This window comes from Marmota monax, unplaced genomic scaffold (assembly GCF_021218885.2).
Source record: "Marmota monax isolate L192 unplaced genomic scaffold, Marmota_monax_Labrador192_F-V1.1 WCK01_AAM20220418_F8-fsc00237, whole genome shotgun sequence".
Classification (NCBI taxonomy): Eukaryota; Metazoa; Chordata; class Mammalia; order Rodentia; family Sciuridae; genus Marmota; species Marmota monax.
In genome coordinates this window covers 744,257-866,152 of record NW_026694627.1, presented here as the reverse complement: position 1 = coordinate 866,152, position 121,896 = coordinate 744,257, and the positions used below count along the sequence as shown (strand labels likewise).

The 121,896-nt window shown below is 53.6% G+C and overlaps 9 protein-coding genes, 1 long non-coding RNA gene and 1 other non-coding gene across 17 annotated transcripts; 6 read left to right on the top strand and 5 right to left on the bottom strand.

The window, feature by feature from the left end:
* The first annotated feature begins 13,132 nt into the window (after positions 1–13,132).
* On the top strand, positions 13,133–16,974 carry Vps37d (VPS37D subunit of ESCRT-I). Of its 3 annotated transcripts, none has more exons than XM_046422862.2 (4): positions 13,133–13,318; positions 14,588–14,759; positions 15,241–15,323; positions 15,898–16,974. In XM_046422862.2, exons 1-4 carry the CDS (start codon positions 13,181–13,183, stop codon positions 16,252–16,254), a joined length of 750 nt encoding a protein of 249 aa, XP_046278818.1. In that variant the 5' UTR covers positions 13,133–13,180; the 3' UTR covers positions 16,255–16,974. The 3 variants fall into 3 exon arrangements, with proteins under 3 accessions (XP_046278818.1, XP_046278817.1, XP_046278819.1); XM_046422861.2 differs by having other exon boundaries at positions 15,892–16,974; XM_046422863.1 differs by lacking the exon at positions 13,133–13,318 and adding an exon at positions 13,879–13,981 and having other exon boundaries at positions 15,892–16,974.
* A 6,021-nt stretch (positions 16,975–22,995) lies between these two features.
* Dnajc30 (DnaJ heat shock protein family (Hsp40) member C30) lies at positions 22,996–24,162 on the bottom strand. The gene has a single exon (XM_046422772.2). The coding sequence runs from the start codon at positions 24,119–24,121 to the stop codon at positions 23,444–23,446; it is 678 nt and encodes a 225-aa protein (XP_046278728.1). The 5' UTR covers positions 24,122–24,162; the 3' UTR covers positions 22,996–23,443.
* Positions 24,163–24,227: 65 nt separating this feature from the next.
* Positions 24,228–35,082, top strand: Bud23 (BUD23 rRNA methyltransferase and ribosome maturation factor). 2 transcript variants are annotated; one of them, XM_046422826.2, is made up of 12 exons: positions 24,228–24,343; positions 24,442–24,479; positions 26,604–26,699; positions 26,791–26,873; positions 26,972–27,068; positions 29,176–29,272; positions 30,411–30,461; positions 31,125–31,210; positions 31,343–31,388; positions 31,685–31,743; positions 34,623–34,712; positions 34,826–35,082. In XM_046422826.2, the coding sequence occupies exons 1-12, from the start codon at positions 24,296–24,298 to the stop codon at positions 34,878–34,880; spliced, it is 846 nt and encodes a 281-aa protein (XP_046278782.1). In that variant the 5' UTR covers positions 24,228–24,295; the 3' UTR covers positions 34,881–35,082. The 2 variants fall into 2 exon arrangements, with proteins under 2 accessions (XP_046278782.1, XP_046278783.1); XM_046422827.2 differs by lacking the exon at positions 24,442–24,479 and having other exon boundaries at positions 24,243–24,343.
* On the top strand, positions 34,094–34,221 carry LOC124078162 (small Cajal body-specific RNA 20). The gene has a single exon (XR_006846829.1). It is a non-coding gene; the product is annotated as a small Cajal body-specific RNA 20 (non-coding RNA).
* Positions 35,083–35,890: 808 nt separating the features above from the next.
* Positions 35,891–51,595, bottom strand: Stx1a (syntaxin 1A). Of its 3 annotated transcripts, XM_046422842.1 has the most exons (10): positions 51,494–51,595; positions 44,018–44,095; positions 43,668–43,767; positions 41,334–41,408; positions 40,901–40,974; positions 40,706–40,814; positions 40,516–40,589; positions 39,738–39,875; positions 37,489–37,599; positions 35,891–37,276 (listed from the first exon to the last, which is right to left on the bottom strand). In XM_046422842.1, the coding sequence occupies exons 1-10, from the start codon at positions 51,521–51,523 to the stop codon at positions 37,199–37,201; spliced, it is 867 nt and encodes a 288-aa protein (XP_046278798.1). In that variant the 5' UTR covers positions 51,524–51,595; the 3' UTR covers positions 35,891–37,198. The 3 variants fall into 3 exon arrangements, 2 of the variants coding, with proteins under 2 accessions (XP_046278798.1, XP_046278800.1); XR_009224737.1 differs by lacking the exon at positions 35,891–37,276 and having other exon boundaries at positions 37,489–37,679; positions 39,624–39,875; XM_046422844.1 differs by lacking the exon at positions 35,891–37,276 and having other exon boundaries at positions 37,489–37,679.
* Positions 51,596–58,694: 7,099 nt separating this feature from the next.
* LOC131423336 (uncharacterized) lies at positions 58,695–59,899 on the top strand. The gene is made up of 4 exons (XM_058572243.1): positions 58,695–58,805; positions 59,120–59,214; positions 59,415–59,573; positions 59,655–59,899. The coding sequence occupies exons 1-4, from the start codon at positions 58,729–58,731 to the stop codon at positions 59,897–59,899; spliced, it is 576 nt and encodes a 191-aa protein (XP_058428226.1). The 5' UTR covers positions 58,695–58,728.
* Positions 59,802–62,219, bottom strand: Abhd11 (abhydrolase domain containing 11). 2 transcript variants are annotated; one of them, XM_046422859.1, is made up of 6 exons: positions 62,002–62,219; positions 61,703–61,838; positions 60,914–61,158; positions 60,590–60,760; positions 60,301–60,482; positions 59,802–60,089 (listed from the first exon to the last, which is right to left on the bottom strand). In XM_046422859.1, exons 1-6 carry the CDS (start codon positions 62,203–62,205, stop codon positions 59,957–59,959), a joined length of 1,071 nt encoding a protein of 356 aa, XP_046278815.1. In that variant the 5' UTR covers positions 62,206–62,219; the 3' UTR covers positions 59,802–59,956. The 2 variants fall into 2 exon arrangements, with proteins under 2 accessions (XP_046278815.1, XP_046278816.1); XM_046422860.2 differs by having other exon boundaries at positions 60,914–61,087; positions 62,002–62,175.
* A 16,046-nt stretch (positions 62,220–78,265) lies between these two features.
* On the bottom strand, positions 78,266–79,536 carry Cldn3 (claudin 3). Its single transcript, XM_046422773.2, has one exon. The coding sequence runs from the start codon at positions 79,294–79,296 to the stop codon at positions 78,637–78,639; it is 660 nt and encodes a 219-aa protein (XP_046278729.1). The 5' UTR covers positions 79,297–79,536; the 3' UTR covers positions 78,266–78,636.
* A 29,991-nt stretch (positions 79,537–109,527) lies between these two features.
* On the top strand, positions 109,528–111,307 carry Cldn4 (claudin 4). Its single transcript, XM_046422829.1, has one exon. It carries the CDS (start codon positions 109,743–109,745, stop codon positions 110,370–110,372), a length of 630 nt encoding a protein of 209 aa, XP_046278785.1. The 5' UTR covers positions 109,528–109,742; the 3' UTR covers positions 110,373–111,307.
* Positions 111,308–112,963: 1,656 nt separating this feature from the next.
* Positions 112,964–117,616, bottom strand: Mettl27 (methyltransferase like 27). Its single transcript, XM_046422828.2, is given in 7 exon segments — positions 112,964–113,829; positions 113,831–113,939; positions 115,693–115,785; positions 116,121–116,256; positions 116,465–116,593; positions 117,109–117,235; positions 117,530–117,616. Coding segments are annotated over 6 exon segments (753 nt in total). The 5' UTR covers positions 117,232–117,235; positions 117,530–117,616; the 3' UTR covers positions 112,964–113,666.
* On the top strand, positions 115,913–121,163 carry LOC124078140 (uncharacterized). The gene is made up of 2 exons (XR_006846821.1): positions 115,913–116,075; positions 120,790–121,163. It is a non-coding gene; the product is annotated as an uncharacterized LOC124078140 (long non-coding RNA).
* The last annotated feature ends 733 nt before the right edge of the window (positions 121,164–121,896 follow it).

Genomic DNA, 121,896 nt, shown 5'->3' with positions numbered 1-121,896 from the left:
GCACACCCTTAGCATAGTAGTCAAAGTCGAGGACAGGGACAGGGACAGGGCAGGTCCACAGTGGCCGAGTACTGCATTCAAAGCCCAGCCATGAGGCATCCGAGTCCTCAGAGTCAACTCCGCTTGGGAGGGGATTCAGGGCCTTAGCTCACCTGCCAGCTCTTGGGGGCAGGAGTAGGGCAGGCAGCAGTGGGCAGTCAGGGTGGACAGAGGAGGAGACTGATCCTGTGCAATGATGGGGCAGGTCCTCTCGACCCTGGAGCATCCTTCCTGCTCTCTACTGATGGAGACAGCAGAGGTGGAGAGAGTCCTGCTAAGGACAATGCAGAGTTTCCTGCTGGTGACAGGAGGTGCCGGGCAGGGGGCTGTGGCGGGTAATACTGGAGGATTGGGCTGGGCCTAGAAGAGGCCCTGAGTTGTGCAGGATCCTGCTCACACCCTACATTCATGCTGCCCCCTGCTTCTTCTACCTCTTTTCTGTCATCTGTCCATGACAGCCACCTCACATGATTTACTATGGGTCTCAGTGCTGCTGCCTTGCCCAGACACCTGTCCACATCAGGGCCAGGACCCAGAGAAGGAGACCAGTGATGATGCATGTTTGTGCGTGTAAAGGGGCTTGAGCCAGGGCACAAGCAGCCCTGGGGTACAGCCCTGCCCCTGCCTTTGACTGGCTCTGCAACTGGGTGAGGTCCTAATGGCATCTCCTAGGACCTCAGCCTCCCCATACACATAAGTGGCAGATTTAGCAAACAAAAGCCCAAGATGCCCAGTTAAATTTCAATTTTCAGATAAGTATTTTGTATCAGGATGTCTCCTGAAATATTTGAGGTTTGTTTGTTTATACCGGGGATTGAACTCAGGGGTGCTTAACCACTAAGCCACACCCCCAGCCTGTTTTTGTATTTTATTTAGAGACAGAGTCTTGCTGAGTTGCTCAGGGCCTTGCTAAGTTGCTGAGGCTGGCTTTGAATTCACGATCCTCCTACCTCAGCCTCCCGAGCTGCTGGGATTACAGGTGTGCACCACTGTGCCGAGCTGGGGTATATTTATATTAAAAGATTATTCATAATGCATATCTAACACCCAAACTTAGAACTGGGGATGTAGCTCAGTAGGAAAGTGCTTACCTAGCATGCATGAGGCCCTGGGTTCAATCCCCAGTACTGCAAAAACAAACAAACAAACTCTCAGATGTAACTGGACATCTTGAATTGACAATACCCCAGTGAAATAGAGGAGGCGGGAGGTTTAGACAGGATGTTCTCCCTCAGGACCCCTCTAAGCTCCAGCTACCTCCTGGGACACCCTCAGGTGGACCTGGAAATGGTTCAGAAAGCTGTGCCTTCTTTGCAGAGGAAGGGGCAAGCAAGGTGAAGAGTGGGTAGCTGTCATCATAGGGCCACACACACAGAGAGGAGGCAGAGAAGTGTCTAGAAGCAACCCAATCCTGGCCTGCTTCCGGATGAGGAAGGTTTTCATGGTGACTTGGATGCTGGGGAAGAAGGGAGGGGAGGTTAGATGGCTTCTGGTGATCACTTAATGGAAGCTGGGGAGGTGGAGGGTCTCCTCCTGTTGGGAAGAGTCCTGAAGATCAACAAAAAGGATCAGAAAAGATTCTCCAGAGTCCTGCCAGCCTGTCTCTTCAACTGAACACAAGACTGCACTGCTGAGAGACATTTGCTAAGGACTCACCACCTGCCAGGGCCCTTCCCCATCTTCCAAACCCTTCAGATGAGTTCATTCATCAACTCATTTTGTTCTGGTATCCCAGATGTGGAACCCACAAAAACTTAAAATGAGCAACAAATATACAAATATGTACTTAGGGTAACTTGGAAATAATTGTTATGTTGTTAGGGGTCTGATTTCCCCCTTTGGTACCAGGGATTGAACCCAGGGGTGTTCTACCACTGAGCCATATCCCCAGCCCTTTGTATTTTCTTTTATTTTGAGACAGGCTCTTGCCCAGTTGCTGAGGCTGCCCTCAAACTTAGCAATACTCCTAACGCAGCCTCCCGAATTGCTGGGATTACGGGGGTGGCCTGGTGTAGAAAGGTCTGTTTTGTTTGATTTTGTTTTTGTTTTTGTGGAAAAGCAATACGTAAATGACAGGAGCATTTAAAACCATTTTAAAATTCATTGTAAAGATGGCACAAACTCTACTGCAAAAGTTACTTCCACTACATGTTCAACTGGATAAAATATTAAGCACGTAACCAATATGTAATATAAGAGATACATTCATGAAAGCATTTCCTAGAACTGTTTTCATTTTATTTTGAGGAATTCTCTGTATTTCCAATATCAGATACTATATTGTCCCAGTGTCCTATTTATAGGACAATCTGTATCTTCCTTCTTATTGATAATAAAGGATATCTGAACTCGGTCTGGATTGTGATCTCCAACCTATTTTAAGGCACTTGTGTCAATTTCATTGAAATATTTGCAGAATTGAAAACTTGGGACTTCACCAGTTAATCCCTCCAACAGCTGGAAGAGATGTGTTTTCTCCCCAGTTTACAGATGAGGAAACTGAGGCATAGAGAGGTTAGGCAACTCGCTTAAATTCTTACAGGTCTGGATGTCCTGGCTCCATTCCGGCCATGATCTTGTGCTGTCCCTGCACCAAGGGGACCTCTCATGGCACAGGGGGACAGGTGAGTCTTAAGTGATGCTGGAATAGTTGGGGCGAGGATCAGGGCTCCCGTGGAATGAGCCAGGAAGGGAGGACCATTCTCCCTGGCCGGGAGGGGAGGTGCACACTAGCCTGGCCAGGGTGGATGGGTCCTTGGGAAGCTTTCAGCTTTAGGAGAAGACCTTGAGAAAAAGGGCATTAGGTGGAGGATGTTCTGAGCAAAGATGGAAGAGGGGAGAAAATGCAGCGTAGGACCCGGACAGGTCAGGAGTCTGGCTTGGCTTTCCAAGTTTGAGAAAGGGCTGGGGAGAGAACTACGGAGGGACACAGGACCCTCCTGATTGGCTGGGTCAGTAAAGAGGGATGCACTGCAGGGAAATGCCCAGGGATCCCCAGGGGGGTGGGCGCCTCAGCCCTGGGGTGCCTGGGGCTACCTAAGCTGGGCCAGCAGCATGACAACCACTGGGTGGACCACACGGAGGACCCCTGGAACTTAAGACACGTATTTTGCCATACTTCTAGCATCGGTTTCTACAAAGGTCTAGAATCTCTATTAACTCTGAATCTTGAGCAAAATATCAAGGACAAGTCCACTGAATTGCATGAAGAGGATTTAGGGACCGAAGAGGAACGCAGATCCCTACCTCACACCGTATCCAAAAATCAACTTGAAATGGACACGCGACCAAAGTGTAAGAGCTAAAGATATAAAACTCTTCAAAGCAACCATGAGTCTTTGTGACCCTAGTTAGGAAGCGGTTTCGGGGAAGGCCGGGAGTGTGGAGGCTTCAGGGAAGGCTTTCTTGGTTTGAGCTGGAGCACCTGGAAGGAAGCTGACCTCCTAAACCAAACAAAGGGGGGAGAGGGAGACTCTGGGCATAGGTAAGGTCATCCCGAGCCTCTGACAAGGCAGATGGCGAAACCCCCTGGAAGGTGAGTGTGCTGACTGTGGGCTCATTCTGCCTGTATCATGCCTCCTGAGTGCCTAGCTTCGCGCTGGGAGAATATGATCATCATGTGGTGAAAAAAAATGCTCCTTCAACAAAAGGATGTCCTTCATTTTTTTTTTTATTGTTGGTTGTTCATGTCCTTCATTTTTTTACAGGTATAAAACCAAAACAGATACAAAAACTGGGATCGACCTAGATGGCCAATGATGCACCAATGAATTGATAAAGAAAATGCATATGTACCTAGAGGAATCTTGCTCAGTCATGAAGAAGAATGGAATTTGGTCATTTGTGGCAACACAGTCTAACCTGGAGGATGTGAGGTTAAGTGAAATGCCAGACACAGAAAGACAGATATGGCACGTGCTCCCTATATGTGAAAGCTCAAAGTTGGTCTTAGAGAAACAGAGAGTAGGATGATGGTTATTATCTGGGCATGGTGGCACACACCCGTAATCTAGCAAATTGGGAGGCTGAGACAGGAGGATGGCAGGTTGGAGGCCAGCTTCAGCAACTTTGTGAGACCCTGTCTCAAAATAAAAAATAAAAAGGGCTGGGGATGTGGACAGTGGTAGAGTGAACCCCCAGTGCTAGAATGGAAAAAAAAAGAAGAGGTATAACAACTTCTAGGGTTCTTTTGTAATTAGAATGACTACGGTGGACAACTGTTACTTGTATATTTCAAAATAGCTAAAAGAGAGGATTTTGAATGTTCTAAACACAAAGAAATAGTAAATGTTTGAGGTGATGGATTCACCAATTACCCTGATCTGCTCATTATACATTGTACACAAGTATTGAAAATATCACACTGTACTCCAAAAATATGTACAATTTTGTGTCATTTAAAATTTAAAATGTTTTTAAACAACCACAAATAGGCAGTGTATTGTTAGTGTACGTATAATAAGGAAAAGGACCTATACCTCTGTTAGAATGGCTAAAATTAAAAAAAAAAAGTTGAATAGTTGGGCATGGTGGTACATGCCTGTAATCCCAGCTGCACTGGAGGCTGAGGCAGGAGGATAGCAAGTTCAAGGGCAGCCTCAGCAACTTAGCGAGGCCCTAAGCAACTCAGTGAGACCCTCTCACAAAATAAAAAGTTAGTAGGGATAGGGGTTTAGCTATCCAGTGTTCCTGGTTTCAACCCCCAGTATGAAAACCAAACCAAAACAAAGACTTGTATATAACTGTCCACAGCAGCTTTATTTATTTTCCTAACTGAGAACAATTCAAATATCCATCAACAGGTGAAGGGATCAACAAATTGTGGTATGTCTGCCCAGTGAAATACTACGCTGTAACAAAAAGGAAAAACTGTTGCTAGATGCAATGATTTGGGAAAATGAAACAATAATTCTGTATTGAAAACACTGTATGATTTCATTTACATAACATTCTAGAGACTGCAGAGCAACCCACAGTGACAAAAAGCAGATCAGAGATGCTATCTGAGGAGGGAGTTGGGGGGAGGGAGAAGGGACGGAAAAAGGGATTATAAGGGGACACATAGACACCTTGGGGGATGATGGAGATGCTCCTTGTCTTGATTTTGAAGGTGGTTTTATGGGAGTATAATTTTGCCCAAACTCTTCAGATTGTACACTTTAAATATGCACATTATATTGTGCATTCACTGAACCTCAGTAAAGCTATTCTTAAAAAGCAAGGGAATCATCGTCCCCAAATTCAGGAGTGTGATTATGGTAAGGGCACAGCCTTGGACAGAGGCACCTAGTAGGTGTAAATTATTGTTGAGGTTTCAGTTATGCAGCTGGGTAGTGGTTTCACTGGTATTCATTATAGATTAATAAATGCATAAATAAGTTTTTGTAGTGTGGGGATTGAACTCAGGGGCACTCTACCATCTGAGCCACATCCCCACCCCTTTTTATATTTTATTTAGAAACAGAGTCTCACTAAGTTGCTTAGAGTCTCACTAAGTTCCTTAGAGCCTCTCTAAGCTGCTGAGGTTGGTCTTGAACTTGCAATCCTCCTGCCTCAGCCTCCTGAGTTGCTGGGATTACAAGTGGGTGCCACCATGCCCAGTTGATACATGAATAAATTAAATAAAAGTAGGGACATATGGATCAAAGATGAGAATGTATTAAAATACATGCACACACACATGAATTGGGATTGATCTATTTCTGTGTACCAAGGTTCAGATTTTAAAAAGAGGTGTGTGCTGGGACAACTGGATTTCTACATGCAAAAGTATGGAGTTGGATCCCTACCTCACACCAGATAACTCAGAATGGATTCATGACTGGAGTGTAAGAGCTAAAGATCTAAAACTCTTGGGCTGGGGATGTGGCTCAAGCGGTAGTGCGCTCGCCTGGCATGCGTGCAGCCCAGGTTCAATCCTCAGCACCACATACAAACAGGGATGTTGTGTCCACCGAAAACTAAAAAAATAAATATAAAAAAAAAGAAAAGACTACTTAAAAAAAAATCTAAAACTCTTCAAAGTAAAGGTGAATCTTTGTGACCTTGAATTAGGAAATGGTTTCTTAGGCACGATGCCAAAGCACAGACCACAAAAGAAAAAAAAATAGATAAATTTGGCAATCAAAATAATAGTAAAATAAGGGGCTGGGATTGTGGCTCAGTGGTATAGCGCTCACCTAGCACGGTTAGGACCCAGGTTTGGTTCTCAGCACCACATAAAAATAAAGGCATTTTGTTGTGTCCATCTACACCTAAAAAAAATAAATATTAAAAAATAATAATAGTAAAATAATAAAAAAATTAAAATGTATGTACTTCAAAGGATGGGCACCATTAAGAAAATAAAAAGACAACCTACAGAATGGGAAAAAATTGTAAATCATATATCTGATAAAAGACTAGTGTCCGGAGATATAAACCATTTTTACAACTCAACAGTAAGAACCCCCCCAAATGTCCAATTGAAAAATAAGCAAAGGCTCTGAATAAACACTACTCCAAAGAAGGCGTAAAATTGGCCAGTGTTATAGATTTTTTTTTTTTTTTTGGTGCCAGGGGTTGAACTCAGGGGCACTCCAGCACTGAGCCACATCCCCAGCCCTGTTTTATTTTATTTAGAGACAGGGTCTCACTGTGTTGCTTAGCAGCTCCCTGTTGCTGAGGCTGGCTTTGAACTTGTGATCCTCCTGCCTCAGCCTCCCAAGCCTCTGGAATTACAGGTGTGCACCACTGTGCCAGGCCAGTGTTATAATTTTGATCCAGAAGGTCCTTCAAAGTCCCAAGTATACAGAGGTGGCACTTTCAGGCAATAGCTGGACCATGAGCACTCTGACCATTGACAGCTGATAGGACTCCTGGGGTGGGACCCATTTGGAGGAGGTGGGTCACTGGGGACATGCCCTGGAAAGGTTTATTTTATTTGATTTTTTGGTACTGGGGATTGAACCTAGGGGTACTCAATCACTCGTCACATCACCAGCCCCTTTTTTGTATTTTATTTAGAGACAAGGTATTGCTAATTTGCTTAAGGCCTTGCTTTTTCTGAGGCTGGTTTCGAACTCACGATCCTCCTGCCTCAGTCTCCCTGCCATACCTGGCCCCTTCTCCTCCTCTCTGCCTCCAGGATGCTCTGAGCCAAGCAGGTTCCGCCACATTGCCCTTCTGCCATGTTGTTCTACCTCACCTCAGGCCCAAAGAAATGCAGCCAGCTGACCATGGACTCAAACCTCTGAAACTGTGAGCCAAAGTAAACATTTCGTTATTTTGGTTGCAGTGACAAAAAATTGACTAACCCAGCCAATAAGCCCATGGCTGCTTGATACCATCAGTCATCAGAAAAATGCAAATCAAATCACGAGGTCCCACTTTGCTCCTATTACGGTGGCTCTTTAAGACAAGACAGTATGTTGGCAGAGAAATGGGAACTCTCCGATGTCAACAGGGCATGTATCATATGATGCAGTAGCTTTGAAAAAGACGGGTCTTTCCTCAAAAAAATTAAACATTAAATTATCATATAGTGACTCTTTGTCATATACCCAAGGGAAATAAAAAAAATATGTCACACAAAATCTCATATGAAGATGTTCACAGCAACTTTATTTCTAATAACCAGAAGTGGAAACCACCTCATGTTCATCAACAAGTGAGTGGATGAAAAACTGTGGTATATACATAACATGGAATATTATTAAGCCTTAAGAAGGAGAGACCAGGGCCGTGGTTGTAGCTCAGTGGCAGAGCGCTCGCCTAGCATGTGTGAGGCACTGGGTTTGATCCCTGACACCACGTAGAAATAAACAAATAAAATAAAGGTATTATGTCCATCTACAACTAAAAAAAAAAATTTTTCAGGCAATAGAATAATACTCAGCCTTAAAAAGGAAGAAAATCCTGACCTGCACTGTGCTGTGGGAATCTTAAAGGTATTGCACACCAAGTATGATATGAGTCCATTAACTTGAGTTTCCTTGAGTAGTCAAATTCAGAGACTGGAATTTGGTGGTTGCTTGAGGCTGGGAAGATGGGAAAGTTCTGGAAGCTGATGGTGTTAATGGTTGGGCAACAGCATGAATTCACTTAATGCCACTAAACTGTACATTTAAAAATGGATAAGATAACCAGGCATGGTGGGCACATGCCTATTATCCCAGCAGCTCTGGAGGTTGAGACAGGAGGATCAGAAGTTCAAGGCCAGCCTCAGCAACTTAGTGGGACCCTCTCTTATAATAAAAAATTAAAAGGGCTGGGGATGGGGCTCAGTGGTAAGGTGCCCTTGAGCTCAATCCCTGGTATGAAAAAAAATCAAAATCCAAAAATGGATAAAATAGTAAATTTTGTTACATATTTACCACAATGAGAAAATAAAAATAAATCTTATACCGGAAATGACTGCTGATGGCTACAGGGCTTCTTTTGGGAGTGATGAAAATGTTCTAAAATTAATTGTTCCAATGGTCGCACCATTCTACAAATAAACAAAAAACCATTGATTTGTACAATTTAAGTTGTTGAATTGTATGACATGTGGATTATAGCTCAACAAAGCTTTCCTTCTTCTTCTTCTTCTTCTTTTTTTTTAAGGAAGAAAAGAATAGATCCCCAGAGAACAATGCACTTAAAAACTGAACCAGGCGGCGGAATCCTGTGGACAAGGTCTGCCCTTTGCAACTTTGCATGGTGGACCCCTGACAATCGCAGGCAAATATTAGGTACTTCATAAGAGAAAAGCTGAGGAAAATTCCCAGGACAAACACATTCCTGCTGCTTTTATCTAATTTTTATATATATATATATATATATATATATATATATATATATATATACATACATACATATATGGTAGTTGTAGATGGACACAATATCTTTATTTTATTTATTTACTTATTTTTAATATTTATTTTTTTGTTGTAGTTGGACACAATACCTTTATTTATTTATTTTTTATGTGGTGCTGAGGATTGAACCCAGGGCCTTGCATGTGCTAGGCAAGCGCTCTACCACTCAGCCACAACCCCAGACCATTATATATTTATTTTTATGCAGTGCTTCACCCGTGCCAGGCAAGCACTCTACCACCAAGCCCCAACCCCAGCCCTTCTGCTGCTGTTAATGGAACAGTAAGTACCAGATATCATGCTCATCCTCATCTGATCTCCCACCCACTCATTTTTCAGGAGATATCATTGAGGTTCTGGCAATGACAGATTTTCTCTTGATCATAGTCAGGAAGTGGCAAAGCTCAGAAGGGGACCCAAATCTGCCAGGCTTCAAAGCTGAGATCTAAAAACTGACCCTCAAAAATTCTTCAGTTTGTTAAAAACTTTCAGACTTACCAAAAAGCATAATATAGTATGCACCTGTGTATGTACCTTCACCCAGCTTAAGAGATCAAATGAAGGCCTGGAGTTGTGGTTCAGTGGTACTCACCTAGCACGTGCAAGGTCCTGGGTTTGATCCTCAGCACCACATAAAAATAAATAAATAAAATAAAGTTATTTATTTTATTTAAAAATAAATAAGTTTATTTTATTTTATTCAAAAAAAAAAAAAAAAAAAGAGAGATCAAATCAACCTCAGACTGGGGATGTAGTTCAGAGGTAGAGCATTTGCCTAGTGTGCACAAGACCCTAGGGTCAGTCCTCAGCACTGGGAAAAAAGAAATTAAAAAGTGAGGGAGAGAGAAAGAGAGATCAAACCATCCTTGCCATGAAATCTCCAGTATCTACTGCCCTCCCTACCACCAATTCCATATCCCTTCCACTGGGTAACTGTGCTCTTGAATTTGATGTTTATTGTTGCTACTTTTTTACTCTGTACTTATTTGCAAAAAAATATGTAGTTTTGCCTGTTCCTGAACTTTATATAAAAAGTAGTATCCTATGGAATGAGTATTTGGGCGGGGGGGGGGCACCAGGGATTCCAGGGACACTTAACCACCAAGCCACATCCCCACCCCTTTTTATTTTTTTATTTTGAGACAGGCTCTTGCTAAGTTTCTTAGAGCTGTGCCAAGTTGTTGAGACTGGATTTCAACTTGTGATCCTTCTGCCTCAGCCTCCAGAGCCACTGGGATTACAGGCACTTGCTAAGCAGCTTCCAGTTTTTTTGTAATTACAAATACTGCCACTGGGAACATTCTGTCCAATTGTGTCAGTCCAAGGGAGCAAGAATTCCTAAGAGTTAGTATTTCTTTTCTATTGCTTTTGTTACAAATCACCATCAAACCTGCAGCTTAAAATGACACAAATTGATTATCCTGCACTTCTGGATGTCAGGATTCCAAAATGGGTTTTGGCAGAAACTGAGGCACAGGCAGTCTTCCCCTCCTGGAGTCTCCAGGAGAGCATCTATTTCCTTGCTGTCTCCAACTTTTAGATGACTGTGATCTATGGCTTCCTCTTCAAAGCCAGCAATGTAACATCTTCGGATTTCTCTCTGCTGCCATTGTCATATCTCCTTCTCCCATTCAGACCCTCCTGCCTCCCTCTTGTGACTACATGATCCAGGATCATCTCCCCATCTCCAGAGCCTTAAGTCAGAGGCATCTGCGAAGGCCCTTTTGCCATGTAAGATCCCATATTCACAGGTTCCAGGGGGTTTCTTTGGGCAAGGGCATTATTCTGTCTAATATAGAGAGAAATAGCTGGGGAGGGGGTGGCACAAGCCTCTTTGACTTTCTTGTTTGTCAAACTGCTCTCCAAAGCCAGCAGATGCTCTCTCCCACAAGTCCTGCTTAGGTACGCTGGGTGTTCCTGTCCTCACCATCACTGGATAGTATCTGACTTTTTAATTTTTGCCAGCTTGATAGATATGAAATGCCTGGTTTCTGATAGATGTTTAGCCAAAAAAAAAAAAAAAAAAAAAATGGCGGTCAATAATTTGGCGTGTGAAAAAGAATACTGGCAGGAAGTAAGGAGTGGATGACCTTGACTAGAGAGAAGCCCCTGGCATAGTGGGAGTGAGGTTCAAGGCGAATGAATCACGTAATGGGGTGGTGGGGGTGGGGCAGAAAGTGGAGAGCAGAGCGGGAATTTGAAAAATATCCATGGGGAGGTGAGAGGGAGGTGTAATTCTAAAGGCAGAAATTAAGGGTGGAAGAGAGAACAGAGCGCGCCAGGCACCTTACAGGGCTCAGGGGAAGGTGAGACTCAATGGAGGTGAGACTCCAGCCAGGCATTTGGAAGGAAGAGAGCTGCCTCTCCTGGAGGCGGGAGGGAAGCAGGGCCCTGGGCAGGTGCTACGAATGTCCAAAGAGGTGAAGCAGGACCTGGGACAGGCTTCTCCTTACTGAGCAGTGGAGCTAGCTACTGAGCTGGGGAGGAGAGGACACTGGGGGTCTGAAGAGCGTGGGGAAAGGCTCACAAGCAAGGCTCTGGGGCTCCGGGCCTCACAAGAGGAGGAAGGTCCCATCTTCAGATCTTTTTTTTTTTAATATTTATTTTTTAGGTGCAGATGGACACAACACAATGCCTTTATTTTTATGTGGTGCTGAGGATCAAACCCGGGTCCTGCCCGTGCTAGGCAAGCGCTCAACCGCTCTACCGCTGAGCCACAATCCCAGGCCCACCTTCAGATCTTACCTTGACCTCCTAGGAGGAAGGAGGCTGACAGCCCAGGGTGTGAGAGGCCAAGGGAGGCCAGGGAAGGCACAGTGTCTAGGAGATCCCTGAAAGCTCATTGGAGACAGTGGGCTCCTGTTCCCTGGTTTATGGAATTCTCTGGTTCCCTTATTTTCTCCTTAATCTTCAGAACTCCTATTCATCCTTTGAAACCCAGCTCGGATGTCCACTGCTCTGACGAAACTTTCTGATTATCCTGGTTTCACCTGAATTTTCAGAGCAAGCGGTGAAGTGGAACAAGCTCACTCATTGAGGTTTGATTTAATATAAGTAACTTAATCTCTGACCTTCTATTTCCTGAGATGGGGAATGTCAATGGCCAAGCCCACTTTTTTTTAATGCTATTTTAAAAATATTTTTTAAAGTTGTCGAAGGACCTTTTTTTTAAAAAAATATATGTGTGTGTGTATATCTATATCTATCTATCTATTTAGTTGTGGCTGGCACAACACATTTATTTATTTATTTATTTTAATGTGGTGCTGAGGATCGAACCCAGGACCTCGCCTGTGCGCGAGCGCTCTACCTCTGAGCCACAGCTCCAGCCCCATGGACCTTTATTTTATTTGTTTATATGCAATGCTGAGACTTGAACCCAGTGCCTCACACATGCTAGGCAAGTGCTCTACCACTGAGCTATATCCCAGCCCTGAAAAGCCCACTCGTAAAGATGGGAATTGGAAGCCAATGTGTACTGACACCTGCCACTCTGTCTTTACTAGAGTAAGCTGAGCGGGAATGTGACTGCCTTAATCGGACAGCTCCCTGAGGGCAGGGACAATGTCCTCACAGCGTGTATAATTCAGTGCCCTGCACAGACAGGCATCATGTGCTCTCTGGATCCTGCACAAAAGGGAAGAACTGGGATTGTCTATCATTCGCCTGTAATGGGACTTTAGGGAGCTGACATCATCTCTGAGATGTTTCCTCATCTCCAAGGTAACAGTAACTCATATTGGGTACCAAGTCACCTACTACCGGTAAGGCATTCAACATCTGTGATCTCGAATGCTCCCTGTGTACCACCGTCCCATTTCACAGAAGAGCAAACTGAGGCTCGGGGAAGGCGAGTGACCTGTCCAAGTTGGCAGCAGAGCTGGAGCTCCTGGCCACCTGCCGAACTCAAATTCGTGCAAATCCAAGGGGTAAATGAGAAAGAGCCTTGCAAATTGTAGACAGCACTAGGGGGGACGGTTCACGCCTCCAGGTGAATGGTGGTGGGGCGATGGGGTGCGCTGAGAGGCCCTCCGCACCGCAGCCGACATTCAGCCTCTGGGCCGGTTTGGGGGTGCGCGCCGCCCTCCGCGGCCCTGGCGGCCAGGGGTGCGGCCCGCCCCCTCCCTGCCCCACCCCCAGCCCGGCGGCGCGGCCCCTTTAAGAGCGGGCGGGGCGCCCCCTGGCGGCGGAGCGGCGCGCGCGGCCGGAGCCGGAGCGGATCCCGGAGCCGGAGCGGAGCCGGGGCGGAGCGGGCCGAGCGGGCCGAGCCAGCAGCCGAGCTGGGGGCGCGGGCGGGCGGCATGTACCGGGCCCGGGCGGCGCGGGCGGGGCCGGAGCCCGGCAGCCCGGGGCGCTTTGGGATCCTCAGCACCGGGCAGCTGCGGGACCTGCTCCAGGATGAGCCCAAGCTGGACCGGATCGTGCGGCTCAGCAGGAAGGTAGCGCGGGGGGCGCGGGGGCGGGGGGCCGGGCCGCGGCCTGCCGGACCTGCGACCACCGCGGCCGCGCGGGCCGGGCCGGGCCGCCGGGGCGCGGCGCCGGGCACGTCCGATGGGCCCCGCGGGGCCGCCCGGGGAGGGGGCGCCTGGCCGGGCGGGCGGGCGGGGCGCGGGACCGGGAGGCGCCCTGCGCCCGGGGCGGCCGCGAGGCGGGTCCTCCGGCGGATGCTCGGGAGGTGTGTTCCGGGGGGCAGGGGCGGCCGTGTCGGGGCCCCGCTCGCGCGCCCGCGCTCCGCAGGGCCGGAGAGGGGAGGCGCCTTCCGCGGGGCGAACTCGGGGCCTGTCTGGCACTCGGGGCTCCGCCGGGGGCTGCGCCGTCTGGGCGCGGGAGGGGGCTTTGTGTCTGCCGCGGGGGGGGGGGGGCGGCTGCCGAGCGCGGGCCGCGCGTTCCGGAGGCCACCGGAGGAGAAAGTTGACTGTTTCACGGGCGATAGGCCCGGGCTGGGTGTCCGCGGGGGCAGGAGGCAGACAGGAGGGGCAGGTGCATCCTACAGGGGACAGATGGAGGGGAGTGCGTTCCCCAGGGGCAGGCGGGGAGGCTCGGCCCTCCCAGACTTCTCCAGGGCCGGGGGCCGCCTTCTGTCAGCCCAGAGCAGGAAGCAGGTGCTGGGGATCAGGGAGGAAAAGGGGGTGTGTATGCGCGGGGGCGTGGGATTCCACTGGAGGGCAGGGGAGGGGTGTGAAGGGAAGAGAGGGTGACCTGACTGGGGGTGCTGCCAAGGGACAGGGTGCAGACAGCACTCCGGAGAGTCAGCCCTGGGGTGGGAGTGTTTTCAGCACAAACACCTGAGGAGGAAGCAGACAAAGGCCTGGAATAGGAGCGAAGCTGCCCATGCATGGAAAATGGGACAGAAGAGGGAGGGGAACTCCTCAGGGACCCGAGCAGACATATTAATTGAAAAATTAAAAATTAACTAACATTTGTAGAGGCCTTCATAGTTTTGTTCACTTAAGTCTCACAATGACCCCATAAGACGGGTATTTTGAACTCGCTTTGTAGAAGAGGAAACTGAGGTCCAAAGAGGAGCTCAAGGCAAAACTGAGTCCCTGCCACCGCACTCCCTCCACCTGTTGGGCTTGCAGCCCTGAAGGTTGGGGCCTTGCCGGTGCCTTCAGCTTGGCCCACAGGCACTACTATGGCCCAGGATGGCAGCAAGGTGAGCCTGGGCAGACTCCCGGGGGCCCCTCTTAGCTCTTCTCTGCTGGCAGTTCCAGGGCCTGCAGCTGGAGCGGGAGGCATGCTTGGCCTCCAACTACGCCCTGGCCAAGGAGAACCTGGCCTTGCGGCCCCGCCTGGAGATGGGCCGAGCAGCCCTGGCCATCAAGTACCAGGAGCTTCGAGAGGTGGCTGAGAACTGTGCTGACAAGCTGCAGCGACTTGGTGAGGGGACATCTGGAAGACTGCCTGGGGTGGGGGAGCAGTTGGCCTTCTGGCTAGTTGACCAGAGCATGTAGTAGGCTCTGAAGGGTGGGACTCGGGCAGACCTACTCCTTGGCACATCTGAGGGGTGCTATTCCTAGCCTTCTGGAAAATGGAGTTGGGGAAGGGGCTCTAGGTGGATGGACCTAGCTTGGAGAGGCTGAGTGTGGTCCCAGGAAGTGGGAGAATTGGGTCCAATACCCAAATGCCCCCTGGGTATTCTGGGAGTCAAAGTCACTGCCTTCCCTTCTTCACTGAACTGGGGGCAGAATCTTATTGGGGAGGGACCCACAAGGTAATCACATGGGCACTGTGCAAATGAGGAATCTAAGGCTCCAGAGAGGAGACGGGCAGTGTGGAATCATAGTCAGTGGGAGAGTCGGCCCTTGGGGCTCTGGCTTGTCCATCCTAGCTGGTCACTGTGTCCCTCTGTGGCCCTCAGAGGACAGCATGCATCGCTGGAGCCCTCACTGTGCGCTGGGCTGGCTACAGGCTGAGCTGGAAGAGGCTGAGCAGGAGGCGGAGGTGAGGGGAGGTGGCTGGGTCTGCATGGGGACCAGAGGGAGACCCATCTTATCCACTCTGGTCTCATTACATCGAAGACTTGGGAGCTCCTCCTCTGGGAAGCCTGCCCTGAGTGCCTGGCCATAGCCCATTGTGGCTGTCTGTACTGCTCCAACCCTGGATAGAATGGCTCACTGTCCCCACCTATGACTTTTGCCCTTGATCCCTTGTGAATGTCTCAGAGAAGTGGAGTTGGGAGGGGTCTACGGGAGACCTGAGTGGACTTGGTGCTAGGCTGGGAGTGTGGCACCCCATGAGGTGAAGGACACAGGGGAAGAGGACCCTGCTTGAGTTCTCTTGATGAGACACCTGTATGTGCCCACCTCTGATCCTGCCTCAGCTCTGACCTGGCAGGTCTGGTGATGACATCCTCATTTTGGAAGTAAGGAGGGCATTTATCCCTGGTCACTCAGCAAGTCAGGCTGGTCCAGACTGGAACGCAGGGGCCCTTGTTCCCAGCCGTGGTCGCCATGGGGAGGGACTCTGTCCCTGGCCATGCTTCTCCCAAGCCTTCTCTCCCTCTGCCCAGGAGCAGATGGAGCAGTTGCTGCTGGGGGAGCAGAGCCTGGAGGCCTTCCTGCCGGCCTTCCAGCGCGGCCGGGCCCTGGCGCACCTGAGGCGGACACAGGCTGAGAAGCTGCAGGAGCTGCTGCGGCGACGGGAGCGGTCTGCCCAGCCAGCCCCCACTGCGGCCGCGGACCCCCCCAAGCCCTTCCCTGCTGCAGCTGTCCTGCCCACTGGGGCTGCCCGGGGGCCACCATCAGTGCCCCGGAGCCTGCCCCCCTTGGACTCCCGCCCAGTGCCACCACTCAAGGGCTCCCCTGGGTGCCCTCTTGGCCCAGCCCCTCTGCTGAGCCCTCGGCCCTCTCAGCCAGAGCCCCCCCACCGGTAGGATCCAGGCTGTGGCCCCCCAGTGGGGGGCCTAGACAAACTTGATTCGTGGCTCCTCCTCCTCCCCCACTGCCTGGGTGGGGGGAGGGGCAGGCCCCTCCCCCTGGCCTCAGGCAGGCCCTGGCCCTGGAGGCTGAGCTGGGGAGGAGGGTCACCCCAAGAGGCCCAGAGAGGGCTTGGGTAGGGTGGGCAGGGTGCTGGGCCTCGGGCGATGAGGAAACTCTGCCTTTCTTGTCTCCCTGGCTGGGGCCTCTGGGGTGACAGGCCAGCCCCATGGAAGAACTTCACTTACCTACAGGGCCTGGGGCCTGGGGCCAGGACGGTACCGCTTCCCCTTGGGGCCTGTCTCACTCTGCCACTCCACTGGGTGCGTGCAACGCCAAGGCCAACGGGAGTGTTTCCATCAGGTCTTGAGCCTACTTTTCCCCCAGTTCTGGGGCCCACCACCTAGGAGCCAGGTGGTCAAGGCCCCAGCTGCGGGGCAGGGACACCACGGCCCTGGGGCTGCTACGTGCCCTGCACCTGCTCCAGACCCTGGGGCAAGATAGGCTAGGGCTCTGACCTGCGCCAGTGAGAGCAGGCCACCCCAGGAAAGACCATTCTGTATTTTTCTGTCCCTGTCTCCTTAGAATGGAACCTTTTTGAGGGCAGGTCCTTGTCTTTGTATGTTCTGTCCCCAGCCCCGCTTCCTAGGGGCCGTCAATAAATGTGATGATGCGGATGACGCGCTGCCAGACTCCTCTCTGCTCCCTTGGCCAGCCATTCTGCGGGCGCAGCCTCCACAGTTCAGCCTCTGGGCCGCTTCCTCTCGAGATGCCCTCCCTTCCTCTCCACCCACCCAAAGCCCAGCGTCCTGCAGGTCCAGCACTGCTGCTGCCTCTTCTGCGAAGCCTCCTCTGGTCACCAACCTGTGAAAGCCCTTCCTAAATCTTATCTCCCAGCACTTCTGGCCAGAAGCACATTCTGCTCCACTGCGGCCTCCAGTTGCTCCACCTGTACGCGCTTTCTTTTCCGGGGTCTCTTGTAAGCCCAGTCAGGATGGCACCTGCTCCTTCTGGCCTGCCAGATGACCACCTCTCTGGGCGATGGAGTGTCTGTGGGACAGAAGGGCTTTGTCTTCAGCCAGGTGGAGACTGGAGGTCAACTTGGCTGATGAGTGTGGGCAAGAATATGGGTCAGCAGGAACATGCCCTGGCTCAACCTGGGTCCCGGCTAAGGAAAGGAATGATGTTCAGGGAGGTGTGGAAGTGCTTGCAGGCACAGGGGACTGTCAGAGTGCCATAGAAGCTTGCAAAGTTGGCCTGGTCTGGTTCGTGAGAGTAAGAATTGCACCATCTTGAATGAGGGAGGTCTTGGGTTGCTCTGCATCCCACTGAAGTTTGACACTACAAGATAGAGATCCCAAAAGGGCACCTTTGGAGGAATAAGGACTGGAAGGAGTGGAACTAAGTCCCAGGAGGGATCTGTTGAGAAACGCACGTGTGTGGTGTTTAGCTTTGGCATTTCTAAAGGACTGTACCCTGTGGTGCCAGAGTCAGAGGAGACCAATGGAAGCAGACCGCGCTCAGTCAAGGCCCTGAGTGCTGCGCTCACATGGAGGCGTCACAGTGCCTGACGGGCCTTTAGAGATTAGGCAACAGCTGGAGGAGCAGGCCCATGTGAGCTTCAGAGAGCCCTCTGGGCCAGTCACTTGCCCCTAGTAGGGGTACAGTTAAAACCATGAGTGCCCACTCAAGACACCCTGTCCCACCCTGGCCTCATTGCTCCATTGCTGAGACGACAGCGACTCATCAGTGAGGGAAACCTTCATTCTTGTCTCAGCTGGGACAGGTTGAACCTCTCTTGCCCTGGAATCCATTCCTCATCCCAGCTTCCAGGAGTTTTGATTGTAATCAGGAGAGATGGGGCTGAGGTTGGGCATGACCAAGCTTTTCTCTGCTATCGTGACTTGGGGAATGGCCTCTAGAGGCAGCATCTAGTCTGAAGAGGGCAGGTGAACAGCAAAGGAAAGACCCAGGTAAGAGTGGGACTGGGGAGGGAGAAGAGTGATACCATGGGAACCAGATGCGGTCCTTCCAAAGGCCATGTACACACCTCACCTTCCACCAAGAGCTCAGACCCACCTGTAGAGGGAGTGAGGCCTCTCACTGTTCAGCTCAAGCCTGGTCAAGACCTGAGGTAGGTGGGGATGGAGTGGGCTTCCTGGGTGGGCCAAGGGAGAGGCGAGTTGGATGGCTAAAAAACTTCAGGAAGCCCCTGGCTTGAAGGCACATGGAGTATTCTGGAATATTCTGGAAGAGGTCAGGCAGTCTGGGCCCTTCCTCCTTTCTAAGACTTTCTGCTTCCAGGTTCTAAGGCCCCAGGGAATGATCCTGACTATAATCCTCTGTGAAAAAGTACAAACTTGAGGGACTACATCAAGGTCCTTTTATAGACACTACTGCTTTTATAAACCCAAACCAAAAATACCCCCAAATAACAAATCTCCTACCCTTTGGGATAAACACAAAATTCTTGTTTCTCAGAAAGTCTTACATATGCCTCCTGGTTTGGGAATCACTGGCTTCCCATCATTTTCTAGGCTTCCTCTCTTGTCCAGAGATGGACCATCAAGGCTCACTGAGCTATGCAGGCCTGAGCCACTGTGGCCTTGCAGAGCCCTGGCTATAGGCTCACCCCAACCTTCCAGACAAGAGGTTGCTGAATGGTTTCTAAAAGGGACAAGCTGGTTGGTTTCCCCTTTTGGTGGACATGCAGAAAGACATTTCTGATATGCAAAAAGCCCTGGGTTCAATCCCCAGCACCACCAAAAAAAAAAAAAAAAAAAAAAAAGAAAGACATTTCTGTGCTCTGGGGACATGGTGCAAGTGTGTGGATGGAGGCCTTGTGTACCTCACCTCTTCCAGCTGGTGGGCATGTAGCAGCCTGGGAAGCAGTGTTCATCTAGGAGTGAGTGGCTGTTAACTTGGCTTCTCCCACAGTGCCCAGGAAATTAAGTCAGCTCAATGGTGGCAGACATTCTAATTTTTCAAGAGGTTAGGAATCTATTTTTCTGCAAAAATCTCCCAAGTTTTGAATGTTGGCTTAAGATATTTTAGGACACATCCCAGCCAAACAGGTTAGTTGTGGCCCATGAACCACAAATCTGTCTGCCCCAGGTCTTCTGAAATAGGCCTTCTTGTGTCTAATGCATCCCCTCCTTGGACTGAGGGTGTGGATGCTAAAGGGGCAAAGGTAGGGTGAGCGGGAGGTCAACCAGCCTCAAGATTAGCCGCAGGATCCCAGGCCTGAGATATGGCAATTGGAGATATGTCTAGAGTCACAGGACCAAGTGACCTCAGGACAGCCAGTGAGAGATGAACCCCCATATGGGCTACCTGTTGTGATGAGAGCGTTCTTGGCAATGCAAGGTCAGAAGGTCCACATACCTTAACAGAGGGACACTCAACTGCTCTGCACAAATCTCTCTGGGCTATAAGCTACATCCCAGAGCTGAGCTGGGGGGCAGGAGAGGCAGGTTCTCTGCCATGCTCTTGTGCATGGGCAGATGGCAGTATGTGACTTAATCACAGGCAGATGAATCGAGAGTACGCAAAGGCCAGGTTAGAGCCCACATTCTTGTGCACCAACTTCAAGAGCATGGATGGGGGTGGGGATGTAGCTCAGCAGTAAAATACATGCCCAGGGTCAGGTGTGAGGCCCTGGGTTCAATCCATAGCACTTTAAAAGAGGGGGTGTGAGGGCTGGGGATGTGGCTCAAGCGGTAGCGCACTCACCTGGCATGCGTGCGACCCGGGTTCGAGCCTCAGCACCACATACAAAGATGTTGTGTCCGCCGAAAAACTAAAAAAATAAATATTAAAATTCTTAAAAAAAAAAAAAAAAGAAGAGGGGGTGTGAGGGAGAGGACTGAAGGAGTACCACCACTGACCAATGTCCTTTCTCTTCGCCTGTTTTCGTGGGGTCTGGTGACCTCCCTGAAAGCCCAAAGGTTCAAGACTCAGGCTTCTCCCATTTCTCAAAAAAAGGAGTGTTGGTGCCAATCGCTTGGCACCTGTGAAGACCTGAGTCAATTGTGATCCAAGGGATGACTCCTTGGACTAAGGTTGGCTCCTTCTGGTTCCATGACAGAGGCTGAAGATGCACCCACAGGATGACAGCCGGGATCTCAGAAGAAAGTAGGACTCTTACTGTCAATGCTGGGATCTGCAAAGGGTTAGTTTACCCAGCAATAAAATAAAAGAGCAATGAGGGGGGAGCAGTTTGGCTCAAAAGGAACACAGTTCTGATCAACTCCAAGGACCACACACAACTGCCTACACACATGCATCTTGGTCCCTGCTGGCTGCCCAAGTCTTCGCACCTGGGCCTGGTGCCTGCTGCTCTCTTGACCTCTACTGTACTTGCACCCCCTTCCCCACCCCACTGAGCACAGCCTGAGGCAGATTTGGCCCTTTTTGCTAGTCTCTCGTTCTAGGTCCAAACTTCAGGGGAGATTTTAGTTTGCAACCAAAAGAAGAAAAATGACTAAGACTGGGCACGTCTGAGCCTTCCTGCAGGATCAGGACTAGGGGGATAAGCCCTACAAGGCAGAGGCTAGTGTCCATGGCAGCCTCCTCTTGCCAGGGCAGGTAGAGTAAGACTCAGACAATCAGGAAAGGGGGAGACAAATGTTATCATGGGAACCAGTTGGGGATCCTTCAAAGTCCTCCCACACATCTCCCTTTCCATGAAGACTCAGACTCAGTTTTAGGAACAGCAGGGATAGAGCCTCTCAGAGCTCGGTTGTGGCCTAAAAAAGACCAGAAGCCTATGGGGATGGACACTCTCAGAGTGCAGTGGTCCTTGTCATAGCCACAGGAGAGGCTGACCAGGTGGATGATGCTTAATAAACTTTACAAACTAACCTGTTTAGAGTTGCATAGAATGTTATGGAACGTCCCCAGAATTTTCATGTTGAGAACCATCCCCCCAGTCTGAAACCTGTAAAATTCTATGTTATCTACTGGTTCTAGGGCCACAGGAAACATTCTTGGCTGGGAGAAGACAAACGTGAGGTCTATGTCATGGGTGCATGGTGTTACAGATCCCTAGTGCTTTTAAAAACCCAAACTAAAGAGCCCTTCTGATGGAAACAAAAGCCCCCACCCCAAGTACTGTCAAGCCTTGCTTTCTTGGATGAGAAATCACTCACTTGTGCACATTCTGCTAAGCTCCGCTTCCCCTAGTTTATATGTACAAAAGAGAACTTGAAACATAACAACATTAAATGTTCTTTTAAAAAGTACACATATCCTCTAGTGGGTCGCCAAAACCCACCTATAATCCCAGCAGCTAGGGAGGCTGAGGCAGGAGGATAGCAAGTTCAAAGCCAGCCTCAGTAAACGTGAGGTGCTAAAAAACTCAGTGAGACTCTGTCTCTAAATAAAATACAAAATAGGGCTTGGGATGTGGCTCAGTGTTTTCGTGCCCTTGAGTTCAATCCCTGGTACCAAACAAAACAAAATTAAAAAAATAACCAAAGGGCTGGGGATGTGGCTCAAGCAGTAGCGCGCTTGCCTGGCATGTGTGCTGCCCGGGTTCGATCCTCAGCACCACATACAAACAAAGATGTTATGTCCTCCGAGAACTAAAAAAAAATAAATAAATATTAAAAAAATAAAAAATAAAAAAAAAATAACCAAAACCTTCTACCAGTAAATCAAGGCTCAGAGCCAAGCAGCTCTGAATCTACATGGGTTTGAATCTTTACTACGGAATCATGATCACTGGGAATCTAATGACTAATTTACCCCCGCCTCCTAGGCAAGATAATCAAATAGTTTTCAAGAGATCAAGCTGGACTATATGTGGGTATACCCCAATTTATACAAGGATCTTACACAAAACATCAAGAGCACGAACTGGCATTAACATACTTAAGCACCTTGGGCTTTGCTTATACCCTAGACTTGGGTCCTCAACCTGGCCTAGACATCCTGTAAGGGTTTTCCTCTCCCACAGCTTTATACTCAGCCCTGGGCATAGACACTCCAGCTTCTGCCATCTCATGGCCATCCCACTCTCACAGGTGGTAAGTGAAAGGAGTCTTACTGCCCAGCTGCTCAGCACCAGAGAGAAAAACCAAATACCCAAAACTCCAAACAGCCCTTCATGCAGTTGTGCAGGAGGAACACTCTCCACTTTGACCAACAAGGCTTCTGACCCTCAGGAGGCCTGGCTACTCCAAACCCCCAGAGTTTCTCACAGCCTCCAGTGGCTTGGTTTTCAGGACATGGCTTATGGGGCCTGTGATAAGCACTGCAAGCTAAACAGGAGTATGGGCCACCCTCCAGGGACTCAAGCTCCAAGTCAGTCTATTTCTTGGAGGAGACGGGCTGCACAGTTAGCAATCAGACTGGCTAATAAAGGGCTGACCAGGTAACAGGCACACCGTCCCAAGGTGAACTCTGCCCTTCATGCTGTAATCACTATGGTCTAGAACTATGGTTAATAAAGGGTGACAGGCCTCAAGAGAGCAAATGATTCACTCCTTCTCCAAGGTCACACACTAGATTAATATGGACACGGGGCACACACTCCTTATACCTGATGACCTTGTTTTCTCACTCCCATGTGCCACCAACAGAAGGGAGAGTGGTGTGGGGCAGACCCTTGAGGAGCAGCAAGCTCTCCAGGGACCACATCCTTACACTGGATCAGTCCACATCTGTGGCGTGGGGAACACACAGAAAGACAAGTGTTGTACAGCCCCAGAATTTTTCTTTTGGCAGCCAACAACTGGGCATATTGCACGTTTCAAGATTACCCAGGAGCCCCGAGACACAAATACGGGGCAGTAGCAGACAAATATTGCTCAGGGCTTTTGGATCAAGCCAGAGTGAGAATTCCTGAAGTGGACATCAGGAAGGCGACCTCTGGAAGCAGGCAACCAAGGGACTCGCGAAAACTCTCCACTTGGGGCCTTTGGGATTCTTCATGCTGGGGCCTCTTGGGCATCGATAAGCCTCCTTTTCTGGACCGCAGGGATGTGCAGGTCACCAGTTAGGATGGGCAGGTTCGGGAGGTCAAGGGGCACATCCCTTCGGACCCCAACAGAAGTAGACTACGCAAGGCCAATGGTTCAGAGGACAGGAAAGGGCGTTTTCTCGGGGCTGGCTGGGCAGTTCTCCTGCCCTTCCCGTCTCTCATCAAATACGAAGGCCGATGAGGATGAATATTAAGAGGAGAAGAAAAATGAAAGTCGTGTCCCGGGTTTCCTCCCACTGGAACCCCTTCTTGGCCTGGTCCTCCTGCTGTTTGCGAAGAGCCTCCCGCCGGGCCCGGAGGCGCCGCTCGCGCTGCAGCTGCTCTCCGTAGTGCGCCTGGTAGAAGGCGTCGAAGTTGAACATGGTGCGGGGGGCGCCCGAGGCGGCCCCGCCAGCCTCACGGGCCCGGCAGCTGGACGGCGGGGCGCGGGGAGCCGGGTCGACCGCGGGCGCCGCCGAGGGCCGGACGCCCGGCCCGAGTAGGTCCTGGTCGCTGAGCAGTCCGCGGTCGTACTTGCGACGGAGGGTGGCACTGCCCAGCACCAGGTAGGCCTGGGAGATGCGCGTGAAGCGCTCGGCAGCCTCGGCGCTCCCCGAGTTGCGGTCGGGATGGTAGAGGAAGCTCTGCCGGTAGTAAGCCGCCTTGATCTGCGCCTGGGTGGCCGTAGAGGGAACGCCGAGCAGCTCGTAAAGCGCCGTGCGCGAGTATGGGCCGTCTCCTCCGGAGTAAGTCCTCGCTCGCAGGTCCGGGTGTATCGCCGAATTCTGTGGAAACCTCCGGGTTTGCCACAACTTCCACAGGAACAACCGCGGCCAGCAAGGCCGGCGCGGAGCTGCCATCTTGAAAGGAGGTGGGCGGCGCTGGGTTAACCAATGGCTACCGCCGGCAGGTAGCCAATCATGTGCACGAGGAGGCGGGGAGAGGGGCGGGGCATGCGCATTTCGAGGCAGTCGCGGGGCTGATGACATAAAAGCCGGGTTCCGGGAACGCCGGCGTGCTGAGGAGGCTAGAGGATGGCGTCTCGGGGTCGGAGACCCGAGCACAGCGGACCCCCGGAACTGGTGAGGCGCTTGGCCCGCGGGTATCGCTTTCTCCTCTTCTAGGGCTGCGGCGTCTGAATTCTTTCCTCTACTTGCCTTTCTCTTCTTCTTCCCCGCAGTTTTACGACCAGAATGAAGCCCGGAAATACGTTCGCAAGTGAGGGGAGCCTGGAATCCCGCGGCGTCGGGGGGCCGGGCCCGGCAGCTGCCCCAAGTGTCGGCATTACTTGGAAAACATGCAGAATGTGGGGGCGGGGGAGAGCAGGGAGCTGGGCGAGGCCACTTCTCTGCCTCCGTCAAGGCAGCGTTAAGCCGTGATCCCCGTGGGGCCTCGGTAACCGCGGCGCCCAGCTGCGGTCGTGCCTGCTTTACCCGGTGGCGTTCGGAGCGCAGGGCGGCCACTGTTCCAGCGCCTGGCGAAGGGGGCGGAGGGCGTTGTCGAGGGTCGGTTCTGTGGGTGGGGAGGAAATAATAGGTAGGTTCGCATGATCGAGGTACGTTGTCGCATTACGTTTGCACGACGGCTGGCCATTGGCACAGGTATCTGCGATGCCTGGAGGGTAGCTACTGGGACAGGTACAGAGTCATTTGGCAAGTAGAAGCTTCAGCAGGGACTTCCGAAACTGCCCTTTCCAGTATACGACGCTGTCGAAAATTCTACAGGATACCCGGGTTCTCCTTCCCGTTCAAATTGGAGTTCAAGACTGAGAGGGTCAGCAAAAACCTCTGGTCCACTTGTCTTTACGAGACACACATAGACTTCCATCTGCAGAGCTCCATGTTTAGGCATTTTGAAAACTGTGGAGTGTGATTCTTTTTTTCTTCCCCCTGATCTTAAGAAGGTTGGATATACTATAGACCTGTTAATTGTGGCAGCCTGAAGCCATCTATTGAAATATGGTCTGAGTGATTTGGTATAGAGATAATGTAAAATGTCTTATAATGTTATATGTTGATAATATATCAAAATAAATATTTGGGGCTGGTGAGGTGAGCATGCCTGAAATCCCAGCAGCTTGAGAGACTCAGACAGAAGGATCATGAGTTCAAAGCCAGGCTTAGCAACAGCAAGGCACTAAGCAACTCAGTGAGACCCTGACTCTGAATAAAATACAAAATAAGGCTGAGGATGTGGCTCAGTGGTCAAGTGTCCCTGAGTTCAATCCCTGGAACCCTGCCCACCAAAAAAATCGGGGCATATTAGATTAAATAAACCACTATTTGACATATGGAGTTACAAATAAACTTACTGCAGTTTACCTACTTTTTTTTTTAAGAGAGAATTTTTTAATTTTTAGTTTTTAGTTTTCGGTGGACACAACATCTTTATTTTATTAGCGTCCCGAGCATACCAGGCGAGCACGCTACTGCTTGAGCCACATCCCAAGCCCCAGTTTACCTACTTTTTAATTGTAGTTACTTAACAGTCACACAAGACTTGCATGTTATTTCTTATGATTTTGTTTTTATCTATTTATTTTTAGATATTGATGGACCTTTATTTTACTCATTTATTTAAGTGAGGTGCTGAGAATCGAACTCCATGCCTTACATGTCCTGTTTATGTATTTATTTGCCCTATTTGTTTTTTTTGATTGTTTGTTTATTTATGTATTTTGTGGTAGTAGGGATTGAACCCAGGGCCTGATGCATGCTAGCCATGACTTTACCACCGATGGGTATCCCCAGCCCCTGCTATAGGTTTTTGTTTGTTCTTTTGTTTTTAGTACTGGGGCTTTATCACTAAGCTACATCCTCAACCCTTTTTATTTTTTATTTTGAGACAGGCTCTCACTAAGTCGCTTAAGGTCTCAAGTTGTTGAGGCTGGCCTCAGACTTTTGATCCTGTCTCAGCGTTCTGAGTTGCTTGGATCACAGAAGTGTGACACCATACCCGACCCTGCTTTAGGTTCTTGTTGTGCATTTTTTATTCTTATATATGAGAGTCACTTTCTCTTTGGAAGAATATATTTATAAGTAATAGAACATTGAAGCCTGATGGAGCTGTAGCTAGTCACTGGTTGGTTATTATCTAAAGGATTTGCTCCCGTCACATCAGCCTAGCAGCTGGTGTATATAATTTATGTCACGATAAAATAGCATGTTGTTGTATTCCATGAAGTTTTAGGACCACTCTTAAATAGATTTAAGTTATAATTACAAGGAGCAGGGTCAAGAAGGAGTACCTCTGGCTGATGGTTCCTTTCTTCTTCTGGGTTTTTGTTCTGGTGAGGTGTAAGCCCAGCACTCCTTTATCACTCACTGTACTCTGCCTTCCCAGCTCACGGATGATCGATGTCCAGACCAAGATGGCTGGGCGAGCACTGGAGCTCCTTAATCTGCCCGAGGGTCAGCCCTGCTACCTGTTGGACATTGGGTGAGATCCTGGGGCCTGGTTCAGGTTGCCTTGGCAGCATTTTTGCTACTCAGTAGTACTGAGGCCCTCCCTGTCCCATTGTGTCTTCCAGATGTGGTTCCGGGCTGAGTGGAGATTATCTCTCAGATGAAGGGCACTATTGGGTGGGCATTGACATCAGCCCTGCCATGCTGGGTGAGTATGCCCTGTCTCACACCAGGGTGGCCACCCTCATGAGTAGGGCGCAGCTGTACTCCTTGTCTGCTTCTCTTATGTCCTTTTCTCCCATGTAGATGCAGCCTTGGACCGAGACACGGAAGGAGACCTGCTTTTGGGGGATATGGGCCAGGGCATCCCCTTCAAACCAGGCTCCTTTGATGGTTGTATCAGGTGAGGGTCTTCATTTCCTGTTCTTAATTTTGTAGGCCAGTGCTCCCAAACTTGGCTATAGCAGAGTCACACAGGATATTTGAAAGTATACATCTCCTGGGATTTTCAGATTTATTTCAGAAGGCCCAAAAATGTGTGCTTAATTTCAAAACTGTCTACTGTGATCAGCTTGCATTGCCAGGTTCAGACCCCTCAGTATGGATTCTCTGTGTGCTTGTATATGCTGGGGTCGAGGGGCTTTGAGCCTCTAGAAGCCATGTCGTGGGCCTTGGAAGACGTCTTGTTTTCTTCTTTTCAAACAACTAGTGGAGAGTGCCTGGGATACTCTAATGTCTTCATTGGCTTTGGAGCTCTTTCTTGGTTGTTGGGTCAAGTTTGGGGCATGTTTTTAGTTTGATAAAAGATCTTAGAACACTGAAATGACTTGGAAATATGAAGTTTTTCTTTGTCTTCCTGGCTGAGTTCTGTTCAGTGTTTGGAGCAGTGCCCTGTTGCTGGGAGTGGAAGCTGGGATAAGGGAGAAGTTACAGTCTTTCATTTGGGGATACCTCCTTTGGCAATCCTAGGTTGGGGGTAGGATTAGTGTGAGGAATCAATATTTGAATTTGAAGATTTTCTTAATTGTAGGAGTAAGACTTAGGTCAGGGGACATTTCAAGGGTAGCAGTTGTTTTTTCAGGAATGATTAGGTGAGGTGTTCTAAGCTGTGAGAAACCAAAGGCCACTAATATAGTATGTATATCAGGAGCTAGTGGTCGTGTATGTGTGTGTGTGGGGGGGGTGGGGGGTGGGGGGCTCATGCATCCTAAGTGTAGAGTCTACTGTTGAGCTGCACCCCCAGCTCCCCCCGCTCTTGGTACTGGGGTTGAATCCAGAATGCTGTACCATTGAGCCACAACCCTAGCTCTTTTTAGGATCTTGCTAAGTTGCCAGAGCTGACCTCTAACTTGCAGTCTTCCTACTTCAGCCTCCCAAGTCACTGGGATTAGAGGTTTGAATGGCTGCACCAACTTCATTTTTTTATTATTATTATTTTTGTTTGTTTTGGTACCAGGGATTGAGCCCAGGGGTGCTTTACCTCTGAGCTACATCCCCAGTCCTTTTTTATTTTTTATTCTGAGACAGAGTCTTGCTAAGTTTCTGAGGCTGGTCTCAAACTTGCAATCCTCCTGTCTCAGCCTCCTGAGTTGCTGGGATTATAGGTGTGTGCCACCATGCCTGGCTCATTTTTGTTTTTAAGAAAAGAGATGTTATGGTGTATTTTTTAAAAAACATTTTGTATACGTAAGACGTTGTACAGAGTGCTGTGGAATACGTAGAAATGAAACACAGTTGCTGCTTTTAAGATTGTCTGTGCTTTATGAGGGCCGTAGACAGCCAGGCCGCTGAACACAAAGCCACTTGTGGGGTGTGCGCTGGGGAGTTGTGGGGCCTGCCAGAGTTGTGAAGAAGAGCAGAAGGCCTTGAAGGAGAGGAGCCGGGTGGGATTCAGGTAGTGAGGGGCCTGCAAGAGAAGAGGAGCAAGAGAGGGCATCGGTGGGTGGGAGGGAGCCAGGGAGCACAGGGTGAACGCAGGGTTTCATGGGAGTTGATATTGCACAGGGTCAGTTCCCCAGGGGGCTTTTAGGAGCACCCCAGACATCGGGGCTTTATTTAGTAGGTGATGGGGGTGGGGAGCAATGCAATCAGTCTGTTTGAGGAAGGCTGTTTGAGATGGAAGCAGAGTGAGGGGAGGTTGAGAAGCATTTGAAATGCTCCTGGGTGCTGAGGTGGGGGCAAGCTGGGAGGGGGACATGGGAACTGCTGAAGGCTTAGATCAGGACTGAAAGACCCTGGGCAGGCACAGAAGGAAGCACCTTAGCATAAAGGGGCAGCTGGACCAGTTGGGTGCCCTTCCTTGACTGGGAAGAGAGTGGGGGGCCTGACTCAGGAGGTGAGTGCTGGCTAGCTTGATCCAGTTTGTAAGAGTGCCCAGGAATGGGCCTGCACTTTCCAAGAAAGGTGTTCTGGGCAGGAGGCCATGGTGGAAGGTGCCAGAGGCCTGAAGAAGCCTGGAGTCCGGAAGGCCAAGGGTTGGTCCCTCTCCTGATTGATCCCTTTCCTTTCAGCATCTCTGCTGTGCAGTGGCTCTGTAATGCCAACAAGAAGTCCGACATTCCTGCCAAGCGCCTGTACCACTTTTTTTCCTCTCTGTATTCTGTTTTGGTGAGTATGAGGTCTCCTCCTTTTCCGGGCTGGCTGTCCTTCCTACCCACCCCTGCAGGTTGGGTTGTATAGTTGAGGGGTCCCATAATGGGAGGGGTGGCAGGACCTTAATGTGGTTGCCGCTATCCAGGCCCTTAGCCAAAACAGAAGTCCAGGTGCAGTGGGCTGACACTAATCAATCCCCAAAGACACTGGAGTCAGTATGAGACCCAGGTATGAACTTGGAATAGGGCAGCCTCTGTCGATCACAGTTCCTTGGGTTTCTGGGAGATAATATTACACAGGGTCAGTTGCCAGAGGGCTTTTAAGAGCATCCTACGAAGTTGGGGCTTTCTGCTACATTTTAATCAGAAGTTGGGGACGTGGGCTGAGAAGAGTGAGGACAGAATGGCATGGCCAGCACAGAGAGCACTCCGGAAGTTGTACCCTTCCCATGTCTCTCCCTCTCCGCCCCCCCCCCCCACCACCACCACCACTGATGTCAACCTGAGATGGGAGCAGGTTGATTATTTATCATTAAGAGCATTTGTTAGCTTTATTTTGTCTCTGTAACTGGAATGGTGTTGATTTCATTTTTTTTCCTAAGATTCAGTCATGGGTTTTGAAATTCTAAATCCTAAAGGAACTCTTTCACAGTTTGAAAGACCTGGGTGTGTTTGCCACCCTAGTCCCCCCTCCTCACCCCACTTTCCCAGGCAAATGGTCCCTGGAGGTGGCTGGCTACTGGTCTTGAGGGTTTTGGGTTTCTCCCGCTCGCACCCTGGGTGCATCTTGGAGCTGCAGGGGCCTTGGTGCTCCCCCTTCCTCACTCATTCCAGCGGCAGCTGCCCCCACATGAGTACTCCGCCCAGGGCCCTCAGAGCGAGGCCTGCCTTAAACCAAAGGGAGCCCAGGAGCCCGCCCCCTCCAGCCTACTGAGTGTTCCTTTTGGTACTTATCACTGCTGTCAGTTGGTTGCCTCCACCACCAAAAAGTGGGCTCCGACCATTTGGGAGTGTCTTTTGTTCATGAAGATGTCTCTGGCCCTAAGATCAGCGTCCTGCACACACTGGGAGCTCATGAGTATTTAGTGAAGGAAGGCCGCCTTGTCCTGATCCTGAGGGCATTTGTGAAGCAGTGACATTTCTGTTGCCCCCAGGCCCGTGGTGCCCGTGCCGTCCTGCAGCTGTACCCTGAGAACTCTGAGCAGGTGAGCCCTGGCTGCTGGGGGTGGCAGTTGGTGGCGAGTGCAGAACAGGGAGCTGCCCTGGTGCTCCCTCGGCTGCCCTCTGGCAGCCAGGAGACCACAGAGAAGGAACCTCACAGGCTGTCAGTGGGAATAGGGACTGAGCACCCAAGAGTGGGCCCTGCAGCCCCTGATGGTGACTGGTTATCCTAAGAGGGGTGGTGTCCATGGTACCAGTTAGGTGTCTTGTCTTCTCCTGACAGACAAGGTGGTATTACAGGTAGTGGGATTTCCTCAACCAGATAAATGGTGGGAGGGCAAGGAGTGAGCAGGTGTCTGCTCTGGGCCTTGTGGGTAGAAATGATGAATTCATGTCCACTCAGACAGGACGAGTCCCCTTGACTAACACATGAGTGAGTGGCTCCCAGCTGGTGGCCATTCATTTGCTGAGGTTAGAATGAAGAGATGGGTTCCTGGGCTGGAGAGGGAGACCCGGGGGGATCTCCCTTCTCTAATCCCCCAAGGGAGGAGCGGGCCTCTTTGTGGCTCTGGGGGTTGTGGGACTAACTGAGGGTGTCTTATGGAGAAAGGCCTTCCATGTCTGGGCAGCAGCCTGGCTGCTTGAGGGGAGGAATGTGCCTTCTCCTTCAGCCTCCCCTGCCCAGCTCCCCACCCTTTTCTCCTCAGTTGGAGCTGATCACAACCCAGGCCACGAAGGCCGGCTTCACGGGTGGCGTGGTGGTGGACTACCCCAACAGTGCCAAGGCAAAGAAGTGAGCGGGGTTGGTGGGCTGTCTAGGCCAGCCGATGAACCAGGGTGGTACCGGGGTGGGTCCCAGGGCCAGTGGGACTCGCCACTTCCCGCAGGGCTCTGAGTCAGGGCCTCCCTTACATTCTCGTTTCAGGTTCTACCTCTGTCTGTTTTCTGGGCCTTCAACCTTCCTGCCGAAGGTGAGGAACCCTGGGTTTCTAGGCCTGTGTCTCCAGCATTTCCAGCTGTGGAGCTTAGCCTGAAGAGCATTCTGAGAGAACAGAGGTCAAGGTGGCCCAAGCCCCAGAGCTCAGAGCCAGGAATGTCTATTTCTGCAACCTGGAGGCAGAGACTGCCTGCCCCGCAGGTCCCAAAGGGTGTTGGCTCTTTCTGGAACAGACCTTGTGCCTATTGCAGGAGCTTGGGCTCAGGGTCTGGATTGGGCAACAGGGTTGCGGATCTGCAGGGTGGTCTAAGAGCACTTTGTTTCCTACAGGGGTTGAGCGAAAATCAGGAGGAAGAGGAGGCCACTGAGTCCATGTTCACTAATAAGAGGTAAAGCAGTTGCGGAGTCTGGTTAGGGGCAGGGCCTGTCACCACCAGGTTTGTAGTGTTTCTCTGCTTTCATCCCAAGCCTCAGCCTCAGATGCAGTGGGGATGCCATGGTGGGACTGGAACTGGACATCGCTCTTGAACTGTGCCTGCTTCTGCTGGAGCTGGAGGGTGGGACACTTCTGGATGTCTGGGCAGCTCGACTCCCTTAGTCAGCCCGCACGTGCCCTTGCCCCTCGTGGCAAGCTGCCCCCTCCACACACCTGGGCCCCGTCCCTGCGTGGCTCCCTCCCGGCTCCCCTTCCCTCTCCTGCATCCTCATCTCCACTCTCCTGGGTCATTCGCATCTGCACACAATTTATCCTGTTTCAGAAAAGATCCTCCCTCAACCCGGATCAGCTGCCCACTGTCACTCTGTCTGTCTGCTTCCTGGGAAGCAGAGCGCCTGCTCGCCTCCACCTGCTTCCTCTTCTGCCGACCTAGCAGGCCCTCAGCTTCCCCACTGACCCCATCTTGCCAGATCCGCCTCCTCTCAGTCCTGCCCTCTGCTGTCCACATCTCAGCTGCGTGCTCAGTGGGGTCTGACACAGAGGCCACTCCCTTCTGGACATGTTGTTGGCTGTTCACCCTGTCCTGCTTCCCTGCAGCTCCGCTGGCTGTTCCTGTTCAGTGTGCTGTGGGTTCTCCTGGGTGGTGTGCTGGGCAGCCTGGCCCACTGCTCTCATCTCTGCCACTTTAAATGTCAGCCAGGATTTCAGAGCCCATGTCACAGCCTTAGCCTCAGTCCACTGCAGGTTTCCCAGCTTCTCAGTCCCCTTGCCTGGACTCACCACCTGCCCGTCAGACTCCCAAGTTCCCCGCCTTCTCAGTCATTCCTGTCCTTCCTCACGTGTGACATCCAGTCAGCCCACCCATGAGTCCTGTCATCCTTCCCTCAACATGTGCCCCAAATCTGGCCTAGACTGTCACTGCCGAGGTTCCCTGCTGTCCGTCCATCCGTTGAAACTTGAAAACAAATTTCAACTTGTTTTTTGCCCAGCAGCGACACTGGACCTCTTCTCAAAGGTTCATCATCTCCTGTCGATTTCCTGCCCACTGTCTGTGGTGGCCTTCCTGTCGCCTTCATTCTCCACCTGTCCCTGCTCTGGGTCTTGTGCGTGGTTATTATTTGTATCCCCAACTAAAATGAAATCTTGGTGGGGCTGGTGTCAGATCGTTGGATCAACAGTAGCCTCTTGTTAATAGAAGGTGCTCGGGATTCTTGAATGTGTAGTGGATTATGTGGTGGCTGAGAGGGAAGCTGTTCCCTGGTTCTGCTGGATGAAACCAGTCTCAAGGTGAAAACTGAGTGTTCCTGCAGCCACCAGACCACTCCTTCTGACCCCTGAGGGGCCCTGTGGTTGTTCCTCTTGGCTGGGGTGGGGGTTGTCTGCTTGGCAGAGGAAGGTACAGTTGTGTTGACCCCTATGCCACTTGGTCCTCATACCTGAGTCTGCTGACCACATGTCCTTGCTGTAAACTTGGGTGAGCTGGGGGACTGGGCACCATTCCCCAGCTGTTTAAAAGGGGATGACCCTGCCTTGTCACCACGTGTGGAGCACAGTGTGTGCTTCGTGGCTCCCTTGCTCTGCAGGCTCCTGCTCCGTGGCTCAATGTGGACATAGGGGCAGCTGCAGCCTTCTAACTTACTGTTACTACTGTCTCATCACATTGAGGACAATTTCAAATAGGTGGATTAGGAACAAGTTGAAGGCTTTGTCTAGTGAGGCTGTGCCTCTGCTTCTTCTGCTGCTTCTGCTTCTCCTGTTTGGTCCACGCTTCCTCATCCTAACTGACCCTCCAAACTCCTGAGGCCACGCCCCCTTTTCTCTTGGCCTGTGGGTCACACCCCAGCCACCTGCTCCCCCAGGCCTTTCCCACTGCTGCTTGCGGCTGCTGCGTGCTGAGTGCTTCGTTATGGTTTCTGGGACTCAGCTCCTGCACGCACCTGTGCAACAGTACTGGGGTTCAGTGGGACTTGCTGGCTCTGGCCTCGCTTGCTTCTCAGGACTCTCCTGGGTCTTCTGGGCTCTTCCAGTTGTCTTTCCTCACCCCAGGGTCCCTTGTTCTGGTCCTTCTCTGTGCTCCTTTCTGGTACACCCTGAGCAGCTCTTGGGCCTCCACACTGGCTTTGCCTAGAGAGCATTGCCTCTGCCCTGGTGTACTCGAGGGGTACCTGAAGGGCAAGGCTGGTTCCACAGGCTGTGCCTGCGGGTGCTTGGGGAGTGGCGGGCAGCTTTGCCTGTGTTGTGCTGGAAGCATTGCTACCAGGCCGGGATGTGGCTTTAGGGGACCAGCCCAGGCTTCCTCTTGTGGCCTCTCTCCCGTGGCGCTGTGGGGTTCTCGTCTCCTCAGCCAGAGCTGGGGGCCAAGATTAGTCTTTGAGGTCCTCGTCAGGGCTGCTGGGAGCCTGGTAGTCTTGTTTTCCTACCTCAGACATGAGTGGCTGGGAGCCCTTTGGTCACTTCCAGGCATCCCAACTCCACAGGACCACCAGGGCCCCCTGTGGCAGCCCTAGGCAGGGGGCCTTTGGCTTTCCTTGGCACTGCCAGCACTGACCTGCTCTTGGCCAAAGTTGGCCCCAAAGTAGTGCAGCCCCTAGAGGCAGGAAGTACGTGCACCCAGCACAGTTGCCACAGAGATGCCAAGTGAAGGCCGCACACCTCTGGCCCCAGCACCTGTACTAGGAAGGGGGCTGTCCTGGGGACGCACCATCATGGAAGAGGGAGTACTTGCAGGAGGGGGCAGTGAGAGACCACCTTTATTGGGGGAAAACTCCCAAACTGTCAGCATGTGCCGAGGGGCAGCTCAGTCCACCACTCATGGCCACGCCTCTGGCCCAGGGTTCCCTACAGGCTGGCACGGCGAGGCCTGGTGAGGAAGAGCCGAGAGTGGGTGCTGGAGAAGAAGGAGCGCCGCAGACGTCAGGGCAAGTGAGTAGCGGGCAGGGAGCAGCGACGTGGGGGGCGGTGGCCATGGCCATTGAGGGCTCACCTGCTGGGAGGGCTGCGGGTTCTTTATCCTGAGACACTGTTGTCCCCCACAGGGAAGTCCGACCCGACACTCAGTACACCGGCCGCAAGCGCAAGCCGCGCTTCTAAGTGGCGGCCACCTCTGGACAGCTCCGACCCATCATGGGAGCCGCCAGCTCAGCTCTCGCCCCCAGGAAGTTTTCTATTTTGAAGTGATTACTTCTGCAGTTGACAACATAGTATTTTAGAAAAGTTCTGAAATTATTTTCACTAAATAAGTTATAAGGATTTCTTGTTTTGTTCTAAAAGCAATAAACCACTTTGCGTAGAAGTGAACTCCCATTCTGTCCTCCCTCTGCCCCAGCTAGTCCAGTCCTGTCCCAGCCTCCCTAATCCCTCTGTTGGGGGCTACTGCAGGACTCCAGGCAAGAATTGGGTCTCAAGATCCAGCTGGGTGGAAGCAAGGAGCAGGGTAGGTTCCTTGAACTAAGGGCTCCTGTCACGTGGGACTTGCACATCGCGCCCACTTGCAGAGTGGGGAAAGGTGGTCAGGGTGAGTGTGGCAGTGGTGCCCACTGGCCTGAGGCCTTTGCAGGCCTCTGCCACCTTGGTTTTGGTGGGTGATGTTCCTAGCCCAGCACTTGATTGCCTCAGAGGCTGTCTCTGTCCAATCCGAAGTGGTCAGGGGGCAGGTCCTGTTCCAGGATGTATGGTGTGAGTCTGTCAAGCTGATAACCAAGGTCTGGGCCAGGGAGCAGAGGGACTAGAGCTGGATGTGAAGTGCAAACAGGCACTGGGCACTGAGCAGGGGCTGAGCCCTTCGTGGGTGGCTGGAGGGGAGGCTTAGGGCCTGGGGAGCTCCACCCTAGAGTTATATCTGTCCCAGGGATCAGGTTGCAGGCCTCGCCTCTGTCAAGGCATTGGCCACTTAACCTGGAGTGAGGGTGGGACTTTGGAACTGTCCTCATAGGAAAGGCCGGATGTTGCCCACTGAGTGGCCAGATGGAGATGTTGGCATGTGTGCCGGGGGAGATTGGGGTCCTTTGCATCTGAGCCCCTTCTGTTAATGCCCACGGTCACCCCAAGTTCTAAGGCCATGTCACTGCAGCCAGTGAGAAATGGCAAACAAAGGCCTGTAGTACAGATACAAATATTTATTCTACATAAAAATTCCACAAAATGGGCAGCTGGTTGTACCAAGACCTTTGGTGAAGGGGTGGAGGAGAAGCCACAGTTCAAGAAGGCAACACGGACAGTGGTCACAGTCACTGGGCGGGAGCAAAGCCGACAGATGCAGGGCACTCTGCACAGCCCCGCCCTGCTGCATGCACTCGCATGCACACTCCCTGCCTGTCCACAAGGCAGGGGTCTTGGGGGGGCACGCTCTGACCTGAAGCCCCAAGATGGCAGGGGAGGGAGGGAGCCCTCCGCGACTGGCTGCTGAATACTGCATCAGGGACACTGACACCATGTGGCACATCAGTGGGGGACAGCAAGGGCAGGATGAGACTGCAGGCCTGAGTGACATCTGGCTTCTGGGAGCATGGAAGAGCCGGGACCATTGTCCCCAACATGCAGTGCTGGCTTAAGGTCCCAACTGATGAGGCCTGTTGGGACAGTGGCTGACCCAAGCTGCAGCCTTCATGGGGAAAGGCCTGATGGAGCCTGTTCTGCCTTCCCAGCGCCAAGGGTCACCCGCACCTGGGCACGAGCCAGCCAGCCTCTTCTGGGGTCCCATCTTCCAGTGGGTTACCTGGGGTCCTGCCTACCCCAAAGAAATTGCTCCTGGGGCTGAGGGCTGTGCAAAGGGAGGCTGAGGCCGAGGACCTGCTGGGCTTTGCCCCAGGTAGGAGAGGGAGCCTGATCTTGGCGAGCCAGCAGCCATGGCACCCTGAGCCTCCTGGCAGTGGTCAGCTAATAGAGGCTTAGTGCTGGGCTATCCCTCAGGGGCACCCTCCCCTAACCCAAAAAGCAGCACCATGTGGTCAGCTGGTCCCCACCCTTCAGGGGGCTCGGCTTGGGGGAACAGCTGGAGAGGCCAAAGGATAGAGAAGATGGGCAGGTGAGGTGGAAGCCAGGTGGGGATCTGGAAGCAGCCCAGATCCCAAGCCAGGGCAGTATGTGCCAGCTGCCAGCCCTGCCTGGTCAAGGTGGAGCAAGCTGGGTAAGACCTGGGTCTTCTCCGCATGGATCCATCCCTAGCCCCCCATTCTTCCATGCCCTGCTCCCCTCTGCCTCCTCTACAGACACACACTGTCACAAATCATGCACACAACACGGCTCAGGGCAGAGTCAGGAGAGGGAAGCCCAGGGCAGAGAGGGGCAGTATGGGGTGGGGTGGGGGCGTCTGAGCCAGGAGGCGGGGTGGGAGGGCGACCCAGCCAGGCAGCAGCAGCCAGGGCTCCTCGGGATGGACCGTCCAGAGTGCAGCGTCAGGTGGGTAGTTTCTATCCGAAGATGCCTCCAAAGGTAGAGGCAATGACGATGCCCAGGATCACGCAGCAGATGATGATCATGATTTTCTTCTGCAAGAGGGAGAGGCAGGCATTGCTGGAGAGGGACTAGAACGAGGACCAAGGACCAGAGGATCTGGGGGATCTCAGGGAAGGGGTGACAGCCTGGGAGTGTGTAGTGATGGGTGGTGAAGGCTCTGGCTGGAGCTTGGTGGGGGTGGAGTAGCTGCAGAATGGGGAGGGTGCTCGATGGACCCCAGCTCCAGTGGGTGCTCGCTACTGACCCGGCGCGCCTTGCTCTGGTACTTGACAGCCTTCTTGGTGTCAGACACAGCCCTCTCCACGTAGTCCACTGCGTGCTCCACATTGTACTCGATCCTGTCAATCATCTCCCCCTGCAGGGCCAGGGGTGTCGGGGCTCCAGAGGGCTCCCTCTTCAGGGAGGCGGCTCAGGGCAGGACACCAGAAGAAAACCCTAAAGGGAAAGAGAGAAGGGGGCTTGGGGAGGCCCAGCTGCAACATCTCACCTGTGACCCCCAGGCAAGGCACCCTGGCTGGGCACACAGGCTTCTGGAACAACTCCCACCTCTTCCTACAGAGCAGCCATCTGGGGTTGGAACCAGCCATGCAGTCTCAGCCAAGGGATGGGGACTAACCATGCAGAGAATGCTAGCTAGGACCCTGACACCTCCCACCCCGATGCCCAGCAGAGGAAGATGGGTGCAGGAGTGTGTGGGCTGGAGTCTGACCCTGCCCTGGCCACAGCTCATGAGGTGACTACTGATGAGTCCACACTCCATCCTCCTTGGGTACAATGGTTCCATCCAGTTCTTGTTTAAGACCCCTTTCCTAGCCCTGGGCCCTGGAATCTGGCCTCATGCTCCTTCCAGGGGCCAATCTGACTTTGACACAAGACTCCAGGCAAAGGTGTTTGTCCTCCTAGGAATCAGGCCAGAAACTATGCAACTCCAAGAAGAAAATGTAGGGTCAGCACTCCAGCATACAGGCTCAGCTACGACTCTCTCAATAGGACCCCTAGAGCTCAGGAAATAATGCCAAGAATTAATAAATGGGATGGCATCAAATCAAAAAGCCTCTGCACAGCACTCCTCAGTACTGTATCCTGAAGAATTAAAGTCATCCTACTACCGTGACACATGCAGACCGTGTTTACAGCAGCACAATTCGTAATAGCCAAACTGTGGAACCAGCCTAGGTGTCCATCAATGGATGATGGATAAAGAAAATGTGGCATTTATACACAATGACATTTTACTGAGCCATAAAGAAAAATGAAATTATGTCATTTGCAGGAAAACGGATGGAACTTAAGAACAATAAGTGAAGATGGCCAAACTCAGAAGGTCAAAGGTTGAATGTTTTGTCTCATGTGGAAGATGGAGAAGAAAAAGAAAAAGGAAGGGGGGACCTCATGAAGCTCCAAGGGCGAGGAGCCGGCAAGGAGGGAGGGGAGGGGGACACCAGGGGTAACAGCAGCTTGTAGGAATGTGTAACAAGGAATCTCGCCATTACCTACGACTGTAACCACCACGAGAAAACCCAGGGGAAAAGGCAAAGCTGTGACTCCCCCTCCAACTCCATGGCCTTCACTCGTGACCACGTCACCATGGTCTGTCTTTCCAGGATGCAGCCTCCCCACTTCTGAGTTCTTGTCACTCCCATACTAAACACCCCCCATCGAGAGGCACCTCCAGGTCCCAGCACAGCCTACTGAGGCGTCTCCATCGAGCAGGGTCTCCCTGCCCCGTTCCTCAAGTAAGTCCAGCTCCTGCCTGGCTGGGGACCTGGGGAGTGCTGATCCCCTGGCCTGGGCCAGCTCATCTCTCCTCCCCTGGGAAGTCTTCATGGCTGGCTCCTTTCATCTCTTGGCATCAGTGCAAATGCCCCTCTTCTGGCCTTCCCTGACTCACTCCATGCTTAGAGGCCATCAGGTCACCCAGCATAGTGCCCCCACATGTGGCCCTCAGACCAGAAGCACTGCATTGCATTGCTGTTGGGCTTGTGAGAACGCATGTCCAGGCCTCTGCCTCAGCCGCCCAGTCTCTGGGCACGGGGACCAGGAGACCTGCAACAAGCCTTCCGGGTGACCCCAGGCACTTCCAAGTCTGAGCATCAGTGTTGCACTCTGCCTCCCCCTAGTGGCTCCTGAGCACCTGGTGCCAGAATATTCCACTTGCTCTTTACTGATGCTGCTCTTTCACTCAAGAGCCACTGGCTCCAGGAAGCAGGTCCTTCGCTGCTATCCCTCCAGCTCCTAGAAAAGCATCTATCTAGTCCATGGTGGCCCCTGATAAACAGCCAAGGAACAGACAGGCAGGGCTGGGGGTCATGCAAGGCCATGCAGAGGAAGGGGTGCACAGGGCCCTAGAGGCACTGCCCACAGCTGGTGGCTTGTTACCTGAGGACTTGTTCCCTCCCGAGCAGGGCAGCGTGTTGGACAGAAAGGGGAAGGTCAGTGCAGCCCTGCGTGCTGCTGGGGACTGGGAGGCGGCAGCGAGGACTGGGCACTCACCTGGCTCTCAACGAGCATGGCCATGTCCATGAACATGTCATGTAGCTCACGGATGCTGTTCTCCAGCTTGATGATCTCGCTGTGCCGGGTCTCAATCTCGCTCAGAGCCTGCTTCGAGATGCTGGAGTCCATGATGATCTAGGGGGTGGAGCAGTGAGCTGAGGCCTGGGGCCCAGGATGAGGAGGGCAGAGGCCACAGAGGAAGGCAGTTGGGATGGCAGAACTGGTCTGGAAGCTGGGCTTCCTCTCCAGCCACGACCCTCCCGCCTCCTACTGGTCCTCCATTATATGAGCTGTCACCTAATTTCTCTGTGACTCAATTTCCCACCTGTAATAGGGCTGATAACACTCCCCACCTGTGCCTGCCACATGGTGAGTGACAGTCCTTAAGCTGCCTTTCCTCCACACCCCTCCCTTCTGGAACTCACACCCAGTGCCACCTCCTTTGGGAGGTTCCTCCTGCTTGGCAGGGCACAGAGCTTCACTGGAAAGTAGAGATGGCCAAATGTCCTCCATGAGAGGAAGCCGGTCCTGAGGATGATGGGAGAAGCCCAGGCAACGATCAGGGACAGCAAGGAAATGGGTCCAATTGAGGCACCAAGGGCATGGGTCTCGCAGCCACTCTCCCTACATTTATGTGACCTCAGCCTGGCCCCTTCCCTCTTCTAACACCTGCCCTAGGGTGTCTGTGTCCAAATAGACCAGGCCCAGTGCTTTGAGCACACAGCTGGGATGAGGACGGGGCTAGTGTTGGTAGGAGAGGTGGGGTCACACTCACCCCAGAGGCAAAGATCGCGGGGTTCCCACTCTCCAGCATGTCCTCCAATTCCTCACTGGTCGTGGTCCTGCCGGCTGCAGGTGGGGTCACTCTGAGCCAGGCCCTCTCCAGGGTGCTCACTGGCAGCCCGGGCCCCGCCCCGTCCCTCCAGGCCCTGCCCCATCCCTCCAGGCCCGGCCCCACCACTCACTGATCTCCAGCTGCCTCTGGATGCGGCCCTTGCAGCGCTCACGGTAGTCAGACTGCGTGGCGTTGTACTCGGACATGACCTCCACAAACTTTCGGGACAGCGTGGAGTGCTGGGAATCCAAGACAGGAGAACAGGTGTCAGGCCCACCTCGACCTGGGGCCTCAGGTGCCCGCCCGCCCTGGAGTCCAGGCACACCTGTGTCTTCCGGATCCTCAGGTCTGCGGAGGAGCGGTTCAGGCCCTCCTCCTGCTCGATGCTCTGCTCGATGCCTGGGGGTGGGGGACACAGGGCTGCTGGGCCACAACCTGTCCCACTCACCACCGTCCCCAGCCCGCCCAGGATCTGGCGTCCCATAGCCAGCAGAGGTAGGGGTGGAGTGGTCTATGAGTGACCTGAATGGTGATACGGGAAGTAGAAGGGGGCCACCTGTGAGGCCTTGGGCACACCCCAATATCTGCATCTACTGGGTGCTGGGTCTGGTGGCTCCGACCACCCTCTGCCCCTGCTGCTCGATTTCTGCCAGGAAGGCCAGGGCCATGTCCAGAGTGGGATGCGCCAGGTGCTGTGAGTGAATAGGGAGCCAAGACCCAGTGCCCCCCTCCTGGAGGGGGGTGATCAGTGGACTCACTCTTCAACTTGGAACGAACTTTGTTTGCTGTCTTCTTGATGTCGGACATGAGCTCCTCCAGCTCCTCCTTGGTCTCTGGGGAGGCACGAGGGGTGGGGTGTGGATACCTGGGTCATCCCTGCCTATATTTGGGGTCTATCTCCCTCACTGTGGGCCTGGAGGGGGCCTCCCCTCCCCTGGGCCAAGGCTCTGCCTGCACCCCCCAATCCCAGGCCAGGCCTGGCAGCTGCAGCCCACACCCCTTGCACTGCCTTCGGAGGCACCTCCTTCCTCCTTCACTGGCTCCCTCACCCCCTGGAGATAACAGATGGGTCTAAATTTAAGGCAGAAATAATTGTGGAGCAGCTGGCAAGGCTGGAGTTGGCACCGGGGAGCATTTACTCGACGCCTGCATGAGTCGGAGGTGGGGGTGCAGGCTCACCTCGCCGTACCTGGTGGCTCAAAAGGGCACGTGGCCAGCCAGTGGGGCTGACACAGGCCAGGCTGGGAGGAGCCTCCCCCAACCTGCATCCCCTGGAGTCTCAGCCACAGGTGCCTGATAGGACAGATCGGGGTCTCCTCACAAAGCCACCCCACCCCCAGGTGCCAAGCACCATGCAGCAGCTGGGGGAGGAGGCACCTGGACTGTGGGGGGAGCTGAGGAAGAGGTCCAGAGGCAGGTTCCCTGGACACAGCTGGCCTGGAGGTGACAAGTGGCTGGGGCCATGAGGTGAAGGAGGAGGAGGGCAGTAACATGGTGCTCTGGCTCTTGTTCCAACCAGGACCACCCTCCTAGGCTGGCAGAGGCCCTGGGGGTGCACAGCTCGGCCCTCCCTGAGGGGTTGGCCACCTCCGCTGGGGTGCTCCTGGCATGCCCAAGCCCTAGGCAACCCCTAGGACTCCCCAGAAGGTGGGACTAGAGACCGGTCTCAACGTGGTGTCAGGAAGGGCCTAGGCAGGGGTCATCTCCCAAGGGGAACTTGAGTGGGGTGGAGCAGGGTCTCCGTAGAGCAGGGGTGGCGCCTCCTCCGTGCAAACAGAGGGAAACTTGGTTACCAGCTGCTCTGACGTCTCAGCCTCTTTTGCTCAGACCCAAAATAGCCCAGCCAGATGGCGGCCCCCAGAGGCAGCAATGCCAGCCTTGGACCAGGAAAGCCCCCCCACCCCCTGCCAACCTGCCCAACTCCGCTCAGCCCTGGCGCCCCATGAAGAGCCCCCTCCCCTTGCTGCATGCCTGGGTCTCAGCCAGGTCTCGACTGCTCAGTTCACAGGCACGGTCCCCATCCTGGCACACAGTGGGAGAAGTACAGACAGTGGCACAGGGGCCTGAGGGTGGCTGCTGAGAGGCTCCACTGCCCTGCCACCCCCTGGGGCAGTTGAGGGTGCTCTGTTCTCACTCACAGTCACCACCTGACCCTCGGCAGGAGCAATCACACAGGGTCATGCAGTGACTCAGGTACAGATGGGCAGAGAGACACATCATGACCTATCTGTCCTGGATACATCCCTGGGGAGGGCGTAAAGCATGATAGTTGCACTGGCATGTCCCCTGCCCCAGAGGTCCCTCTCCTGTGCTTCCTCATAGGCCTCATGAGCTGGCACCTTCCAGAGAAGCCGGAGGGGCAGGAGGTAAGAGGGCTGCAAGGAGCAGAGTGCCTGGAGGCATTAGGGTCTGGGTCCAGCCACAGGGGGCCAATCTCTGCCAGCTTGGGGGGGTGAATGCCCCTCCAGGGAGACGATCCTGGGCGGGCTGCTCATGGCCGCCTGGCGCACAATGGTGTATTAATCAGTATCTCAACAGGAATGAGAGGGCCAGGGCAGGGGAACCATCAGGGGACAGGGTGGAATCCCGGAGTACACAGGCTCCTTGTGCAGAGGGAGAGGTGACTTCCTGGACCCGTGAGAATGCCCAGCTCCTGGGTACCAAGTGGCCAGGTGCCAGGGCTGCCAGCTCTTGCCGGAAGCTCTGCCTGCCTGGCCGGCATGCCCTCCCACAGCAGCCATCTGCTCCCCAGGGAGGCGGCCAGGGGCGGGGCCAGCAGGACGGCCTCCTATTGATCAGAGACTGCTCCCTCCCTCTCAGAATCCTAGGCAGGGCAGTGGCCAGACCTGTGGCCTTAGGAAAAAACCAGGGTACTCAGGGAGGGTGGTGCTGATCACGTGACCCTCCCAGGCCACAGGAGGGTGCCCCTCCCACCACCCAAGACTTCCTAGGAGTCCCAGATCCAACTGGTGGCCGTGGGCACTGGCCCCTTGACCCCAGGACACAACCGCTGCTTCATCAGCCACCTGCAGTGCGGGATGCCAGGGTCTGTACCCCTGCCAGTCCTGGCCCGTCCCCAGGCCCCCACTCACTCTCGTCAGGGTTGGGTGAGGCCAGGATGGCACTGTGCTTCCGCTTCACCTCCTCCACATTCTCTGCAATCTTGTCGATGAAGCCCCTGATCTCCTCCACCTGGAGATCAAGGCCAGGGGGTCAGAAAAAAGCCCAGGAGGGATGGCATGGGCCCAGGGCCTGCTCAAAACTGGACTGGGCGGGAAGGTGGGGGGGTAGGCGTGAGCTCAGCTCCACTCTGAACTTCAACACCTCTGCCCTCCAGTAGTCATTCACAGGTGTATTCGGGCTGCTGGGCCCGCTCAGGGGGGAGAGTGGCCACCCAAGTCTTGGCAGGGCACAGGGAGACGCAGGGTGGGCTGGCTCCCACCTGCTCGAAGAACTCATCCATGAAGCGGTCTCGGTCCACGGTGACTGTGACATCATCATCATCGTCGCTGTCCTTGGCCTGCACAGGGTTGTGCATAAATGAGTGGACCCATGTAAGATCCCCAAGTCCCACTGGACCTGGGACCCCAAGCTGCAGGGCATCTGTGAGGATGTAGCAGTGCCAACCACCCACCTCCCTCAGGGGGGCCTCTGGGCAGGGACAGGGACAGTCCTGCCTATGCTCTCGTCTCTCAGCCACAGTGAGACCTGGAGTATCCCTGAGCATGCAGCCTAAGAGAGTGGCCTTGGCTGTCAAGTTGGTAAAGGGACCAGGTCTCCACCTCCAGACTAGGGACTCCCTCCCAGTGGCTCAGAGGCCCTGCCATGGGGCGGGCAGCCCAACCTTAAGGTGCAGTCCCCCGACTCAGTGGCCCCAAAATTGAAGAGAGCCCACAAGTTGGCTGGGCCTCTGGCTGGCCCCTCTAGGTCCCCAGGCTGGCTGGGACAGACTGCCTGCCAGCAGGTCCTCCTCTCTCCAGCCCTGTGGTCTTAGTTAAGCCCAGCGTTTCCAAGGTCCCTTCCTGGTTGGCCCCTGCTGGGGAGCCTGCCGCCCTCTGGGCCTGGGCGTCACTGAACCCTGCCTCACAAGGTGGATGCCACCTCCACAGCACCCAGCCAGGCCCGTGTGATGCCGTCTGTGAGGCGCTCTGTTGGGTGTCAGCCTGGCCATCTCAGGTTTCTTAGGGCTCTCACTCCTTGTCAGCCTCCATGTTGGACCCAGATGCTCCTTCCTTCCAACACAGAGCGGGGCCAGCAGGCAGGAGGGGCAGGTCACTTCTAGGCCATGGTCACAGGTGTGGCCCCACCCCGCTGCCCCAAGAGCACCTGCGCGATAGCCACCGGTCATGAGAGGGGGAATCCCGTCTCTGCTGTGCTGGCCGCAGTCATGACTGTCCACCTGAAACCTGGAGTCAGCCGGGGCCAGCCCATTCTGCTGCCCAAGGTCCCATTCCAGAGCCGAAGCAGGGAGAGGCAGGGTGGCTGCCCAGGGCAGGGGGCACTGCCTCTCAGACTGGGGCTCAGGGCCTCTAAGGGGGCGGGGGGCAGGCACTGCCTGGCTCTCTCTTCAGGTGGGGGTCAAGGGATGAGGAAATCTGATGGAACCATTGGGCTGGGCCCAGGACAGACACTGCCCACTGAGGGTCATCCTTCTGTCTGTTTGCACCTCTGTGAAATGGGGACACTGATGGCTGGCTGCAAGGAGAGGACTGAGGAGGGTGGACGGCGGAGATGTTCAGGGGCCCCACCAAGACCCTGCCATGTGGGGACCCACCAAGAGAGGACAGGAGGCTGGGAGCTATCTGGAGGCAGCTCCAGGGCCTCCTCCCATCAAAGATCACACCTCCTCCCCCAGCTGCTAAAATAAACCCCTGCTCCCTCTCCCCACAATGTGTGCGGCTGCTGCCAGGTGGCTGCCCCTCCCCCAGGCCCACCCAAAGACACAGAGAATCGGGCACCATTTTCATACTTGTGGACCAAGCCAGACCCAGGAATCGTCAGAGAGCATTTTCTAGGGAAACTGAGGCCCAGGGCAGCCCCAGGAACCCCACTCTATCCTGGGTGGCCAGGCAGGTTGGGAAGTGGTCCCAAGGGTTCCTGCCACTAGAGAATCCTGCCCCCTCTGCTCCTCTGGTGCCGAGAAGGATGAGGATGGGAAAGGGTGGAAGGAGAGGGTTCCAGCTCCTTTTCCAGCAAGAAGAATGTCCAGAGGTGACAGGCAGTGCCAGCCCTGCCGAGCCCCTGGGATCTGGGCTGGCGCCTCTCTGGACCTCGACCTGCCCATTGGTCAAACAGGCCCCATCCTCTCCAGCAACCAGTGAGCGCCAACCTGCCCTCCAGGCCTCCCTGTAAGGCCGAAGGCTGGAGGAGGAAGTTCCTGAGCCAGAGCTGGTGGCGGAGGTGCACGGCCTCCTCCAGGCCCTGACTGAGAGGGCAGAGCTGGAAGGGGCCCAGGTCCACCTTAGAGATGGCATTCAGGGTGGCCTCCAAGCCGATCAGGATTTAGGGCCCGACCTCACAGCTGCAGTCAAACCAGCTGTGGCCCCTTGAGGGGATGCTTCAAGGACATGGTGGACACCTTCCCCTCAGGACCTCCCACTCCTCTGCCACCCTGGGTCCGCGCATTTCTCTGGCTCGGAATGGGAGGTGTCCCTCCCAATCAGGACCTTGCTCCTCTGGTCTCCCACACACGATCCACAGCCCTATATGAACCAGAGCTGCAGACTCTCAGGCCCCAAAGGACCTGAGAAGTCCCGTGGCCTCAACTTCTAGCCTCAGCTAGCATGCCTCCTGTGACAGAGAGCTCACTAGCTTTCCGGGGCATCTCTGCACATCTTAGGCAGACTCCACTGTTAGATATTCCTTCCCTTTCCTGTGGTTTGGCCCAAGGTAGAATTCCAAGGATATTTTATTTATAGACCAGTTCTCACTAAGTGGACCAGGCTGGACTTGAACTTGTGATTCTCCTGCCTTAGCCTCCCAAGCAGCTGGGATCACAGGCATGTGCCACTGTGTCCTGCCTCCTTCCTCTTTCTAGATGGTCTACTTTTATTAATGTAGCCAGAAATGATACAGGTGATCGTGTAGTGCTTCCCAGCAAGGAAAAACCTAAGCCTTTTCCCACCAGTGTGTGGGTTGGATTTGGGGCTCAAGTGAAGGACTTCTTTCCTGCTTTGTGTCTTTGTTTATGCTCTCTGTCACAGGAGGCATGCTAGCTGAGGCTAGAAGTTGAGGCCACGGGACTTCTCAGGTCCTTTGGGGCCTGAGAGTCTGCAGCTCTGGTTCTTGTAGGGCTGGGAATCGTGTGTAGGAGACCAGAGGAGCGAGGTTTGTGAGACGCTGGTGGCTCTTGACCGATGCTCTTTGCAACCTCAACTACATCCAGGCCAGAGCTTATGGCACCTTCCTAGAGACACCCTCAGATAACTCAGACCCTCGCTCAGCTCACTGGGCGGTGAATTAAATGCAAGCCCCTGGGGTGCTGGATATCAGAGCCCTACCTGCCTCTCTCACCTCCCAACCCTCCCACATGCTTGACCAAGACAGAATGGGGTGATGTGGTGAGCCTGCTCGTCCTGGTGCCTTGGCCAGGGTGGGCGCCGTACAGGCTCGTGAAGAGGGCAGCCAGGCATTGTTTGGGGGATTGGGTCTCCAGCTCCCTTGGGAATCTGCAGCCCCCCGAGCGGCAGCAGAAAGTCTGGAAAGGGGGCTGGACTGGATCTGAGGCCCTGCGAAGCCCTGATGTGGAGGTGACAGCTGGAGTTGTAGGGCAGCTGCAGGCTCAAGGGCCCAAGTGGGCTGGACAGATGTGCCCAAGTACCACATGGGCATCTTGCCAGCCACCTGGCCAGCGCTCGACTCCACCTTTCTCCAGAGCCCCCTCCTTAAGCCCCCAGCTCAGAACCCACTCTGCCCCAGGCCCCCAAGCCAGAAATCTGGGGGCACCCCGTTCTCCCTCCTCACAGCCACCAACCTCCCATTTGTCTGGCTGGGTTTTCTTTCTTTCTTTCCCTGCCACCCCTCCTTTTCTGTGGTCCAGCAACAGAATCCCCTGCTCCCCAGGTTCCACCCAGAGGGCTGAATGGGGGCTGTGGGGCCGGGCTGGTGACCCCGCGCCCCAGGGCAATGCTGCTGGCTCTCCTCCTCTGGCCAAGCAGTCCAGCTCCAGCCTCATCTCCCCAGCCTAAGCTGGAAACCAGGGCTGCCCCCAACACAGAGGCCATCAGAAGACCCCCCTCGGGAGCCACGGTGGGCAGAAGGCCCCAGGCTTGCCCTGGCTGCTGCGGGCAGGCCCAGTGGTCTTCCTGGCAGAGGCTGCAGGATTCCAGGACAGCTTCCTGACCTGTGTCTGATTCCTTGGCCACGGCCTCCAGCCATCCCGGCGATGGCGCCTGGCCAACCAGCAGGTTGATTCGTCACTGCTCAGCCCAGCGCCCGCTGCTGTCTGCCTCCGGGGCTATTTTTTTCCCTTCCTCTTTTTAATGACTAATCAAAGTCAATACCACTAGTGCAGCAAGGCCCAGAGACCAATCAGGATGTGCGAGAGGCCACTCTGGGTCTCCAGGAAAGCAGGCTCCCTCTGTGGTCCGGCCTCTCTCCTCCCCACCGCTGGGTCTGTGGTCTGGGTGCTCCCTGTGCCTCCCATGCCAGGTCCCCAGGCGGCAGATGCCCCTTCACAGGGCCCCAGAGAGTTCAGGGAGGCACTTCCGGCCCTGGAAAGGGGCTGGGCTCTGCTGTGTGACCTTGGATAAACCCCGGGCCCTTTCTGAACCTCACTTTTGTGGTGCTTAAAACAGGAGGCTAGACTGGACAGACCTGCAGGGCCCCCTCCGTCTGCACCCTGGGTGGGGGGATGTGCCCAAAGTCCCTGTTTATTCTGAGGTCCTCAAAGGAGCTGATGGGAGGGCAGGAGGGAGACTCTGCCCGGCTCCTGTTCCTGCCTCCTCTGTGGGCAAGGAGTACTGGCTCCATTGTACAGATGGGGAATCGAAGCAGCTGAGGCGGCAGAGGCCAGCTGGGGGCTGGGGTTCCTGGCTGCCCCAGGGAGCCCAGCCTGCTACAGACCTCAGGGGGCCCTGGGAGGCCCTGTGCAGGGCCACCAGCCCGTGTCTCTTGCTTGGACAATCCGAACCTTGGCTTTCCTCAGCTGGCCCCTCCTTTTGGATCACCCCTCTCCTCCTAAGTCCAGCTTCCCTTTCTGGGCCCTCCCAGGGTCGAGGTGGCCCAACCCGCCCTCTGTGGTCACTCTTTGCCTCCTATGGCAGCTCCCACATGACCCGCGTGGCCCAGTGTATGCAGGAAGGTGTTTGGGCGCTCTGGGGAGTCCCCTGGGGGAAAGTCAGGAAGGCCTCTGAGTCGGGGGGTGGGGGCAGCTACATGCCAGGGTGTGGTTGTCTGGGGAACCCTACCCCCAAAGTCTGCCCGGCTCTGTCACCCATCTCCCCTCTGAGGTCACCTGCACCCCAGGGGCTAACCTTCAAGTCTCCTCCGAGGGCCTGCTGCAGAGTTGAGGCCCCCACCCTGGTCCCCATGGTCCCCTCACTATGGCCTACAGAACAGGGAGGATCTGCCCAGGACGGTGGGGGCTGGGGAAGGCTGGAGGGCCGGGCCTGGCCTGCGGAGCTGAGGAAGCTCGCCAGCTCCTTCTCCAAGTGTGACTTTTATAAATAAGCTCCCGTCGCCTTCCTTCCAAATGTGGTGGCGTTGGGTGGGGGAGAGGAGGGAGGAGGAGGAGGAGGAGGGAGGCTGGAGGCTGGGACCATGACAGCTGCTGTCCTAGGCGCTGCCTCTGTCCAGCCTGGCCACCACTGGCCTCTTCATTCCTAGAGGTCCTGGGGTTCAAAGATTCCCCCAAATATGCAGCTGAAGTCAGGGGACTGGGGACCACACCTCTCGCCCTGAGAAGCTGGGATCTAGGTTTTCCTATTTCCATTTCACAGGTGGACGCCCCAGGCCTGGAGAGAGAAAGGGACTTCTAGGAAGGACTGACTAGTCACCCCAGCCAGAGAGGGCTCCTGCCAGCCTCCCTGGAGCTGCTAGAAACCCTCCACAGCAGGGCTGGTGACAATGAGGTCAGCCTTCATGGGCTCTGAGTGCCTAGGGTGGGGCTGGGGTGCCTGGAGAGAGCGCCTCAGACAATTCAAAGCCAAGTCAAGTCCCACTGTCTGAGGGACCACTCAGGCTCATCTGGGAGCAGGGCAAAGATCTGGATTCAAGTTCAATCCAAGCTCTCTTGGGGCTCCCCAGTCCCAGCCAGGTACCAGCAAGGCCCCTTTCTAACACCCCTCCCTCCATCTACCAGTTTTCCAGTGCCTCAGTCTCCTCTTCAGCAGAGGGGATGATGGCCGATGAACCAGGGGCCGCCATCAGGTGTATGGGACTCTGTGCCCCTGATCACTCAGCTCCCACGCAGTCCCTTGAGGGACCAACCAGGCACCCTGACATGGACAAATACAGCTCACAGCTGTTCATCCTGGGCTGACACGCTTCCGACTCAACACTGCTAGGAAACTTGAGAGCAACCGCAAGGGCTGCGGGGAAGCATTTAGAGACCTCAGACGACAGGAGGGGCATCTTCTTCCTCTGAGACCTCCTGGGGTTCACAGAGGGGCTGGCGGGGCACTCAGCCAGGAATAAGGCAGGTGGTATGGCATGCTGCAGCCAGGGACGTGGAGGTGGGAGAACACCCCGGGCTCTGTCTGCCCAGGAGATAAGACTGGTACAACGGGGGCACAACAGGGGCACCCCGGGCACAGAGGCAGTTAGCCTCTGGGCAGAGCACAAGCCAAGGGGTCAAAAGCTCAAGGACACTTGAAACTTTGCATATAAGGGGACCTAGGGCTCGGGGGCTCTAATTGGGGCACAGACGGAGGATTCTGGGGAGCCACTGAAGTGGGGTGGCACCCACAGATCAATGGGTGGGATCAGTCAGGGGATCAGATGAGGCAACCTGGTACTGAGCCTGACTGGCCCCTCCCACAGGCAGGCTTCATTTCCTCCACTGCCCTCCACAGCCCTCCCTGCCATCCCTAATTGCAGAGGCCAGGGGAAGGGGAGCCCCGTTGACGAGGAGCAGGTGGCAGGAGATCCCCGTCTGGGCTGGGGGTCAGTGGGCTCGGAGTCGGAACCTCTGTGCATCCTCCCACTGCCCCCCGAAACCCCGCCCCTGGAACCACACCCCAGGGGCCTCCAGACACAGGTGGAAAAACAGACGGAGGTCGCAGGCAGACCAGGGGATCCGGGAAGGGGCTGGAAATGCCAGGCTGAGCTCCCGGGAAGCCTGAAGGTGGGCGGGGAACAGGTGTGACCCCCTCCCCAACCCAGGGTGGGCAGAGGATCCGACCACGACCTGGCGGACGGGGAGCCACAGGTGCTGGGCGGGAGCCACAGGTGCTGGGCGGCAGCCACAGCCCAGCACCTGTGGCTCCCGCCGACGAGGCCACCCGCACCCGGGGCCGGGCTCCGCGGCTGGGCTCCGTGCGGGGGGCCGCCCCGGGCCGGTTCCCACTGCGGTCCTGCCGGTCCTGCCGTGTTTCTACACCGAGGGGGACGAAGGCTCGGCGCGAGGGGCAGTGGAGCTACAGAGGCAAGACCTGCTCCGCTGACGAGGAGAGGTCAGGCTTCCGTCCCGCCACCGAAACCCCACGACAACCCCTGGGCCCCCCAAACCAGGGGCGCCGGAAAGTTTGTCCAGGACCCCAGGCCCCGGCCTCCCGTCCACGGCCAACGCGGCCGAGCTGGCGCGAGCCCATGACCCCAAGTGGGTCCGAGGGGCGGGACCCCGGAAGGGTCGGGGTCCCCGCCCGCAGGCTCCCTCCCGGGGGGCGCCCGGGCTGTTCCCCAGGGTCGTGCGAGGCGGGCGGGAGAGCGCGGCGCGCTGGCGCCGGCGGACAGCGGCCGCGCGCGGGGCCGGACTCACCGTGCGGAGCTCCTGGGTTCGGTCCTTCATGCTCCCGGGAGTGGCAGCGGCGCCGGCTGCAGCCGAGTGAGCCCCGCATGCGCGGCGGCTGCCCCGCGGCTGCGCAGCGCCTGCCTGGCCCCGCCCCGGCCCCCGGGACCCCGGCCCAGCCCAGCCGGCCCCGCCCAGCGCCATCCGCGCCCGGCCTGGCCCCGCCCCCAGCCCGCCCCCAGCCCGCAGCCTGCGGTGTCCTACCCTCCCCAGGCAGGATCGCTTCAGAGGATGGAGTCCCAGAGCCCTTGTTCCTCCCCTGCCCCAGCCCTCTTTCCAGTCGGCCACTGGGCGTCCTCGGTCTGGACCCTGGATCCTCACTCCAGAGCTTGTCACTTCGCCCCGGTTTGGCTAGAGATTGGAACTCCCTCCTTGACTTTATTGACTAGGGACCCCCTGCGCCCCTTCCTTCCTTTACTCAAAGTCCCCCCCCCCCCCCCGGAGAGTTCCAGCCTCTGAGCCCCTGCTCTTCCACTTCTCCCATCATCTCCTCCAGACACAGGCTCTGGGCCCCTCTTTCCCCAAAACTTCTCAGTTTAATCTGTCCCATGCTGGGTGACCGCCCTTTTTTCTTTAGTTTCCACGCCTAGCAGAATGTAGGAAGCCCTTGATCTTTGGGAAAGGGAGATTTAAGCTACAGGTCCCTCCTTCCCCTTTTCCCACTTCCCCAACCCTGAGCCCCAGGCCTGAGGTCCTACTTCCTATCTGGAAGCTGGAGCAGCTTAGACTGGGGCCCAGGTTCCTGCTGGATCAATGGGAAGATCTTAGTAGTACCTGCGGAGGACTGGAAGTGGGGGGCTAGTCGGGAACAGATGTAACCTTTAGGTCCCTGCCAGCATCTGTTGCAGGAGTACACGTGCACGCACACATACATACACTCACACCAGCATCCCCTCGAGTCCCAGCTGTCTTCTGTGTAGTGGCTCAGACCCTCTTAACCTCAAGCCAAGCACTCCCCTTTGCCTTTCCCAGGGCTGCCAAGGCATTACTCTGGAGCCTGTCCAGCGCCTGCCGCCCAGTGTGTCTGGGCCTGGCACCTCTCCCAGACTTCCGGCACAGGTTAGCTGGCTGAGAGACAGGCTGGGGACACACTCCAGCCTTCCCTTCTTCCTTGGAAAATCTGGCCCAGGGATGTAACCTGGCACTGAAGACAGTCTCACTGCTTCTAGTTGTCCAGGTTTCAACCTTGAATGCCCTGCAGAGGCGGTGTCCGGGGCACCCCATGTGACTGATGAGAAACGAGGACCCACCTGCTAGAAGACCTTGCCCAGGGTTATAAGGAACAAGTGGCAGGGGAGGCTGCCTGGCTCCTGGTCCACTGAGCTTTCCTAGAGACCAGTCTGGCTGTCTGGGAAGTGGAGACAGCTCCTGGCCTCAGAGAGCCCTGGGGTCACCCAGCATCAGTCATTGAGACACATGAAATGGTTGCATCAAAGAAGAATAAAGAAAGGGGTGGGAGCCCTTCACCGTAAACTCTGGTTTTCTGATATAAACCTTATACTTTATTCATTCATTCATCAAACACCACGTGGGAAGCCATGTGCCGGGGCCCCTGCTCTGTACTGAGGGTGGTCCTGGTGAAGTAGGGCACCCAGATCTGGTTCTAATATGAGAGGGAGCCAGAGTGCCTTCCCAAAGGGTGACTGCCAGCGAGGATTGTGACCTAGACAACTGTCATTGAGTGGGATGAGGTCACAGCATCCTGGACAAAAGAAAGACACAGGAAGTTGGGCGTGGTGGTGCACACCTGTAATCCCAGAAATGGGGCAGGCTGAGGCAGGAGGATTGCAAATTTGAGGCCAGTCTCAGCAATTTAGTGAGAACTGAAGCAACTTAGTGAAACCTTGTCTCAAAATTAAAAAATAAAAAGGCTGGAGATGTGGCTCAGTGGCATGCACCCCAGGGTTAAGCCCCTGCTACCAAAAAAGAAAGAAAAGAGCAGGGGCAGGGGGAAGTGGGCATGCTTGAAGCACGTCAAGGGTTTGCTGTGGTACTAAGTGAGCCTGAGTGGGCATAGGTGGCACACAAGGCCAGGGAGGCAGGCCTTGAATGCTAAACTTTACTGTGTAGAGAAGGCGGAGCCTTGTGGGTTAGATTCCCATTCCTTTGTTTGAAAGGTATTTATTGAGCATCTACTCTGTGCTGGCTACTCTAGATTCTGGGGATAGAGCAGAAAACAAGCCAGACAAATAGTCCTTGCCCTCGTGGAGTCCTTGGTCTATAACATCACGGTGACGATAATGTGCTATAGGGAAGATAAAGTAGGAAATAAGGAGTAGAGACTGCTGGGGCTGGGGGGGGATTTTAAATTCGATGGTCAGGTAGGCCCTTGCTGAGGAGGTGGCGTGTGCGGAAATTGAGAAGGAGGTAGGAGTGAGCCATGTAGGGAGGAGCACTTTGGGTGGAGGGAACAGCTCGCATGAGGACTGAGCTTGCCTGGCATACCTGGGTAAGGACCAGGAAGCCAGGAGGCCTGGTCCTCGCTGGACTACAGGGGGCAAGGACAAGCCCATAAGGAGTGGAGGGATGTAACCCTTTCTTGACTTTAACAGCCTGGCTCTGGGTTGAAAAGGGACAGATGGGGGTTGAGGCAGAAGCAGGGGCACCCCCTAGGCTCGAGGTGACAGTGCTGGCCCAGGGCCATGGAGGTGGTAGTGGTGAGAAACGGTCATATTCTGGGTACCTGGGAAAGGTGGCGCCAACAGGATTAGCCTCTGCAATGAATGGGAAGGAGGTGACTTCAGACTGGGACATCTGGTGTTCGAGGGGTCTGCTTCCACGTGCAGGGGGGTCGCCCGGATGGCCCATGTGGGGTCCCAGCAGGGGCTGGAGGCTCGGAGTCAGGAATAGTCTTGCTCAGGTGGAAGTGGAAGTTATAGGCCACTGTCCAGGGAGTGCGTGTGTGCGTGTGTTCACGTGTGCGTGTTTGTGCGTGTATGTGTGTGTGTGTGTGTGTAAGAATGCTCCACCTGGAATGTTTCCTGACAATGGATGGATGGAGACAGAAGAGCCAGAAAAAGGGCCTGGGCTGAGTTAGACCCTGTGTGGAAGATGCCATGGGTCCCCCAGGGCAGCTGACCTCCTGGAATCTGGGGCACTCCGTGGAGCGGGGGTGGGGGTATTTGGACTGGAAGTGGCTGGGTGGGGGATGGGGAAGGGTACTCCAGGGGGTAACCAAGGCAGGGATTGTGAGAGGGGGGCTCATTCCCCCTGGGGACTAGTCCCCATGCCACGCCCCCGTCCCCCCCCCCCCGTCTGTTCTTCGATGTCCTGTTCCCACTGCAGTGAAGGGGGCAGCTGTAAGCCCCAATACCGGCTTCTGTTTCTGCCTCCCACTTGTGTGTGTGGAACTGGGGTGGAAGTGAGCTTCACCCTCCGCCTTCCAACAATTTTTTATTTTGAGGCACGGTCTCTCTCAGTTGCCCATGCTCTTCATCATCATCTGCCTCGGACCCCTGAGTCACGGGGTTCCCAGTATGCACCACCACTCCTGGCTGTCCACGCCCATTTGTTCTGGGCAGTGAGCTTTCCTTATTGCCTGGGCAATAGGAGGTCCTGGTATGTCAACGTGACTTGCCATGTCCTCTGTGGCCTGGCCCAGCCTTACCACCATGAGCAGTTGCGTGCAGTGCCCACCCACTGCAGTCCCTACAACCCATGGCATGCATCCTCTTGGTTTCTGCAATGTCAGTGTCCCAAGCCTGTGTCCTTCCTCCCCCATGCATGTGGCTGTGACCCCTAGCCCTTCCCCCTAGACATCACCTCCTCCAATCATTCCTCTGTGAGAGCAGGAGGATGAGTTTGGGCTCCTTCTGCATGTCCCATGAAGACCTAATGACAGCATTAACTGTCAGGCACGGACAGTGTCTGTCCCTTCCTTAGACTCAGGAACTGAAGGGCAGGAACCTGGTCATATTTCACTGATTCCCAGAGTTTGCACATGTATTGTTAAAAATTCGCACATTTGAATGAGCAGTGTTCCCATAAAGGAGCCCTGGCTGGGACTTTGGGGGCTCTCCAAGGCCCTGGGCGCAGTTTGAAGTTTCCATCCCGGGCTTGGGCCTGGGTGAGCCCAAGGCTGTTGGGATCCTGATGTTGGGGGCTGCTGCCACCTGCTGGACAAGGCCGGTGTTGCCTCCTCCCCGCGGCTCCTGCTTTGCACCTGTGTGCTGGGGCTGGGATGAGGTCACCACCTCATCCAGAAGCCCTCCGGCTGATGGGAGAAAACGCTGTGACAATGACAAGCCAGTGCTGGGGAAGTACAGGGACTGGAGGTCTGGAGCAGGAAACTTTTGTGAAAGATTCAGGAACAGACATTTCTGGGGCAAAGTCGTGAGGAGAACAGGAAGGGCAACTGACCCTTCGTGGCTGGTGTTTGCATGCGTGTGCGTGCATGTATGTGTGTGTGTGTGGGGCGGGGGGTTGCTGTTGATGTTAAGGTTGTGCTGTTGCTGCTTTCTTGGGTCCTGCAGGTCTATTCTCTTGGGCTCCTTTCCTGGTCCTGACTCATTTATGGTACAAAGCACTGGTCACAGTGTGGGGTCTTATTTAGCCATTACTGTGACCCTCTCAGGGAGGCCACCCTACTAGACCCATTTTACAGATGAAGACAATGAGGTTCAGGGAGGCACCCACAGACAAGGATGTGAAGGGTCAGGTGACAGCGTTTATAAACCACCAGCCCAGCAAATCCCAGCTGTTTTGAGCACAGACTTCCAGTCCCCTGTCCGAGAGGCAGCTGACTGCCACTTTTGTTCTCCCCGGCCCCTGTCCACCATTAGTCCAGAGCCACCATCTGCCTCCACCCGAGGCCCTGGCCAAGCCATTATGGGGAGCAGGACTCGGGGGATGCAGGCAGTTGAGACAGCACTTTGGGATGAAATTCGCTCTATGCCTGAATATAAATCTCTCTCTTCCTTTTCCTAATGAGGAGATTAAAAGAGAATTGGCCTCATATTTTAATTTAAACGTTTAGAGATGGAGATGAATAATTGAATCCCTACTTAGGATGAGTGGTTAAAATATTGAAAATTTAAATATTTAAAGTCCTATATTTCAAAGGAGAATTTTATGTGGAAACAAAGCTTTCCCACTCTCCTGGTTTGTGAAAGATTTTTTCAAACCCTTCCCTTGAATTTCTGCCTCCCCTTGACATTGAAAGAATCATGTCTCATCCCAAGCGCCTCCTCCGGGACCCTTGACAATTGTCTCAAACCCATCATTGTCATTTTTGCTTGGAAACACAGCGCTTTTGAACCCATCATTGATGCCGTCACTCACTGATAATGAGATCCCAAATCCCGAGCATGATCAAGGTGGCTGTTTTACATTTAGGTATGTGAATATTTGGGATGTCCTTAGGGTAACTGCGTAATTATGTAAAATGGTCCTTTCCCATTCCTTCCCTCTCCGTCAACTTTTTCTCCATAGCAGTTCTTATAATATATGTACTTGTTCATTTCTTTCTGTCTGTTTTTGGTACAAGGGACTGAACTCAGGGGGTGCTTAAACACTGAGCCACGTCCCCGGCCCTTTTTATATTTTATTTTGAGACAGCGTCTTGCTAAGTTGCTTCAGGCCTCACTAAGTTGCAGAGGCTGACCTCAAACTTGTGATCCTTCTGCCTCAGCCTCCTGAGCCTCTGAGATCATAGGCATGTGCCACCATGCCCAGCTTGTTTTTTTTGGTACTAGGGATTGAACCCAGGGACACTTAACCACTGAGCCACATTCCCCACCCTTTTTTTATATACTTTATTTAAAGACAGGGTCTCACTGAGTAGCTGAGACTTGCTTTGAACTCACAATCCTCCGGCCTCAACTTTCCAAGCCACTGGGATTTCAGGCGTGAGCCACCTTTTTATGCTTCTTAATCAACTGGCCCACATTAACACCCCCAGTCATGTTTCCAGTCGACGTTGGATAGAACGCAGCATTCATTAAACGCACAACAGTGGTCCAATCAGAGGGAGGATCGGAGCAAGACCAATGAAGGACTATCTACAAAATAACTTCCCTGTAAACTACAAAAATGTCAAGGTCATGAAACTCAAAGGCTGCAAATTGTTCTTGATTGAGGGAGACCAGCAAGATGTACAATCAGGCATAATGTTTGATACCATAATAGAATATTTAACTGCAAAAGCTTTTTTTTTTAACATCAAACAGCAATTTGACACTGTTTCAAAATAAAAAGTTTAAATGTTATCGAGTGTTAGCCCTTGTCCTGGCTCTGACAGACAGCCTGCAAGATTCACCTTGGACAAACACCTCAAGAATCCCTGTGGCTGATGGGTCTGAGGGGCCGTCTCTGTGCTCCCACCTGGGGACCACTGCCACCCTCTTACCACCGTGCCCGAGCTTCATCCTTCCTAGCCCTGGAGCACCCTGGGAGCAGGGCCTGTCTGCTCATGGCAGAGCCATACTCAGGGTACAGGCCAAGCCCACCTCTTGACCTGGGGTACAGTCACAAAAATCACTGAGACTGGCCATTGAAGCAACCCTCACTGGGCAGGACCAGAGATCAGGAGTCACAGAGGGTCTTAGAGGAAGCATTTACTGCTTAGGCTGAGTTGGAAACACAACCCCCAAGACACAATCTTACTGCAAAGGCCTCTCAGTGGGGATGAGTCTCCTTATGAGTTTTGTCACTCAATGTGCCCATGGAGACAGACTGTCACTGTAGGTGATATGGGGTCCTGAGACCTGCTCTCTAGAGTGTAGCAATGCAGTTGCTGCCTGCCATGGAGGGAGGAGGGACAGTCAAGTTGTCTAGAGGGCTGGGTGCTATCTGAAATCCCATGGACTCAGGAGGCCGAGGCAGGAGGATCGCAAATCCACAGTCAGCCTCAGCAATATATCAAGGGATTGTTAGTCTGGAGAAGTCTGCCACAAATAAACTTTTTTCCTTATTTCCTGTGAGGTGAGATCAGAGCTGTGTGGGGACGATGCCATTCCAGGTATCAAGGTGACAGGCCCTTCATGGGGGTGGGGAGGGGCTGCAGCATCTTGCTGACCCTGTCATCACAAGAGGCAGTAGAAGGGAGGCCTGTGACTGGGCAGGAAGGCACTGGCACAGGCCACTGGGCAGGATGCAGGACAGGAGGGAGGGGCCCTATGCTCCTTGTCCTGGGCCTGCCTGCTGGGGCCTGCCCACTGGGTCCCGCCTGCCAGGGAGTGCCTTGCCTGGAAGGGAGGGCAAGGGCCATGTCCTTTCCTTGCCCCACCCTGCAGACAAGAGTCCCCGTCACCCGGCCACTCTTTCTGTCCAGGGCTCTCAAGGGGTAAGTGTCCTGAACCCACTTACCTTCTCCTTTCCTGAGGAGGGGGTGAGGACTCCTGTCTCTGGGGGCTCAAACACCCTGCCCATTCTGCTGCCCTGAGACCAAGCAGCAGTGTCACCTGCCGCCCTCTCGGGTCTGTGCTCTACTTCCCAGCAGCCACAGGCCAGGGTGCTTGAAGCCGGTACAGGGCACCTCAGCTTCCTCCCCTCCTGACACCAGCATCAGGGTCAAGGCCAGGGCAGAAAATTCCAGGGTGGGACACCTCATTTAGCGGAGCCCCAGATCACAGTCCCCTCCTCTGTCCCCTACAACAGAGCCCAGAATCTCCAGCGGCTGGAGCACTGGGGGCCATCCAGACAGAGCCTTCTCTGGACCAGGTCCTGCAGGAGCGGGATGAAGCCATCGCCAAGTGAGGACAGCTGTGGGGACTGGGGTGGGTGGGGAGAGGGCCACACTCAGGGCCCCTGCTGAGTGGGCAGGGACAGGGCCATCCTCAAGCCTCTGCTTGGGGGGGGGGGGCGGGGGAGTCAGGCGATCCTGGAGAAAAGCCACTAGAACACCCACAGTGTGGCTAAGGCTGGGGCTGTGGTCACATTTGCCCACCGCCAGGGCCCAGAGCCTCAGGCTGCGGTCCCTGCGACCTGCAGGAAGCGGGCAGTGGAGGCCGAGTTGGACACATGCAAGGCCAGGCTGCGTGCGGTGGAGGCCCAGCTGCTGGAGGTCCTGGAGGAGAAACTGAGGCTGAGGCAGGAGGTGGAAGCCTGGGAGGTAGGTTGGGGATACCAGCTGGGCCTGGGCGGTGTGGGGAGCCAGTCCAGCACCAGCCCTGAACCTGCTCTCCTGCCCCAGGAGGACATGCAGCAGCTGGTGAGGCAGCAGGTCCAGAGTCAGCTGCAGAGAGAAGCCAGGGACGCTCAGGGTGCCCATGGGGTCCCTGGTGCTCCCAGGAGCCCCTGGGCCCGACTGGGGCGCTGGTGGTGAGAACTCGTCGGAGGATTTTGGGGAATTGTCTTTATTCATTAAACCTGGAGGCCTCGCCACTGCACACCCCCGTGCCCTCTCAGTACGCGCCCGAGTCCTGTGTGGCAACATGAACAGGCTGCAAGGACACGAAGCCTGGGACCTCCTGCTCCTCTTGCAGGCAGCACCTCTTAGACCAAGAAGCTTTGGACAGCAGCCATGAAGTCCTGGGGGCGGTCAGCATGAACCCAGTGGTTGGCGTTAGGCACTGTCTGTATCCGGGCGCCAGGAAAGAGTCGTCTAATCTCAGGGTGGTGACTGGGACTGGGCATCACAGAGGCAGCCATTGAGAAGGAGTAAATGGGGACAGAAAGGGACAAGCAGGGGTAGGGTGGGGAGAGAGGGAGAGCCACCTGAGTCCACATGCCCAGTGGTTTCCAGGCTCTCAGGTACCCTGTGCCCACACCCCAGTCCTCCCCAGGCTGGGGGGCTAAGGGAGTAAGGTGTGGCCCTCCTGTAGCTGGGGCTGGCTTACCACACATAATGGGAACTTCCACCAAGGAGGAAGAGAGTTGGCCCAGAATAGGGTTCCTGTTGTGGTGGGAAGTTCATAATCTCATCCAAGTGCTCAGCCAGGGCATCCAAGTTCACTCTCCATTGGAAGTGCCCATCTACCTCCACCAGGTTGGTGAGCAGGAACTGCCGCATGGCCATGTCCTGTGGGGGTCTAAAGTTGAGTGCAGGTGGGTGGCTCCCTGTGAGGCCACCACTCTGCCCTTGACAGATCCTAGTCTCAGTACCATCAGGGAGCTTGGGTGCATTACCTGGACGGCATGGCTGAGTTGCTTATCGGCCAATTTTCGAGCCTGGGAGCGGGGCATCTTATCTGGGATGTCTATGGACTTCATGGCAGCCACGTAGGTCGCAAACTTTGAGGTGCCTGTGGTCTTCACTGGGCTGATGTCCACTGCAATCAGCCGTTCTACCAGCTCTGGCTGTGGGAGATAATTGGACTGGGGACCAGTCTCAGAGCAGGCCCAGTTCCTGGAGCCCAAACTTGGCCCTCTAAGGCTTATGAGTCCCAGGTCACCTGCTGGGCATCTAAGGTCTAAATTGGAGGGAGGTAGCCCCAGACAGGGGCGGCTCACCCTCTGGAGCGCCAGCAGCATGGCTGTCTTTCCTCCCATACTGTGGCCAATGAGGGCACAAGGTGCCAGGTCCAGCTGGGGCAGGAGGCTCTGCAGGTCCTGGCACATGGCCTCATAGCTCACATCTGGGCTGTGGGGGCTGTCACCATGGTTCCGAGCATCTACTGTCAGCACCTGGGGAGATGGAGCAGCACAGGTATCCCAATAGGGACTGCAGATCAAGGTGGGCGAGTCTGGGGACAGACCTTGAGGAGGGGGAAGGGCTCAGATTGTGAGAGTGCCCAGTGCCCAGACCCAAGAGGTCCAGATGGAGAACTGGGGATGCTCTGCAAGAAAAGAGAAGGCCCAAGGGGTGTGACCACGTCTCTGAAGGAATGGGCTGGCTAGGTGTAGCCCCGGAATAAGTCCAGAAGGAGACTCCAAGAATTTCCAACAGAGGAACGTTAAGAGGTGGTGAGCTCCCTGCCGTCCCTGGTGAACAAGCAGGGACTTTCAAAGGGAGGGTGTTGGTCTTAGCTCAGTGTGGAGCAGGCCAGTGGAGATCTAAAACATGAACGAAGGATGGACAAGTGGCAGCATGAGGGAATAGGAATGGGGAGTCCCTCCAAGGCCTGGGTTCGCCGGAACAGCGAACTCATCCTTGGAAGGACTTCTTCCATTTCTGCTTCAGGGTTACAATGTCCAGAAAACTGCCACTCCTCAACCAGGGCCCCCAAAGTGAGGGTTAGGGACTGGCCCCGCCCCACTCCTAGGCCCCGCCCCTAAGCCCCGCCCCACCCGGAAGCTCACCCTCCGGCCTGTCTGCTGGGCCAAAGCCTTGGCAATGGAGTTGAAGTTGGTTTTGCTGCCGAAAAGCCCATGCAGAAGGACTATAGCCGGGAGGGTCGTCTCCCCGTCCAGAAGCCTGTAGGACAGCGGTAGCGGCCTGCGGGGACGATGGGGGGAGGGTCTGAGTTGGGAGAGGGGGAGGGTTGCCGAAGGAGAGACGGGGGAGGGGGTGGGCCCAAGGGGAGGAGGGGCCGTTAAGGCCATCGGGGCTGGGCGGGAGGAGGAGCAGAGGGCACCACTTCCCAGTGCCCTTGACTGACCTCCGCTTGCCCTCCCTTTGGCCGTTGCTGCTGCTGCGTATGACGGGCACCCTCGAGAAGCTGGGAGTGGAGGGACCGAGCGCCCCACGGGGAAGCCTGCAGGATCGGGCCCAGCAGAGCATGCCGGCTACTACCCGGCACGCACCTCGCAGGGGACGGCCTGCCCACGCTCCGCCTCCCGCCTTCGCACGGAGCCCTGCCCATTTCTGTCTGGAGCCCCGCCCCTCTCCTAGCCCGCAAAGAGTCCATCGAGTCCCCGCCCCCTGGTTGTGTCCCCTTACGTAATCCCAGAGACCAGTCCGCCCCCTGGCCCCGCTCCGTGCGTCTCTACGTAATCTCGGCAGGCTGCGCTCGGCCGTGCCCCTGGCCACGCCCTGGGCGGAGCCATCCGAGACTCTGGCTCCGCCCCTCCCCGCCCCGTCGTGCGCTGCTCTACGCAGGTGGCACAGCGATCTGGGAATCCGGTCTGCTCCGCTGCACACCGCCCCAGTTCAGAGCGCGAGCTTGCGCGGCCTCGGGGCGGATCCTTGGCAAGCCCGAGAGGCTCTGCCTTGGCCGGCGCCCAGCCCCCACCTGGCTTCTTCATCTGTCCTCACGCACCGCACTGGGTGGGTGCCATTCTTTCTATGCCGCCGGCGCGGGGGTGAGAGGCGCCAGGAGTGGCTTCTGTCGTCCGGGCGCCAGCTTGGTGGCGCCATGCTCCACAGCTGGGGTTCGACGGTACGGGAGCACTTTATGCGTCCTGAAGTCCCCTCTAGAAAGAGCTAGGAGGAGCTCTAGAGATCACCTTCAACCCCTATGGGCTTTTCACAGAAAATTGAAGTGCAGAGAGGGTAAAAGATTTGTGCAAGAAACAACCAGAATTTCGGTCTGGTCCCTTTCCTGATGCGAGTCAGGGCCGAGACTAGGGTCAAATCCCAGCCAGATGTTTGCACTATTGCGATCATTTGCTGGACAGATCGGCACCCTGCCATTTAGCAGCAGAGTAACAGGCAATCCTCATCTTTCCACCCTCAGAACTTAGCTCATCTTGCATGGAAACCACTTTTTGGGCTAGGTTGCTTCAGGTCTCAGCTGGCCTCCCCTGCAGTCCATCCTTTAACACTTTCAAGAGTAGCTGCTTTTGATTTTTTTCTTTCCCAGTTGGTGTCATCAAGGGGTCCTTCTGCTTAGAAGCCTTCAGGGACTCTCTGTCCTTAAAGTTAGGAGTTTAAATCAAAGCACTCTCAGGCTCCCCCAGTGAGATCCTTCCCGCATTCCCTTTTCTGGGGCTATGTTGGCCTTCCAGAATCCTGCCCATCTTTCAGGGCCCAGGATAACTGCCACCTCCTCTCAGTTCTTCCCAGATTTCCTGAGTTGAGATGAATCTTTTCTACCCCGTGTCCTCAAAGCATTTGTCAAACTCCTGCACAGTTCTCTAGAGCTGGCCTTTCCTGTGTCTGCCCTAGGCCAGTTTCCTGTGTCCAAGGTGTAATAGTAATTTTGCTGAATGATCATCAAGGGGTTCAAGAGCACCTGCAAGTGCTTACGCAGAGCTTCAGTAGGTAGCCAGGCCATTGCTCCCTCCAGACCATGACCCGTGGGCCCCCAGTGACACACCTGCGCTCCCCCCACCTCCTTTGGGAAGTAAATTGTGTTCTCACTCCCAGGTGCCCTCTCCTTGCCTGGGGCTCTCAGCAGGTGTTCTGTTCTAATCTGAGGAGGGCCCTGGGGTCACTGGGGACTCTAGAACACCAGGTGGTGTGCTCTTTTGCTGCCAGCTTAGTTTATTAGGGGTGTGATGGGGACACCTGAGCCCTGGATGGGGCTGGTCTTGGCCTGGGAGGGGTCATCCAAGGGTGCTTTTCTAGAGCTGGGGAAGCAGGAAATGGAGGCTACTTATTCAGAAAGGTAGTATTTCAAAGGTGTTTTCAAACACTACCCCCTCCCTACTGTCTAGCCTTGTAACCTGAGCCTGTCCCATGACCTTTGACCTCTCGCTCTGGAGCCAAAGAGCTGGGAGTTGGGGGCACCTCTGCCTTGAGGCCTGTACTCAGTCCCTAGCCCCCAGCCCAGCCCTGTCACCCAGCTGGTCAAGGTTGGGCCTGGTAAGCAGAAAAACCTGTCGGTTTGAGGTTTCCGTGTGAACATTCCAGAGAAAGTGGTGGGCGGGTGGCAGCTGCCTGTAAAGGACCCGCTGCTGTTGAGGAAGGCCCATGGCTGCCCACCCACCCTCCCCAGTTTATTGCAGGCCCGCTGTGGGTTGGTGAGGGTCTCCCTCTCTCAGGCGGGAGTGTCAGGCCAGTGGGGTAGAGAGTACATTTTCACATGCTTGTTCCTGGTGATCCCAGCCTTCCTGGGGCATCCATTCCCCCAAGGAAAGGGAGGAGGCAAACTGACCCAGCTCCATGTCACCCAGCCAGTGGGTCACTCAGCCAGTGGGTGGCCCAGTCCGGATTCCTTCCTGGAATCTGCCCTCCACTGACCCTAGTGCAATGCTGCTGTATTTCGTCACTGCCATTGTGGTTGGGGACCAAGGGCCAAAGGGGTGTGGCTTGAAGCAGCAGGGACACTGCACTGGTGGTGGTGGCGGTGTTGAATGGGTTAAGGTGGGAGGTGGCTTGTGTTCCATAACCGCACCTGGCCCAGTATCGGTCACGTGGCCAGGGTTTCACCTGCCCCGCTGAGCAGGGACAATCAAGCCGCTTGTTCCACAGCCTGTCTCCATAGTGACAGGAGTGTGCCTGGGGGAGGTCACCAGGGCAAATTCCTGCCAGCCGGCTGGGTGGGGCAGGGGTGTCCACGGTGCTGTGGCCCATGGGGGTTCCCCCAGGCCCCTTGAGGTTTCCAGGTGGGGCTCTTTCCAGGGACCCATCTGTGTCAATCCACTCAGCGCCGCCTCCTGTCCTCCCCCCCCCCCCCCCCCCCGTCAGCCCGGCTTCTCTCTTCCCAGATTCTGAACCCGAGTTTATTAAACTGCCTGGACTTTCCTATACATTATCTGCTTTAATCCGCACAGCAGCTTTTCCCAGCGGGAATGGTAATCCCTGAGGCTTGGTTACCTGACTGGCCTCTCCCACGACTCACTGAGCACTTGGAGAAGGTTCTCTCCTTCCTGCCACAGTGGGTAGAGAATTGAGCTTCCACAAAGGCCAGGCACCTTCCTAGACAAGTAAATGAATGAGCCACACAGCAGTGGGTTGTGGGAGCATTTGTTTTCCTCAGAGCAGGCTCGGTGGCTGGGGTGTAGCTCAGTGGCAGGGCATTTACTTAGCATGCACCAGGACCTGGGTTCAAGGCTCAGTGCAAAAAAAAAAAAGAGTAGGGAGGCCCACAGAAGGTGAGGACTGCACTTACCATCTGCTGCTCTGGTGTCAAGGGCATCTCTGTGCCCCACCCTCTACCTTCTGTGCTCCCAGGCCAATGTATTCATCTCTTGCTTTCATCCCCTGGCATCGGGATGGGCCCCTGCTAACAGCAAACTGTGTCAACTTTGTTTTCTGCCTCCAGACTTGTGTGCAAATGATCACACACACACACACACACACAGAATCTTATACAGTCAGAGTGACAACGCGTTCCCTTTGGGAGTGAACATGAGAGGAACATGGGGGGTGTCTGTCTTTGGAAACCCAGCAACCACATTCTCCTTGTGAAAGGCCAGCCTGCAGGATATAGTCCTGTCTCTTCTGCCTGTGTTTTGGAGCCTTTGTTGAGCAGCTACTAAGTGCTGAGCACTGGGGATGCGAGTGAGCCCCCATCAACTCAGACCCAACAGATCCTGGGGACATTCCTTGGCACACTGAGGGCCTCCAAGGAGCCAGACCTGGCCCTGGGGCAGGCAAGGAAGCTCTGCATAGAGACGCTTGAATGAATGAAGATCCGAAGGCTGAGTAGGAGCTGGCCAGGTGGAGGGGTTTCAGAGGAAGAGAGTGTTCCTGAAGCCAGTGTACCAAGTACAAGGTGAAGCCTTCCTATGTCCTCAGGCCGGCCCTCAGGCCACTCTTGATGCTTCTTCCTTCCCCACCTTCCCTAACCCAGTCCCCACCTCGTTCTGTTTCCAGATGGCTCTGATTTCTCTCCCCTGTACTGTTGCCTCTTGGCTGGACGTGTGCATCTTGGCCTCTCCAGTGACCTCCCCCCTCCTTAACCAGCATGATCTGCTCAGAACACACATGTATTTCTTTTTTTTTTTTTTTTAATTTTGTGGTACTGGGGATTGAGCTCAGGGGCCCTTTACTGCTGGGCCATATCCTCAGCCCTTTTTTGTTCTTTATTTTTGAGACAGGTTCTCACTACATTGCTGAGGCTGGCCTCAAACTTGCAATCCTCCTGCCTCAGCCTCCCAAGCCACTGGGATTACAGGGGTGTACTACTGCGCTTAGCCATGCAATATATTTCTGTTTTAATCTGTTTTATTCTTTCCTACCTTTTCCTATTTTTCTGTGCTCATTGCCCCAAGGGATGCATGTAGCATCCCTAAGAGTAGAAACGCTGGTTTATGTGTTTCCTGTTTTTTTATTTAGAGACAGGGTCTTGCTGAGTTCCTGAGGGCCTCAATAAATTGCTGAGGCTGGCCTTGAACTCTTGATCCTCCTGTCTCAGCCTCCTGAGCTGCTGGGATTATGCACTGCTACTCCCACTGAGGAAAGGCTCTCTAGCCTACCAGCTGGTTGGGACTGTAAGGGGCTCACAAAACACTCCCCCTTCTCAAGCCCAGAGCAGATGTGGTGCCAACTGCAGCACCAAAGGGACCATTGAGATACTGCCAACTCGCCCTCTCCCCAGCGCGCCCCCATATTCGGTCCTGCTAAATATTCTGGGATTTTGTGGCCCAATCTTGGGGCCTTTGAAGCTGCACTTGTTACCTGTTGCCTCGGCCGAGTGGAGCATCAAGGGGGGACTCTAAGATGAATTACAGAAAATTACATTATGCAGGTGGGCTTGTGGACTGATTGCCAGAACCCTGTATTGGTCTGCAAACAACTTTATTGTTGTTGTTATGACTTTGGAGCTGGGGCTTGAACACAGGTGTACTTTGCCAGTGAGCTATATCCTCAGCCCCCCCGCTTTTTTTTTTTTTTTTGGTACGGGTAGAATTTTTTTCTTTCTACATTTTTTAATTGGTGCATTACATATTGCATATTGATGGGATTTCTCCGCCCATCTGTGCACGTGGACACAATAGAATGATATATATTGGCCAATATCGCTCCCCAGCACTTACCCTCCCTCTCTTCTCCTACCCCTTGCACCCTTTCCTCTGTTGATCTCCCTCTGATTTTTAGGAGATCCACCCCCCACCTTCATTTCCCTGTTTCCCTCTGGTTTCCCCATGTGAGAGAAAATGTATGACCCGTGACCTTCTGAGTTTGACTTATTTCACTTAACATGAAGGTCTCTATCCATTTACTGCAAACACCAAAATTTCATTTTCCTTTGTGGATGAATAAAACAAAAACACATTGTATGTGTGTACATATCTATATGTATATGCATGTATGTGTGTGTGTGTGTGTGTGTGTGTGTGTGTGTGTGTGTATATATCACATTTTCTTTTTTCATTCATCGATGGACACCCAGGCTGGTCCATAGTCTGTCTATTGTGAACTGTGCTGCTACAAACACGGGTCTGCATGTGTCACTATCGTATGGTGATTTTAATTCTTTAGATAAATACTGAAGAATGATGTAGCTGGGTCCCGTGGTTGCTCCATGCCTGTCCTTTGAGGAGCCTCCACACCGTTTTCCAGAGTGGTTGTCCCAATTTACAATCCCGCCAGCAGGTGTAAAAGTTCCTTTTTCTCTACGTCTTTTCTGGCATTTATTATTGATTGTATTCGGGGTTTTTTTTTCTGGGGGGGGGTACCAGGGATTGAACCTGGGGGCACTTAACCACTGAGCCATACCCCCAGCCCTTTTTATATTTTATTTAGAGAGAGGGTCTCACTGAGTTGTTAGGGTCTTACTAAATTGCTACAATCCCAACTTGACTTTGAACTTGCAATTCTCCTGCCTCAGCCTCCTGAGCTGCTGGGATTACAGGTGTGTGCCACTGTGTCCGATTTCTTGTTTGTATTCTTGATGACTGTCATTCTGACTGGTGTGAGATGAAATCTCAGTGTAGTTTTTTAAAAATATTTTGTTTAATATTTTGTTTTTTTTTAAGCTGGACACAATACCTTTATTTTATTTTTTTATATGGTGCTGAAGATCGAACTCAGTGTCCCTCACGTGCTAGGCGAGTGCTCTACCACTGAGCCACACCCGCAGCCCTCTCAGTGTACTTTTGATTTCCATTTCCCTAATTGCTAACGACATTGAACATTTATTATATATTTGTTGGCCATTTGTATTTCTTCTTTTGAGATGTGTCCGTTTAGTTCATTTGCCCATTTATTAATTGGGTTATTTATTTTGGTTGGTAAGGGTTTTGAGTTCTTTATATATTCTGGATATTAATCCTCTGTCAGGTGAGTAGCTAGCAAAGATTTCCTCCCATTCTGTAGGTTCTCTCTTCACATTGCTTCCTTTGCTGTATGGAGCCTTTTAATTTGATGCCATCCTATTTATTAATGCTTGGCATTATTTCCCGAGCTCTAGGGGTCCTACCTGAGCCCGTATGCTAGAGTGCTGACCCTACATTTTCTTCTAGGAATTCCAGCCCTTTTTATTTTTTATTTTGAGACAAGTTCTTGCGAAGTTGCTTAGGGTCTCACTGAATTGTCCAGGCTGGCCTCCAGCTTGCAATCCTCCTGCCTTAGCTTCCCGAGTCACTAGGATTTCAGGTATGTGCCACCTTAAATGCTACCAAGCATGGCTTTTAATTGAATTAATTAATTTTCAGTGCTGGGTGCTCTACCAGTGAACTATACCCCTAGCCCTTTTTGTTTATTTCTAGACAGGGTCTTATAAAGTTTCTGAGGCTGGCCTTGAACTTGAGCTTGATTCTCCTGCCCCAGCCTCCCCAGTTAGCCAAAGACTGCTTGGCTAACCAGAAGAGGGGGAACAGGTTAGAGAGGAAATGGAAGAGACACAAATCAATTAGGAGGCACAAATGTAGATATTGGGTTGGGACATCTGGTGGGTGGGCTGGAAATGGAACACCAGGGTTTGCACGGCCAAGGCAAGCACTCTATCCCAGAGCCACATCCCCAGCCCACAATGGATGCGCCATGGTGACTTTTGACTGGGAGGTGAACGTGGAGGTGGAGAGAGATGGGTAGGTTTGGGGTGTAATTTGGAGCTAGAGTTAAGAAGCTTGATGAAGAATTGTCTGGGTAGGAAGGGAGATGGTGATGAGGGAGAAGAAGCAATCAGGACCACATCCAGGCTGGGTCCTTGCTTTATTTACAGAGATGGAGAAATCTTTGCTTTCATCTCTAGGGTATTAGTGGTAAGAACCTAGAGTTCCACCTGGGGACATGTTCCCTTTGAAATGTCCCTGAGAGCTCAAAACAGTTAACCTTTACTGAGGGCTTGGCATGTGCCAAATGCTTTCTATCCATTAACCCAGCTAATCCTCCTAAGGACTTCGAGAGCGCACGTTATCACTTAGATCCCCTTTATGGATGGGAGAATGGCACCTAAGAGAGGTTAATTAATTGCCCATGATCACAGAGCTTGGCAGCGTGAAGACGATCAAAGAGAAGAGCACGTTGGAGGAAGAGAAGAGGGCCCAACCAGAGGACGCCTGAGTGGGAGGGGGAGGCCGGCGCAGGGAGGAGGGAGGTCAGGTGAGGGTGGCTCCTACAGGGCGGGCAGCCGAGGGGGACTCGGGAGCCAGCCGTCCCGGGTCACAAGCGTGCGAGAGAGTAGGCTGGGGAGAGGAGCCTGATGGTTAGCGGTGACTACCGGAGGCACCTGTGGCCTTGCGGAGTCCTGGGAGTGGAGGCCGGGTATGGGCAGGGGCAGGCAGGAGTGGCCGCGCGGCGTGAGGGCGGCTTCTGCTGGGGACCGGAGCAGGGAAAAGGCTCTGGAAGGATGGGCGCTGCGGGGCAGGGAGGTGGCAGCGCGCCTGTAGGCCACGCTGGGGATCAGGTTCCCGCATTCCAGCAATTTAGCAAGATCCTGTCTCAAAATTAAGGAAAAAAGAAAAGAAAAAGATTGAACAGCTCCCAGAACATATCCATGCACTGGGCCTTCTGCAACCGCAGGTTAATGATTCAGCCAACCCGGGATCGAAAATACTTGGGGAAAAAAATTGCGTCTGTATTGAACACACAAGGATTTTTTTTTCTTGCCACGAGTCCCTAAGCGACATAGTACATCCATTTGCATAGTATTTGCACTATGTTAGGTATTTAAAAAAAATTTTTTTTAGTTGTAGATGGACACAATATCTTTATTTTTACCTATTTATCATTGTGTGGTGCTGAGGATCAAACCCAGGGCTTCACAGGTGCAAGGCAAGCGCTCTGCCATTGAGCCACAGCCCCAGACCCAGCAATGGGAAGGAGGATAACCCCAGGTCACATGCAGATACTGCACCATCCGGAACTAGGAAACGCAGGGGAGTAAGGAACCCTTGGGGGGGGTGTGTGTCCTGGGACCTACCTCAGGTCCCCTTGAGGTTAAGGATGCAGCAGACAGGGAGTGCAGTTCAATTACAAGGTGAAAAGGGATTTCTGAGTGATGTATATATTTTTTATTAATATAAATCTATTTTTAAAGAAGTTTTCATTATGGAAAAATTTAAACATATACAAAGTGGGTTGGGCTGTAGCTCAATGGCAGAGCACTTGCCTAGCATGTCTGTGAGGCCCTGGGTTTAATCCTTAGGACCACATATAAATTAAACAAATAAAGGCTTGTTGTCCATCTACAACTACAAACACACACACACACACACACACACAAAGGGAGATAGGATGATGTGTGAACCCCCTGCACCATTCAATCTTGTTTCATCTCTACCCCAGGCATCTCCCCTGCACCTACACATTGATTTGAAGTACAACCCAGACATTACATCATTTCATCTGTGATTATTTTAGTATGTTCCTCTAAAAGGTAAGAAATTAAAACAAACACTTCACAGTCAGGCATGGTTGCGCATGCCTGTAATCCCACTGGCTGGGGAGGTTGAGACAGGAGGATTTCAAGTTCAAAGTCAGGCTCAGCAACTTAGCAAGGCCCTAAGTAATTTAGCAATTTTTCTAAAAAAAAAAAAAAAACAGAAATGAAAAGGGCTCAGGATGTGGCTCAGTGATTTAGTGTCCTGAGTTCAATCCCTGGTACCAAATAAACAAAAAACAAAAGAAAGCAACAACAAAAAACCCTCATAAACCATCATATTAAACACTTTACAAAGAAATAATTTCTTATATCATCAATTTGTCCACTCAGTACTTTTTTTTTGCACAGAGGATGGAACCTAAGCATGATTTGAAGGGTGAGCCACATCCCCAGCCCAATAAGTTGCTGAGGGCCTCACTAAGTTGCTGAGGCTGACTTCAAACTTTTATCCTCCTGCCTCAGCCTCCTGAGTTGCTGGAATTACAGGTGTGTACTCAGATTTTCAACTATTTCACAAATGCCACAAATATTATCAGTTGAATCAGGAATCAATTAAGGTTTACAGCTGCGGTCTGTTGAGATTTTATATATATATATATATATACATGTATATGTGTGTGTGTGTGTGTGTGTATTTTTTGGGGAGGTACTAAGGATTGAACTCAGGAGCACTCAAGCACTGAGCCACATTCCCAGCCTTATTTTGTATTTTACTTAGAGACAGGGTCTTACTGAGTTGCTTAGCTCCTCACTATTGCTGAAGCTGGCTTTGAACTCATGATCCTCCTGTCTCAGCCTTCGGAGCTGCTGGGATTACAGCATGTGCCATGGAGCCTGGCCCTGTGTGGGTGTGTATTTTTAAGGGCTCTTTTGATCTGGAGGGTCCCCCTACATCTCATTTTTTTCTTGGAAAAAAAAATTGGTAGGAGGGTCTGAAGGTGTTTGTCCAACAGAAATTTGCATATTCTGTATTTTTCTAATTCTCTATTTAATGTGCTCCCTTCTCTTTTGCATATCTTGTAAATTGATACTGGATCTAAAAAACTGATCCAATTCAGGCTGTTGGGGATGGAACCCAGGGCCTCCAACATGCTAAACACCACTGAGCCACACCCCCAGCCCCAAGATTCAGGTTTGCTTTAATTAATTAATTAATTAATTAATTAATTTTTGCAAGCCCACTTTGTGCGATTTGTTGTACCTGATTATTTTTGTGGTGGCTGAGTTGTATTCACTCCTTGGGCTGAAACCCCAAGTCAAACTGGGGCTTAAGTGATAAGCCGCATCTCCCACAAGCAGAGATCTAGAGGAATCAGAGGTCCCAGGGAGGTCACCATTAGTGGGTGGGAAATGTTTCCAGGGGTCTCCAGGTTCCTCCTCTCCAAACTGTGTCACTGGCTTCGTGCTTGGGCTCTTCTGGGTTTCAAGCTGGTCCCCATCAGACAAGGTAGCATCCAGGGGAAGAAGAGGAGGTGCCTCTTCTTTAGGATGGCAGAATCCAAATTCCCAGCAGACCTTCCCTCCTGTCTCATTAGCTGGAACTGTCACATGCCCCTCTAAACCAAAAGGCAAAGAGAACCCCCCACCACGATGGGATTGGTCTAGCCATGAGTCACCTCTGGAGTTGGGGCTCTGGGCCGGTCGTCTGTGGGTGGGTGGATGGAATGCATATCCCCATCCTTGCACAGGGTGTTTTCTGAACAACCTCTCTTGTGAAATTGCAGGGTCTCAGAGTATTTTTATATTTAAGAGAATTTATCTTAAAAATTAGAAAAAAATCCTGGTGGTTCTGGGGATGTAACCCAGGGCTTCAAGGCACGCTAGGCAAGTGCTTTACCACTGAGCTACACTCCCAGACTCAGAGACTTTATTTTTTTAATAGAAGTGGACAAATTGTCCTCCAGAACTGTTGTACTGATATGTGTTACACCAACAGGAAGATACAGAGGAGAGGCAGGGACGTGCAGTGGTCAGCAAACTTGGGATCTAGCAGGTCAGACGTGATATTGTCCACGTTCACTCAATCCTTGCACCCAGCAATTGTAATGAATTATTATTTTCTCTCCTATTGCTTTTTTTTTTTGTACCAGGGATTGAACTCAGGGGCACTTGACCAATGAGCCACATCCCTAGCCCTATTTTGTATTTTTATTTGGAGACAGGGTCTCACTGAGTTGCTTAGCACCTCACTGTTGCTGAGGCTGGCTTTGAGCTTGCGATCCTCCTGCCTTAGCCTCCTCAGCCACTGGGATTATAGGCATGCACCACTGTGCCCAGCATTTTTCTCCTATTGGATATCATCAAAATGCTCATTATGGGGCTGGGGCTGTAAGTCCATGGTAGAGAGCAGGCGCTGGGCTCAGTTTTCAGCACTGCATATAAATAAAATAAAGGTCCATTGACAACTAAAAAAATTAACGCAAAATACTAGTTATGGCCTCTGAATCTGTTCTCTGTCCTTCCAGCAGAGGTGGTGTCCTTGTACAGGTTCCTACTGTGCAGTATCCTTTCCCTCCCTCTGCCTCTCAGCCCCGTTCCCGTAGCTTGGTTTCCCCCTCTGCTTCTCTAGGCTGGGTGGCAATGCCACCCCATTATTATGATTATTTTAATTAATTATTTTTTTTGCAGTATTAGGGATTGAATGAACCCAGGGGTGCTCTACCTCTAAGCCACATTCCCCACCCTTTTAATTTTTTATTTTGAGACAGGGCCTCACTAAGTTTCGGAGGATGGCCTTGAACTTCTGATCCTCCTTCTCAGCTTCCTGAGTTGCTGGGGTTCCAGGCTGGCACCGCCTCAGCTCAGTGTTGGCTGGGGGTATAAAAGGCCAACAGGATGTTCAGGGCCCCTCACAGACGGAGGGTTCACAGGCAGGAGGAACACAAGCGAAGAGGAGACAGTGGACCAGAGTGACCAGTGCTGTGGTGTGGTCCCGGATGTAGGGGTATCAGGGAACATTCCCTCAACCGAGACAAGAAGGAACCTCTAAGTTTGCCCCATGGGTAAGGTGAGATTGGGCGCCTGTACCAAGAAAAAGGGATCTGCGCTGAGACCCAGGGTCCAGCAGGCACAGGATTTTGGAGGAGAAAAAGGATGGCCAGGAGGTCGGCCTTCGTGGCTGGGGTGGGGAGGAGGTGGGACCATGTGGAGACACAGGAGGGCCTGCCCCTGGAGGGGCTCTCAAGGCAGGCCAGATCCTGGTAGGTCCTAAGAGCCATCTGGAGGTAGAGGGCCTGAAGGATTTTAATAAAGGAGGGACATGGTCCAATTCCAGATGGTTCCGTGGCGAATGGCTTAGAAAGGGGCATAGCCGGGCAGGACTCTGGAGAGGGAGCCTGGAGGTGGGAGGCCTCTGGAGCTGTGACAGAATGACAGTGGTGGCCCCTGGAGCTATGGCAGTACAAGTGAAGAGAGGGGGTACGTCTAGAAGTTACAAGACGGTTGGCAGGTCATTGACAGAGGGTGGCAAGACCTGAAACCAGTCCCATCACATTGTGAGCCTCGGGGGGTTTGCCAGTACCAAGGGCAGCATCACCTGCTTACTGATGAGCTGGGAGCTCCTGCTGGCTATTTGACCAGCTCACCAGTGGCAAGGGTGATCTTTACTGGAACCTGGTGGGGAAGAAACAAAGGCAGTGTGCTCCTTTCAGGCCTGCAGCAGACCTTGAGGGAGCCACAATAACAGTGTTTGTTTGACCAAGCACTTGGCTTTTGTTCTGAGCAGGAAGAAGAGCTCAAACAGGTGTGGCAAGTCTGGGATGCCCAGGGGACAAGTGGGAAGTGGGGTGAGACAAGCCCCGGGGCTGCCTGGCAGGGGGCTCCAGGGCTGTGGATTTTGAAGAAACCCAGGGACTCTCTCACAAATCCTCCATCTTCCCCATGTCCCCAAGCTCCTGCCTGATTGAATATACCAAAATATTAACCACGTGAACACACGTTAATTAAACTCCTACTGTGTACCTAGCATCATGCAAGCAGGCAGGCCTGCCTTCATTCCAGAATCATCTCTGACCAGCCTCCCTGTGCCACCTGCTGGGTGCTGCAGACAGAGAAGCTCAGGATACTGTTGTGACCTCGGGAGATGACCTTCTGGTGGGAAGTCTGACAACAGTATGGGGTAGTGTGTGGGTGATGGGAAGAGTTGGGCTAAGGGGTACTGGGGGCTCATTCAACTACTCCTTAACCCAACTCAATGCTATTATCACACTCATTTTGTAGATGAGGAAAGTGCCCCTGGTGTGTTTGGTTCTGGCTAATTTTCCTCTGCAGGAGGTGAAGATGGCACCTCATGGGGCATCTGGTCCATCTCCCTTGTGGAAATGACAGGAAACCAAGACCCGGGAGGGGAGGGCAGGGCTAGAACCACAAGGGAGAGGACCTAGCAATGAGGTCTCCTGGCTCCCAGCCCAGGGTGTGTTCCTAGACACCAAACGTCTTTCTCTGCCCTGAAACTTCCTGAGACCCCTCCCCAGGACCATCCTCAGCTTGGGGTCTGTGTGCCAACTCTACCTGGGCCCTGGACTCCAAAGAGGTTGAAAAAGCCTTGAGTTGGGACAGATCCGGAAGCCAGGCAAGGATGTGGGAGCTTGTGGGGAGGGCGTAGGATGGAGCCAGGAACTGTCTTACTCTTCCTCCCCCATTCCCTCGGGAGGTCCCGGGGTGCCCAGGCTTGGGGAGATCAGGTAGGCAGCCAGGGGAGAGTCTGAGGCCCCTGATCCCTGCCTGCCCAACACAGGAATGGGTCTGTCTCCCTTCTCTGTCATACCCCTCTGGTTTGGGGGTACTGGGTGAGCTACTGGGGCAGGTTGGCGCTGGCCTTCAACATGGCAGGGAGAGGTGTGTTCAGGTTGCCCTCTTGAAGCTGATAGTCAATGAGTAACCAGGACAAAGAGGCTATCCAGTGTCCCTTAGTTCTAGCTTGGTGCAATCTGGCTCCCTTGGCAAGGGTTTGCTGGGGGTGGAGGGAGGGACAAACTTTAGCCCTCTGTCCACTGCCCCAAATTCCAGAGAGGCCTAGAGAAAACTCTTCCCTCAGTTCCCTTCTTCTCTCCTAGCCCTAAGCCTCTCACCTCCAAGCCCCTCCCTCAACAGCCCCTCCCATCTCCAAGCCCCTCCCTCACTGAGCCCTCCCTCTCACCGAGCTGCTTCCCCAGCCTTCTGTCAATCACCTCCTGGCCACAGGTTCACTTTCGCCCTTCCTGAGCCCCACCCCCTCAAGAAGAGTGTTCTCTAAGTGGAATCTGCTGGGGACAGTCTTCCAACCGCCCAGTCCTTTCCTGGGATCTTATGGGGAGTGACCCTAAGCTGGGGTCACTTGCTATTAATAGTAACCCACCTCCTCTTCCTTGGGTCATGGAGGTGACAACATGTTGGCATTTCTTAACCAAGGTAAGAATTTTTCTGGTGCTAAAGTGTTCTCCTTAGAAATCCAGGGGCCTCGAGGATTTTACTGAGCTTTCACTTTGCTGCAGCTAAAACGAGTTCAAGATCCAATCATTTGGAAACCATTTCAAGTCTCCCCAATCTCAGACACCTGCTCCCCCTTGAGTCACCAGCCCCGACCCTCCCAATGAGCCTGCCTCTTGGACAGGTGGTCTACAGGTTGCACCTTGACTTCCCACCTCCTGTTCACTTTTCCCTCGGCTGCCTCTGTCCCCGACACCTTCTGCTAAGGCCACCTGTGCCCACCCCTGGGGTTCCTAATCCCATGGCTACTCCTCAGGCCTCATCTGCTTGACCACTTTGGTAGCCTAGAGACACGGTTGCAAACACCGCCTCCTTGAAACACTTTTTTTTTCCTTTCTTTTTTTGGTTTCTGGACTGACCTCATGCTTTCCCAGGTTTCGATTGCCATCTGTATGTATGTTCACCATTCCCAGTTTACCAGACCTGGGAACACGCCCTCCTGCTTCCTGCTTCCTGGGTGTCTCTACCATAATGTCCTGGAGGAGTTCGCCCAACTCAATATGCCCCCAATGGAACCCATCAGCTTCCCCCAGAAACCTGGGCTCATTTTTTGGTAAATGGCACCACCATCCAATCTCTGATCTGGTGGAAAATTGAGGGTGGGTTATCCTAGATCCTTTCCTGCCTTTCCCTGCACCTCTGAGTGGCTCTCAAATCCAGGGAATCTTGCTTCCTTAACTGCTTTGCTCAGGTTCTGCCCCACCTCCACCCAACCTCATGCTCTCCTCCCCAACAAATCATATCTTTTTAAAACCGCAATTCTCTTGCCTCAGCCTCTCGAGAGGCTGGGATTATAGGCTAGTACCACATCAGCAGGCTCCCCCAAATTCTTTTTTTAAAATATTATATTTTTTAGTTGTAGATGGACACAATATCTTTATTTTATTTTTATGTGGTGCTGAGGATCGAACCCAGGGCCTCGCCCATGCTAGGTGAGGGATCTACCGCTGAGCCACAGCCCCAGCCCCAGCCCCCTCCCCAAATTCTTTATTTAACGTGAAACACAACACCCTGACATTTGCAGAGCATGTACCTGGAGCCCTTCCTGTCTTGCTCTGTGTTATTTCTGCCCCATTATCTCACAGAAATGACTGCTACCCTACCTTTCTTTCCCACCTTTTCTGAGCACAGGAGTCTTTCTTCTCTAGCCCTGGGCCTGAGCACTGAGCCCTTTACCTGTCTCTGAGACACAAGTATTTCTCAACATTGTTGACCTCTAGCCCCTTTGAGATGTATATTCTCAGTTCTCCCTCTTTCCCATTCTGGAGTGCCCCAGGAAGAAGATGGGATCTTGTTCTCATCTCTCCTCCAGGTGAGATTTTGCCCAGCTTTCCTTTTGGTGGTGAGTTGGATTCAAACAATAGGTCTTTTTGTTTTCCTTCTCCAAATATGAAATCACAGTATCAAATGTGCTCTTTCACACAGCGCACGGAGATGGTCAAGCACTGGGGAGGATCCAACTCCAAGCACATCCAACAGGCACATCCTGTGAGAGGAGGGTCCCTGCCACCTTCCCCTGACCTCCCACAGCCAAGCCTGCAGTGTGCCCCACTCTCTAGATTGCGCTTTGGCCGCACAGGCTCTGTAGATTCAGCGCCCAAATCCCCAGTGGGTCGGCAAGTGACCACCCAGTGAGCACCACGCTCAATTTACACCCTCACTCCCACGTTACTGAACCTCCGTCCTGTTCTGAGCTCCATCCAGCGGGAGAGGGGGATTCCAGCTTAGGGCGACCCCAGAGGCGGCACTCAGCAGGGAGGTGGCGGACCACCGGCGCTCAGGACAAGGAGGCGCCAGCAACTGCAAAAGGAAAAACTTTTATTGAAAAATAACGAGTGGCCCGTTTCGTGGCTGCCGGTCCCTGCCCAACGCGGGCTTGGGGGTCGCGCCCGATGGGGCTGGCAAGTAGCGGTGGCCACCCCAGCCCGGCGCTCTAAAAAAGGTGAGGTTTTGTTTTCCATGCGGGTCGGTCCTTAGGTCCTGCGGTCCGGCTTTCTGGTCCGAAAAGGGGTGGCGGCTGGAGAAGGGGGCGCCGGGCCGGCCTCTCCCAGTCCGTCTAGAGAGCTGCCTGGCACCTGGGGGTGGGCCGATCTCCGACTGAAGACCACAGGCTGGACTGGTGGGAGCACGAGCTCCTGGTGGCGGCGGAGGACTCTATCTGCTTTTGCCACCTCAGACGTAGTCCTTGCGGTCGTAGGCGGTGCCTGTGCCCATGCCGGGCCCGGTGGAGCGCGGCGCGGAGTAGAGGACCTTGGTGGGCGCGTACTTCTCGCGGGGTGGGCACGAGCAGCAGAGCAGCGCGCCGCCCAGCAGCTGCATTGCCGCGGCCGCCCAGCCCACGTACAGGCCGGCGCCCATCTCCCGCTTCTGGGAATCCGGCACCACGGGGTTGTAGAAGTCCCGGATGATGGTGTTGGCGGACCAGGACACTGGCACGAGGGTGAGCAGGGCGGCCAGCAGGAAGAGCACGCCAGCCACAATGGTGATCTTGGCCTTGGCCGTTTCGTCCTGTACGCAGTTGGTGCACTGGGCGCCCACAAGTGCTACGAGGAGCCCGAAAGCGGCCAGCAGAATGGCCACCACGATGAGGGCGCGGGCCGCCTGCAGGTCCTGCGGCAGCGCCAGCAGGGAATCATACATCTTGCACTGCATCTGGCCGGTGCTCTGCACCACGCAGTTCATCCACAGGCCCTCCCAGGTGATCTGCGCCGTGATGATGCTGCTGCCGATGAAGGCCGACACGCGCCACATGGGCAGCGCGCAGCACACGATGGTGCACAGCCAGCCCAGCACGGCCAGCGAGGTGCCGGTGATCTCCAGGCCCATGGACATGGTTTCTGTGCCAAAGCCGGCTCTACCGGCGACTCCGGGTGCTGGGAGGAGAGAGGCCGCGTGCCGCTGGGCCTGGGCTGGAGCCGCGGCGCGCTGACACACAGACCAACGCCCGGAGCGACGGACAAACTGACCGACTCACCGACGGCGCGCGCTAACGGCTCGGCTCTGCGCGCTGGCGCCGCGGCTGCCCCTGCACCTGTAGCTTTGTGGGCGGGCGCGGGGACTGGGCTGGCTCTGGGCTGGGGCCAGTTACATTTAGCTTGGTGCCCAGAGCTCCGGCGGGGGCGGGGGGGGGGGAGGCGGAGCCGCGGTCTCCCAGGCCTGGGGACAGTGACGTGGCCCCCCTCCCACTTTCACCAAGTGCCTTGGGAGGAAGGACTTGGCCAGGAGCAGTGTGCGCCCGGGTGGGGGGTGCTAAGGGAGGGACCTGCGGGCTCTCCCCAACCCCCGCTCCTCGCTCTTTGTCCCCAAGCTCAGAAAAAAATTCCCTGGGGCAGGAGGGGCAACGGGCGGTTCAAGGATTTGGGGTGCAAACCACAAACTGTTTGACTTCCAGTACTACCCTTCCCACCCCTGCCATTTTCGGCGCCTAAGGAGCGGGAGGCGTGGGATGGGGGCGCGGCCAACTCTTGGGACTGCTCAGCCCGCGAGCGCCGGCGGGGGCGTGGCCGCGGCCGTTGGTTGGAACCGGCGACTGCGCGACTGCGCACCTGCTCGGGGTCCTTCCAGCCTTGGAAACAGCGCAAGTCTGTATCTGCCCGCCTCATCCGGGCGGGTGGGGTTGCCCAGGCCTGGAGGTGGGCTCGGAAGCCGGGGACTGCCTGCTGAGGGCCCCGGGTCACCGAGACTAGTGCTGAACTCAAATTCTCCAGCCCGGGTCCAGCCCCCTCCGCTGGCGGTGAGCCTGGATGCCTTTCCCTCCCCGCAGCCACCTTCCCCCACTGAGTTCCCTCCTCTACGGAGCCTCCTCTTCCCTCCTTTGGGCCCCGAGTGAGTTCTTCGGGGAACTTGAATGAAGTGGTGGTGAAAGATTTAATTCAGGCAAAAATGAAAAGTCAGAAACACCCTCTCAGACCTTGCTCCCAGCCCTGTGCGCTCCCCACCAGCTCGGAGCCTCTCAGACTTGGCCTCGGGGATCCTGCCATCTCCCACAATCGCCTCTTCCCCTCACCGCAGCACGGGGGTCCCCCGGCTTTTGCTCCGGCGTGCCAGGGCTCCTGCCTCAAGGCCCCGCACTTGTTGGCCCCTCCACTTGTCCCCTCTGCATGGACACTCTGGCTTACTTTTCCCCCTTTAGGTTTTGTGCCCAACAAGGTCATCCCTGACCACCTTATTTAAAATTGCAGATACTTAGCTCACAATGACCTGTCCCTTTTCGTATTTTATAGTCTCCTCGAGTTTCAGAAAAATTTTAGAATTTATTTATTTATTTTTAGTTTTAGGTGGACACAATATCTTTATTTTATTTTTTAAAAATTTTTATGTGGTATTGAGAATCGAACCCAGCCCCCCCGCACATCTGCCAGGTGAGTGTGCTACCGCTTGAGCCACATATCCAGCCCTCTATATATTTTTTAAAAATATTTTGAGACAGGATTTCACCAAGTCGCCCAGGCTGGCCCCTGCCTCAGCCTCCTGAGTTGTTAGGATTACAGGCCTGCACCAGCATGCCAGGCTCCTTAGCAGTTTAATACCTTCTGACACACTCTATATTCTTCTTATAATATTTTATTGTTTTTCTCAGTCTGTTCCAAGAGGACCACGAATTTTTGCCAGATGTCATTTCTTTCTTCTTTCTCTTTTTCTTATGGTGCTGGGGATTGAACCCCGGGCCCTGTGCATCAAGGCAAGCACTCTACCAACTGAGCTATATCCCCAGTGCTGCCGGTGTCATTTCTATTGCAACCCCAGCACTGTTCTCAGTTGATTGTTGGTTTAGTGACTTCTCTTGTTTCTGCATCCTGACCTGCTGTGGCCCTCCCACACTGTGTTCCCTGGACAAGGTGGTGGTGGAGTTTGTAATCTAGTGGAAACCAAGGCCTCCTCTGCCAAAATGCAAGACCATGAGTTGGGTTCAGGGGTTTTCTGGGTTGCTTCCCATCTCTCAAAAAAAAGTGCCCCAGCCTGGAGTGATAGAAGATTCAGGTAAACAGGGCCAGAGGCCCATGGAAACCAGGGTCCTTCTTCTTGCAAGGGCAAAGGTCTTGGGCTGGGCCTGTTGGGCAGGGCTGGGAGTGCCAGAGGGCCCAGCTGGGTGCTGGGTGGAGGTGGCTCTCCTGTAGCCCAGGTCCTTTTTAGTGGGAGTGGCTTTGGACCAGGAAAAAAGGTAGACCCTCCCCTCTACCCCAGGCAGTATGTCAGGAGCTGAGGTGGCCGGCTTTTGGCCCTAGCATGGTCCTCCACTGGACAGCCAGTTGTGCCAGGGTTGGCTGTCATGGCTCTGACTGACTCTTGCTGACTCCACAGCTGGGGCGAGTCACGTCATCTTCTCTAACCTCAGTTTCCTCCCTTGTAAAGTGAGGAAAATGATGTCCCCATGACTCACCTCTTAGGATTGTGGCAACAATAGAAAACCTAAATGTACCAAGAGGCAGAAAACAACCGAGGCAGGGTATGCAAAGGTTCAGAGAAATGGTGTGGGAAGAGGGCAGTGTGGTCAGACAGATCTGAATTTGACCTTGACTTCACTCTCCTGGGTCATTAGACCTTGAGCAGGTCCTATCCACCCATACTGAGTGTCAATTGCCTTCTTTGTGAGAAGGGGCTGATTCTGTGCTGCTAGGGTTAGAGGGATGGGCAGGAACGAAGGGCCTTGTTTTTGAGCCTGGGTGAGACAGACCTGCTGGGCAGGGCAAGCAGGATAGAGAGCTTCATGCCCAGGGGCCAAACTTCAGGGACTTGGCAAATAAGACTTTGGTTCTGGACAAACATCACCAATCAACATTGCGCTCAGTATCTACCCTGGTCCTTACAACTTAATATAGAAACACAAACGATCCAGTTGACAAAGTGGAAAGGAAATCAAACCACAACGAGATGTGGCCTCACTCCAATTAGAATGGCCAAAGATAGCAGGTGCCAAAGGGGATAGGGGAAAGGGGACCCTTGCACACTCCTGGCGGGAGGGTGTGTTAGTACAGCAGCTATAGAAAACAGGGTGGCGGCCCCTCAGGAAAACGGAAAAGGAAACCACCACAGGACCAGCCGTGCCACCGCTGGGTGGATGTCCAGAGGAAAGGAACTCAGCATGTTCAGGAGGCATCAGCACTATTCACAGCAGCCAAGAAATGGAATCAATCTGCCAGGTGCGGGGCTCAGGCCTGTTATCCCAGTGGCTCAGGAGGCTGAGGCAGGAGGATTATGAGTTCAAGGCCAGCCTCAGCAATTAACGAGGTCCTGAGCCACTTATCAAGACCTTATCTCAAAATTAAAAAAAAAAATTAAAAAAGGGCTGGGGATGTAGCTCAGTGGTTGAGTGCCCCTGGTCAAAAAAACAAAACAATAACAACAAAAAAAAAACACCCCACAAAACTGCAGAGAGATACCACTTCACACCCGCCAGGATGGCTGTAATCAAAACATTAACCATAACAAGTGTTGACAAAGATGTGGAGAAATTGCAATCGAAACCCTCAGACTCTGCAGGTGGGAATGTAAAATGGTGCACACTCTTGAAAACAGTCTGGCAGATTCTCAAAAGTTTGGACATAGAGTTTGCATATGACCTAGCAATTCTACTTCCAGTATTCACCCAAGAACAATGGAGACATAAGTTCATGTGGAAAAAAAAAAAAAAACTTGTACACTAATGTTCATAGCAGCATTATGTATCACAGCCGAAAGGTAGAAACAACCTAAATGTCCACCAGCTGATGAATGGATAAACAAATGTACCATGGATTAAAAAAAAAATTCAGGATATCCAGCTGGGCACAGTAGCGCATGCCTGTAATCCCAACATCTGAGGAGGCTGAGGCAGGAGGATCACAAATTCAAAGCCAGCCTCAGCAACAGGGAGGTGCTTAGCAACTCAGTGAGCCCCTGTCTCTAAATAAAATACAAAATAGGCCTGGGAATGTAGCTTAGTGGTTAAGCGCCGCTGAGTTCAATCCCTGGTAGTAAAGAAAAAAAAAAGTAGCATATCCATTCAATGGAATATTATTTGGTTTCTAAAAAAGAATATAATAAGTCAGTCACAAAAGAGCACCTACTGTATGATTCCATTTATAAACAATATCCAGATTAGGGAAATCTATAAAGATGGGGTCCGGGATAAGGTTTTGTTAGAAGTGGGAAGTGACTGATAAGGGTATTTTTTTTTCCTTTGGGGTAATGAAAGTCTTCTCCATTAATTGTGCTGTGGTTGCATCAGTCCTTAAAACATAACAAAAACTATTGAGTTGTGCAATTTGAATTGGTGAGTTCCATGGTATGGAAATTATACCTCATTAAGCTGTTAAAATAAAAGCCACTGTAGTGCTGGGGCCTTGGTGTGTGTCTGTCTGTGTGGGTGTGTTGCTTGGGTAGACATGGGCCCAAGAGGGTGGGGTCAGGGTGTCTAGGAATGGAAAAGGCTTGGAATCTTCAGGCATAATGGACACCCCCACCCACATTCCTATCCAAAAGCAGCAGCACAGCCCAAGGTGTGACAGCCACTCCAGGACTGGACCCTGAAGCAGGCACTTTGTGACTGGAGGGAAGTGGAGTTCCAAGGCTGGGCTGCAGGAGTGGGGCAGGAGCTGGCAGGGAAGGGGTGACCAGGCGCGGTGGGTAGAGGACCGCATGCGCTGTAGGGGCGGCGAGAGAACCAAGAGAAGAGCGCCCAGAGCCAGGGGGCCAGCCCGCCTCTCCCTCCCTCCTGGTGTCCACCCCTCCACCGCAGACCCCGGGCCCCACTGCCCACTTCCTCCTGGCAGAGACACCTGTGGACTCCTCCCCTTTCTTCTGCCCCAGCCTGTGCTCTGCAGTCTCTACAGAATCAGAATCCTGCCATCTCTAGGCTGCAGGAGATCAGAATCGAGGAGGGAGGAGCTTAGGGCTTGAGGAATTTGGGGCTCCAGATGCCCAGGATCAGGGCACAGACCATGTAGAGCCCTGGGGACGAGTGGCTCAGGGCACCACCCAGGCGTGCTGCAGTCGCTGTGTCCGTTTTAACTTGCTGCAGCATCTGGGTGTCAGTGTGGTGCTGGTGTGTGTGTGTGTGTGTGTGTGTGTGTATGCATATGGCATCTGTGGTGGGCTGTGCACGTGACTGTGGTGTGAGGTATTTGTTTGGTGTGTGAGGCTAAGAAATAAATAGTAGGAATAATACATGTCACTAAATGTGTATTTTACACTTGGCTGTCAATCTCATTGGATTCCTGTGCTAAAGGATGTTTCCAGGGCTTGGACAGGAGCTGTGAATTGCAGCCGCGGGCAGAATTCTATCTGCAAAGAATTTTGTTTGACTAGCAAATTAGGTTGTTCTAAAATTGAAGTGTGTGTGGTGGGGAGGGAAGAACAGAAGTTCACTGGATTAGACAAAGGGGAATGAAGGGAGGGAGGGAGATGGGAATGGGAAAGACCATGCACAACCTCAAGAATGGAATCCTAATTAGAATAACTTATACTGCATGTATGTATCATGGGTCCAAATGCACTCCCCTGTCATGTATATCTAAACAGAACAAATATAAAAAACAGAATAAAAAATTAAAATAGAATACTTGTAAGTGGGGTAAGCACACTCTGTTGCTGCTGATACAGCACACATACTATCTTTTTGGTTTTAATTAAGCTTTTTTATTTTGAGATTATTGTAGATTCACCTACAATTTTAAAAAGTCATATAGGGCGGGGGGTGTAGAGTGCTCGCCTAGCAGGCTCGAAGCCCTGGACTTGATCCCAGCACTAGGAGGAGAAAAAAAAAATCCTACAGACCCTGATGTTCTTTGCCCAGTTTCCCTGAATGGTAACAGCTTGCAAAATTATAGTACAATATCACGGACGGGAGGTCAACACGCCACACCTACTTGCTCTCTAACCTCAGCCCCCTTTGGCCCCTGTTTTGTTCTCCATTTCTATACTTCTGTCATTTCAAGGATATCACATAAATGGGATCATATGTGCATAACCTTTCGGGGTTGGCTTTGTTCATTCAGCATGGTTCTCTGGGGATTCAACTGGATTGTTACATGTAATTCATTCCTTTTCATAGCCGAGGAGTATTCTGTGGTGTGGGTGTACATATTTTGGTCTAGGGATATCTGTCAATCTCCAGGTTGAGGCTTTGATCAATAAAAATAGCTATAAACATCCATGGACAGGATTTGGGGTGACGACAAATCTTCCTTTTAATGGGATCAGTGCCGAGTGCAATTTCTGGGTTGTATAGTAACTGCGTATTTAGTATTTCAAGAAACTGCCAAACTATGTCCCAGGGCCTGGACCACTTGGCCTTGTCACCGGTATGGAGCATCTGGTTTCTCCACATTCTCACCAGCAGCATTTGGTATTGACGCTATTTTTCACTTCAGTCATCCCGATATCTGTGAAGTGGTATCTCATTGCTGTTTAATTTGAATTTTCTCGGTGGCTAAAGATGTGACATATCTTTGCATGTGCTTATTTGCCATATGTGTATTTTCTTCACTGAACTGTCTGAGCCACATCCCCAGCCCTTTTTATTTTTTTGTTTTGAGACAGGGACTCACTAAGTTGTTTAAGGCCTCACTAAGCTTCTGAGGCTGGCCTCAAACTTGTTATCCTCCTGCCTCAGCTTCCCACCTGAGTCACTGAGATTGCAGGTGTGCACCACCATAACTGGTATTTTTTAGGTATTTGATCCATTTTGAGTTAATTTTTTATGCATGGTACTAGGTAAGGGTCCAATTTCATTTTCTTGCATGTGGATGTATAATTTTCCCATTACTGGGGCTAGGGTTGTAGCTCAGTAGCAGAGTGCTTGCCTAGCATGCATGAGGCACTGGGTTCAATCCTCAGCACCACATAAAAATAAGCAATAAAATAAAGGCATTCTGTCCATCTACAACTATAATTTTCCCATTACTGCTTGTTGAAAAGTTTGTCCTTTCCTTCTTTTTTGATACCAAGGATTCAACCCGGGGTGCTTAACCACTGAGCCACATCCCCAGCCCTTTTATTTATGTTTTATTTTTAGAGACAGGGCTTGCTGAGTTGCTTAGGGCCTCGCCAAATTGCTGAGGCTGGCTGTGAACTCCAGGTTCTCCTCCTGAACCGTTGGGATTACAGGCGTGCACCACCGTCCCTGGGTAAAGAGTGTCCTTTTTGCGTTGAATGGTCTTGGGTCTCTTATTGAAAATGTTTGGGTGCTATGTCTGTTCCTTTCCTACGTGAGTCTCCTATGCTGTTGCGTTGGTCTGTACGTCCATATTGATGTCATTACCACACTTTTTTTATATAGTAATTACTTATTTAGCATTTCAAGAAACCACCAAACTATGTCCCAAGGCTTTGCAGTAGGTTTTGAAATCAGGAAGCACAAGTCCTCCAACTCTGTTCCTTCAGAATTCTTTTGTCTATTCATGTCTAACTTATATATTTATTTTCTTTTCTGATGTTCTATTTTTTTATCATCTCCTTCTTTTTAGAGACTCTCCTTTAGAAGTTGTCTGCTTTTGACAAATTCTCTTAATTTTCCTGTATCTGAGAATGTCTTGTTTTCTTTCTTCACTTCTGAAGGAGATTTTCATTGAATATAGGATTTTCTGGGTCTTTTTCTTTCTGTACTTGAAAAGTATCATATCACTTTCTTCTGGCCGTTGTGGTTTCTGGTGATAAATTTGCTTTCACCCTTTTAGGTAAAGTGGTTACTTTACAGTTTTCCCCCTCAGGCTTCTGATTTCAGCAATTTATTTATAGCATATCTCGTTGTGATTGTCTTTGGGGTTTTCTTCTTTGGGATTTTCTTAGCTTCTTGCCCCTGTAGGTTGTGTCTGTTGGGAAAGTGGAGAGTTTCCAGCCATCATTTCGTCCAGCCTGGCCCTCTTTCTTCTCCCCCCTGGGACTCTGATGCCACAGAAGGTTGTGCCAAGCACGTAGGCATGTGCATGTGATCCCAGAGGTTCCGGAGTCTGAGGCAGGGGGCTTGCGAGTTCAAAGCCAGCCTCAGCAACTTAGCAAGGCCCTGTGTCTAAATAAAATATAAAAAGGGCTGGGGATGCGGCTCAGTGGTTGAGCACCCCTGGTACCAAAAAAAAAAAAAAAGCAAAAAGGAAAGTTGACATCTTCTTTTTTGGTCCCACGTACTCCTAACCTCTCTGTTCCTGTATCTTCTCAGCCTGTTTTCCTCCCGGGGAGACTCTCTGTCTCCCTCTCCCTGACCCACTGACTCTTTCCTCTGGTCTCCTCCATTCTGTTACCAAACCATCTATTGAGCCTTTTAATTTCAGTTATTATTATTCTTTTTAAAATATTTATTTTTTAGTTTTAGTTGGGCACAATACCTTTATTTCATTTATTTATTTATTTGTATGTGGTGCTGAGGATCGAACCCAGGGCCTCGCACGTGGTAGGCAAGCACTCTACCGCTGAGCCACAACCCCAGCCCTCAGTTATTATCATTATTTTTTAAATTTTTCCAGTGCTGGGAATTGAACCCATAGCCTCATGCATGCTAAGCAAGTGCCCCACCACTGAGCTACAACCCCAGCCCCCAGTTATTGTATTTTTCAATTATAAATTTCCATTTGGTTCTTCTTTATGTCTCCTGTTTTTTTTTACTGAAAATTCTTTGCTGAGGCATTCTGATTTTTTTTCCATGTTTCAGATTTGTTCATAATTGCCCATTGAATCACTTTATCATGGATGGTTAAATGATCTTTGTCTGTTTTTTTTTTTTTTTTTGGTACTGGGGATTGAACCCAGGGATGCTTTCCACTGAGTCATATCTCTAGCCCCCACTTTAATTTTTTTTTTTTTTTAAGTTTTGAGACAGGGTCTCGCTAAGTTGCAAATGGGATGTCTTCAAGTTGCTGAGGCTGGCCTGAGACTTTTTTTTAAAATATTTTTTAGTTGTCAAAGGACCTTTATTTTATTTATTTATATGCGGTGCTGAGAACCGAACCCAGTGCCTTGCACATGCTAGGCAAGTGCTCTACCATGGAGCCACCACCCCAGCCCCCGGCCTCAAACTTTTGATCCTCTTGCCTCAGCCTCCGGAGTAGCCAGGATCACAGGAGTATGTCACTGTGTCCCTTGTCAGGGGATTCTAACATCTGTCATGTTGGTGTTGGATCTATAATTGTCTTTTTTTTTCATTCAGTGTGAGACCCGCCTCATTCTAGTGAGGATTGATTTTCAATTGAATCTTTCATTTTGTGCTGGGAGACTGTGGATCTTCTGGCAGCCTTTGTCTTAGTGATTTGATGGTGACATCATTCTGGCAGGAGAAGGACAAGGCGGTTCCTGTCACTGACAGGTAGAAGTCCAGGGTCCCCGTTCAGTCTTGAGTGGTATCTAGGGCAGTGGGGGAGGAACTTCTGATTCCTGTTGGCCTGGGTGGGAATTCCAGCTCTCGGGGTGGCCTCCTCTGACAGGGACCCAGTGGGAAATAGGGTTGGTGCCTCATCACTGCCTGCCCAAGCTCCCCGTGTGGGCTTTGTGGACACTGCAGGGAGCCCGGGGTGTGATACTACCTTGCTGGAGGTACTGGGGGGCTCTGTTCTGGTCACAAGATGTTGGAAGTCCAGGCAGTCTGCAGGGTGTCCAGGACAATGAGGCTCCTGCAGGTCCAGCGGCGAGCTGGATGCCTCTCATGGCACCTGGCCGTGTCTGCACCCCCAGCCCCGCCCGGTGGTGTGCGCCACGTGCTGCTGGGCTGCAGGTGACACGTGTCTTAGGGTCCAGAGATCCCTGGCTGGCCTCCTCGTCCCTCCACGTCTGCTCGTGCCTGTTTTATCTGTGATGTCCAGAGATTTTCTTTTATTTGGCAGAAGGAAGAGGGAAACACGTGTCGATTTCTGCTTCTCACATTTGGAAGTCCCTGGTGCTTGATGTGGGGACACCAAACGGCTTCCTACTCTGTGCTCAACACCTGCCGCCCGACAGCACACTTATGGTCACCAGAGGTGAAGGGATTTGGCCCCACCAACAGTCATTTCCGCAGACACTGGTGGACTCAGTTCTGGTTGGATTAATTTGCTGAAGTGGCTCAGAGGATCTGGGGACATGTGTCCCTCACATTTACTTATTTATTAGAAAGGATGGTGGTGAACATCCACTGGAGGAGGTGCACAGGGCCAGGTGGGTGGGGAGAGGTGTATAGGTCCCACGCCCTCCCTGAGGTGCGCCCCCTCCAGAAACACCCAGGTGTGCAGCAACCCAGAAGCCCCCTGATCCCTGTGCTTTGGAGTTTATGGTGGCTTCATGACATGGACCTACTTGATCGCATCATTAGCCAAGGGCCATCACCTCTGCCTTCAGCCTCTCTTTATCTGGGAGGTTGAGAGGGTAGGACTGAAAGTTCCAATCCTCTGATCTTGAGGAGTGCAGGGAAGGGGTCCCCATCCTGACGCTATCCAGGAACCCACTAAGAATCTCCTCATTAAAATGAAAGATTCTCGGCTGGGCGCGGTGGTGCATGCCTGTATCCCAGAGGCTGAGGCAGGAGGTTGCAAGTTCAAAGCCAGCCTCAGCAACTTAGGGAGGCTCTAAGCCACTCAGCGAGATGCTGTCCCTAACTAAAGTATTTAAAAGGGCCGGGGGATGTGGCTCAGTGGTTAAGCTCCCCTGGGTTAAATCCCTAGTACCAAAAAAACAAAAACAAAAACAAAAAAAAAACTTCCAAGAGACTTAGGAAATGTGTTAGGGACTGGGGTCAAAAGCCAAATATCAGAACAAAACATCTTATGTCCTTGTCTGCAGGTTTGTCGCAGGGATTAGGGTGTTAGGAGCACCATCTCCTGCAGAGGACACATTCAAGGTCTCTGCTCGGTTCCTATGACTGTTTCCGTTTGAGACCCCTGGCTTAGCCTTTCCAGTTAGGTGTTTGGCCCTGGATCCTTTATTGGCAATGACAGAAAAACAGAAAGGAAGTGGGGGTAGGAGAGATGGTGGAGTGAGACGACGTCATTACCCTAGATACATGTATGAAGACACGGACGGTGGGACTCTACCTTGTGTACAACCAGAGACATGAAAAATTATGCTCCATGTGTGAACTAGGAATCGAAATGCATTCTGTTGTCATGTATAGCAAATTAGAACCAATTAATTAATTAATTTTAAAAAAAGGAAGAAAGAAATCTGAGGAAACTGGTTTGGATTGAGGCTGGGGCTGGCAGTGGGGAGGGGACTAGGGAGGGGGGGATGAGAGGCCTGGGGGTCCCCAGCCTCACAGGGCCACCTGTGCTTGTGTCTCTAAGCGTCCTCCCAGGGGATGGAGGCGTTAGACTCTGTTGACTTCCAAGTTTATTTAAACCTTGGGGACCTTATCATATCTTCATCCAAACAGCACAAAGTTAAACAAAGCAGCTTTCTGAGGCCGGGGAGAGAGTAGTTGACTTAAGATAGGCCCTATCAGCCGTTACAGCACTGCTGGGCCCTTGCCTTATCTCTGGCAAAGGCCAGCTCCCTCGTGGGGCCACACCGCAGCCTGACTCTCGAGCTCCAGCCCAAAGGGAGGTCTGGCTGCTGAAGGGACGCCAGTGACTTTGTGGGCCAATGAACAGCCCCCAAATGGCTGGCAGCCATCTTCTTCCCTAGCTGGCCTAGAACCTGCTGTACTTGGGACCACAGTGGCCATGGGGGCAAGAGGGAGTTGTTAAAAGAAAAAGTCCTCAGTGTAGCTCAGTGGTGGAGTGCTTGCCTAGCATGCTGAGGCCCGGGGTTCCGTCCCCAGCACTGGGGAGAGAGAGACGGAGACAGAGACAGAGAGTAAGTAAGTGCTGGGCACGGTGGCGCACGCCTGTAATCCCAGCTGCTAGGGAGGCTGAGGCAGGAGTATCTCTAGTTCAGACGCAGACTCAGCAACTTAGGGAGGCCCTAAGCAACTCAGCGACACCCTGTCTCTAAATAAATATAAAAAAGGGCTGAGGATATGGCTCAGTTGTTAAGGGCCCCTGTATTCAATCCCTGGTGCGAAAGAAGGAAAAAGAAAGAAAAAGAAAAATTATTCCATGACACTCGTTAAGCATAGGAAGAAAGACTTTATTCAGGACTGCCATGGTGGATACCTGCAATGGGGGCCTGCCCGGGGAGACTGAACTCAACTCCAGGTACAGCCCAGGCAAGTGGGACTTTATAGCCAGAGAGCAGGGTGGGGGCAGCGATGAGGAATGACTCAGAGGGGCTTCAGGATGAGGGGACTCCAGCTAAGCCCACCTGGCAGGATTCCTGCTGAAGGCAGGCCAGGGGAGGGGACATCGCCTGGAGGACAGAGGCCAAGAAAGCTGACCAGCTGTGGAGGGTAATCAGATTTGGGCGTTCGGGCCCAAGTGCCCAGTGGGGCTCTTTGCTAAAGCTTGTTTATAAGGATGTGCACGGGCTCCTGGGAAATGGCCCAGGCCTGACTGAAGTTTCACCAGGCAGAGAACCTTTGTCAGAGGCCACAAATGCCTTCTCTCACCAAGGCTGCCGCCATAGTCACTGCCTTCAAAATAGCATCAATCCAGAATCCAGTAGGATACCTGCCTTCCCTAGGGACCAGCCAGCGATGGGTGACCTTCTCCCAGAAGTAGGGGTTTCCTGGAAATCTTGATTGCCTCTGTTTCTACCACAGCTCATGGACCCAGAAACTCTGAAGGCTACTCTGATGAGCCTTCAGCACCACATTCGATCCACAGGGTCCCTAATAGCAAAAGAACAGTGGGGAGATGTCTGGAGAATCCCTACCCTTATCATGAAGGGCACCACCCCGGGGCACGGGCCTCACAGGACAAGGAGATGCCCTTTTGAAGACTGCGGTAGTCTTACAGGAGAGCTTGCATGGAGCGCCATCTCTCCTGTGGCCAGAACACAGGTGTGTGGTTCCCTTCTCTGGTCTGCTAAGGAGGAAGGACAGATGTGATCTGTATAGGAAGCGCTGAGAAGGGTTGGGATTTGGGGAGGAGGAACACAGCTCTGTAGGCTGCGGTGGGAGAGAGGTTTTGGAGGTGACTTCTAGAAGACTGGCTTAGAACCAGTCATCGGAAGAAAGGACGAAGAAGCTCATCTGTGTAGGAGTGCCCTGTATATACATCCGGATCCCTTGACACCCTTCCTTTTAAAAAGTCGATATATTTCTCCAGTTGTCTGGGGTTCGGATGTCCTTCAAAAGGTACGTGTGGGGTGGGGAACTCCTTTCATCTTGTCTTCAAGGCTGGATTGTGCTTTGTGGATGTGACATCAAGCCTGGATTAGGTCTCCAGATCATAAGAGTTACGTGTGGGTCCAGGAACCAAGGGGCAAAATTGAGGGTGCAATAGCCAGTGTCCCACTTTTTTTTTCTGAAGACTGTGGTAGTCTTGCAGGAGAGCTTCCGTGGAGCGCCATCTCTCCTGTGGCCAGGGGTGCTCTACCACTAAACAACATCCCCAGCCCTTTTTACTTTTTGTTTTGACACAGTCTTGCTAAGTTGCTTAGGGTCTCCCTAAGTTGCTCAGGCCAACCTTAAACTTGTGATTCTCCTGCCTCAGCCTCCCAAGTCGCTGGAATTATAGCCATTTGCCCCTGTGTCCAGCCAGTGGCCTACTCTTGAGAGAGTTTTATTTCCTGGTTCTAGGAGCATAGCAAGGAAAGGGTGCTATCTGGGGGACTGCTGATGATAGTGCGTCTCTGGAAGGAGGGAGCCTCTTGGCCAGTTTGGGCTTCTTATGCCCCTATTATAAGAACAGGCAAAGAGTCATTGTAGTGACTGAGGTGACTGACTCTGATCACAGGTCCTGGACAGCAGTCTGGGCTGTGTGTGTATACAGCTCAAGGACCCTCTGGGCTTGCCCAAGTCGAGCCAAGTTGGAAACCAAGATGGCAGCCTGCCATCTTACAGCTTGTCTATCAAATTGCCTTATCCCCATCTAAAATATATATTTTTAAGTTATGAGATATCTCAAATGCACAGGAAAGTATTAAAAAACATAATATAAGAAACAACCATGGGCCTACCACTCAGATTTAACCAGTCGTAACATTTAGCGGAAGCTCCTTCTGTACCCCTTTTTGGCCGGCCCCCCATTCACTCTCTTTCTTCCAGGGTGTAACACTGTCCTTCGGTCGGTGTGCCAGCTACCTGCCTGAATATGTGTGGTGTTGGGGTTGCACCCACGGCCTGGCTCAGGCTAAGGATATGCTCTACCCTGAGCTATACCCTCAACCTCACGTTTTATATTAACTTAGATACACATTCATTCACAAGGCAGAGAACCGGGTGGTGCATTTAAAATTTTTTGCATAAATGGTCTTGCAGTTGATATCTGTGATGTTATGATGACTGTCTGTCTGTCTTGGTTTTTGTCCATGCTTTCTGGCTGATAACACCCTCCCCAAGGCAGATCATAGAAATTCCAGTCTTCTTCGGCCTTCCTTGGAATTGGCCAAAAGGAGGTTCATCTGATAAGAAATCCTAAGGACCCTCATTCCAGAGGGCTCCTGCCCCATACATGGGAGGAAGGATGTCTGCACAGAGGCCAAGAAGAATCTGAACAGACAGGCCTTGCTGGGTCTCCCGCCTGGCCTATTAGTGTGAGGACATACCCCTCTGTGTCCAGTTGCACTTTGGTAAGGGCATCCATGTTTCAGTCAAGCCTATACAAGAAAGTGTCCATAAAAACCCCCAAAGACAGGATTCAGAGACTTTGGGATGGCCAAACAAGTGGGGATTTCTGGAGGGTAGAGCACTTGTAAAGGGGAAGGGAGGTCTGTGTCCCTGTCCCCACACCTCACCCTGGGAATCCTTTGTAATATCCTTTATAATAAACTGGTCAACAGAAGTTAGTGTCTCCCTGAGTTCTGTGAACTTCTTGAGCAAATTAATCAGACTCAAGAGAAGGTCGTGGGAACACTCTCTTTTTGAAGTGCTGGGGATGGAACCCAGGGGTTCTCTACCACTGAGTCACACCCCCAGCCCTTTACATTTTTTTTTTATTTTGAGACAGGGTCTTGTTACGTTGCCCAGGCTGGCCTTGAACTCGTGATCCTCCCGCCTCAGCCTTGGGAGTGGCTGGGATTGCAGGGTGAGCACCTCTGGGAACCCTCATCTTTAGCAGGTTGGTTGCAAGCTCGGCAGGGGCTGGCGACAGGCTTCTGCAGTGAGACCTGGGAGTGTTGGGGACCGAGTTGGGGTAGATGACACCCAGCTGGTGTCCACAGGCAGAGTTTACTCTGTGGGAAAACCCAGCACACATCTGGTGTCAGAAGTGACCTGGGTGGTGACAGTGTTCTACAAGAAACAATGAGAGTTTGAGATTCCCCCCACCCCCACCATCCCACACTGACCCCTGGATTCATATTTTTAAAACACACCTGGGTTTTTACAAGAAGCTCAGGCTGATTCCTTTGAATGGCTCTGTGGTGTTCCATGGTGCGATCGTACCAGGGTTCACATCCGCATGCATCTGGATGGCTTCCAGATTTTCTCTGGAAGTGAAATTGCTGGGTCTTAAGGTGAACTCACCTTCCACTTTACCAGGCATGGGTCTCTACTGTGGTGCCCATCTGTTAGCCTGCCCTGTGGAGAGTGATTTTTGACATTCTGTGGGTGTCATCTTGTGTTAATTTGCATTTCTCTGATTACCAGTGACATGGGGCATCTTTCCTATGTTTACTGTTCATTTTGATATTCTCTCCAACAGGACACTTGGTTTCTATTGTGCTCTTTGTTCTTTTGTTATTGATTTACAGGATTTTATTTTCCTTTTTGGTACTGGAAATCGAACCCAGGAGCATGAACACTTTACCACTGAGCTACATTCTCAAGCCCTTACAAAATAGATCTCTATATATAGAGATTTTTTTTTAAACAGATTTTTTTTTTTTAATTTTGAGACAGGGTCTCACTAAGTTGTTTAGAGCCTTGCTAAATTGCTAAGGCTGTCCTCAAACTTGTGATCCTCCTGCCTCAGCCTCCTGATCACTGGGATTACAGGTGTGCACCACCACACTGGCTAGGATTTAATTTTTTTTTCTTTTTAATTGACAGAAATTGCACATGTTGATGGGCTGCCGTATGATGTTCTGATGTGACTGTGCCTTTCCACAGATCCTTTTAAGAGGGGACTGTTCCCATCCTGTGGAGCCTCCCTTGGAGGCAGAAAGTAAGGAGCAATCACAGGAACAGGAAGCCTCCACACAGACTGGCACTGCCTCACCTCGGAGCCAGGGCCTGCTGCTGGCTTCTCAAGGCTGCCTGTGCAGCAGGTCTGCGGATTCCAGGGACTTCTGGAGGGGATTTTCCAACTGGCTCTTGTTCTACTGACATCTGGGGCAGCGCACCAAGATTCCTCTAGAATTAGGAGGATACTTTCACTGGCTTCAGTTATTAGAGTGATTTAGGATGAACTATTCAGCTCCTGGGCCATTTTTTCCCACTTGATCCACAGACTGGAGACTCACTGGCCCCCGAGCTGCAGGAGGCGTTCTGTGGACGGGCATGTTGACAGCACTTTATGCTCATTGGCTTCTCTGTCCTCATTAACTTCCATGTTTCAGATGAGGAAACTGAAATAGAGGATGAGAAAGTAACTTGTCTGGGTAACGCAGCCAAACAGCAAGCCATATAGCAATTAAACCTGGTGGCCTTGTTTTATTTGAGAGTGTGATTCTTTTCCCCCTGTGCTGGGTCTTGAACCCAGGGCTTCACGTATGTTACACCGGTATTCCACCACTGAGTTTAATCCCCAGCCCTTTAAATATATACTTTAAAAATTTTTAATACTGGGTCTCATTAAGTCACGGCGGCTGGCCTCAAATTGTGATCCTCCTACCTCAGCCTCCTATAGAAATTGTACGTATTTATGGGGACCACGTGGTATTTTGGCACATGTGTACATTGGGGATGCCAAGATCTCTGTGTTCCCGGGCAGTGTTGGGGGCAGGAGGCCACAGCGGCGGAGGGGGGGGGGAGAAGTGGGATGGGGCTTCTGGTCCTGTGTCTCTAGGATACTAGGGCGTCTGCCTTTTTCATCCTCAACCCTGGAGCCCCTAAGGGCCATCGGAGAAGCCAAACAGGTCCAACAGGAGGGTCTGGGTGGGGCCTGGTGGGAGCAGGTCTCTGGGGCTTCCTGGTGGCTGCCCTTTGCGGGCGGGACCAGAGGGGCTCTGGGGACTTGGTCTGTCTGAGGATGGGGGCATGTTGGGGTTGACAGGGAGGTTTGTGCTTGCGTGACAGGGTGTGCGCTTCTTTTCCAGGTGTCCCCAGTTTGAGGTGTGGCCTGCCCCTCCCTGTTGGGGACACTGGGAAGGTGTGAGGTAAGAGTGACCAGGGAGGGTGCACTTGTTTTCTCTCTCTGTGGCCTGGTTGGCTGCTTTCGGGTAATTCCCAGGCTCTTAGATGTCACGAGCTGGGAAGGAAGGAGTGAGTCACCCTCCCCCAGGAGAAACTTCTTGCCAGTCCCCAGGGCCAGGTTTCGCCAGGGGCCATAAAGAGGCCCTGCCCAGGATCGTTCCTTCCGTTTTCAGCCTGGTCTCCTGAAACCCAGCCTGGGGGCTGCCCGGGCTCTGTGCCAAGGCCTTCGGGCTGGTCCAGCTCCAGGCTTTCCCTGCCTCCTCTGCCCACACCCACCTGTCCCCTCCCCTCCAGGAGCCTCCACTGCCCAGAGCCGCTGTCTTTCTCCCTGGGCGGCCTGAGAGGCTGTGGGTAGGAGAGGAAAAGCAGGGGATTGGGGAGTGGGTTTAAGAGAGAGGAAGGGACTAGCAGAGCCTGGTAGTGGCGCCTCTGTAATCCCAGCAGCTCAGGAGGCTGAGGCAGGAGGATCACAAGTTCGAGGCCAGCCCCAGTAATTTAGGGAGGCTCTGTCTCAAGAGAAAAAATAAAAAGGGTTGGGGATGTGACTCAGTGGTTAGGTGCCCCTGGGTTCAATCCCCAAACCAGAGAGAGAGAGAGAGAAAGAGAGAGAGAGAGACAGAGAGAAGGAGGAAGGGGCCCAGGGCAATCTGGGACCTGCAGGTGTCCATTCCAATTCCCTGGAAAATATCTGGGTGAGGTTTCCGCCCTGGAGGGGGATGACAAGGTGGGGGCTGTGACTCTGAAGTCACCCAGGGACTCTGAAGGCTCCTGTCCCCCCTTCTCTCCCTCCTCAGACACCTGCTCCCTTGCCCTCTCCCCAGGAGGGTTAGGAGGCCTCTAAGGTGGGGTCCCCTCAAGCCCAGGCTCTGGCCCTCAGGCCTTCAGTCCCCACTGGACACCTGGGGGATGGGGTCTTTTCCTCCAGGGCGAGGGGTCAGCCCTGCACTGGGAGGGTCCTGCCTTCCTGGGGCCGCAGCTCCCCCCAGGGTGGGAACCCCTTCCATTCAATCTTCCCAGGGTCCCCGAAGTCCTGCCTGGTGTGGCTTCTGCAGCCTCCGGGTCACAGTCTGACCACACTTGCTGTGACCACTCTCTGCAGACATCCAAGGGCCCCTAGCCCAGCCCAGGGACTAGCAGCCATCAAGCCTGCCCACCCGGACCCTGGGGGGAGGGCGCTGGGGACAGACCCGGACCCTTAGCCGTGCCAGGGGCCCGATAGCTCACGCTTTCCATCACGATGAACAACTTGTAAGAAAAATGTACAGATCCTAACCGTGGTTCAGCCTTGAAACAGCCAGTTTAGGGCCGGGGAGGCAGCTTGGTGGGGTAGTGCAGCTACCTACCATGTGCAAGGCCTGCACCAGTTTAAGGGGCCTTTAGGGGACTCTCCTTCCACCCTCCTCCACCTGCCACGGGCACCCATGGGAAACCCGGAGACTGCAGTTCCCACAATCAAACAGGTGGGGGCGACTCCAGCCAGAGCAAGGACACCAGCCTTCCCAAGGGCCTCTGCCGGGTGCCTGGGGCCCCAGCCTCTTCTGGACCGGGAGTCCTGGCTGGAGTGGAGGGTGTCACCTAGGGGGATAGGCGCTGTTTGCCTAGGATAGAAGCTGTTTGCCATCCACCTGAGGTTACCCTGGACACAGGTGCCCTGGCTGCTCACTACCACCCTTCACTGGCAGCCCTGTGCCACTTCAGGCAGGTCTGACCAGCTCCTGTGTGTCCTTGTGGCCTGTGGGCTTCTGAGTTTCTCCCCAGCTCAAGCCAGCCCGGGGCTGGTGATGTCCTGGGAGTGAGTTTGAATAGATCAGGTGCCTCTCCGGCTTTGGCTGCGATGGTTGTGGTTCAGCTCTGGACTCCCCCCCCCCCCCCAGCTCCTTGGCCCTGGGTAAGTCACTTTAACCTGCACACTCTGGTGCGTGGAGCACCGGCAGAGGCTGTGTAGGGTCTGGCACTGGATGGGTGGTTCAAAAGTGCTCTTCTACCCCTCAACTGCCAATCCACCGCCTGGCTCTGTGGCTTTGCCTGTCCTGGACATTTATTTCATGGAGGTGGAATCACATGGCATGGTGCGTTTTGCTCTGGTTTCTTTAACGCAGCACGTTTTCCAGGTTCCTCGGGCCGCGGCATGGGTCAGCACTTTGTTCTTTGTTACGGCAGAGTACTATTCCATCGCGTGGCTGCAGCTCGTTCTGCGTATCCACTCGTTGGTGGATGGACATTGGGTTGTCCATCTTTTGGCCATTGTGAATAGTTCTGCTATGAACATTCTGGTAATTATGAACGTCACTGGCTGGGTCCTCCAAGATAAGGAGGTCTGAGCTCCCCAGTTCATCCAGGGACAGAGTTGGGAAGGTTGTTTTGCACCAGATTCATTCAAAGTGGGGCTTCCGGGTCTTGACTGGCAGGTGGAGCCACCTCTCCACAAATGTGCAGGGCCTTGGGGCAGATGCTGGGGACAGACGGGGGAATTGAGGCTTCCAGGGTCATGGGGCTGGGGACATGGGAACCAGAGAGCCATGTGTGTGTCTATGAGGAGGTGGCTCTGGGGTCTGGGCAAAGACAGGCTGGCTTGCAGGACGGTGGGTTGGGCTGGATGAAGAAGCCAATGTGAAGAGCTGCTGTCTGGTTTTACAGGTTGCCTCCTGCCTGCTGCTGTTCCCTGCGGTTCCCACACTTGCTCAGCTCTCCTCTGCATCTTACCCTGAGGATTCTGACCTCTCCTGTCCCTACCTTTTCCTTGCCACCCTCCCCTTGCCTCTGCCTGCCTCCCAGGCCTCTGCTCCTGCAACAGCTCCCTGTGCTCAGGGCCTTTGCACATGCTGTCCTCCCACTTAGAAGCCGAGTTCCTTCTACCCATTCACCTGACTGGTCTCTTCTTAATTTTTCCCTCAATTTTATATTTTGAGTGGCAAGAAGAGTCCAATGAACTTCACCTGCCCTTTGCCCAGGTTTACCAATTGTTCACATTTTGCTACATTGACAAACACTCTTCTCCCTTCACTCACACTTTAGATTTTTTCCGGAGCCATTTCAGAGTTGGAGAAACACACGCTGACAGTGACATCAGGACCTCAGTGTGTCTCCAGGGAGCCTCGTGCAGCTGTGTTCCACCCCAGTCTGTCCCAGGTCTTCTCCAAAATGTGGTACTACACGCAGTCCTTGCGTCTTCTTGGGCTCCTCCCTTCTGTGACAGTTCCTCAGACTGTCCTTGGTTTTGGTCTCTTCATAGCCTTTCCTCCCCCTCCCGCCCCCTCTGGGTGCTGGGGATGGAATCTGGGGCCTGAGTGGACGGGGCAGGGCTCTGCCCTGAGCCGCCCCCCAGCCCCTCCCGGCCCAGTGCTGGAGAGTGCTGGGGTCAGGAATGCTGTCGGGGCTCCTCTGTTGGGATTGTCCCATGTTTTGCCCCTGAGTCCCTGGGGTTGTGGGTATTGGGGACGGAGACCACAGGCAAGCCGCCACTTTCTGCATAGCATATCACGGGCACAGACCATATCATGATTTATGACGATGGATGAGAACCACGATCCCCTGGGTGTCCGCTGGGCGAGGTAGTGTTTGTTGGGTTTCTACACTGACAATTTGCTCTTTCCCCTCTTCCCATGCTGCCCAGTCTGGAGGGAGTCTCCACGTGCAGCCCACACTTAAGAAATGGGAGTTATAGCCAGGCATCATGGCGCACCCCTGTGATTCCAGTGACTCAGGAGGCCAAGGTAAGAGGATCCCAAGTTTGAGGCTAGCCTCGATCAGGCCCTAAGCAACTTAGACTCTTGTCTCAAGATAAAAAAATAAAAATGAAAAGGGCTGGGGAATGTGGCTCAGTGGTGAAGCCCCTGGGTTCAATCCCAGTACCCCCCCCCAAAAAGAAAAGAAAGAAAGAAAGAAAAAGAGGGCCTGGTATTGTGGCTCAGCGGTAGAGCACTCGCCTAGCACAGGCGGGACCAGGGTTCGATCCTCAGCATAAAAATAAAGGCATTGTGTTGTGTGCATCTACACCTAGAAAATAAATACATATTTTAAAAAAAGAAAAACATGGGGTGTGGTGTCGCACTTCTGTGAGGCTGGGGCATCATATGTAGGTGACGCCCCATATCCATGCTGCCACTTCTGCAGATCCAACCAACCTCGAATTGGGGATATTTAAAAAAGAATTACATCTGTACTGAACACGTACAGTTTTTTGTCATTACTCGCTAAACAGTACCGTGTGACTATTGACCTTGAATTTACGTTGTATTAAGTACACAGTGAGCCACAGTGATCCAAGCGTACCAGGAGTGTGTGTGTGGGGGGGGGTCCGTGAAGATTCTACTCCATTTTCCATGAGTTGCTTGAGCATCCTCTGGCTTTGGTGTCCAGGGGGATTCCGGAGCTGAGGCCCCCAGGGAAGCAGGGGGAGGACTGCAGATGACTTGAGGTTCTGTATGTATGTATGTATTTTAAAGATAGAGAGAAGAGAGAGAGATAATTTTTTAACATTTATTTTTCAGTTTTCGGCGGACACAGCATCTTTGTTTGTATGTGGTGCTGAGGATCGAACCCAGCGCCCTGCGCATGCCAGGCGAGCGCGTTACCGCTTGAGCCACATCCCCAGCCCCGAGGTTCTGTATTTATTTATTCAAACATTTAAAAAAACTTTTTTGGTAGTTGTAGACGGACAGCGTGCCTTTATTTTATTTATTTTTATGCGGTGCTAAGGATCGAACCCCATGCCTCACACATGGCAGGCGAGTGAGCTCTGCGGTCCTGCCCCAGCCCCTGCCCCAGCCCAGTCCCAGCCCCAGGCCCACCCCAGTCCTCATTTTTATTTTTTTTGTATCTGCATCTTCTTTTTAATTCTTGTTCCATCATGATAATAATAATTCAGCAAACCATAGCTGGCCACCAGTGCGTATTCTGTCATCCAAGCAGGCTATTCATGGGGAAGCCAGAGAAAAATGTCACCGACCCTGCCCTGAAAGGACTTGCTGTGCAGTGGCAGGGCAGGGAGGTGCAGCTACCACATCTTCAGAGCCCAGGTGTGATGATGAGGGCCTGGATGGGCCCTGTCACCACCAAGCTGGGCCCTGGAGAATGGAAGGGACTTGCCACGTGGCAGAGGCCCCTGTGTGCTCAGTGCTTGGTGACAAGGACAAGAAGGGACTGGGAGTGCAGTGTCCCACCTGTGCATTGGGAGAGGAAAGCTGGCCAGGACCCCTGTGGGTGAGCAAGGAGGGTGCGTTGGGTGTTGCAGGGTCCTGTGGGGGTGTGGGGAGGCTGGGGGAGGGGTGCCCATGGGGAGGCTGAGGAAGCAGCAGCTGGGGTGGGGGCTCTGGTGTTGGTTCTCTCCTCTTGCCCCATTTCGTCTGGAGCAGGGACGGGCGTGGGCCGAGCAGAAGCCCTCCCTGAGCTCCACCCTGAGGTCAAAGCCAACATGAAGAAGAGATGGTGCCAGGCACAGTGGCACACGCCTGTAATCCCAGCAGCTTGGGAGGCTGAGGCGGGAGGATCGGGAGTTCAAAGCCAGCCTCAGCAAATTAGCGAGGTTTTAAGCAACCAGCGAGGCCCAGTCTCTATAAAAATATTAAAAAGGACTGGGAGTGTGGCTCAGTGGTTAAGCACCCCTGGGTTCAATCTCTGGAACCAAAATTTAACAAAACGAAACAGGAGAGATGGCGTTCAGTGTCCCTGAGTAGCAACAGAGAGAAGGACATGGGAGAGAGTCCTCCGCTGGGGAGGGGACGACAGAGGTGCTCTGTGTCACTTGAGAGGGTAGGCACTCCTGGCCAGAGCCAGGCACTGTGCACTTGGACCACAGACCCAGCCCTCCTGGATCTCACGTCCAGGCGAGGGAGGAAGACAGCGCACAGTGGCCTAGGGATACGGGGTCAGGCCCTGCTGAGGAGGCTGTGGTCTTTATTTGATGTGGCAGGGCAGGGCCAGGCCCCCCAGGAGTCCAGTGGCTGTGAAGGAGAAGGCACACTGAGCCCAGGGCTTTGAGGGGGCCGCTCGGGCCTGAGCCTGGAGGTTTCTAGGGCTGCCAGGGCCAGACAGTAGCTGATGGGACAAGGAGGGTTTTCTTGATGTCCTGGGACCCCTGGTCAGGGAGGAAGAAGTAGAGAGGACTGAGGCTGGGTCCCCTGTTGGAGGAAATGCAGAAGCAGGGGATGTGGGCTGCAGGCCAGGTGTGGGTGGGAGTGGCCACCACCGGCAGGTGGGGGACCCTGCGGGGCGGGCTGTGGGCATGGAGGGAGGCAGAGAGATGCCGGGGGCAGTGGCACCAACTGGGTGGCAGCTGGCCAGTCCCCTGGGCATGTGTGCTCCTCTAGCTGGAAAGAGGGAGGACAGCGTGGGATCTGGGGACACACTGAAGGCTGACAGGGCGGTGGGGCGCTCAGGCGGGTAAGTTAAGCCCCTGTGTAAAAAGAGCTTCCACAATTAAAAAGTTCAAAACAACCACCAGCAGCTCCTGGCCCCACCCGCCTCCTGCCCCCAGGGGCCAGGTGGTACAGAGCAGGGTGTTCCCTTCCTGGGCCTGAGCTGATCCAGGTCTGGCGCAGGGAGTGAGGTCTGCTGGCACAGCAGGTGCACCAGGTGAAAGGGCAAAGATCCACCACCGTCGGGCTTGGGGTGGCGGACTGAAGGATCCGTGTGGGGCGGTGTCCTGCCCAGGCTGGAGCTGGGGTGGGAGAGAGTGTGGAGCACAGGGAGACCGGGCTGGGCCTCTGCTCCTGGAGGAGGGATGGGGAATGTGATCTCTGAGTCACCGGGGCTGGGGCCAGATGGTGCTCTATCCCCGGACTCCTGGGTTTTGTCCCTGGTCCCGTCACCGTGACTCACAGGCTTTGCCGACCTGGGAGGCCTTGTGATGGGCCTGCTGGTTTCTCTCACCTCTTGGGGTGTCTCAGAAGCAGACTCTCTGTATACTCATCATCAGGTGTGTGCCCTGCCCAGGGTGCTGGGTCCCCACACCTTCCCAGAGGAAGCAGCAGAGAGGGACCCCAGCTTCCTGTTCCCCCCGCTGGAGATAAGACCTGTCCTGGCCCAGGACTGGGGGTCTCCTCTGGAGGTCTGGGCTGGTTCTGGGGGTTGGGGACACAGCCCAGTGAAGTTCTGCCTTCCCCCTCCTGGAGTCCCATCACCCCGCAGGGCACCCAGAGCAGCCCCCCAACGACCTGCCATGTTGGCCCAGTTACTCCTGCCTACCCAGCTGGCCAGGCGCGACCTTGTTCAGAACCCCTCCCCGTGACCCCTGGCCAGGGGCCCGCAGTGCTCTCCAGGCCCAGCTCCACCGGCCCCAGGCCTCTCAGACCCACTTTCCCAGATGCCCTGCTCCTCCTGCGTGGAACACCTCCTCCAGGAAGCCGGCCCTGTGCCCCAGGTGGAGCTGATGACCTACCTCTCCTGCGATTTCCCTTGCACAGGGAACCATTATTTAGATTTGAGGTTGGCCCTGGGGGCAGGCACTGGCCTGATTCCCCACCGAGCTCCATGCCCAGCTGGGCACAGGTGCCCAGGGGACCCTTCCTAGAAGGAGAATCAGGGAAAAGCAACTCATGAGCATGTGGGGGGGAGGGGAAGGCCCGGAATCAGACATCAAGGCTGGGTGTGGTCTGGTCATTATTCTGGGTGGACCTGGAATGTCACCTCAGCACCAGAGCCTTCGTTTTTCTCATCCAAGCTGAGAGCAACAATTAATGCCCTGTGTTGTTTGGTAGTGAGATAAGGCTAGTTCCTGTTATGAGAAGGCTCCCGGCCCAGGCCTGACCCCTGCCTAGCAGATGCTCAGGAGAGGTTTTCTGACTAATTCATGGACACGTCGTCGGCCTCGCTGGCTGGGAAGGCCGCAGGGCTGGGCAGGATGGCCTCCTTCACCTGATTGGAGGCTTTTCTGGGCTTTAGGTTCTGGGAGAGCAGGAGGGAGATGGAGGGGGGTCTCCTGCTGCGACATGATGGGCCTCTTTGTGAAATAAGGGAGTGACCTCTGACCGGCTGAACAGTGGGTGGGGTGGGATAGGCAGGAGTAACTGGGCCAACATGGCAGGTCGCTGGAGGGCTGCTCTGGGTGCTCTGGGTGGGTGATGGGGCCCCAGGAGGGGGAAGGCAGGACTTCACTGGGCTGTGTCCCCAACCCGAGGAACTGGCCAAGGTCACACATAAACATGGGCCTTTATAAAATCAAAAGGTGGAAGCTGAAATCAGATGAGCTAATAATTTGGGGGAAAGTAATCTAACATGGGTCTTTGGGGTCCTGTCCTCTCTTTAAGCCTCTTTCTCTTCATAAGGCCGTCTCCCAGGCCCCACAGCCCTGCTCAGCCTCTGCCTGACCATTCTCCCCAGAAGTGCCCACAGCTGTGTGGCCTTCCTCACTTGCTGGGAGGCACCCCTCCCCCAGCCTCTGTGGGGCCCAGCCTGGGGCAGCACCTGCCCAGCATGACTGGGCTAGGCGTCCAAGCCCATGATCACTGGGCCCCAAGCCCGGCTGCTGGAGGGCCCATGGCGCAGGCTGCCAGGGTGAGGCCGGGGGCTCCCCACTCACCTGGGCTGGCCTTCACTTGTGAGCTCAGGTGCTGTAGCTTTTAGGGCCTCTGGTGGCCCTGCCAGCCCCTTTTCAGGTGACTGGAAGGATCTCAGTGGCTGAGAGGGGCCAGCTTCCAGGCCTTCCCTCACGTCTCCACCGAGCCTCCTATGACCAGGAGCAAGGAATTGCCACCCTCCTGTCCCAGATGTGAAAAGTGATTGAGAGTTTGAGTCGGTTGCCCAATGTCCATTACTGGTAGTAGCAGAACTTGGACTCCATCCACGGAGGGCTGGTCACTTCACAGGAGAGCCACCTAGATTCAGAAAGTCCCCCGCCCAGGGTTCACCTTGGGCAGATCCCCCCTGCTGCCCTCAGAGCCACACGGGAAGTGGCCAGTCCACACTGGCTGGTGTCTGGATGTGATGGCCTATTTGTTGTTCCTGTCCATGTGACCTTCCTTCTGGAACAATCCAGGGATGTCACTCCGAAGTGACTGGGTGGGTATCTCTGGCATGTTTTGTGACATCCCTTCATGCATCATTTACTTTGAAAATTTTTATAACTTTGGGTTTTGTCTGTGGTTAAAAAAAGAATTAGGATTGAAACGTCTGTGTGTGGTGGCTGGGGGTGTTCGTGGGTTGAGCACTTAGCGAATTCCTACAAAAATAAATAGTTTTGAACCAATTTCCAAACTAGACGAGCTTTTGAGCTGAGAATGAGCCTCCTTGCTTTTTTCCCTGTAAAAAAGCTGCTTGATTTTATGAGGATCAAGATGTCGTGTTTGGTGGGAGGAATAAATTTCGGTTGACACCGGCTTCCCTGGCTTTAGGCTCCCTGTCCCCAGAAGACACCGGGAGAAGGAGGCTACAGGAAATGTCAGGCTTGCTCAGGGAGGCCCGCCAGCCTCTGGACAGGGTGGCTCAGGGGACTGTCTTTGCCCCTTATTTGGGATTACCAGGGAGGGAACTGGTTTAAGGTAAGAAATGAGCACTTTGACCTTGGGCTCTAGGGACAGGGCTGTGAGAAGTCCTAGTCCCTTCCCGGTGTGTTCGAGGAGGACTAGATCTGAGCAGCAGGGCACATGCAGGGAACCAACCAACCTCCCTTCCTCCCTCCCTCCTTCCCTCCCTCCCTCCCTCCCTCCTTCCCTCCCAGTTGTGGTCCTGAGCTTTTCAGGGTCGGGAAGCTTTTCACATCCTCATTTCCTTTAGCGTCTCTCTGAGACTGGGAAACGGGTGGCCGTGTCCTCGTTTTTACAGGGAGGAAGCTGAGGCTCTGAGACCAAGCTGATGTTCCCAAGAACACAGGGCGGAAGGACAGTCGGTGGATGGTGCAGTTTCCCATCAGCTTTTTGGCTCAGGGAGCACCATCAGGTCCTCACCTCCTTCCACATCCCGCTTAGATAGGGGAGGGTAGACAGATGGAGGGACTGGCCAAGCTCACACATAAATGTGGGCCTTTATGAAATCCTCCAGCAAAAGGGGGAAGTTAAAACTGGAGCCGGTCCCAGGGCTGCGATGACGATGACGGAGCTGGTCGGGTCGGTTGGGGCAGGGGTGTCCAGGATAGGACGGCTTAAACTTGTGCTGCCTGTGAATAGGTTTACAGATGAGGAAGAAAAAGAAAATAACAAGCACCAGCTCTGCCCTCCGTGACCCCAAAACAAAGGTGGCAAATGGCAGACGTATCCTAACGCATCCCAGTGAGAGGTTGTCCACGCTTTGGGGAGAGGGCCAGGCACCAGCACGAGGTGAATTTCCCTTTCTTCCCCCACCTTAGGGCTCAGGAAGTGTCCAGTCTCAGCAGGTGTTTTGCTAGCGGCAGGTGGGTGGGGCCGAGACATGTCTCTGGGCAGCAGTCAGCACCCACAACCTCTCTCCAGCTCCATGCCTGAGCGGAGCTGCTCACTGCTCCCTAGGACACCTGGGACCCCAGTCCCCCTTGTTCCCTGCTGACCTCCTGGGCTGCCCTGGCCTCTTTCTGGAGACCCTGCTGCACCCCTGGCCTCCGGCCACCCCTACTCTGCTCCTGATGAGGTTGGCTGGGTCCAGCAGAGGACAGCTTGTTAGGTCACTTCGGTTGGGCTACAGGTGGAAAGTTCTAGGGCTTGTGTACTCCCCTCCCCCATTCCTGCTTCTCTAAGTGCCACTTGGCAGGTGTCCCAGGAGGGTGACTGCAGGAAGTACCTGGCCATTTGGCCATCTCCCCTTTGTACTCAACCTGAGAAAGAGCTGTCTGGGCCGGAGGACAGGGAAGGGGCGCCTGGCTAAGGGACCTGGGCCTGGCCTGGGCAAGCTCCTGCTTCTCTGTGCCCTGTGGTGGGCACTGACAGGGAGGCCATGGTGAGGTCACCAGCGGGAAAGGAAACAGCTCTTGTCAATAAGGCTGGGCACTTGTGTGGCTCCCAGGCCTTCTGTGCCATTGCTCAGAGCCTTGTAAGGAAAGCCCCGGGGGTGTGGTCTGGGCAGAAACCATCCCTGTTTGTGTTGGTGTGTGTCCCCACGGGGTGAGAGGCAGGTGTGTGGGTGGCTGGAGAGCAGGTGTCCTCATGATCCCATCCCCAGACACGCCCTGTGCACCTTCCGGATGAGAAAGCCCACGCAGGGTACCAAGGAGAAATAAGTCATTGCTGGGTCCCCTGAGCCCTCAGCCCAGTAGGGACAATGAACTGAGCTCAGTTAAAGACCCCATGAGGCTGCAACTTCTCCTTCTATAACATGGGTGAACCCCACAGGGTCCTAGCCAGGCCCAGTGGGCATTAGGGGGGCCAATGTCCTCCAGGTATCGAGTACTCTCAGGAAGCTCAAGGACACACAGTCACCCCAGGACTCCAGACATGGTGCTGAGCAGAGCTGGGGGCTCTGGTCCTGAGGCGTTTCCCCAGCATGGTGGGGGAGAGAGACACAGAGCCACCATGGAGAGGCTGTGATGAGCCCTAGCCACTCCTGTTCACCCCCATGTGCACCCCTTCTTCTGGGTCCCCTCTGCCCCCACCCTAAGGCTGGCCTTCTTGATCCTGGGCCCACTGCCCTGCCTCTCTGCCTCCTTCCTGTTTCCAGAAGTGCCTTTGGGAGGTGTGTGGACACCCCTCAGCCTGCCTGGGATGCCCCTGCTCATCTCTGTCCTCTGGGTCCGGGCAGGAGCTTGGGCACTGGCGATGGAGACTTCTGGCCCTTTCCCTGGCTCTGGCCCTTTCCCTGGCTCCTCCCCCAGCAGCCCCGTCTCTGGTCAGACTGGATTCCTCATTTCCCAGAAACAGCGGCATTTCCCCACCTCCCTACCATCCCCTCGTCCCCTCTCCGCAATGTCCTCTTTCACTCAGTCCTGCTGCCTTACACAATTGCCCCGGGGAACCTGCCGCAGGGCCTAAGCCAGGATACAAGGCCCCCCTGGAGTCCTGCCGGCAGCACCCCTCCACGGCCCAGCTGCCCCGCACCTGCCTCCTCCTGGGCCGGTTCTCCCTTCCCTTTGAAGACTCTGCCTATCTGGCTTCATGGGATGCCCAGTGCGTCTCCACAGTCAGCACTCATTTACTGGGCGGACGGTGTCTTCAGGGTCTGGCCTGTGGCTTCTTCTCCACCCACTTCTGGCTAAGCAGGCTGAACCCCAGTGGGAAGAGGCCTCTCTCTTGCCCTAACCCAAAGTGCATCACCTCCAAGGCCACTTCCACGGGCTAAGCCAGGTGAGGGAATGGGGACAGTGTGTGGTGGACCCAGGAGTCCCTGCCCTCGGCTCCTGTTCCCCTAAATTCAGCTTCCTCCGATCCATGCCCAGAGGTTGCGTTGAGGCCACATCATGACCATGATGATGACGATGATGAGATGATGATAATGAAAGTGATAAGATCAGGAAGGACAGTATTCAGGTGGAGTTTCTCTTGGACATTCCCAGGACTCCTCCTCAGATTCCCCCTCTGAGGGTTCCCACCCTCTCCTCCCTCCCAGCCTGGAAAGGGGAGCTCTGGTCACGAGGACCCTGGTCTTCAGGCCCTGTACCTGGCTGGGTCTGGCTGCCACTCCTCCCCCACACCTGTACCCTGTGAACATCAGATGTCCCTGGGCTGTGACTCAGTGTCTGTCTCCAGGCTGACCTCAGCATGGACCTGGGGGCAGGGGGAGAGGGCAGTTTCCTCTGAGACTAGAGGGTGACTCAGGGGCCCAGGGCTGGGGCCTTGATGTGTTTTTGTTGGCTCAGGAATCCAGAGAAACTGGTCAGGGGGAGGCCCCAGCCACCGAAACCCCTCCTTCTGCCCCCGCCCCTCTGCCAGAGTCATATAACTGCTCAACCTGGAGCCCGGGAGCCCTGTGTCGCAGGAAGGAACTGGTCTGGTCACATTGCTGGTCTTGGGCATCTGACTCTCCAGAGAGGGGCTCCACTTGGCTCTGTCTTCTTCCACCTCCCAGGGAAAGGCCTTCCCCACCCACCCGAGGACCCCATCCTCAGGCTGCAGAGCCGATCTCCACATCTCCACCGTCTTCCAGGTCCTCCCCCCAGCAGGCCCTGAGCATGGCTTCCATGGGGCTGCAGGTGCTGGGCATCGCGCTGGCCGTGCTGGGCTGGCTGGGGGCCATACTGAGCTGCGCGCTGCCCATGTGGCGGGTGACCGCCTTCATCGGCAGCAACATCGTCACGGCACAGACCAGCTGGGAGGGCCTGTGGATGAACTGCGTGGTGCAGAGCACTGGCCAGATGCAGTGCAAGGTGTACGACTCGCTGCTGGCGCTGCCCCAGGACCTGCAGGCGGCCCGCGCCCTCATCGTCATCAGCATCATCGTGGCGGCGCTGGGCATGCTGCTGTCTGTGGTCGGGGGCAAGTGCACCAACTGCGTGGAGGATGAGACCACCAAGGCCAAGACCATGATCGTGGCGGGCGTGGTGTTCCTGCTGGCCAGCCTGCTGGTGATGGTGCCTGTGTCCTGGACGGCCCACAACGTCATCCGCGACTTCTACAACCCGCTGGTGGCCGCAGGGCAGAAGCGGGAGATGGGCGCTGCGCTCTACATCGGCTGGGCGGCCTCGGGGCTGCTGCTGCTGGGGGGCGCCCTGCTCTGCTGCAACTGCCCACCCCGCGCCGACAAGCCCTACTCGGCCAAGTACTCGGCAGCCCGCTCCGCCCCGGCCAGCAACTACGTGTGAGGCGCCACCCAGACCTGTCCCTTTCGGCTTTGTTTTCCCTTGGACTGAGCTTGGAGCAGCCATGACCCCAGGACGGCGCTGCCATGGGCTGCTGGCTGCTGGGGGATGGGCAAGCAGGACCGAGCCCGCGGGCAGCCCTTCCCGCCCACTGGGGCTCCTTCCCAAGGCCTCCTGTCATTGGCGAGGATGGACAGTCTCGAGCCACCCTCCTCTGAAAGAACCCTAGATCCAGAGCAGGTGGAACCGACAGCTGGCTCCTGCTGGCCAGGAGAGCTCGGCCCTGACCTTGGGCTCCGCCTCCAAGTGGGTGCCCTGCCCACACCGGCACCTCCCACTGTCCCTTTTCTACCCTCCCCCTCCCTCTGCCCACATCTTCGGTCATGCCAGTGCTTCTCTTGCCGCTGTCTCCCGTGTTCCTGGGCACTCCTGGCCCTGCCCAGGCACTGGTGTGATGGACTGTGGGTGACTGTGTGGCCAGGAAATGCCACTGGGGCTGTGTCACGGGAATCTGTGGTTATGGAGAAGCGTGGGCCTTGCCCACCCACCTGCTGTGGAGTGGAACACAGAGTGGATGGACAGGTTTGAGCGACAGGTTTAGGTGGAATAAACTGGTTTGGGTAGTGGCAGGGAGCGCCAGAGAGGTGGCCTGGCCACCCTCACCCCTTCCGGCCTCACCCTGCTGCCGTGGGGCTCGTGGGGCTCGCTGTCTCACCCCTCTCAGCAGAAGGACCCCCAGGACCCTGAGACTGGCTCCTTTGAGTCCTCTGCCCCTGCCAAGGAATGGCCAGCTTGGGGAGGGTAGGGGAAATGGCCTCACCAGAAGGAGTCCTGGCCTCTCCCCTGCCTCCTTTGATGTTTCTGTTTTGTAATTAAGAGACTATTCATCACTGTCATTATTATTATTTTCTACAATAAATGGGACCTGTGCACAGGAAGGTTCTGTACTGTCTGTGATTCTAGCCATGGAGGTGGGCAGGGCAGGCTGGAGGGTAAGGGTCAGGACCACCATGCTGTGGCCAGGACATGAGCACTTTCAAGACTGGTGTCAGGGAACTGTGGGAAATTGGAATGGGGCCCAACCTTGGGAACCACCTCACTCAAGCCCTTCACCTGTGAGAGGGGAGGCCCCGTCCACAGGACACTAGAGGAAGCTTGGGAACTTAAGGCAGGAGGATGGGGGGACCCACCTCTACCCCTTTCTCCTCCACTGTGTCCCAGCTTTGGGCAGCTGGGCTGGTCTGCTGTCCTCCTTGAGCCACCAGGCAGGATCCACCTCCTGGCCTTTGTTCAGAGGGTCCCTGCCCAAGGTCTGGAATGTCCTTCTTTCTTTCTCTACCCCTCGAAATCCTGCTGGTCCTGAAGGCCCAGCTCCAAGCAGTCTCCCCAAGGAAGCCTTCCCACAGCCTGCCCCGATTGGAGGGATCATCATTAGCCACATTCATGTCCCCAAGCTGTTGATAGTCACCAAAGTCCTTTTACCCGCCCCTGCTCAGAGCAGCCCCCAAGCCACACCCTGAGTTTGGCATTCCAGTCCCTTTATGGATGAGGAAACCCAACCCTGTGTTTGTGAAAGTGTGGCTGGGGGGCTGGGGATGTGGCTCAAGCGGTAGGGCGCTTGCCTGGCATGCGTGTGGCCCAAATCAGAAGACGTTGTGTCCACTGAAAACTAAAAAATAAAATATTAAAAAATTCTCTCTCTCTCTCTCTCTCTCTCTCTCTCTCTCTCTCATTCTCTCTTAAAAAAAAAAAAGAAAAAAAAAGAAAAAGAAAGTGTGGCTGGGCCCAGGCCCATAGCTGGGGACCTCTGGTTCCAGACCCCAGAACAGGGCCAGAGCTCAGCAGCCACTTTGTCATGACTTGGATCCTTCTGGCATTTTCTGATGTTGTCTGGGCTCAGTTTCCTCAACTGCGAGTTAGGGGTGAGGGGCCCAGCACCCTGGGAGAAGTCTCAGCGCCACACCTGGCTCCGGGATGGTGTATGTGGGGCCTTTTGAGCCACTTCTTGCTTCTTGAATCCACAGGTGTAACTGGGTAATGAAAGGCGAGGGAAGGAACAGACTTTTTCCTTGTTTGTCATTTTCCCACCCTAGTTAATTTTATTTATTTAGCAAATCGGGGTCTCACTATGTTGGCCAGGCTGGTCCCTAGTTACGGTTTATTATGATGATTATAATGGTCCATATTACTTTGCAGTGCTGGCAACTGGATCTCTCCCACTGAGCTACATCCCAGCCTCTTAATTAAAATCTAAAACCCAAAGAGCAATATTCTTCCTTGTGAAACTCAGAGGAAAACAGAATAGACCTGTTAGCTTTACTGCCATGATACCACCACCAATGGCGACCGTTGTTTATTTATTTTTTTAATATATACATATTTTTTAGTTCTGATTGGACACAATACCTTTATCTTATTTATTTTGATGTAGTGCTGAGGATTGAGCCCAGCGCCTCCCACGTGCTAGGTGAGCACTCTACCGCTCAGCCCCAGCCCGCACCCCCACCCACCCCGCAACATTGTTTTCAGTTGGTTGTTTTTTAGGTATTTGGAGTTTACTTTGTCTGACTCAAAGTGGCTGAAACCAAGGAACCGTACAAGGGGACCTTTTGACATCAGAGTGCCAAAACTCCACCCTTGGGTCACGTTAAAGCTGCCATTTTGTTTTGTTTTCTGAACTTAGGTCTTATCAAGAATCCTGACTACCAGGTGTGGTCATCTCAGGTGCTCAGGAAGCTGAGGCAGAGGATCAAAGGTCAAGGCTAGCCTCCTCAACGTAGGGAGACCCTGTCTTTCTATAAAAAAATAGAAAGTGCTGTGGACGTGGCTCCGTGGTAGAGCACCCCTGGGTTCAACCCCGAGTCCTTCAAAACAGCAACAGAACCCTGACATCTGATTAGACACGTGAAGACCACCAACGACACCACTTGCCTCCCCAACAGTCCCCTTGCCTGGCAGCTCACACCTCTTTTTCTTTCCCTCATTCCATCAACATCCCTACACCTTGCCCCGGGGAGGCAGACAAGTCCAGAGGCTCTGCCTCCTCGTATTTGGACACCCTAATAGTAGGATTGGCCTACTGGGTAGAATGCAAAAGGTCTGTGGTTCTGAAACCCAGGAACCGAGGTCCCTCTCTCCTGGGGCAGGTAACTACAGAACCACGAGTCTTTTTGTTACTTCTGGGAGTTCATTTAATAGGCAGAACATTCTTAAGGGGCAGGTTTGATACAATGGTCCCATTTTACAGATGGAGCAAAGAGGGCCAGAAGATGGGCCTGGCTAAGGTCACTTGGAAGCTCAGAGGCCAGCTAGGAGCTGTGACCGGGCCTCACTCCCTCCATCAGGGAGACCTCTGCTTTTGGTACAAGTAGATGATGCCCGAGATGAAGCCATCCTTGGCGCCGGGTGCCACCTCAAGAGGAGAGGTGGCCAGCTCCCAGTGGTCAACAGTCTGGGCCACCAGGCGTTTCCAGGCCCCAGCCTGCTCTAGCTTGTCCAGGGTGGCCTCCAGTGCCTCCTTGTACTGCAGGTTGGATGGGTTGGCCCTGGTGGTCAGGCACACCAGCCCACCTGGGGAAGGGCAGGGGAAGGAGGCAAGCAGGGTGAGTCCCAGGGAGGCCTGACCCTCCCCACTCGCCTCTGCAAGGTTGTAAGCTCTTCAGCTTCTCCTCGGCCCATCTTCTCCCCCTTCCATAGCTTTGGGGTTCCTGTCACTTCTCCAGGCATGGCCTTGAGCTTCCTCACCTAGACAGTCTCCCATGCACCCTTCCAGGCCCAAGTGTCCTTTAGAGTGGGAATTCTTGACCTCACCCTGGGATCAAGGGGCCTCTCTGCTCATTGCTCACCCAGCGCCTCTGCTGGGGACATAGCTGAGTCAGGTTGCTCAGGAAAGAAGCACATGAGTTTGGGACCTTGGGCAGTCCCTTCATCTCTCCCAGCCTCAGGGGCCCAGCAGGTGGAGAGGGGCTGGTTATCCTGCTTCACAGGAAGTGTGTGCACAAAATGCCTGGCAGTCAGCAGTGCTGGCTGAAGGGAGGAGGGATCTTGTCCCCTCAGTCCAGGCACCTACATGTGCCCAGTGTGGCCTTGGATGCACTTGAAAGGGGAGAAGTGGAAGACCCAATGGCCACTTCCGGGAACATTCTTGGAGGAGGGGCTGGGAGGAGCATGGAGCTGCTGGTGGGGCACAGTGAGAGGACAGCCCTGGGGCAGGGCACCTGTGCCGCGTTGGGCCAGTGCACAGGGCTCTGCTGGCTGAGGAACCTGAGGTCCCAGGATGGACCAGGAGGCCTGGTCCTTGCTGGTTCGTGCGATGGGAATTTCCTGCCCTCTGAGCCCAGTCTCCACCTCTTCCCCGTGACCCCACCGATGTTCCTGCATGTCCTGCGTGTCGGCCTGGGGACTTCCCCAAGCTGAGGCCTGCCCAGACCTGCCCAGATTTAACCACAGCCACAGCTGGGCCCTGAGGCCGGGCTGGGGAGGGCAGAGCGAGAGGAAGCATTTTTGCCTCCTGACTTCCTGATTCTGTCCTGCAACCAGCCTGAGCCTCCTGGTCCTCACGCTAGGCGCTGTGCCTGCACGCATGTGGCTCTGCTCGTGACCTCTCGCAGGCTGCTCTCCTGGTGAACATCTCCTCCCAGCCCTTGGAATGCCTCTCCTCTCAACCCTTGGAGAGCTGAACCCTCATGGGGCCCCCTTGGGCCCCTCCCCAGGCTCTGTGGGTTGGTGGTGGAGGCCAGAGGGCAGGGTTTGTATCTTCTGCCCAGAGCAGAGGAGCGCACAGGAGGGGCACTGACATCGCTATCTGCACATCTGACCGGTGTGCAGAGTTCAGAAGTGTTCACAATCACCTCTCATCTTGCCTGGGCAGACTCGACAGGGATGTACCCTCGGGCAGTCTAGGAGTGAATGAGGAAGCTGGAGTACAAGGATATGCACGGGACATACAGGGAGCCTCTCCCCTGTGCCAGGAGGGAAGTAAAGGCCTTAGGGACATGATTTTACCCAATTGTCACTGAAATCCAATGGAGAAGGGATCACTGGCAGAATGCCACCCTCCCCACAGGTGAAGGGACAGAGACCAGAGAGGTGCTGCTCCTGGTTGCCATAGATAAGAGGCAAGCTGACCATCTGCCAGCCCTACCGGTGCACCTGTGTCTGTTGGTGGCCACTGAGTGAACCCTGGGCTGGTTGCTGGGGGCTGGGAGGTCAGCTGGGCAGTCCTGAGCAGGACCCTGTCCTCACTTGGCCCAAGGAGTGCTGAGGCCTGTGTGGTGTGAAGAGGGGAAGGTGGGTGAGTGGAGGGGGGGCTGGCAGGGCTCACCTGGCTTGGCGACACGCAGGAGCTCAGGTATGGCACTGCAGGGCACCTGGCCATCACTGAGGGCACCCACTATCAGCACTGCGTCAAAGGTCCCTGTGTGTAGGGAGGGTGGGGCGGGGATGGGGTTGGGTGCTTTGCTTTTGGTATGGCCTCAGACAACACTGGAGGCCAAAGTACCTCATGGTGGGGGTTGGGGAGGGACCAGGTCTGACACCTGCATGTGCAGGACCCAGATCTCATGGAGGAGCTGGTGGTACAGCCCAGGATGGGGCTGATGTCAGATCCCAGGTGGAGAAACCAGGGAGAAGGGCTGATGGAGACCTCAGCAAGGGGCAGGGGTGGAGGCTCAATAAGAGAAGGGGGTTCTCTTCTCTTGGAGACAGGTGAGGGGGTAGATCTGGGAGTGTTGGGGGCAGGAGGGGAAGTACCTTCGGGGCTGGGCAGAGGCTCCTGACCCAGTGTACAGAGGCTGAGGTGCTGGTAGAGGCCGCAGGCCTGGGCCTGTTTCAGCATCTCTGGGCTCCCATCCACTCCATGCAGCTGGAGGAAGCCCCGAGCCTGCAGCTGGGGTGAGAGGGATGCAGTCATGGCTCATGTCCTGCCACCTCCCAGCAGGGCCCCTGCACCTCAAGAGGGCCATGGTCCCTGCAGTGGATACGTTCGAGGCCAATGACTCTGAGAGGGGAGACATAGTTCTAGGTCCAGGGGTGACAGGAAATTTGAGCAGGGAGAGGGGCTTGAGGAAAGGGAGGGGGTCTGAGGGGGGTCTCACCTCTGCAGCTACAAGGCCGGTGCCACAGGCAACGTCCAGGATCAGGGCAGCATGGGGTGGGCCTGGAAGGGCTTGGGTGAGACAGTCCACAGCAAGCCTGGGGGCTCGGTACTGCAGGGCAGCCACATCCTGGACAGAGAGTGATGGGCCTAGCAACAGGGTACTCTGGTTTTTGGGGGGACCCCTGTGTAGTGTGGTCCAGGAGTCTGCCAGGCTAAGCTTGTGTGTGCTGGGGCCTGGGGTCCTGCTGGGACTACAGTGAGAGGAAACCCAAGCATGAGGTGCCCTCTACCTCCAAGGGACCGGGACTGGAGAGTTAGTCCCCACCTCACGAGGGCTCAGCTTCTCAGGCTCCTTTGCTGGTTGAGGACCCTCTGTGCTTAATCCACAGTGATACTTCAGTGGCACTATCTCCAGGCAGCCCCGAGTTGCAGTCTCAGGTTGGGGAGGTCCCTGATAGAGGCTGACAGTCATGAGCTGGTGGGGTGCCTCTGAGGTTAGGGAAGCAGTAATGGACCAGAAGAAGAACTGGTCAGTGCAAGTACCCGATGGTAGGGTTCTCACCATTGTTACAGCTTTCCTGGGGTGAAAGGCTAGTCCCATTTGACTGATAGAAAAATCAGGCACGGACCCAGATGGGTTACCTGGTCGTAATCTGGAGCCCAGCGGCCATAGAACTGGAGCTTGCGGTCCAGGTCGTTGATGTTGTGGGAGGCCCCGATCCGGGCCTGTACCTCGGACAGGTTCCTACCCTTCTCCTGAGCCATCCTCCTGTGGGGACACGATCCCACCTCAGTCTCCCGTTCCCCCTCGCCCTCCCCAGCAGAGCAGTCTGTCAGATCTCCAGGGCCATGCCGTTTCACAGGTGTGGACTTTGAGCGCAGCCAGGGTGAGGCTGGACCTGTACACCCTGGGTCTGCAGGGCTGGGGGACGGGCAGGGGGCGCGGGGAGGGTTCCTGGGGCGGAGAGTGGGAGGACCTGCCTCTCACCCCCATCCCCCGATCGGGGGTGGAGAAGCACCCAGAACGGAAAGGTTTCTACAGAGTGAGATGGTCAGAACTCACCGCTAAGCTGACCAGTCAGGGGTAAGAGGGCTCCGGAACTCGGGGCGGGCCCGGCCGCCGAGCCTGGCCACGCCCCCACCGCCTTTGAGGATTGGGTTTCCTCTGAGATAAATTACCCAATCAAAGCAAAGCGCTGCGCCCCGCCCACCCGCCAGCCAATGAGCTCGAGGCTCTCGGCCCTCCTCCAGCCTGGGAAGATCCCAGACTCAGCAGCCACCAGCGAAGATGGAAATATTTTGTAATCTGCCCTGTTCAGCAGGGTAGCTGCTAGGCACGTGTGGCCGTTGAGCACTTGAAATGTGGCTAGCGCGTCCGAGGAACTGAACTTTATCTTTTAGTTTGTTTTCATAATTTAAACAGCCAGATGTGGCTAGTGGGCAGCTCTGGAAGTCTTAGCGCTGTTTGATGCGCAGATTGTAGTATTCACCACGGTGGCAGCTTGAGTTCCTCCAGGAGTCGCTTAGGGCAGCCTGTTAGAAATGTAAGTTCTCAGTTGGCCCCTGACCTTCTTTCTGAATCAGCGTCAGGTTGCTGGGGCCAGAACTTCTGGATCTCAACCAAATTCTTCAGGTGGTTCCTATGCAGCTAAATGGTCAAAAGAAGCACAGATCTAGAGGACCCATGTAGGGATCAAGGTTTGGGCCGGCAGAGTTTGGGAGACTATTGCATCTGCCTAGGTGGGAGGCAATGGCAACATAACTTGGGTAGAGGTCATGGCTGGGCAGAGGAATGGATGAATTTCAGAGGTCTTCATCCCAGCAACTAGAGAGGCTGAGACAGGAGGATTGTAAGTTCAAGGCCAGCCTGTGCAACTTAAAGAGGCCCTAAGAAACTTAGTGAGACTCTGTCTCAAAATAAAAATAAATAAATAAATTAAAAGGGCTAGGGATGTAGATCGTAAATCCTCAGTGTGTGTGTGTGTGTGGGTGGTGGTGGTGGTGGTGTCAGGGTCTTTGATGATTGACTCAGTGTGTGGGAGCCTGAAGCAAGATGTTAGGAATGGTGTCCCACTTTCTGCTTGAGCCCCTGGGTGAATGGTGGTTCCATTCATAACAGGAAACCTTAGAGGAGGAGCAGGTTTAGGAGGATATTAATAGTTTTGGGATGTTTCTGAGATGTGTGCAGGTGAACATGTCCAAGAGATTCTTTTTTTTTTTTTTTTTTTTTAGTTCTCGGCAGACACAACATCTTTGTTGGTATGTGGTGCTGGGGATCGAACCCGGGCCGCACGCATGCCAGGCGAGCGCACTACCGCTTGAGCCACATCCCCAGCCCCCCAAGAGATTCTTTGAGGCCAGGTCTTGAGCTCAAGAGAGAGGTCAGGCTTGGGACAGATTGAGGGTCCTGAGTGTAGCTGTCATTGAGGCAGCTGGTAAAGGCAAGATGGTGCAGAGTAGAAAGAGTGGGCATGAGGAGAGGACTCCGATCCTGCTCAGGACTCTAGTCCTTCAGGGCAGGTGCAGGAAGAGGAGCGGTGGGAGTGTTGGAGAAAACTAGAGTTAGGAAGGATGCCCCAGAACAGTGCTTCAAAAAGACAGGGGTGGCCCACACTGCCCAGCATGCAGAGAGGTGTAGAAAATGAGAATTAAAAACTGAACCTCGGGGCTGGGGATGTGGCTCAAGCGGTAGCGCGCTTGCCTGGCATGCGTGCGGCCTGGGTTTGATATTCAGCACCACAAACAAAGATGTTGTGTCCACCGAAAACTAAAAAATAAATATTAAAATTCTCTCTCTCTCTCTCTCTCTCTCCCCCTTAAAAAAAAAAAAAAAAAAAAGAACTGAACCTTGGAGGTCTTCCTAGCATATGTCATGGCCATGTGGCAGACTCTTGGCCATTGGAATGTGGCTGGAAATGGGAAGCTTTTTTTCCAGACCTGGACCATAGGGCCCTCCCCACCAACTCGCACCAGACTGTAACATGAACAAAAAATAAACTTTTATTGTGTTAAGCTGCTGATATTTTAAAGGTCCTTTTTTTTTGAGAGAGAGAGAGAGAATTTTAATATTTATTTTTCAGTTTTTGGCGGACACAACATCTTTGTTTGTATGTGGTGCTGAGGATCGAACCTGGGCTGCACACATGCCAGGCGAGCGCACTACTGCTTGAGCCACATCCCCAGTCCAAGCTGCTGAGATTTTAGGATTTATTTAATACAACAGATAACATCATTTACCTTGATTAGCACAGTGATGATGATGGTGATTATATGCCTGTGCTGGGGATATAAACTGGCCTCACATATGCTAGGCAGGTCTTTACCATTTCCAGAATGTCATATAGTTGGGATCCTACCATATATAGGCTTTTTATTTTTTCATTTTTTCCATATTTTTTTTAATCAGTGCATTATAGTTTTACATAATGGTAGGATTCATTGTTACAGACATGTACATGCACACAATGTAACAATTTGGCCAGAATCATTTCCCAGTGTTCCCCTCCCCCTCGTCCCTGTCCTCTATTCTACTGCTTTCCCTTTGATTTTCATGAGATCCTCCCACCCAGTTTTATTTTCTTTTTCCTCTCTAGCTTCCACATATGAGAGAAAACAAATGACCTTGACTTTCTGAGCTTGGCTTATTTTGCCTAACAAAATACTCTCAAGTTCCATCCACTTTCCTGTACATGACATAATTTCATTCTTCTTTATGGCTGAATAAAACTCCATGGTGTATACATACCACATTTTAAAAAATGCATTCATTCATTGCTGGACGCCTGGGCTGGCTCCATAGTTTGGCTATTGTGAGTTGCGCTGCTATCAAGGGGTCTGCATGTCTCACTGTAGAAGGATGACTTTAATGTTTTAGGTAGCTGGGTTGTATGGTGGTCCCAGGCCTAGTCCTCTGAGGAACCTCCATGTTGATTTCCATAGCAAAACAGTGATCTTGATAAATACAGTTGATAAGTGTAGTGGGAGAAGCCCAGATTTCAGAGGTCACCAGCTGTTATGGTTTAGACATGAGGTGTCCCTCAAAAGCTCATGTGTGTGACAATACAAGAAACTTTAGTGATGAAATGATCGAGGATCTAAACCTAATCAGTGCATTAACCCTGAGAGGTTAACTGGGTGGTAACTGTACGCAGGTAGGGTTCATTGGGGGTGTGCCTTTGGGGTACTTGTGTATATATGTGTGTGTGCGTGTGTACATCTGCCTCACGCTGGGCCCAGAGTAACCGAGTTGACCATCTATGGACTGAGACCTCTGAAACCGTGAGCCCCCAAATAAACTTTTCCTCCTCTAATTGTTCTCATCAGGTCTTTTGGTCACAGCAGCTGAGACCAAAAAAGCTGACTAAAACACCAGCCAAGATCCACACCAAGGGGCAGGGGGACAGGCGGACCCCTCTGTTCCCCTGCAGAACAGCGACCGGCATGGAGACATGGGCGAAGATCTACTGTGGGAAGCCCAGGCTGCGAAGGGGGGGTCCTCGGCTCCATTATACCATCAGGTCCCAGGTTCCTGTCACCCTTCCTCTCTGCCACCTTTTGAATGCAGACCTCTGTCCTCAATCTGTCACCTCGTGGTGGCTGCTACATGTCCCAGCAGGAAGAAGGGAAGAGGGCAAAAAGCCCGATCAGCTCAATCTAGTCCCTCAAATAAAAAATAAAGCACATTGTGGGGAGCCCCACCCTGCGCCTGTGCTTCACCCAGTGGCCGGACTGGGTCTCAGGGCCACTCCTGGACAGTGTCTGGGTGCTGGATTCACAGATGAGTCAGAGACGGCCCCCACCCCATCCTAGTGGGAGTAGGGCAGGGGTGATTTCCTGTGCAGGACCTGCGCTGTGTCCTCAAAGTCCATGCTTCTAGGCCACCTCCCTGACCCTGGGGTGTCTGGAGGGCTCCTCTGTGGGGGCAGGAAGGGGAAGGGCGCCTTTGATGCCAAGTGATGTCGTGGGTGGGTGCCTTGCTGTGTGTCCACTCTGCTTTATCCTCTGGTCATGAGGCGGAGGCCGCAGCTCCAGCCTCCCTGTGTTCTTGTTTGCAGGGCCTTCAGGCTGACCAGGATGGCTGGAAGCTTTACCTTTTTCATTTTTTGGGTGGGGGTAACTGAGGATTGCACTCAGGGGTGCCCGAGCACTGAGCCACATCCCCAGCCCTTTTTTGTATTGTATTTAGAGACAAGGTCTCACTGAGTTGCTGAGGCTGGCTTTGAACTCATCATCCTTCTGCCCTAGCCTCCCAAGCAGCTGGGGTTACAGGTGTGGCCACCACTCCCTGTTTCTCTTTTCCTTTGAGGGGAGGGGATTATCCCAGACTCCCCACGGGGGGCTGGGAGAGCACAGTGGGGCTCTTTAAGGCTCAGGCTCCCTCTGGGGTGTGGGGCAGTGGCCTTCAATGTGGCCTGCTCTTTGGGGTGTGCA

Excerpts from the sequence above, each read along its gene's own strand:
- LOC131423336 (XM_058572243.1), top strand. The coding sequence starts at position 58,729 with ATGTCCTTTCCTTGCCCCACCCTGCAGACAAGAGTCCCCGTCACCCGG. Across the intron at positions 59,215-59,414 it reads CGGGATGAAGCCATCGCCAA|GGCCCAGAGCCTCAGGCTGC; the intron begins GTGAGGACAGCT and ends GCCCACCGCCAG. Across the intron at positions 59,574-59,654 it reads AGGAGGTGGAAGCCTGGGAG|GAGGACATGCAGCAGCTGGT; the intron begins GTAGGTTGGGGA and ends CTCCTGCCCCAG.
- Dnajc30 (XM_046422772.2), bottom strand. The coding sequence starts at position 24,121 with ATGGCAGCTCCGCGCCGGCCTTGCTGGCCGCGGTTGTTCCTGTGGAAG.
- Abhd11 (XM_046422859.1), bottom strand. The coding sequence starts at position 62,205 with ATGGGCAGGGCTCCGTGCGAAGGCGGGAGGCGGAGCGTGGGCAGGCCG. Across the intron at positions 60,761-60,913 it reads TGCTGCTGGCGCTCCAGAGG|CCAGAGCTGGTAGAACGGCT; the intron begins GTGAGCCGCCCC and ends TATCTCCCACAG. Across the intron at positions 60,483-60,589 it reads AACTCAGCCATGCCGTCCAG|GACATGGCCATGCGGCAGTT; the intron begins GTAATGCACCCA and ends AGACCCCCACAG.
- Vps37d (XM_046422861.2), top strand. The coding sequence starts at position 13,181 with ATGTACCGGGCCCGGGCGGCGCGGGCGGGGCCGGAGCCCGGCAGCCCG. Across the intron at positions 13,319-14,587 it reads TCGTGCGGCTCAGCAGGAAG|TTCCAGGGCCTGCAGCTGGA; the intron begins GTAGCGCGGGGG and ends CTCTGCTGGCAG. Across the intron at positions 15,324-15,891 it reads AGGCTGAGCAGGAGGCGGAG|GAGCAGATGGAGCAGTTGCT; the intron begins GTGAGGGGAGGT and ends CCCTCTGCCCAG.
- Cldn3 (XM_046422773.2), bottom strand. The coding sequence starts at position 79,296 with ATGTCCATGGGCCTGGAGATCACCGGCACCTCGCTGGCCGTGCTGGGC.
- Bud23 (XM_046422826.2), top strand. The coding sequence starts at position 24,296 with ATGGCGTCTCGGGGTCGGAGACCCGAGCACAGCGGACCCCCGGAACTG. Across the intron at positions 26,700-26,790 it reads TGCTACCTGTTGGACATTGG|ATGTGGTTCCGGGCTGAGTG; the intron begins GTGAGATCCTGG and ends TGTGTCTTCCAG. Across the intron at positions 31,389-31,684 it reads CTTCAACCTTCCTGCCGAAG|GGGTTGAGCGAAAATCAGGA; the intron begins GTGAGGAACCCT and ends TGTTTCCTACAG.
- Stx1a (XM_046422842.1), bottom strand. The coding sequence starts at position 51,523 with ATGAAGGACCGAACCCAGGAGCTCCGCACG. Across the intron at positions 39,876-40,515 it reads CCGCGATCTTTGCCTCTGGG|ATCATCATGGACTCCAGCAT; the intron begins GTGAGTGTGACC and ends TCCACCCCCTAG. Across the intron at positions 37,277-37,488 it reads ACCAGAGCAAGGCGCGCCGG|AAGAAAATCATGATCATCAT; the intron begins GTCAGTAGCGAG and ends TCCCTCTTGCAG.
- Cldn4 (XM_046422829.1), top strand. The coding sequence starts at position 109,743 with ATGGCTTCCATGGGGCTGCAGGTGCTGGGCATCGCGCTGGCCGTGCTG.